Source organism: Protopterus annectens, chromosome 10.part0 (genome assembly GCF_019279795.1).
Source record: "Protopterus annectens isolate FY-2018-M chromosome 10.part0, PAN1.0, whole genome shotgun sequence".
NCBI lineage: Eukaryota > Metazoa > Chordata > Ceratodontiformes > Protopteridae > Protopterus > Protopterus annectens.
The window spans coordinates 554,590,588-554,734,766 of NC_056744.1; positions in this window are offsets into that span (position 1 = coordinate 554,590,588).

A 144,179-nucleotide genomic window follows, 5' to 3' on the forward strand; every position below is an offset into this window, starting at 1 on the left:
TCACCTGGAACCAGCCTACTTTGTTGCACTGTAGTAAAGTAGATGTAAACATAAGTTAACATTAGTAATAACCAGACTAATGTTAGTATTAACATAATGGAATATAATACTGATTAATCCAAATACATATTAATGTATATTATGTGGAACACAACAATAAATAACATAACAGTAAGTATGTTAACAACAAACTACTAAGAAATAACCCATAAGGCCAACATAACAGTTAGTTTAACAGAAAATATTAATATTAAATCATAATAATAATAATAATAATAATAATAATAATAATAATAATAAATAACATTAATATATTAAAGAATATAAGGAGTGGGGAGAAAGAGAAAAGCATACCATTCGTGAACTCACAGATAATATTACTACACAGACTGCTAATACATACTTCTACAGGTGTGCAGTGACAGTTGTGAGTACAGTGGATGATGTTGCATGTACATACCTTTCAAGCTGTTAGCATGGGGCAGTATGGGCCAAGCACTAACAGATTCAGGTACACAACTACATGGAACTGTTTCACATACTGTACTTGCGCATTACTACCAAGGTGTTCTGTAAATGGATTTCCAAATACAAATCATTCCAAGTAATCATTTGTCTGCTAATCAAGGACCAGACAGATTGGGCAGTTGTTATTACATTATGAAAAATCATGGCAGTTGAGAGGCATATTTGTGTAAATTAAGTAGACTAGACAGCAACTGATATTTTAGTTGACTGGCATGGGAGTAGAACCCAAAAGCTGTGACTACAGGGAACATGTGCACTTAATGTAACAATTGACTGCAGTCAGATTAGCACACATATGTAATGAATAAAGCCCTACTGCAGTTATTTGAACACATTACTTAATCCTGCTTTACCCTTTTTTGTTATTGCTCTTTAAAATCTGTGAATCATACAGATATCTGCCCAAAATGGCCTTTACCCATATACGTTGTTCCTGGAGTGGGAGGAACAGTGAGCATTATTTGACTCAAAGTGGCCTGAAGACAGCCCTGAACTGTACTGTGAGTAGTGCAATGCATTTAGCAGGCAATTATTTCTGCATTCTTTATAATTTTATTTTTACAGTTGACTGGAGTCACATTAGAACACACATGTAGTGAATACAGCCCTACTGCAGTTATTTGCACACATTAATTATCAGACCACGATCCTGCTTTAAACCATATTGTTTATTGTTATTGGTATTGTTTATTGTTTATTGCACTAGAGTTATCAGAAATTATCTGTACTTACCAAACTCATGGCACATCCTTACTAGCGCCCTATGTGAGACTGGACATTGTGTGCCCATTTAGCTGCAGCTGTTAGAAGCAAAGCACACTATTATGCATACGAGTTTTGCACAGATTCAGCTTGTATATTAGTAAAGTAGTAGAAAACATGCTTACATATCTGTGGAGCATACGCAGATCTAGCCTCTTAGACCCAGGTGTCCAAGGTTCCCCTCTTCCTTTGCTTCAGGTCATCATAGTGGTGATGACACTACTCACCAGTGTGGGGGAATACCAGTAGTATTGGTAAGATCCCTGGCCAGCCGATCCCAGGCTTCAGTTTTACATTCTAAGCCCTTGTAATCAGCCAGCAACAGTCAGAGTTCATAATTTTGCACCAGGAGTCCAGCAAACACTCTAGACTTCTGCACACCCCTCCTCTGTACCTGAAAGCACTCTGCCTCACCAACACCACCTGGCATATCAAAAGCTTACTACGGACTCCAATGAATGCTGTGAATTTTGGCCTATTGGCCTATTGGCCTTAATATAAGAAAAAAAAAAACATACAGTATAGGCAAATACATTTTCTTGATTTTTCCTTAAAGAAAAATGCAACAGTGGATTTAGAAAGTATATTATATAAGAAAGCAGTTAAAAGGTACACTTATTTAATGAGTGACAGCATGCATCCTTACATTACGTTTAATATTGTTAAAATTCAAATGTTATTTCTATGCAAATTAAATATACAGGATGAAGTTTTGGGCTCTCAATTAGAACAAATGGAAGTGATTTTTGTTATAGAGGTTATAAGAAGGAAGTGGTGAAACAATTTAAAAATGACATTCTAAAGGAAAGAAATATAGTCCATTTGCATATTTTTCTAGTATCACTAAAAATCAGCAGGTAAAGAAGGTACTCAAAAGGATTAATGGCTGTAGATATATTCTAACTTATGACCAAAATACTTGTAAAATTAAGGATATTGTTAAAAAAATATTGGCCAGTTCTTTCACAGCTACTTGAATTAAAAGAAATTTATGAAGCAGGTCCTAATTTTAGTTATTAAAAAAGATGTCACCTTAAAGGATAAGCTTTGTTATAAGGAGCAGACTAAAATGTTAACTCAACATACTAATAAGAAAGGAACTTTTAAATGTAATAGGTGCATATATAGTAAATATATATACAAGTAAATATATAATACATCCTGTGAATGGAAATACATTTCATCTACAAGCTGCAAGCAATTGTGGTACTAAGGATGTGGTGTACCTGGCTATATGTTGTAAATGTTCTGCGTTTTATGTAGGAAAAACTAATCAAAAATTTAAAGATAGAATTAGTAGCCATATATCTGAGATAAAGAGACACAAGGATGTATGCCTTATATAGACACATTTTAAGTCATAGTGACATGCACACTTTTAAGTTTCTGATTTTATATACAGTTTTAGTGACTATTAGAGGGGGAAATAAGAATAATATAACAGAAATAGAAGAATGTAAATTGATCTTGCATTTTAATGCTTTAAGTCCACCAGGACTGAATGATTTTTTTTTGTTTAAAACCAAGTCTTCATTACATGAGAAATAAAATACATTAAAATGTATTTTTATTTATATTACTTTTACTACAGTATTTTCTACATTCAACTAATTTTATTTGATGTTGAATAATTGACTAATTGTTTTATTGATGTGTTAGCAATTTGATATATAAGGAGTTTCATTCATTTTGAATATTGATGCCTGATGAAGCAGTTTGCTTCCTGCGAATGTTTAACTTGTGAAGTGAATAAAGATGTTTGTTCCAGAGCTTTGATTTTGTCTGTATTCAACTTCTCATTACTATCTCTGGATTTGATTCCTAGGTATATTTTCTTTGGGTATTGCCCTTAATATACACTGCTTTCCTGCACTTACACATCATAGTGTAACATTCAAAAAAGCACCACATTGCTTAGCATCATGCAAACCAGCTTAGCAGAGCTGAGCATCACGTAAATTCACACAACTGTGTTTCAGCAGAGTTTAGCAATGTGCAAACAAGCATAGCCATTGACTATGTTTAAGCAATGCTTAGCATGGTGCATCTTTTCCAAATGTTACAATTTTGATTTTTGAATTAAACCACCCGTTAGGTCACCTCACACATTTTCACAGCAATAACTGTAGAAAGGTATGACTGTTCAGGACTCAAACCCAGGACCTACTACACTTTAGGCCATGACTCCACCTATGTAGCTACTTTGATAGAGAGAAAAAAAGTATATCTTCACATATACTACAAAGCTACCTGCTAGTGTTGATAAGTATTGCGCTGTGCCGTGTAAACGTCCATTCTATTTTTTTATGTCTGCCAGATGTCACCTGTGTATGTGTAATTGTAGATCAGCACTGCTGCACCCTGTATCACGCAAATGGGCATTAAAAGCAAAACAAAATTGTTAAAATTCACACATATTTCTACACTATCAGGGTACATTACAAGGATTCTTATCCTGTGCATAACAGCTGTCCAGGATTTTTTAGATTGTTCTTTTGTTTTTAAAAGTGAGTGGACAAGTTTTAATAAAATTTGGAGTGTGGTAGATTAGAACCAAGGTTCACCTGTATTGTGGGCATTAACTTATACAAGGTGACTCAGAGAAGGTTGGGCTACAAGGATGGTTTTTACATTCATTACCTGATCATTGGTTACACATATACATTAAAGAGTTGAGTGCTTAACTATTTATATGTTTGAAATGAAAGTTCAGAAACTAAAGATTTCATTGTAGAAGCCTAATTCTACTGATACCTACAGTTACACATTTAATTTATATGATATCCTGTGTACAGTCAATGCACCTGATATACATAGTTATTTCTATGCATAATTTTTTTCTGTTGTGAATTTTTATATGAAGTTAAGTGTAACAGCAGTAATAAAAAATGTTGACTTTGCTGGATTAGAACACATACTCTCCTGTATTGTAACTGCTGACTTACATCTGCTGCCACAGGAAAAACTAGTCAGTAGCTGTATATTTTCAAATTTATTACTATGTATGTGTGCTGACTGCCGCACAATGCCACTTATTGTGTTTGTGCGATGGAAGATCACACTTGATACAATGTATCCATTTTGAAATTGACATGTGTCTGGTTGTTGTCTTCAGGCCTTCTGGACCTGTAGGTTTTGTGGAAGCTTGCTGACCATAGCACAATGCCAATTAGTGTGTCGGTGTGATGGAAAGCAAAAGATGCAACAGTGCATCCTTTTTGAAATTGAAAAGTGTCTTTCGGTTGTCTATAGGTGGTCAGGACCTGCATGTGTTGTGGAAGCTTGCTGGCTGTCAAGCAACACTGCTTGGCATGTTTGCGAGATGGAAGAGAATAGATGTAACAATGTATCTTTTATGAAAATGACAATGTTTACTTGTCGTCTGGGCCATTACACCATGTTTGCAAGGAGCTGAGCATCCAGTAAACCAGATTAGCAAAGCTCAACATGCGTTATTATTGTAAAAAAGTGTTTATTACTTTTCATCACTAAAAAATAAATGTGGGATTTTAACTTTGATCTTCATATACTATGTGCTGTGTGATTCATCATATTTACCAAATGTGCTACACACACACACACACACACACGCACACACACACACACACACACACACACACACACACACACACACACACACACACACACACACACACACACACACAGACAGACACACACTTGATTCAAAGCTTTAATTTATGCTGTCTTTATTATTTATGCAACTTGTATTCATTTTAATTTATTTTACTGTTTCACTGTATTTGCACTAAGCCATGTGTTTGCAAATATTAATATTTTAAAGAAAGGAAACATAAACAGCATTACAAAATACTTCCTAACACACTTTACAGATCTTTGCACAATTCATGGTTTGAACTGTCAGATTAATGAACCTACAAAACACAGTAAGGGTGTCTTATCTCTCTTTGCCACAGAAACAGTTTTGCTGCAGGAATGCAACTCAACATGCATACAAGCAAGTCCCATTTCCACCACAGTGTTATATAGACATATAGCACTTGTACAATCTCAGTTGTTTGTACATGTATTGCTTACATATTTAGTGCAATGAATGATTACACAACCATTTATGAGTATTGTTTGCATGAGCACAGCTCTGTCTTCTCTTTGTATTGTATTCGTTCTTCTCTTAACTTTGCTCTACTCTCAGACATGCAGTCTATAGGGCATTCTGTATAATTGTCCTTTAAGTGCATGAGAATATTACATAACATTAAAATATAGTTTTTATTAAAGGAAGGATAGTCTGGCTATTAGTGAACAAAAATTAAGAAATGTGTGCTGTTTACTTTCATTTAAAAGCTTGATACACTTACCTCTACACTTTGGAAGTGTATCCTGGGTGAAACACCCAATGCAGGTAAGGGTGTCAGAATTGCTATTATGTCTTCCTTCTTCCTGACAATAATCATTCACAGTTGTAATCCATGAGCAGACTAAGCCGCTGTGGTGCAGCAGTAATGTAACAGCAAGAGGTTCTCCCATTTGATTCTTGGCTGGAGCGCCTTCTGTGTGGGGTCTGCATGTCCTCTCCGCGGTCGAGTGGCATTCGAAAGACATGCGTAGGGTGTGCCTTCATTGAAGGTTGGGCATCGAGCTTGCACCTCTACACCATAAAAATCTACTGCCAATCATTAGTGGACTGGAGTTCTGCTGTGACAAACCCTAACCAGGAAAAGCCAAAAGAAGAAGAAGTTGTAATCCATGAGCAACACTGAGCTAGTGCCTGCACTAAGTTTGCATTTGATACAAAAAGTCAAAAGTTTAGGACTCAGCAATTCAAATGAGTTCATACCTCATTTGCATCTTCAGCATACACAGAGGTCTGAATCTACACCATAAGAAGGTAACCGTGTAGCTAGGGAACTTAAAGGGGAGTGGACTTTTGTCTTTGGAGAACACAGAGGATTGATATTCCTTTTGATTAATCTCTACAGACGGTTTCTAATGTTGCTAAGATATATTGTGTTTTTCAGGTACATGCTATATTTGTTAACATGTTACATAGAAAATTTTTATATATTAGAAAATGAAACTTTTATCTGTATGCACTTCTTACACTGTTGGCATAGGCATTTTTGTCAGGCATTGAGTTACACAGATAGACCACTTTATTAACTGCCAGCACAAGTGTTATTGTTAAAACTAGTTATTTTGCAGTCTATATTGTCAATAACACAGGGGTGTTATGGTTCTAAGATGGCCCATTGACACTACCAGAGGAGTGCTGGCACAGTGAGAGGTGACTAGCAATTTTATACAATTGACTTGTGTTGTAAATGTGTACACATTTTGTGAGAATTGTGTTGAAAGCATTTATAACAAGTGAATTATGTGGTATTCCTTGGATTGTACAAACTGTAATTTTCCTGTTATTTTTTGGTAGGGGGTGCCAAATACTATTTGTGTGTTGCCACAGCAAAAGTTGGGTTTCAAGTGTTTTGCTCTTGCAGTTGTGCAGTCATCCTGGTATTTCCCTGGTAAACAATACAGTACTCAATTAGTATTCCTTGGTTTGGCCAAACATTAGTTTTGTGGTGTGTGTGTGATATGGTACAAACACAACAACCTTAAATTACATGCCTTTTCCTTTGTTACATTGGCAAGTAATGATATTCAAGAATCTGCCATTCGTCTTCTTAGACATTTATTTTCCTATTCCATGTTCAACACTTACATTGATAGTCCAGCAGTTACAAGTGTTTTACTTTGGGGCTGAGTCTGTGTGATACTAGCTAGTAACAGTCATTAAATGGGTAAGTAAAGATAGTGAGCATTGCCTGACATCAATGTTACTGCATGTCTGTGCATAGAATGAAGGTTGTACCCCCCACACCTTTTTAGCTGCTGAGCATGTGTGCTATGCATTGCCTCTTTGTCAGGCTGAGGGCATATTGTGCATGCCTACATCTGCTTATACTCATAGCAGCTAGTCGTTCCCCCTCTGACTCCTCCCTTGTCTGTGGCTATGGTGACCTTGCCAGTGGTAGTGGGATGTGTGTCCCTTCCCCTTGGTGTTATTGTAACTGCTGGACTATCAATGTAAGTGTTGAACATGGAATAGGAAAATAAATGTCTAAGAAGACGAATGGCAGATTCTTGAATATCATTACTTGCCAATGTAACAAAGGAAAAGGCATGTAATTTAAGGTTGTTGTGTTTGTACCATATCACACACACACCCACAAAACTAATGTTTGGCCAAACCAAGGAATTCTAATTGAGTACAGGGAAATACAAGGATGACTGCACAACTGCAAGAGCAAAACTCTTGAAACCCAACTTTTGCTGTGGCAACACACAAATAGTATTTGGCACCCCCTACCAAAAAACAACAAAAAAAAATTACAGTTTGTACAAACCAAGGAATACCACATAATTCACTTGTTACAAATGCTTTCAACACAATTCTCACAAAATGTGTACACATTGACAACACAAAAGTCAATTGTATGAAATTGCTAGTCACCTCTCACTGTGCCCAGCACTCCTCTGGTAGTGTCTATGGGCCATCTTAGAACCATAACACCCCTGTGTTATTGAAAATATAGACTGCAAAATAACTAGTTTTAACAATAACACTTGTGCTGGCAGTTAATAAAGTGGTCTATCTGTGTAACTCAATGCCTGCCAAAAATGCCTATGCCAACAGTGTAAGAAGTGCATAAAGATAAAAGTTTCATTTTCTAATATATAAAAATTTTCTATGTAACATGTTAACAAATCTAGCATGTACCTGAAAAACACAATATATCTTAGCAACATTAGAAACCATCTGTAGAGATTAATCAAAAGGAATATCACTCCTCTGTGTTCTCCAAAGACAAAAGTCCACTCCCCTTTAAGTTCCCTAGCTACACGGTTATCTTCTTATGGTGTAGATTCAGACCTCTGTGTATGCTGAAGATGCAAATGAGGTGTGAACTCATTTGAATTGCTGAGTCCTGAACTTTTGACTTTGTGTAGCAAATGCAAACATAGTGCAGGCACTAGCTCAGTGTTGCTCATGGATTACAACTTCTTCTTCTTTTGGCTTTTCACGGTTAGGGTTTGCCACAGCAGAACTCCGGTCCACTAATGATTGGCAGTAGATTTTTACGGTGCTGAGGTGCAAGCTCGACGCCCAACCTTCAATGAAGGCACACGCTATGCATGTCTTTCGAATGCCACTCAACCGCGGGGAGGACATGCAGACTCCACACTGAAGGCGCTCCAGCCAAGAATCAAATGGGAGAACCTGTTGCTGTTACGTTACTGCTGCACCACCGCGGCTTAGTCTGCTCATGGATTACAACTGTGAATGATTATTGTCAGGAAGAAGGAAGACACAATAGCAATTCTGACACCCTTACCTGCATTGGGTGTTTCACCCAGGATGCACTTCCAAAGTGTAGAGGTAAGTGTACCAAGCTTTTAAATGAAAGTAAACAGCACACATTTCTTAATTTTTGTTCACTAATAGCCAAACTCTCCTTCCTTTAATAAAAACTATATTTTAATGTTATGTAATATTCTCATGCACTTAAAGGACAATGATACAGAATGCCCTATAGACTGCATGTCTGAGAGTAGAGCAACGTTAAGAGAAGAACGAATGCAATACAAAGAGAAGACAGAGCTGTGCTCATGCAAACAATACTCATAAATGGTTGTGTGATCATTCATTGCACTAAATATGTAAGCAATACATGTACAAAAAACTGAGATTGTACAAGTGCTATATGTCTATATAACACTGTGGTGGAAATGGGACTTGCTTGTATGCATGTTGAGTTGCATTCCTGCAGCAAAACTGTTTCTGTGGCAAAGAGAGATAAGACACCCTTACTGTGTTTTGTAGGTTCATTAATCTGACAGTTCAAACCATGAATTGTGCAAAGATCTGTAAAGTATGTTAGGAAGTATGAGGTGCACTGGTACCATCTAGGAGCAGTACCTGTAGATTTGGCCATTTAGTCACCCAGCAGGACCTGACAAGGCTGGTGGAGGATATTATGGACACATGCTTTGGTGCATGTATCAGCAGGGCTGAAAAGAACCTATGTCATATTGTTGAGACAATGTCATGTCCTGCACTGTCCCAGGGGCCTGATGCAGGAGACAGTGATGACAGTTCTGAGGGCAAGCAGTAGGTTTTCACTGTTTTCAAGCTGTATGTCTCCTACCTATCCCCAATCATGGTGTCCCCAATCTTTTGTCTTGTATGTTCTGTATGTCTGCATATGCTTTCTAACCTATTCTACCTACCTGATCCTCTCATTCCTAAGCACTTTTCCCACAGTCTTCTCTTTCCCAAAAAATAATAAAAAATGGGCACCTATCCCACCAAAAAAAAAAAAAAAAAATACACCTTACACATAACTCTCCACTTTTCCTGTGAGTCAAGTTGACACACGTGAATTAGGTCAATTGGCCATACAACATTATTCTGTTGTTGTCACCCATCTTTCGTGTGGTGACTCTCCAAAGTCATGGACTTGTGTGTACAATAGTACATTATGTTGTGAAGATGTGGATAGTTATATTCCTGTATTTTTTTTTTATGTCCTATCTTTTTGCTTGACAACCTCTTTTTCTCCACTGTCCTCTAAGCCCCCCCCCCATACATTTAATCGGGCCAAAAAATAGATTCACACACAGCACACAGGGCTAGACATGGCCTATGGAAAAGACTTCACCTTATGTCTTCTGCATTTACATGGAGGTTGGCATAGGGCAGCAATGCTGAGTGACAGTGAATGCTGTTTAATGTCTTATTGCGAAAGCTGATGATTTCAATTTAATCCACAGTGGTCAGGTTACTTTTGTGCAAATGTGCTTAAATCCATTGCACTCTGAGAATATAGAGTAAAGGCAGACTAAAGTTATTACTGTGAAACTGTTACTGTAGCAGTTCTTAGGCTGCTGGATATAATGAAGTAGGAGTTCCTATTTTGGCTGCTGAAATAATTAACCTGATTGTAGACTAATCATTTTGCATAGTGTCATGGGTTTGATTACAGCTATAGGTAAATGTATTAATCACTGACATTTTATATTAAAGTCCACATATTTAACCTGAATCATCTGTATTGCTCTACATACACATTTCATTAACGTAATATTTGAAGAATGCAAGCCATACTTTCCAAAAAGTTGCAGTAATGAGAAGAAATTTTAGTAAGCCAACCTGATCCTGCTTATGTCTTCATGTTTGTAGCACTGTCCCTTATGTCTTCATGTTTGTAGCACCTGTCCTACCTGTTATTTTTCACAGTAGCAAGCACTTTGTTGTACAGAGTGTGACAGCTTAATGATATTTTAAAAAGAGAAACTCACCATACAAACGTTCCTAAATGTCCCACAAGACATATTGTTGTATTCTCTCTGCATCTGTCTCTAGTGCTCTCTGCTCACCCCTTTTGCTTCAGTAAGTTGTCACTGCGCGTTGGTTGTGTTATTTATACATTGAGAAGTATTAATCCCTTTGTGGCATGATGAGATAATTCTCACATGTACAGATAGATTTTTCCTACTTTTAAAGGTTCTAAACATACATTATCTAAGTGTTACTGACTGAAGTGTTAATGACTGTTTATGTACAATATTTGATGTCTATCAGTTGTCTAAATATTATGATCCATCATTATCTTTTTTCTGTAACATGTGACTTTGTCCCTTCCTCCATATCACTTTTTCTGTGTATCTTCTACTTTCTGTATCATTACTCATCTTCTCTGCACTTGCACAATCACTGGTGATGGACAACACATACTAATAATGCTACATGGAAGTACACAACTTATAGCAATATCACGTGACTTTATTGTCTTCGGCTACATTACTCTGTTTTGCTTCATGCTGATGTGCTTAGCTACAGATATTTAATTAAATGTACTTTTCCATAAGCTGAATGGTTAGATATACCAATGACAGTTCAACAGGATAATGAAGATGAATACATACAGTCACATTTGCTGAAATCTGCTGTCAAGTGTAAACTATCAAAGGTATGACTTCCTACCTGGAGTGCTTAGATAATAATCAGGTATACGTTTTTTTCTTGCAGTACTCTAAAGGTTCAAATCCAGATGGCTGAAAATGTTTCAGAATGTTTTGTCTGACTTTCTACTTGCAAATGTTGGCTATAACTTTCCTTAACATTTCATTAGCCTGTTTCCTATTGTGAATCCTGTCTTGTTTTGATCCTTGCATGAAAGCTGACACAGAGCAACACCGACTACTCCTAATTCCATTCTAAATTCAACACTGCAAGATATGATCACACCTGTGCCAGTACTTTGCCATCAGCAGTGCAATTCAGCTTGGCAGTGCTGTACTCAAAGAGTAAAAAAAAAAACATAATTGTTGTTTGAGGATGCACAACACTTGTATATCTGTATTATTGTTGGCAACAGTTGATCATGCTTTTTAGAATGATGTTGACTCAATTCAGTTGTTTAATGTTGTGTTTGCAACACGGTACTTATACTTGCAACTCTGTTACAAGTTTAACATATTCGCACATAACCCATCACTGTTATTCTGAAGTGCACTGTCTCCCATGTATGACTTGCATGCTTGTCTTGGCAATGCACACAGTGCAAGTTTGAGACAATACAAGCATGCACTCATTCTATCATGAAGTTGCAGGAAAGTTTGATTGATAATCCACTGGTGTACAACATCGAATGTTTATGGCATCCAATAATGTGAAACATGTTGATGTCTGTCACAGTAATGCACTATAGATGCATAGATTCTTAGATTGTTATTAGGCTAATGACCTAGGAGGCCTTTTTCTCTGAAAGAATAATGACATCCTGTATCCAAATAGAACATTGACAGACAGGCATTTATAAGCTACCTGCATCCACAGGGGCATGGGTGCTAGGCCTGGTATAAACCTCTTATTTCCCATCCACTGGTCTAGGTTGAACATAAATTGGGTAATAGATAAACTCAGATTAACATGGTTGGAAACCCTGCTCCATAGAGAGGCAGTGTGTATAACACATATCTGTCTCTCTAATAAATTCTGTTTAAGTCAGAGAAAAAAATCAGGTCCCTAGATCTTGTATTTCTAGTATTGCTTATCTTACAAATATGCAGGAGATTCCTAAGTGTGGGGTTTGTGGATGCCTTGTAAGACAGGCATAGATCTCCCTTCAGAAATCTATAAGAAACTTAATAAATGGAAAGGGCTTTAAGGTGCTATGTGTAAGGCAGGTTTGTTATGCCTTTTATTGTTTTTGTAAAGAACCTCTGAGGTCACCTAGTTGGTACATATGCCTGGTCACGTACATACTGAAGGAAGCAATATACTCTATGATTGGTCTGATAAGGGCAGAGTACAGTGGCATGATGACCACTTTGGACCTAGATGCCATGTCTTTATGTATAAGTTGCACAACATAAAAGGATTTCCTTACCACTACAGCCAAATGACAGTTGAAGATAAGGCTACAGTCTACATGTACATGAAGCACGGTATCTACATTTTAGTGGAGAAGCATGTATTTATATGTGACAATCAAAATTATGTTACATTATCCATGTACATTTACTGTATAGCCTGTGATGTACAATACTATCTGTTACAAACAGTGGATTTTCAAGCAGTTCAAATGTGATATTTCATATTGTTTAAGTCAGTCTTTTCCTGTGATGATTGCCACTAATATATCATGCTCTAGATTGTATAAATAGACAGGATGTTCAATGCTCAGTGCAGAAAACTTTTCTATGTCTGTGAGAGTGTGTATAACAACTGTTACTTTCTCTACTTCCCCTGAAAAGAATGCATTTAACTATTTGCACAACTCCCTTATCCCACCTTTTAATGAAACGGCTACTCTAAAACAGCATCTATATTACCCCATCAAAAGTTTAGGTTAGCAAATACCTAAATGTCGACCTGGTAATATCGAAAACTTAAAACAGTGAACAGCCTATTTAACTTAGGGAATAAATTCCCTCAGCTGCAAAATAAATAAATAAATAAATAAATAAATAAATAATTTAAACCAAAATAAAGTGGGGGGCTTCACCCCCCACACCCCCTGATGTGGACAGCTGTACCCCCTACACACATCCTAACTAAATATACCAACTCCAAGATTGCTCTACAGTGGGGAAAGGGGCAAAATCCACATAACAGCCAAAGGAATTCTTTCCCTGCATTAAATTGGCCATTCGCAGTTTTTTGCTTTTGCCATTACCAGATCGACATTTAGGTATTCGCTAATCTAAATGTTCGATCAAGTAATAGGAACCCTTTGAAACACACTAATGAGGTCATCCTGAAAAAAGTGAACTCTATCTTCTTAAGAGTCAAACTTCTTCTTTGGTGCTTACTTTTAATACAGTGCTCTCTAGATTGTGTAACGTAGATAGGAAGGAGGTTTGATACCCGACATGGGAATCTTATCTGTGTGTGTAACCCTTGGTGCTGTATCCACTTTCCTTGAAGAAAATGCATTTAAATGTGTACAAAGCTCCATTGTCCATCTTTTTACTGAAACAAACTGATGAAGCCATCCTGACAAAATTAAACTCTTTCCTCTTAAGAGTCAGACTTGCCCTGTGTTTTTTGCAAGTAATAGGGTGTTTTCTAAAATGTGTACCTAGATAAGTATCAATGATGCCCAACACAGGAAACATATGTGTGTCTATGTGAATGTAACACTTACTGCTGTATCTTTTTTGTCTGAGCAAAATGCATTTAACTCTTCTCACAGCTCCTTTATCCCACATTTTACTGAAACATCCCCTCTTAAACACACTGATGAGGTCATCCTGGCAAAAATTCACTCTGTCCCCTTAAGAACCAGGCTTTTCCTGTGGCACTTATGACTAATGCAGTGCTCCCTAGATTGTGTAAATAGATAGATAAGAGATTTGATGCCCAACATGTGTGTGTGTGTGTGTGTGTGTGTGTGTGTGTGTGTGTGTGTGTGTGTGTGTGTGTGCGCGCAACACTTGGTGCTGTATCTACTTCCCTTGAAAAGAATGAATTTAACTCTTCACACAACTTCCCTCATCCCACTTTTTACTGAATAATCCTCTCTGAAACACATTGATGAGGTCATCTTGACAAAAGTGGGCCCTCTCTGCTTAAAAGTCAGACTTTCCCTGTGGCACATGAGATTAATTGAGTGCTTTCTACATTGTTTAACTAGATAGGTGGAAGGATTAGATCTTAATATGCGGAAGTTTTGTGTATGTGCATTAGAGGCAGTGTTTACAGTAAGGTTAGTATATGCTCAGTCAACTTCTGCTCTGGATAAGCATTTTAAACTGATAGGTAACACCACCACCCTCTTATATCATCTTTCACAACAACAACTTCTTTGCAGCACAAGGTTGTGGCTAGTCATACTTTTTGTACACTACTGATTATGATTTTCTACACATTACATAGATAACCATACAATTTTAGGCCATAGTATGTCCACAATGGTCTAAATTACTGTTTTCAAAAAGAGTTTCATAGATTGAAAAAGTACCTATTTAATATTTTAAATGGAAAGTGATGCAGAAATTTGTTAATGTCGAGAGTGGGTATTTTCTTAGTTCAAATGTCAGGCATTTTGGGGCAGCAATGAGAGCACATGATTACAAAATTATAGTCTATTCTTACACCCCTGTCAACACACTGATAAAGTAATTCTTTCTAAAGTGAACTGCTGCACTCTCCTGTGGTGCTTGCATTTCTTACACTATTCTCCAGAATCTCAAAAGAGGTAGGAGATTCAAGTACAACACTGCTTAACATCTACAAGTATGTGTGTGACTGTAAATTAATTCAGAATTGGTTTTCACACATTTGCAGTGTCAACTTTAACAACCCCAGGTGGCTGTATAAGTCATTTTACCAAACTCATGTCCTAGGCAATACACTGCTGATGTGATCCCTTTATAGATACTGTATGTCTCACTTGTATTCAGTATTCTACTGTGGTGCTGCCTGCTGATAATGTGCTGTGTAGATGGTGTGATTGGATAGGCAGGTGGTTTGAGTCCATGCCTGTTTAACCTGTGTGAATGTAATTGCTGTCATATACTGCTGATCACCTCATAGCCACATTTATGTGTACTACTTATAATATGGATTTACAGTGGTATGATGTTATAATAGTAAATGCTAGCATTCCCAGTGAAAATAACTTTTTGGCCACGCAATGATTACATAATACGATTATAACTGCAGTATCTTACAGTTGGAGTACAATTATCCTGCGTTGTATGATTTTGATTTTATGGTTTGTATATTGTGTAACAACATATACAGTATGTCTTAGGCCAATGGTGAATATATCTTTCACCCTCATACTGTGTATTTATTATTTATTTATTTATTTATTTATTTGACATTTGTTGACTGGAATAGTCTGACTGAGCTTGCACCCTGTTTCAGTGGAGGCCTGGGGAGAAAAGCTCCACAGAACAAAGTATACAATATGAAAATTTACAGTACAAATAAAACAAGTAATACATTCACTGTACAGGTTATACAAGTAACAAGAAAATAACAAGCAAGTAATTAATTCTCCATTTGGCTATGTAAACAAAATTATAATACACACAATATGAAGTTAATAAAAAATAAGGTCAAATAGGTGATCATTGCTGTACAAGAAAGGGATAATTTGGCAGATGAGGCAGTTGAGTAATAGGAAGGGGCATAGAAATAGAGTGGAAAATGCAGGAGAGTTCCTAATATAGGTCTAGAGAGGTCATTGTAGCAGTTAGTTTGATGAGTTAGAGTGTGAAGAGGAATGAGAGAAGGGGGCAGAGTAATGAAAGGTGGCAGTGCCAGTTATCTGGGGGCAAGAAATTAGGAGGGGGATAGAGAGACATAGGTGATAGTCAAAATAGAGCACAGGAAGTTAGAAAGACAATTAATGTAGGATAGGAACAGGTGGAAAGGAGGGGAGGATATAGTAGGAAAGAGAAAGATTTCAAGTGGGATTATTGCAGAGACATCTTCAGGTGCTATATATTTAATTTCTAAGAGTTGTCTTGAAGTCTTGAGAGTGATTACTACTACCCTTCAAATTCATATCTGATGTGTAGCTGTAAAGAATTATTGTTCACTTTGACCACTTTTTACCATAAACAACCAGCTAATAAACAGTAGTGATGTCATCCACTTAAATGTGCACTGTCCCAGTTGTTCCTCAACATGCTGTGTAGTGCTTGTAATTCAGGCACTAACCTGTAGCTTATGATCTTTGGTAGATAGTTCATATCCAGCCATTACTGCTCAGACTATGTTGTGTCAGTCTTGTAGTGAGTGTACATATCACTAACATTGCTGTCAAAAACATCTGCAGTGTATACATATAGATGTTGATTACTCTGACTTAAAGCTATGATAATCTCTAACTTAGCAATGCTTTTATTCAGAGTAATGATGACATGTCATTACATTTCCTTACATAACATATATAGGAAGCCTTATCCTCTGGCATGAGGGAATGAGATGACATACTGTATGTTATTGACTTAGTACACAAATTGCAGGCACTGCGATCCCTTGCAGCAATAACATGATGTTATGCCTTAACATATGACATATCTCACAAGTGTAGTGACACTTCTACTGTGGTGCATTCATCATGTACAATATCATGTTTTTTGCATTATCAAATGCTCATCTGTTCAACATATATCTTCAGTACCTGTTAGATTGTTGAGCCTTATACTGTAATGCATAAATAATATTCACCACATGTCCATTATCAGTTGTAAATAACTCTACAATCCCTTTTGTGTCAGATAGTTTACAGCACATACATCCGATGTAAGAAGTTAGCACAGGTGGAGTGTCACAGTTATGTTAAGACTTTGGCTGTGGTGCTTGTGGTTCATCCACATCTCATTAGTTGGTAGAGTCACATAGCTTGCAGTTCAATTTCTGAAAGGGCAACATTATATGAATGTACTGATGTTACATAAATATCATCATGTCTAGTTATTCTTATCCATTGTTATGTTGGACAATAATATATCATCACAGGTTGTAACTGCACGGCAATGATATGGTCTTTTGGGGCATGTCATGCTGTGAGTGCTTCTGTGACATGTGCATTGAGCAATGGCTTGTATAGCATACCTGCACAGATAGTATATTGGTCAATTTTGGAAGAGTGGGTGTACTACACGATGGAAACAGATTCTATGTCTAAGAAAATTTAATATTGTACTGTTCACTTTTGTGCAGATAGTAACATGTGTATGACCGTTCCAGTTTTCTGACTAAATCTAGTCATTTTCTTAATGCCCACATTCAATTCAGTTAATTGTGATAGCCTCCATTGCTATCTGATATGGCACATGCAGTCAATACAGACATCTGGAGAGAGCTAGTATAACAGGCAAAGGTTTGAATGAGATAACATCTGTGTGTCAGACAGCAGTGGCTTACACACAGACAATAGTTATGGCAGCATCACAGGGCCACCTTTTTCTGGCCTTGTCCTAGAAGGTAGGGCATCCATGTCCCTTACGACAAGAGAGAGCTGTAAGCCCTTCAAGGGTGTTCTTCATGACATAACCAATATGCATATTTCTGTGGCATCCTTGATTGTTATGGACCTCTTTCTGATATCTGTCCTGGCATGTGGTTGGAAACGACATGTTGGAACTGTTTATTATGTCAATCCTTGCTCACAGGCATGACCTATTCCCAAAAGAATTATGCTCTGTATTACATGTATTCATCTAGACATTTCTTTATTATTACTATTGTCTTTGTCATACTATACAGCTTTATGACAGATGAGAGCATTCATAAGTGTGTCTTACTGTATGGCATGCAGCCATATCATAAGAAACTGTGATTGGTCCTCTGTTTCAACACTTTCTTGAGCAGTGATGTTGTTGAATTGCTGTTGTGTCACTGTTACCTGCAATCCCATGGGAGTTTGCTCGGTATATCAATGTCTGAGATGTTTACAAATTAGTAATGGAAAAGTTTAAATCATATAATGTAATCTGATTTGTGTTGTCATTAGTAATTTATGTATGTTCTTTCTTGTTATATTACCATTTAACATTTACATGACTATAGAAAACCTGCTTATCTATTACATGTAACAAACAGGTGACAGGTGGCAAACCCATTGCCTATGAGTGCCACTGACATCTCTTTGCAAAACATGTCTATTTCTGGTATAAATGACAATGCTGCTGTAAGGTCCACTTGTTCTAGTCTACACATGCTGAGGTGGAGAATACAGCAGTGATGTCAGCTTCCATACATAAATTCCCTGTATATACATATCATATGCAATAACTGCAATAACTGCAATTTGTGCATTCACCCCATAATGTATTTTCTGCCCTTGCTGTTATTTATTATTTATTTAATTATTTAATTGACATTTGTTTACTGGGAAAGTCCAACTGATACCCATTTTCAGTGGAGGCTCACGGATAAAAGCTCCAGATACACATGGATAACAGAATGAAAAATGAGACAGACATAATAAATTCATAAGATTCAAGGACAAATATAAAAACAACATATTCGTTTGTCAGAATAAGAACTTAACAGACATAATAAAGTCATAACATTCAAGCACAAAATTTGAAAAACTACACATTAGTTTGTTAGAAGAAAAACTCAACAGACATAAAGTCATGGTGTTCAAGCATAAATTATATGGAATATAATAATAGGAAAATGCAGAATTATTTAAATAATGGATGATTATCATAACCATTATTAATATTCTAGAGGTCATAAAATATGGTAACAGATTGTATTGGTGAAGATGCAGGATAGTATGAGTAGTTAATGTAATAGAGGGAATAGTTGGAATAGATGTGGAAAAGGTATGAGTATAACCTCAGGGGAGTATGTGTAGAGAAAGGTAGTGTAGGGTAAGTTAGTAGTGGGTATAGAGAGAGTACAGGTAGAAAAAGGTATAAGAGTACCTCAGCCTGGCTCATACAGGAGCAAATCCAAGCTTTGTTGAAGTATTCTTTTATAGAGGATTTGAAGGAGTGCAGGTTAGTTGCAGTGTTGATAGATAAGGAAGGAAGTTCCATAGTTTTGCCACAGAGCAGGAGTAAAGGCTTAGGCCTGGGTTTTTTTTTAGGTTTATAAGTTGTGAGGATATGTTTATCTCCAGATCTGAGATGTTTAGTTAGGATATAAAAGTTGATTAATAGGCTAAGAGCAGGACAAGCTATTAGGTTGTGTATGATTTTGTATACCATAGTAAGCTGTATGTACTGAAGTGGAGGGGGGAGTTCAAGTCATCTTAGGGAATGCAGGGCTTTGCAGTGATGAGTTAGAGGGGTTCCATTTTGGCAATTTTGTTATAGTAGCTTTCTATTTTTTTTTTCTTAGTGAGGTTGACTCAGTTCAGTATCACCTTTTAATTCCCCTTTGTTACATTGCAGCTTTATGACCCTATCACATCATTTGTTAGCATTTCCATTTTTATTTAGGTGCATAACACTAATATTTTCATTCACATTTTAATTATGATTACATCAATATGGCAGGATTTATATCAGAAATGTTTCTTTGACACTTTAGCAAATTTACATGTGGTATATAGGTTCATAGGTTGGTACTAGGCTATCGGCCCTAGGGCCTATATAAGCCTAGCCATAACAATTCCCTGGCTATTTCTTCCTACAGTATTTACTTCCTTGGACCCCTGTCTAGCAGGGTGACTGATATAATCCCCGGGGTGAATTTCCTATCTCCTATCCAATCATCAAGGTTCCTTTTGAAGAGGGCCTAAGAGGCGCTCTGCTTGACATGTATGGGCAGTCTACTCCAGAGTCTGGGGAGTCTCTTGGTCAGGAACCTATCCCTCCAGCATGTTTTGTTCATTGTGATGACAAGGTTTAGATCCCTGGAGCGTGTGTTTCTGAGGGATTGGGATTTCTTTAAGGGTAGCTTGTCCAACAGCTCTGGGTTTGACATGGCCTTGTATGTTAAACAGAGATTGCCTCTGAGTAGATAATATGCGACAGAGTATAGGTGGAGTTTTTTTAGATGGTCAGCATATGGCATCTGCTTTAGGCCTGTGATTCCTTTAGTGAGTTGTTTCTATGGCCTTTCGAGTTGTTGCAGATGTCTTGAGAGATACATACCAAATGGGGCGTTGTATTCTATAATGGGTCTAATGAGGGATGAGTACAGTGGGACAATGACTTCCTTTTTTTTGGATGAAAAACCCTTAATGATGAGGTGTGCCACATAGAAGTATTTCCTGACTCTTGTTGCGATGTGGTTATCAAAGGTGTGACCACCGTCCACCTGTGTCCCTAAGTCTCATATCACACTTTTGGTGTTTAGTGTACTGGCACCTATGTGGTAATTCACGGGTACATGTTTTGTCCCAAAGGAGATAACTATACATTTCTTGGCATTGAACTTGAGCCCAAGTCTCTGGCATCAAGCTTCTGTTTCTGTAAGGCCCTTTTGTAGAATATCCACATCACTTGGGGATACAATAATGACTCCCAGTTTGCAGTCATCTGCGAACGTTGTTAGCCAGAGTCCCTTAGTGTTGGCCTGTACTTCAGAGAAGTAGATGTAACTACACTTTACCCATTTCCACTGCCATATGAATTATTATGCAGTACAAACCATTTTTTGGAATACAATTCCTCCACCTCACATTCTCTCCTTCATAATTATTTCACTGTACTTGCCCTTAATATTTCAGGGTTATGTCATGTGCTCATACCTTAGCTCTGCCTATAAACAATCTGTTTTGTTTACATTCTATGCTTGTGCATGCAAGCATCCTTCCATGGCCATTAACACTATTACTGGCCATGAAAAGGTGCTTTCAAATGTATAGCACAATAGCAGCATTCATATTCAGTTAACACTACTGCTCATTGCTTTAACACACAAAAAAAATCTGTCTAGTTCCAATCTCACCACCACAAGTGTTGAGGAAAAAATAAAAACTAAAGAAACTAGTGGTCTTAAAATTTCATTGATAAGCTCAGTGACAATAATTTCCAAAAATCATGAAACCCAAGCAGTGTTCCAAAGCAATGAGCCTTTATTCGTCACAGACAAGCAATCCTCAGTAAGAAAAATACAGAAATATTTTAACAATGTTAAACATATCAGCTTTTATATACTTGAAAGGAGGTGTGGAAAACGTACATATTGTTTAATTTTAAACCAGCCTATTCAAGGCAAACAGTTTGAACAGGGCAGTAAAAGTGCATTTTAGAACAACAAGTAACACCCACCCCCACATATTACTACTGATTAGATCAAACTAAATCTAAGTTAAGGAAAACACTACCTGTCTATTTGGAACCCACATTCCAAAACCAGTTATCAAGAAAAGCATAAAATACATATAAAAATACTTGTAACTAAAATAATTTTCGACTACCTAATACAATAAAGCCTTCATCAGGTCTGCGACAAGAACTAAAATCAAGAAAAAACACTTAGCTGTCTAATCATAAACATAATCTAACTAGAACACTATAAATATAAAAATGCATCTGTCCAATAATATCATCTAGTAAATATCCATCCATGTATACTGTGCATAAAAAGCTAAGTAATTAGCAGCTCAGAAAAATGTCAGTGCTTTCCAAAAAAAAAACGGTCATGACAGTTTTCATGTTTGAAGCCCCAAAACTTGTTTATACAAGGAAAACTAGTAGAAAAAAAATACAAAAATACAGAAAACAGTGGATGAAGTAAACTAGTAATATATAGTGTGTAGGTGTGTACATGAGTGAGCATGAATGTCCACCAGTATGGTAAATGGGGGAGTTGTACTAATACTACATGGTAATTGTGGCATGACAAAAATCTGTGTTTTGAATTTACTGTTTAAATCTCTGGCATGATGCAATAAATCTAATCAAAGCAGACTTGAGTCTAAAAGACTAAACATTGAGTTTAAAGTGACTAAACATAAAAACATTTATACACATTCCACCCATACTTTTTATTATTTAATATAATTCTAGTACTAAAAATATTTCCTAAAAAGCCTTTACAGATTACAGCCCTGTCTATACTGTTTCCTTGAATAGACTGGTTTAAAATGAAACAATATGTACATTTCCCACACCTATGTTTAAGTATATAAAACTGATATGTTTAACATTGTTAAAATATTTCTGATTTTTTTGTTACTGAAGATCATTTGTTTGTGGTGCATAAAGGCTTGTTGCTTTGGAACACTACCTGGGTTTCATGATTTTTGGAAAATATTGTGACTGAGCTCATCAACGAAGTTTTAAGACCACTAGTTTCTTTGTTTTTTATTTTTTTATTCAATGCTCTAGCACACTTACATCATGTAGGCTTGGCAGGGTGCCTATAAGATTGTTAATGAATAACCCGGGGATTGTCACTGACAATGCTTGTACTTAATTATCTTATTTTTCAAAGTTGATAAATGTAAAATTAGTTTCATCTAATCACCAGACATATTGTTATTAACAGTCATCACTTAAAACTTGTTGGCAGTAAATGTGAATAAACTTATTTTTAGTGGATTGGTCACTAAAGAATGAAGAAGTGTAATCCAGTTCAATCCCAGTTTTCTCAGCTATGTCCTTTGCACCAGATACAAAACAATATCCAAAAAAAAAAAAATCAATCTCACACATAATAGATACATTGCAGTGCAGGAATAAAAATTCATAAGAAAATTCTATGAAGTAAGAATTACTTTTAGGAAACTTTTACTGTAAAATAAACAAAAATTTTACACCCCAAAACAGGATGATTTTTGAAGATTTTTTAAACAATTTAAAAACAAAATAAAGCAAATATATAAGGCACATAGTAATAACATCATAGTTGCATGATACAAACTCAGTGCTTTGAATTTCTGTTTTAACACAGCTCTACAGAATTAAGAAACCAGCCACTGCTCTGCTGTATTCATCTGGGAAATTCAAGGAATCTGTTGCATTCTGCTAACCATTAGTACACTTTTATACTGTATTTTGCACTTTTAAACTGTATTTTTGCTATATTGCTGATTTTTTAAAACTGCCCTTGCTGATTTGTTGTAATTTTTCTCTGCTGTAGCATAGACCAGATTCAGACCTGATGAATCTGGTTCTGTTTGTTAAACTGTACACAGACCAAGCTTTATTTTGCTGGAGATGGCCCTCCATGTACCCATGTGGCAGGAGAGTGCAGTTAGGACTCTTCTGATTGAAGGTTGCTGGCACAAGGCTCAGTTTTTATCTTTTTTATTGGTTTAATTGTTTAATTCAGTTTGCTCACTGTTGCCATATAAGCCCCACATTTGCACCAGATTGCACTTGCTTTAACACAGCTTCAGAGTTAGGCGACCAGCCACTGCTCTGCTGTATTCATCTTTTTATGAGTAGTGCACCTCCATGCACCATTGCACACTATGGTGCAGTGGGGATAACCATTAGCTGTTATAGACACAAAAACTTCAGTAGATAAATTTTCCCTTAGTAGCTGTCCATGTTCTGGCTGAAGAGTCCTTAAACTTTGCTTAGCTACCCAGAGAGCATCTCGGCTGTGCTTTTGCCCATTAAACATCCCAAAACCACCAAATCTACAATAGTCTCATACTATTTAGAAACCACCTACTAATGTACACCCTTTATAGAGCACCCCATTAGTATAGACCCCATTTAGATCACCCAGTTATACCACACCCCTCCATTTTCTCTCCCCAATGTGAAAACAGGATTTAGCCTAGCATTATGGATGATCAGTTTCCCTCCAGTTCTCCAACCAGCCTTATTAACATGGGTATCCTTAGGCAGTGTAGCAACTAGCTTGTATACATTGACAACACTGTACTCCTAAATTACTCAAGTACAATTTGTGAGAGATGCATCTACACTAAAAATTTGGAACCTTGGCTTTCTCACACACAGAACAGTAACACTGAACAAGTTGTTAGCTAACATACTTCACCTCCAGTGCAAACCATGCACTCAACACATAAACCACCATAAGTGGAGGTACTCACCAGAAACCAATCTAAACACCAAATACCTTCCAAATGCAAACATGCTACAGCTAATACAGCACCTACAGCACTCAATGCACATAACAACAAAAGCACCAATGTCTCACCAAATGATCCCGTAAGGCAAAGTACATCTAAACCAAATATTTTAGTCACAGGTGACTCCATTGTGAAATGCACAGATGTCCCACTCACCAGGCTGGACAAGTAGAAGGTTATGGTCAACTGTGTATCAGGTGTCAGGATCCATCAGATCACACATGCACTCAAATCTCTCAACAACAAGTATTGTTATGACTCCATCATAGTCCATGTTGGTGTGAATGACTTGAGACCAACATCACTGGACAATATGAAGAGAGACATGATTGAGCTCTATGAATATGTGTCCCAGGCAGGTATGTCCCTAGCCTTGAGCAGCATTCTACCCTCACCTAGGATGATGCCACAATATAAACAAAATATGATTGACTTCAACAATTGGCTTATTTTCTGGTGTCATTCTAAGGGGATCCAGTTCCTGTCAGCCTGAAATGACAGGGCTGATAGACCACACTGCTTTTCCAGAGACAGTCTTCACCTGTCACATCTAGGCTTTTGGTTACTAGCTAAGTCATTTGCCTCCACCAGTGCCTTTTTCAGGCAATGTCTCAAACAAAACATTTCTGACATAAAAATATTACTCACACATAAATTAAAGGCTATGCTGCTAAATGCTAGGAGTTTAAATCATAAACTCCACTCTCTGGAAGGACTCCTCTCCCTGGAGGATGTTGACATCTGTGCAGTCACAGAAACTTGGTTCAGGGCTGCAGAGAGTACCACAGCCTTGCACGGCTACAATGCCTTCCACACTTTCAGACCACAAAATGAATATGTGAGACCCAAAGGAGGAGGAGCATCTATCTTCATCAAAGATAAATACACCTCTAGACTGGTTAGACAGAAAAATCCCAAGGAGTTACTCCAAGTTCAACTAACTGTGGGTAAAAAACCCCTTCAATTCATAATTAGCTATAGGCATCCTTCAATGAACCAAGATACCAACGCTGTTTATTTGGACCTACTTGAGTCATTCAGATTACAGCTAAACACTCATGGGCAATTCTAACTATCCCACCATTGACTGGGAAACATATACAAGTACCACCATGCTTGCACAAAGGTTCTTGGACTTTGTTAACACTAATGCCCTGGAACAAATAGTACTCAACCCCACAAGGGGCTCAAATATTCTCGATGTAGTCCTCAACAACATAGATGACCATTACATCGCCACAAGTATAGGATCACCACTGGTTATATCTGATTGAAAATCAGTCACATTTAAGGGGGCAATAACAGCCGAACACCTCTTAGGTGAAATCAGGCTAAACATTTTCACCAAAGCTAATTATACCCTCCTAAGGGATGGCATACATAATTTTCAAGCTCCTGTTGCCACAGATGGCATTGGCAACTATACTAAGGTATAGACAAATGCCCTAAACCAACACTTATTCAAATATATTGACATAGCTGCACCTGATAGGGTCAAAACAAGATCCTCAAGAAAAAATAAGCCTCTCTGGTGGACATATAACATTAATAAGTTATACAACAAGTGGAAGAACTTGCTGTCTAAGAATAAAAATGAGCAGTCCCAGCACTGGAAGAATGTCATCCTCTACTTGAACAAACAAATAAGACAAACATCCTCTAAGAGCAACTTCAAAAAAAAATAGCAATCATAGCTAAGAAAAAACATAAGGCATTCTTCAACTATATCTGTAATGTAAAAGGTAAGACCCAGATTTGTGATGAACTAGCTGTGGATGGCATCCCATATACTGATCCTGCAAAAATAGCTAACCTATTAGCTGACAAGTTTGTCAAAAAGTTCACCCGCCATCCCCACAAACATTCCACAAAGCATTCCCTCTACATCTCACCCACCTTGCATCTCCAAAGGGCAAGTCATTAATGCTCTCTCCAAGGCTAAAGACATAGCCTCTATGGGACCCGATGGCATCCCAGGCTGTGTTTTAAATGGTTTAAGACATGAGTTAGCAACTCCATTAGGTACTCTGTTCAACCACAGCCTGAGTACTGGTTTTGTCACTGCTGAATGGAAAGCAGCAACTGTCATCCCCCTTCATAAAGGGGCACAGCAACAGACCCTGGAAAGTACAGACCCATAAGCTTAACCAGCCTTATCTGTACGTCCATGGAAAAAATCATCATGGACCTTAGAAATAAAGATATAAGTGATCTCCAAATCTTTCATCTGACACAGTCTGTTTTTTTCAAAAGCAGGTCATGCCTGTTAAACATGGTGGAATTCTTTGAAAGTGTCAGCAGAGCCATAGATGAAGACAAACATATGCATACAGCTTACTTTGACTTAGCCAAAGCCTTCAACTCAATCCCACCTCTGGGCATCATTGCTAAACTCTCCGAGTTGAGTATTAACCGTTATGTCATCAAGTGGGCTGCTAACTGGCTCACCGACAGATCACACTCAAAGTTGGGGTCTTTACCTTATCCATCAGACCTGTCACCCATGGGGTTCCAAAGAGGTCAGTGCTGGGTACCATATTGTTTGGAATATACTAATCAGAAGTTCAGACAAAATAGAGGGGTTGTGGCTGACTAACTTTGTTGATGACTGAAAATTAGGTGCAATCATTGAATGCCTAAACGATGTCACTATACCTCAAGAGAGACTTACACAAAACAATGACTGGTGCTAAAGCCATGGACTCAAACGCGATAAAAAATGCATTATCATCCCTTTCGGTAAAAACAATATCCTTGCAGACTATCATATAATTAATAATACCCTATGTAACAACTCAGTAGTGAGAGGCTTGGGAATGCATGTTGACTGAATCCTAGACTTTGACCACTATGTGTCTACTGTGATAAGGAAGGCATTCTATGTCACACACCTCATTAGTAAAGGGATTGCCTCAAGAGTGAAAGAAGTTATAACACCCCTGTACTCAATGCTCATCAGGCCAATAATTGAGTAAAATGCTCCCTTTGGTAGGTACCTTACCATGCACCTGCATCTACTTGAGAGACCTCAGAGATTTCTAACCAAGAAAATACAAGGTTTCCAGCACATTTAATACCTTGACAGACTGAAGTCACAGTCACTGTACTCAGTAGCGTACAGACTACTTAGAGAAGACTTGTGCCTGGCCTACAGAGCAATCTCTGATCCAAAGCTAATGGAAATGCTGCACATCTGTAAATCAAAGGGGACAAGAGTCACCCGCTCCAGGGACCTTAACCTGGCCTACAACATAAATAGAATCTGCTAGAGAGACAGATTTGTCTCTCAAAGGTTGCTACTCCTCTGGAACAGGCTACCAGTTCACATGAAACAAAGCCACTCTATGACCCTGTTGAAGTGTAGCCTGGATGACTGTATGAGAAAGCATAAACTCCTTCAAGGGATTTACCTATGACCCCCCCCCCTAGATATGGGCAGTCGTTGATAACCAAGATCTCTTGTTTAGGCAAGATCCTTCATATTGAGTTTCTGTACTATTATATTGGATACAGACGGTTAGACTTATAAAGATCTTTGAGTAAGTAGCCCAGTAACAATCTATGAACATATGAACCTATTTGTAACTGGTGACCATTAATAATACAATTTAGACTATGATCCCTTACATCTAATGGATTCCATTCTCTCATTAAAGTCCTGTATGCACAATTCTGTCATATATGTAAAGAATTCCTAATTGAAATTTTAAAATGAAGCAATTTTAAATTCTTATTTGAGGCAATAATACTGTATACCAATACCTGTCTAAAATATACAACCCCCCCCCCTCTACAAACAAGGCATAATGTGTAACAAAGTAAATATCTTCACTTTTCAATACCATCTACAACTTACTCTAACCAGTTTAAACCTATATCTAGAATTATTTTTCTCTCTTTCCACCTTGCTTAATGAAGAGACCAAATGGATGTATGAATATCCTCTGACATAGAGTCTTTGAATAATGTCCTTTGCTACCTGTCGAAAGTCATAACCACAGGATAGCAATGTTTGGCCCAGAAGAATTTCCCATAGGGGAAGGAATCTATAAATTGTGAAGGATGTGTCGGACCTCATGGTGAGGAAAGAAAGAGCCCATACTGTGTCTCAGATGACTCATATATGATTAGTGATACAGGTGCTGAAGCGTCTGCAAGGGTAAGATGTCAGTAAATAGACAATGTTGGCCTACCAATCCTGTGTGGTGAAAAGTAGTCTCACTGTAGTAGCAGTATGTAAACCTGACAAGCTCTGTGCTGCATAAGCAGTGCACAGCTGGGCTATGAGGTTGCACTCTCATAGATGTGCACATGCACCTCTTGAGGGCATGGATCAGAGAGCTGTCAAGGCTTCCATGAATAAGTGGGAATCAGGGCAAACTTCCTGGCAACAATATGACACATCTCCTCATTGTCCATGGTCATGGGGTTAGGTTGAACCTACGGGAGGTTATGGTTGTTCTGATAGATTCATGAAATGAGGACAGAATCTGGAAACAACTGATGGTCAGCAGTGGTCAGCAGTGGGGATTAACAAGTATGGAAGGAGTTTACTTGTTACTTACAAAATGTGTTATCTGATGTCAGCCTCATTAAAACAGAATAATGGAATTGATCATTTTCCACAGAAAAAGTACATCTAATATTGAGGTATCTTTTGCTAAAAATTAAATGGAAAAGATAAACCAAAATGATTGTGTTGCACATGATCAAATAAACTGCCTAAATCTGTTTGGGTACCTTTCATTAAAAAATAAATTATCAATGAAACCTCTATAAAATATGTATTTGTTCCAGAATACAAATTATTACATATTTTTTGTTCAAAACTTCCTATAAATTTACTTAGCTGTGAGTGAATGTTATGTCTATTGTAAGGCCATCAGATTGTGCATTATGTGACCTATCATAGTAAAAGGAATTATTGTTTAAACAAAACTCTACTGTACCTAAAATATCATTCACCTCCTCAAACATACTTATAATGTGTGCTTAATTGATGTTCAATAAATAGAGGAATACAAACTGTTTGGACCAATTGTAGAAAAAAATAATGAGATGCCCATGTCAAGTTCTTATTTTCTTTCAACAAGTGTGAGCTATATCTAAAATAAGACTTTAATTGCTTAACAAAATGTTGTAAAAGCATGTGTGATATTGTTCCCAGACTTTCTAAAGGATATTCTACTTGTGATACAATGGGTCTCTGTCTGAAGGACTAGAGACATTCTCTAATACTTTAGGAAAAGCATAAAACAAAGTCAAATAAGGATTCAGAAATATTACTTTCTCCTTTTCTGAGACAACCCCTCTCTGTATTAACTTATCAATAAGACTGTTTCTGTTTACTTGAATTCAACTTTGAGATTATTACCTAGCCTTTTATATTCCTGTTTATTATTTAGCAGCCTTAATTACATGTCCAAATATATTTCAATAGGCATTGCTACTTTGTTTCCACCATTATCTGTTAGCTTAAAACGAAATATTGAACTGTTTTGTTGGGAATTTAATGCCTAATACGTGTTCTTTGTCTTTATATCATATGTCACTTTTCTCTTAAAAAGTAAAAAAAAATCTGTTCAGATGCTGTGGCATATCCATTTAACTGTCTTTAAGTATGATGTTAACATTTTGTCTATAATTTAAGATTAAGAAGTCAAAGATGGTATCCTGTCTTTTATATCAGATGAAAAGCATGCCTTTTCATCCTGTATGCTGATTTTGTGTTCTAACTGGCAACACTTGTCAGAGCAACATGGTCCTCAAATGTGACAGTTATTTGGCTTTCAGCAAAAGAGAAATAAAATGCTCCAGGACTTAATCTGACATTTCTCTATATGGTACTATAAAAGAAGGAACTTCCAGGCATTGTCATGCCGGTTTTTCATAGACTCTCTAACGTGCAGTCCTCTCGGATTTGGCAGTCAGTGTTCTTGTCATTCCCATTTACATTCACTATCTGTACCATTTGATATGCATTCTTTCTCTGTTGTTATTTAATGTATTTTTAAAGCTTCTAATGAAGTCTAAAAGTGGTTGAAATTAAGTGGTGTGGGCACAATTGTAGGAGGACTGGAGAATTTCAGCTTTAACTTTCCTATTTTTTTTTTTTTTTTTTGCTCATAATACATTATTTGATCTCCACAACCAATCAGTAATACTCACTCCTCTCAAGTAAATTCAGAGGAATGTTCAGACAGTTTTAAGTCACAGATGTATTATGGGTAAATCAAAGCTCCTTCTTTAAAAAAAAATAGAGTTCCTAATGGGTTTGTATCCTCAGACTGTTTCCAAGGCATTGTTTCTTTTATGCAATTCAGAGAGCCGTGTTCCATTTTACTAAGGTCAAAAACGTTCTTTTAAGATATTACAATTCAAAAAATTTAAATGTTTCCTTATTCTTGGATATTAAAAGAAGTGCATTAACAATGAGGAATTTGGGAATAGTGCCAATGAAAGCAATTTATACATTACAAGAACTACTGTACTAGAAAATGTGAAAGCAAGTTGAATAACCAACCCTGGGATTCATAAAGCTCGGCGCAAGGCCGGCGCGCCGACCGTGTGGCATGAAGATGGCACAGTAGTGCCAAATCCATATTAATGAAGATGCACTGTCGCCACAGCCATGTGCATAGGAAATGCGAGTGCATAGGGCGTGTCGAAGTGCCGCACGGAGGTGTGGAAATGTCAGCTGTCGAAGTGCAACCTAAAATGCTTACATATAAAAATTTGCAAGCAATAGTAATCACATCTGTCAGTGTCCGTGGATAATGAAACGTATGCAAAGCATGCAAGACAGTTCCTGCAAACACAAAATGAAGAAGCAAACACAAATGCATGGTAGGGAATAACGGGTCCCTATCCCTCGAACAAATGACATTGAAAACCGTGTGCCCATAGTCCAACACAGTGTAGATAGTTATAACAAGTGGAAGTGAAACGCATCATGTTAGTGCGCCACCAATAGGTGCGTCCAGCCCAATGGTCAGGGTCACCAGCTGACCCATATTGTGAGGGAGAGTACACATCTGGGCAGATATGTCCATAACAAATCCACGATAAATGTAAATATCTAGCGACCGTATGACAGAATTATATCCCACAACGCATGTAATAGTCACATACAATAGGTATGTCTGTATTTAACATACCATATGTGACAGGAAATAGAATAAGCATGTAAACAAAACAGAAGGAGCATATAAACTGCTACAACAATAAGGCAACATGTAGGCTTAAACGAACAGTATTATCCATAGCATTGACTGTGGGTACGTGTTGAACAGTACAATCAGATATGTGTCAGGAATATATTCCATCCTGGACATAGGAAAAGGTGGCATCCTACCAATGATCAGAACAGTCGGCCAAAATCCGCACATCTGCGGTCCAAGCCGTACTTGTCAGGATGTGTCACAGTTGAACGGGTATTACCCGGGTGTACCAACCATGTCATGAAAGTTAAGTATGGGCGTGTACCTATGTGCGTGATGTATAGCATGTGGAAGGTGAAACATGCCAGGGTAGTCTACACAACCATACAGGTACCTGACATATGTAGTGTATGCAATGTGTTACCTTGACCGTGTCATCTGCCATCAACCAAAGCAGTGATGGATGGAGTGTCAGGAATATGTGTGTTGGGGGATGGGTAGTGGTATAATCCTCAAAGGCGAGACTGTGTCGTATGCAGAATAGGTGAACTGGAGGTGTATGAGGGAGCAGCGGGTGAAGCAGAAAGAAACACAAAGAACATGTATACACATCTGCAATACAACCAGACAGGCCATACTGCAGAATACAATCCCACAAACATATGAATATTAAAATGTGCAATACAAATGTACAGAAATGTCACCGGCACATACCCACAGATTGGTCCTGATGGAACTGGCCAAATCAAATGCAACACACCTGGATGCATAATGGAATACCCAGCATCCCCTCCACAGCACACAATTCGCCCCCATACCTGAATGTCCACCAAATCCAGCCATACTTGGGCTACTAGTTTAGCGCAGCCACATCTACACATAGTGACCACTACTCATATGTAGTAGGCAGTGTCACCCTAGGCAGTTTCAGGATTGCAAACTATGTATCCCTTGCATTTAAAACCCCCAGCACATTTTCGTAACACCAGAAGAATGGTCGGTATCGGTCTTGTTAAATTTTTGGATATCCCTCATGGGATAAGTAACCTGTATAAACATCAGAATGGGTATCATGACATGATGTCCAGTCCTGTAGACATCTGGACACAAGTTGGAATGTGCAGTAGTGATGCACGAGACTGTCCAGCCCTAGATGGTCATGCAGAACCTACTACCCAGGATCAAACACCTGCCCGTGACGCACATGTCCCGACACGAATAATCGAGTGAATATATTGCACACATTCGCATAGTGGCATATGGAAATAGGGTGATGAAGGCACTGATGTAAACAGGATACCCCCGATCCACTGTGTGAGGGACAGTTACTGTGTGGGTAGGTGTGTCCTGACCAACAATGATACAATGCCAAAAGTCCTGTGATTGTAGGAAATAACTATGTACCATACTGCATGTAACAGTTGCCTAAAGCGGTCACGTCAGGATAGAAAATACGTAATTCATACAAGAAACAGACTAACAACTAAAGTGCTAAAGGTATAGGCTCACAGCTAGGAAACTAATGAATGTTCTAAACCTGCACTGACCGTGGGTATGTGTTGGCCTAAACAATCTGGTGTCCCCAGAATATATCCCAACTTGTACATATGACAATGTGTCAACCCTACCAATGGTCAGAGCATCAAACAATAACTGGCCAGCCTCTTAATCACTCACAAAGCCAGTGACCTTTGGAGTAAAGGTGTTGAATGAGAATGACTACTTACAACATTAAAGAGTAATAGACGCATTTAACTGCAGAAAATTAGTAGTAATACGAATCTGTCAACACGTTCCAAGTTAATAGTACTAATATGGTAGAAGTGTCCGTGATTGTCCCTGATTTGTCATAGCCTTGTCCCTGTCACTGTAGAAACTAGTTCCCGAGTACACCAACCAACTGTCACATCTGTTGACAGGACTATTGCATACCTGTAGTGAATTTATAACTGATGAACAGAAAAATATTCATTGTATCTATAAATGAATGAAATAGTCAAATATGAAGGGAAACACGTGGAAACCCACTCCACCCTGTATTATGTAGTGGAACCACTCCCACCCTATATTATGTAGCACCACCCTAATAATATGGTCAGAGGTGCCCAAACACCTGTATCTGTAAACACAGGTAGAATGTTAAAATCTGGACTAACTCTGTCCATGTACTACATCTGATATTTGAACAGCACCAGGGTAGTTCTAGTCACCAGTCAGACAAGCCTAAATCCAAACCAGCACATGAACACCCTGACAAAAAAATGCACGTATGTGCGAGGACTATAAGTGTAGGAGTTCTGAATATCCTTGGAGTGAGTAGACATGCAGCACGGGTCCAGAGCAGTAGGAAACAGGGAATGTCAGAAGAGTAGTACTGCGGTTTTCCCAGCAGGAGAATGGATGCCTGCTGTGTAAGGGAAGCGGTGAGGCATATGTCAGAGTGGCTATGAACCATGGGTATACATATAAATGAGGCAGAACAACAATAGTGTAGTGGTTAGAGCATCTGCCTAATGTAAAGGCATTCCCAGTTCAAGTACGACTATAGCACATATTAATTGTGTAATGAATGCCTCTGTGCTGTAAAGCCAACATTTATACATGTAAAGGTGACCGCTTGTCTCGCATGGGGCCGTTAAACGGATTCCATCAATCAAAGTGGTACTTTCATAAGGAATAAGGTACATGTAATCCCAAAGAAGTGGCAGTAAACATATGTAACTCAGAATAAGTAGATGCAAGTGCGCCTGCACGGGTGTATGCAGCTTGTAGCATAGCAAATGTATGTTGTCTTGTACAGCTGTAACTTTTAGATAGATAGATAGATAGATAGATAGATAGATAGATAGATAGATAGATAGATAGATAGATTGATGTGTGTATAGATAAATATCCACAGACATAACAGAAATATGCAATCATATATCTATATATATATATATATATATATATATATATATATATATATATATATATATGTGTGTGTAATGAACGCCGAAAGATGAAAGCAAACATAAGGGTTGTGAAGGGAATCTAGAGCAAGTAAGGTATTATAAAGTGCTCGCAACGTATGTCAGATAAAGCTGCACAAGTGTGAGCAGAGCACCGCTATTCACACCAGAGGCAGGGTTATACCAGTGGCCATAACATCATGGAAGTACTACGTCAACATTATACACAGACGAAATGTAGTACATGTTGCGACCACCTACACTTGTAACCAGCAAATCGTTCATAATCCATAACACCAGAAAAGGCACGTATGTAAAATATGAATGGATGGTGAGCCTGTGAATACACGAGGTGGTGCAAAATGTGTGTAGGGCCCCAATGCTCTGGAGAGGGTGATGTGTAAAGGTGTGTCATGGCTGCGATGTCAGGTGTATAATGGCTGTTATGCGTGGAAACTCAACACGGGTGTGCTGGAGAAACTATGGATATGCAATTATGGACACTGGAGTGCTAGGGTATGTTGCGCCGGTTGCAATGGAGTGGCCTGTGGAGGTCAGCTAGTACGCAGGTGTGATTCCCAGATAGAGCATCGTCTGCGTGGAGACATGCATGAATGGGCGTATTGTTGTCGGACATTGTGCGTCAGGGCTGGCAGCCCGGCACATAAAACCTAAACGCCACCCATGAGCAGAACGGAGTTCTGCTGTGACAACCCCAAACCGGGAAAAGCAGAAAGACACAACTACATGCAGACATCAATATGTTGACGTACAATCTCAGTAACACAAACACTCTTTCTATACATTAATAATATGAATGTGCACAGAAACAAACACAGTAGCAGGAATAACAGGCTGCGCATACGAGTAATAGGTCGAATGACACTGTATCACATCACACTTATCAGCGGCACCCCAAACATGAAAAACGTGCGACATCTGTCCACTGTATAACGTGCAGTATACTAATCACAAGTTCACCGGAGTGAAGTGTTGGTGTCATAATGACTAAGGCAATAGTATGCTGTTGAAGCAGGGATAAAACCCAATACGCATGTGTAAGTGTCTATGTCCGGGAAATGTATAGGTTAACGGACACACAGATATATATATATAGATAAAAACGTATATATATATATATATATATATATATATATATCTATACACACATATACATCTATATATATATATATATATATATATATATATATATATATATATATATATATATATATACACACACACACACACAAAGATATACTACAGATATATATAGATACATATATATACACAAACAACAGGTATTGATATATACACATACACACAAAACAAATATATATGTCATTGTAGATATACACATGTACATAACTAGGTTACTTTACAGCAATTAGGGGTAACATATATACAGCCCGGGCATATCTGACTGTGAGCTCCAGTAAATAAATGTTGTACCCCCCACACCGCCCAGCTAGGCCGGTCAGACATACAGACAGGCAATAAAGATTACTACACTGCTGCTGTCCAAAACACCAACAGGAAAGTAGCAGTGGGAGAGATCTGCAAGGTCTACACTTTAAACATGGATATCGGTGTCCCTTGCGGGACCCCAAAAATTCAGTGTATGTGTCAACCTGTTGTCATCGATGCGAGCAGGATGTAGGTGTACATGGAACAGTAGGTTGTGCAAGTGTGATAATACATGGGTTGACAAAACGTACGACATGTGTCCCGAGACAGGGAGAGTGGGCAATGTGTAGGGGTATGCTCATACCCCAGCTGCGCTCACAGTAAGTATATGTCAAGAGTGCTGTAGAGGGGTGCCAGGTAGGTGGACCATGGGTATGCAATAATGGGCTTAAGTGTGCAGGTGCTGGTTGGCAGACATGTAGTAGGCCCACCCAGTGAAAGTCATTAATATTCCTATGTGGGCATAGCAGACGCCTATACGTCCCAAACCTGAAGAGCACATCTACCGGATAGTCTGTAAACCATCGGGAGAATACATAGAGACCAAATCAGTGCCGTGTACCCGATTAGCATGGACGTCCATAGTTATGAATCAGAATGTAACAAAGTCCAAATAAACACTTCCAGAACTAGTGATATTAGGTGGACAGGTGGTGGAATACAGGTAATGACAGATGACAACATGTATGAGTCATAAACGGCATGTACCTTGAGAAACATGAATGAATACATATGCTCTGTGACTGCCAATGTGTCTGGTTAATAGAACCAATCATCTAAATGTGTCCCACAGGGTGTTATGCAGTGTTCCTGATACAGTGTTCATTCTCCTCCATTGGTATGTGAGGTCTGCTAGTGATGGAAAGTGCATAATTTGATGACCACCTCAGGTAGATGATAGCATAATAGATGAGGTTCCACACCCATACGCCTTTGAGTGACACACCCGTCTGGGCAGTTGTGTCCTGCAAAATGAATGTTGAATGGCACATGGCCTGTGAGTTCGGGAAAGGAGGCAATATATTGTGTGTAGTGGTGTCAGAAATTAATTTGTTGTATCAGAAACAGCTACATGTAATAGGAAACAGTATTAGCAATTATAATGCTACAAGAATAATCTTAATGTATGCAAACCGTGGAAGTAGTCAGTTTACAACTGGCTGTGGGTTTGTGCTGCCTTGACACATGTGATACCCCTACATATAGGATCTATAGGGCCGCCACCATTCTGAATGGCCAAAGTGGGACCTGCTCTGTAGAAATGTCAGACGTACCAGGGCAGAACATACCTACAGCCATGCATAGTACAGCAATATACATATCAGCACAAATCAAAGCGTAGTCTAGCATCTGTAAAGTTGCTTATGCTAGTACATATAACATATCGATGTGTCAGGTATACAAGACCTGTAACAAGCAACCACTACAGACACGTAGAATATGAGAATGTCCCCTAATATGGACAGTTGCAATGGCTAGAGTATCGTCCCATGACATATGGCTAATGAGGGACTGTCCCATGCAAAGTGGAAAAGGTGTTATTCCTACAGTCTCCCATCGTGCAATCTGAAAGGTGGAAAACTTACAGTAGGTATGCGGTAGCATGACTCGCCGGACATCGGTGTTAACAAAATCATACTCATATGTCAACATTGCAGAGTATCGGTTCCCATGTATCAGGCAGATGGGAGCAGATCGTATGAGGAACACGCATATAATATGATTACGTCACTGGACAGGCCGCCGAGTGCGTACAATCGAATGCCTGCTGTTGCCAAATGGTTAGACATACCCGATACTGTAGTCATGTAGTCTGATGTAATACACATCACAAGGGATCGCACACACCCAGCATGAGTGACAAATGTAAGCAGAAATTTTGGTGAGCGAGCGGCCGTAAGCGTGTTTGTCTACCAGTATGCCAGTAGTGCACTGTCAAAGAAATGTGGAGTCTAAATGGGTAAAAGGTGCTGTAACCAGAGATCAGCAGTGCTTAACACTGTGCAAACCCACGCACAACTGCTCCCACCTGCTGGAATGTGCCATACCCAGTCCGTATCCAAAGGCCTCGGTCTGTCCACAAACAAAGAACCGCCCTATTCACGTGTTGGTAGCAGTACCTTGCGCACATAGCTCATGTGAATTAACAATAGACCATGGCATATGTACAGACAGCAGACCACACACACACCATGCAGTACAGTCATCCAACAGTATAGCAATGTACTGGCAGATATGTCCGGACCACTGGTGTATACATGCCTCGCCGTCCTGTGTGTCAGTGTGTGAGCATGCCCAGTATGACTATTATGCATGTTGTCGACCGACAATATCGTCATACTGTCATGTGTGTGAGCATGCCAAGTATGGACAACTGTATTGCATGTGTCACATGTCCAGATAGTCAGTACTGTGTTGCCGATCCCTCCGTTCTACACAGACAGGTGTCATGCTGTGTCTGCAGGGTAGCTACTGGTCATGTGGCATTGACAGTTGCTGCATGTCTGCATAGTGTGGGGGCACACTCTCACATGTTTCAGTTGGATGGGGGCACAGCTGACAGTTGTACACATCTGCCGCTACTGTACTGGTATGCCAGGTACTCCATGTCAGTGTGTGGACCTACCTAAATTGCCGGTTGGAGGGATACTAGTGTACGTCAGATCCCAGCATTAAATACCAGCACAGTGGTGTTGGACGTCCTAGATTTCACAACCTACATCAAACAGCCTGACCTGCTGTAGTCTGTGTGTGTCTTTGGGGGTTGGGGTCATTCATTGGGCATATCCATAGGCCATTGTATATCATTTGCCTGTATTGGTCCACACCTGTTCAACTGTATGGAACGTGTGTGGGCTGTATGGATACACATGATGTTCAGCCCATAATCTGCAGTGGGTTAGGACACCCTGTGTACTACTGGCTACCACTGTGACCCCCGTATGTGCTACAGATGTCATGGTGCCACTTTGGACGTGTACTGTCTGCTGCACTAACAGTCAGCCACCAAAGTCTCTGGTATGCCCACATACATACCATAGCAATGGGTAAATACACATTCTAATACAACTGCCAATTTTTAGGTTGATAGACGTACCCTGGGGGTGTTCTGGACCTGAGGACGGTGCTGGAGGGCTGCCTATGTCGGATGCACACAGTGCACCTCCTATACATGGCCGAGCACAGGTAGTGTCATGTTTGGCATCCATTGTACTGTGTGTGGGTCAGAGAAGGGACATCTGTGGGTACCTACTGTGTCAGTGCATATGCCTTGTGTTGCCTCTTTGCCAAGGTCAGATCATACTGTGCATGGCCTTTCGCCGACTGGGCCCTGCTCAGGTAGTTCCTTCGCCAAGTCACACTGTGCCTGTACAGGCCTTGGCAGTGGTGTTGGGTGTTGTGGCCCTGCCCCATACTGTTCCTGCAGCAACTGTTACTGCAGGATCAGAATGTGTAGCATAGCAAATACCATAACAAAGTGTGTGCATGTAGCTAGTGAACACTGCAGGGCTCCACCGGATGTGTCTGGATACCAGAACCATGAACTGAGCATCCCAAACACATGCTCAATTACATGTCTTGCCTGTGCATCTGCCTCATTATGGTGTGAGTGTTCAGGTGTGTGTGCATTGCTGCTGGGTGTCATCAGGCACGACACCAGTGGTTACCCAGCATCCCCCACTAGGACACTGTAGGGGATGTCCATATTGGCAAAGGTGTGGTACAGCTGTGTCAGAAGCCATATATCAGAATCATTATAGCTTCCAGGGCAGACAGCACACACATTCAATCTAATGCCCTGGCCATCGCATATGGCCTAGCTGTTGGAGGGTATGTCCCTGCAGTGACTGTCGGCCCTAACCCACTCACCGGGTGGTGCTTTGATGTGTATGTGTGTGCAGGCTATAGCACCCAGTACCCCAGGGTAGTCATCCATGTGGTTGAAGAGATGCATATTGCTGGTCTACTAATCACGTGTGTTGAGGACATGTACATGCTCACTAGCATGTGTTGACATGGCGTCTGTGAATTGGTGCAATACTCTGGATGCAGATGTCTGTGAGATCCCCTTGATATCCCCAGTTGTGCTGTGTGACGTACCTGTGGCTAATATACCCAGGCCAACACATACCGTGGTATCCACTGTGATGGGTTTCCCTCGGCATGTTTGATGTGTCAGGTGTGGCAGGCACAGGTCAACAAGCCGCTGTAGGAGGTCTCTGTCCACCCCATAGTGCTCCACCATCCCTAGCTCATGTAGCCCCTGGTAAGTCACCCTGGGTCTATAAAGTCTTATGTCACCCCAGTAAGGGATGCTCGGCAGCATACACATCCTCACTGCCGTCAGCCTCCGTCACATGTTGGTCTATGTTGCCTGCTGCAGCCCTTCTCATTTGGTTGGACTGTGTCATGAAATGTCCCCGCAGGTATACACCGGTGGTGTAGAATGCGGAAGAAACCTGTGTGTATGATGCTTGCTCACATTACTGTACTGTTCAGGTGCGGGCTGGCCATGTAATCTGCTTATTGTGCTGATCATCACCTGTTTGTGCAGCCTGTACACCCTGACTACCCCACCACTGCTGTTGTCCCTCCCAATGTCACCAGGCAGGTATAGACACACCCCTAGCTTAGGCATGCTAAGGCAGGAGCACTCCCGAGGCACAGTTCTGCAATGTACGTACAGTATGCCTGACCCCCCTCCCATGCTGTCAACTATATTCGAGCTCTGCACCTGGCTAACTACACACGTACACTCCAGGTATCTGCATCACACCCTGGGGATAAATGGGAAACACTATTGTCAACCTCGTCTGCATAGTATAGTCTTCTAATGAATAGTTATATGACCCATACCAAACCTCCAAATTAATAGCCACTGCTTAGTGTCGCTCAGATCTATACACAACTGGTAACAGGTGCCTTACTATCACCATATTCGATGTCCCATGGTCTTCCCAGCAATAAAATAACCAGTGTCTACACGACTACAACCCGGGACCCTGCACACAACAGACGATGTGCATTACCACTACGCCATGGCAGATATACATACATCCCAGGTTATCACGTACAGATCATCTGGCACAAACATTCAATAGTGCTGATGTCCCCAGACATATATGTTTATATCTATGTCTATCTCTCTATATCTACATATATCATATATATTATTTGTATACATATATACATAGATATACATACACACGTATACATGTACACACATATGTAGATATTGCATTTATATCACAACAGAGGATCACATGACAGCAAAGCATTAGAAAGGCATGAAAAAGAAACTACATGCACCACCTGCATCATGTAGTGTTGTTACTATCAAGGCATGTGTGTTCTGTTGCGTCACACGGGTCATACTGTATTAAGGGTAAGAGTAGGGCTGCTGATATTTACTCACCAGACCTATTGGCGAATGTATGTGTTGACAACCCAGTGTCTTGGCAGAATATGTGGGCTGTGGACACTATATAGGTCAGCAACAAAACACACTGAACACATCCCGCAGCTAGCCACCCACAGATACCACCACATAGGGTATAACTGCCAAACACACACGCCTGCCATGCCTTGGAATCAAGCACCTACCTGTCTAGTCTACCACACTACAGCATTACGCAGTAACAGAACATGCTACCGAGTTTCAGCATCACCGCACTCCCAGAGGCATACTTCTAGGTGGATGACATCATCAGCAAAGGCAAAGATGCCGATAGGGAATGTATGGAGAGGGAGCCATCTAAAAGCATTAGTCTGTCCCCAGGCAGCTGAAAACGCACACTCGGCACGGCCGGGAGTCAAACATACACCTAACTACCTTATCACAAGACAGCATTATGCAGTTACAGAACGCATTACCAAGATTACTGGAACACATCACTCCCAGAGGCATACTTCTAGGTGGATGACATCATCAGCAAAGGCAAAGACGCTGATAGGGAATGTATGGAGAGTGAGCTGTCTAAAAGCATTACTCTATCCCCAAGCAGCTGGAAACACACACACACACACTTGGCAGGGCCGGGAGTCGAACATACACCTAACTACCTTATCACACTACAGCATTACGCAGTTACAGGATGCGCTACTGAGATTATGGGAACACAGCACTCCCAGAGGCATACTTCTAGGTGGATGACATCATCAGCAAAGGCAAAGACGCCAATAGGGAATGTATGGAGAGGGAGCCGTCTAAAAGCATTACTCTGTCCCCAGGCAGCTGGAAACACACACACACACACACACTTGGCAGGGCTGGGAGTCAAACATACACCTAATTACCTTATCACACTACAGCATTACACAGTTACAGAATGCGCTACTGAGATTACTGGAACACAGCACTCCCAGAGGCATACTTCTAGGTGGATGACATCATCAGCAAAGGCAAAGAAGCCGATAGGGAATGTATGAAGAGGGAGCCGTCTAAAAGCATTATTCTGTCCCCAGGCAGCTGGCAACACACACACACTTGGCAGTGCCGGGAGTCAAACATACACCTAACTACCTTATCCCACTACAGCATTACGCAGATACAGAACACGCTACCGAGATTACTGGAACACAGCACTCCCAGATGCATACTTCTAGGTGGATGACATCATTAGCAAAGGCAAAGACGCCGATAGGGAATGTATGGAGAGTGAGCAATCTAAAAGCATATTACTGTCCCAAGGTAGACATAGACAAACACACGGCAGTGGTGTGAGTGGGACAACTGCCTGTCTACGGAGCACTATTACAACACTACATGGATACGAGACGTGCCACAGACAGTGCACCCTTCAAGACAGTCCCAGTGTGTTCAATGTAGGAATCCATCCTGACGTGGGGTATGGACATCTGTTGCCTGGATGACCACTATCGCTATACAGGATTTCAATGGTCATGCCCATACACAGAGGCACATAACTGACACAAGGTGTCACTGGGCATGCTCACACACATAGTAGCACATGCCCGTTTGGAATGTACTGCGTGTCCATCTACACAATGGTATACTGAGCATGCTCACACACTTAGTAGTAGTGAAGGGCTGTCTTGTATGCACATGGATTCTAAACACGGAAGGGCACAGTGTATCGATAGTGAACATTGTTAGCACGAACGCTGCACTACACACATCTGACACCGGTCGTCAGTGCTAGCTGTATAGCGTTCGTGATCACAGCTGACAATCCAGATCCAACAATGGGGAATACGGTCATCTCTGCAGTGAGGAACACCTGGCATATGGCACAGTTGTGCACAATAGCACTACCACCGTATACCTCAGATACAGACATGTGGGCCATAAGATCGTGACAGACCGCTCCAGGTGTTACTGTCCCCACGTACATGAAGGCCACTCACATGTACTGACCAGTACACACTCAAGAGCCATCACGGATGTCTCAGGTGCAGATCACAGTGGTAAATGCCGCATTCTACTATGTAGCCCTCAGACATCACCATGACCTTGGACCAGCAACACACATCTATACATTACTACACCACCATGTTACTCATGACTAGTGGACTGTACATAGGTCTACAGCAACTGTGCAGACTACACATGTACAGACAGGGTTCCATCATGTGGTATGCAATGCAATGGTACCACAGTTCATAACCAGATCAGCTCTACACATAACAGGGGCCTTGGGTCTGACACAAGTGTAACAGATGACTGTCGCTGTACACCAGAAAACAAACATGTTTGGATATGACATACATGTAATCGCAGTGGATATGTACATGGCCCATACACACACAACGCATATGTACATAGCATAGCTTTTGCTGTCCTCTGTGCAGACAAGTGGCTACAGCAATCACACGCATGCACATGGAAAGTAGGTCCATGGCTGTTGAATGTAACAGTACATAAAGTAGCAATGTTGACTGAGGTAACATTCCCTCTGTACTAGTTACCCATGACAACCAACATATCATACAACAGTCCATGTGTCATGTATGTCATCACACATGTCCACCAATTGCAATGCATACAAACATGGCTACATGACAGGAATGTAGGACCAACACACATGTAAATGTAGTGGTGTGCATGCAGCTACCATGCATGTGCAGTAGCTGATGTATGTCGTTCATCTGTGTCTAACTACAACATGCAGTTGCAATGCAGCCCAATCATTGACACCTGTATATGGTGAAATACTGACAGTACAGTAGGATGTACATCAGGTATTGATGGATGTGTGTACATAAAGTGGTGGTCCACCTTTGCAGATGGATGTTTGCTGAAGACAGCTCACAGATGTTTTACAAGCCGTCCTACCATTACATGTGCAAACAGTATGCTATGTTACTGTTACTTGAAGGTGAAGACATACAACCTACACAGAGGTCAGGGTGTTACTGACTGTACATCACTTGACACCTGTAACACTTACATCCTCCAGTGTGCATATAGCAGCACAATTGCCGAAGGTAGCATTGGTACACATAATGCAGCCAATACAGCTGCGTGTCTGTCAGACGTATCATCATATAGCAGGCGTATGATTCACAGTACTGCCATGTGTGTTTGCTTGTGTGACCATATATGCCACATATGGTGGGGAATACATCCCAATTGTTACACACCCCTGTACACTGTTGTAGAGATCTGTACATACTGCAGTGTAGAAAGCAAGACATAGGCAGGGGTGGTGTGTCTATCACACATATGTCAGCTATCTGTATGTGAATGACATTTGTGGACTCCACAGTGTGTGTGTGTATGTATATATGGCTGTCTGGTGCATGGAGTGAGGGTGTATGCTACCATACAGAACAGACAGGATCCCTAACCCCTCATGGTGATGCAGTCTACTACCCTGTTTATGCCATCGGTCTCAGCCTTACTGGCTACCTGTACATGTTCATTCTCTGTGTCCTGTCATGTGGGTGCACAGTACTGTGAAGGTGATTACCACATAGGCAGGGGTCCTCACCTCAACACTATCAAGTGTGCATTATAGTGTTGTTGACCCCATGAGTGTGGTCATGTTACTGTGTGTTTCTGTCTATGTCTGTGCGTGTTCTCATCCTGTAATGTGACAGTGTATTACTGCTACACAGTGAAGCCTCATGCTATCAACTGGTCTCTAACGTTGACATCAGCCAGACCGCTGTGTAAACCCCCCGCACCATGTCACCATACCTGTGATGTGACCCAGTATGGATGTCATGTCTCTAGCCACTGTAGCCTATTAAACAGCTCACATGCTTCTGGATCAGTAGATGTGTGGACATCTGTGGAATGGTAGCCTTTCTAACAGTGAAGTTGATGCTACGCATAGCATGCTGGTATTGCCATACATGCCTGTGAGTACTCCACATTTACACATGGGAAACTGAAAACACTGCTACTTATTGACACATGCTAGTAGACCTTAAGGAGGGAAGCAGGGCATCATTACCAACATGCTGTTACTGTTGTTACCAAGACACATACTGTGAACATACAACAATGCACTCTAGCTGCAAACACTGTAACATAATGGCACATGCAATTAGACCTTAAGGAGGGAAACAGGGCATCATTACCAACATGCTGTTACTGCTGTTACCAAGACATATACTGTGAACATATAACAATGCATTCTAAACCTGTACTACATGGTATGTCTGGTGCGTGTCAACAGTACACAACAAATGTAATATACACTTCTCACTTTTCTCTTCACCCTGTGCATCAGACCATATGAGCATGTCCCTGCACTGATGGTGTGGATGACAGGGATGCGGCACAGGCATCATCATATGCACAGGGTGATAATGTTTGCCAGGGGCATAGGCTGCACCAGTGGATGACATCATGTGTGTGGGTTAGGGCCGGTGATCTGATTGGACATGTGTGGTCATTATGCATGTGGGTGTTGCGGTGCCCTACAGATGTTTTTGCTGTGTGCATGTATGTGTGCACACAGTTCTGCCATGTGTCCAGCCTACACAGGGATATTATTGACAGCTCCAGATTGTACAGACCAGTATGTACAGCTCACTGTGTCTGGCCATGGCCACGTGACCTGTGCCTGCCAGGGGTTGCACGGGCACTACCAGGCAGAGGTACAGATTGGCTACTGTCCGATGACACATGTCCACTGGAACCGTGTCCCCACTGGGAACGTCCAGGGCCATGTCCACGTGGCCTGCTGTGTCCTGGTGTGGACAGCGCAGCACCAGCTGCACTTCTACTGCTACCTGCACTGTGGGAGCAGGCATGTGAGCTGGCTCGTTCACGTTGACCTGCACCAGGTGGTGTAGCTGGCCTACATCCACATGGCCTATCCCTCACTCCTACCAGATGTTCCAGCACAGTCAGCTCGCGCTCACGGATTGCCATGCCATGGACAAGGATTCCAACCATGTCACCCAATCGCCTGTCCAGAACATCAGCGATCTGCTGTTGAGCATTTGCCAATGCCTGGATGTTGTTGTTTAAAGAATGGATAATAGCCCTCTGAAGCCTCTGCCCTTCTGTGTTCTGCCGTTCAGCACGTGCCTGTGCCACCATTATAGTCTGGAACTTGCGTCTGGTAACACCAGCTGCTGCGCTCTGTCCTGCAGGTGCATGTCTGCCAGAGGTCCTCCTACGAGCAGCACTGGCCACATGCCTGTGTGGCACATCTGCAGTCATTACACTGACACCATGGTGTGGAGACACACCTTCTGTAGCCACCACACGTTCCTGTTTCAAGCTAACACACGCTGACTGTCCTTCCTCTATGGCCACTGGTGATGGGGTATGTGTTGGCATGAGAACTGTGTGCGGGGAAGAGGGGGACATAACTGGTATGGCAACGATTGGCACAGATTCAGCCCCTGACAACCCTGCCTGTACCTCATGCATATGTTTATCACTGCTAGTATCTGTGGGGACACTAACATCAGATGGACCGCAGGAGGGTAATGCACCTACATCACCTGTGAATGCAAAGAAATAGAAATACTCTACATTACAATAGACACACAGACACACAGACACACCCTGCATGTGATTTGACAGATGGCATGCAGCATGCATGTGATACAGCAGACGGCATGCAGTTCAGACATTAATAGTGGTAGTTAGCATACCTTCCTGGGTTGCACACAACAGCAAGCAGGTGTCATATCAGAAGCCATGCAGTTCACACAACCATGGTAGTAAGCATGCATCCCTGTGATACACCATGTGGACCAGCACAGGTTAAAAGTACACATGGCTGATGTGACCTTGACATTGACATGTAGTATGACATGTAATCTGCTGACGTGTGCATTGACATGCATACATGTCTGACACAATGTTGTCCTGACAGCGGTGTAATGTACATCAAATTGCAGTGTTGTCTGTATGCCCTACAGATAGAAAGCACTTTTAGCAGACATGCATGAGCATTGAAGGGTAGTATGAAGCATCTACATTGCTATAAAATGTGAAGTACAGACACTGTGCCATTGCTTGGCATCATGAGGCACCTATATTGCTATACAGTGTGTAATACACACACAGTGAATAGCCATGAGTGCGTGCAAACACATGACATAATTACTGTGGATTGTGACCCACGTTGCTGAGGTGTATACACACTAAACCATGCTGTGTCATGTGACAGGTGACTGGAAGACCTATGGATGACACCCCTGCACAACTACTAACATGTCTTAGCTGCCTGGCAACCATGACCACACATAGCAGACTTGTCAATACACCATGTCCCACATGACATTTATGTACCGCACACATGAGGTGCACAGCTGACAGTGATGTCCAACAGCAGCAAGGGAAATGTACGGTATCTGTGGCCTGATGTGCTGTCTATGTCTGCGGAAGCTGTACAGGTGACTACTGTCATGCTATGACACAGTCATGATGTTCAACACATCTTATATGGTCGAATTAAGTTACACCTCCACAAGCTGTGCACAGGCTTTTAGGATGTCCAGTGTTCCACATCAACTATATAACCATTCAACAAAGGCTATAGTTGGAGCATGTGTGGGCAATGTGCAACAGGGTGTATACACATCACATGTACTGTGTGGCTACATGTCTCTGGCCATCCTCCATGGCTATGTGTGAACATGTGTTGGCCAAATGTTTGTGATGGCCGTCTGTCTCACATGTCTGTGTTGTCTCATATTACATACACCCATAGATGTTAGATACGTCACTGTCCATAGGGTTATGCAGATAAAGGGTTATATGTTTGGTATGTGGGGTATGTATTATGGGATAGTGAGGCAATATTGCAGCCGGAACACTACATGTCTGGGACTTGTCAGATGGCACATCACAATATGTGCACCCATTGCAGGGGCATATTACACAATGGTGAATCGTGTGGGCTGCCCATATCCCAGCTCACTGTGTGGTACTGTTTGCGTACCACACATGTGCTGTTCCAATGTATAGTACATATGCCTACATTGAACAACACCTCCACTGTTGTATGCACAGCTGTCCACACATCTAGCAATGACAGATACTGTGGTTTCATGTCGGTGTTTCATTTAGTTTGTATATATTGCACATGGGTAGCCAGTGTGCTTGATGACAGATGCAACCTGTATATTGTGACTGGACCATACATTATGTGCACATGTGTTAACTGGCCACATGGCGAATAGATATATGCATTAACATGCCTGATACTGATAACTGTCTCACCTGCAACAGACTGATGTCTGTGCGGCACACCAGAGGTACCTGTATAGGGGAAAAACAGCAGTTTAAACATTATCCATGACTGTATGACAGCTACAGGGTGCACTGTGCATGTTAACACATTCGCCTGTACAATAGCATATAGTATGCACATGTGTGCATACACAGGGTAGCAAACTATAGTATGCGGCATGTGTGTAAATATACCTTGCATATGATGTTACATTACATATTGTACAGTGACACATGCAACTAAATGGGATATAATAGTCATATGTGCAGTAGTGACTTACCAGGCAACTCCAGGCTCAGTGGTTGGGAGACACCCACCTCCACGATGGCAGTTAGTGTTTGTGGATGCTGTTCTGAGGGTGTCCCCAGGCTGGCCAGTAGCTCCTCGTTGTGTGTGAGTGGGGGCTGGGTTGGTGGCCCACCACCTGTTCCACCTTGTTCCCTGGTGATTGCATTGGCACGCTGTTTTGCATGTCGTATCAGGTCCATGCAGTGTCTGCGCACCTGCTGCTAGGTGCAGTTACGGCCACCCACATCATTAAGTCTCTTGCGTAGTTCCAGTCACAGGTCATCACGCTGCTGGGCATGCTGTGGCACATGGCTGAACAACACCTCATAGTTATCATGGAGGTATGGGATGAGGGCATCATCCTCCAGGCAGCTATACGCTGGCAGGTGTGAACAAGGCATTATCTGGAAGACATAATGATAGAGACAGGTCACAGTATCACAGAGATGTACAGAGATACAGCTGCACATACATTTGTATTAAATCTAGTACATATGAACAGTTATCTTTGCAAATCGTCATGACACTGACACGACTGACATGTTTGTGTTACACACATGTAACACCTGTTGTGCATTGGATATCATCACCATATATGTGTGTCACCTCATTATATTTCTCATACTCGATGTGAATGCTGTCTTGATGTGGGCATATCTGCTTGCCTGGACTGGTGTTCTTACCTATCAGCACATGCCTGGATGTGTCCGCAGTAATGCTGTTGACCTTGATGCTGTGTATATGTCACATATCAACACATACACTGCCTTAACGGACATGTGCAGTGACAATGCACACATGCGGACGGAAGCCTTTATATGCATGTATTTTGCCATATACATCTACACAGCACTGTACAGCAGTTCAACATCCTGCCACGTATCGCCTGTGTTGCACATGTGATACACATGGGACAATGGCTAGCTGGACGTTGTTTGTAGGAATGGTTATCAACCATAGCATGTACGGGCAAGGTTTTCTAGCTGTATCCAACAGCCATTTTGCCACTGCCAGGTGCATCAGTGCCACATTACTGATCCAGACATTTAATGATACATCTACCATGCGGTCATCGCACCATGTTTGACAGAGATGACATGTGCAGCTTTGATGGACAGGGTTGCATGGTATGGCAGGAGTATGTAACATGTATGGCACAGGGATCTGTCCAGCATGTGGCAATCATTGTAGTAGGATGGTGGCTGTCCATGATGTATGTCTTTCAGATCAGGATATGTACGTGTACCATTTCCAACATCACAGTGTAGCACATGTCTTTATGCAAGGTAGCCAGCATGCTGCATAGTGGAGGTGAGGATTATGAAGGCTGGTATTGCCCATCCACGCATGGCCAATACCCCTTAAAGGTGATATGTGATCCGATATTGGTCACCCGAGTGCTGAGTATGCCTGTGCAATGATCTCCATGCTCATGGATGGCACCCTGTCATGACATGGGTGCCTTGTATGACTACCTAATAGGCCTGGAGATGTCACCAGCTCAGGGAGGTGAACTGCACAGCACCATCCCTTACACACAGTATCCATAATGTTGACCTCTGCCTCGGTGGTAGTTAATGGGTACAGGGTTATTCACCTAGCGGTGACAATGCTATTATCAGCTGTCAGATTGTACACATATGTCACGCACCTCACCCACAAAGCCCATTCTGTATGTTGTCCACAACACTGAGACAGCTATTGCTCCTAGGTCATGGCCATTCACATCCTTACATACACAGATGCCTCCCATTTGTCTGTATAGTATGGGCTACAATGAGGGGGGAGTACAAAACATTAACCCTGTTTTACTGTAGCTGCCACTGGTGTGATATGCACATGTCACTCAGACACCTTTTGTAGTGTTGCTTCTGTCAACAGGTCACTGGTAGACCACTCCTGTGGCATACAAAGGTGCATCTAGTATACTCAATGTAGCTGGAACACAGTATGGGTGATGTCCTATGACCTGTCACAGGTATGCTATGCAGTGTGAAATCATCCTCATCATCATCTACATCTGTACTGCTAGCATCTACGTTGATAAAGGTTCATAGACTTGCAGACCATACTCAGCAGGGTAATAGTACAGTGTCTCCAATTATGACTGGCGTCTCCACTTGTGGGTTGCAGTGGGTTTATATTATCCAAAACCCTATCTGTATTGCATATTCATGCTCAGCACTTGTTCAGGACATGCAAGCACTTCATGAGCTACTAATTACTATAGCACCCATTCCAACTCATTTCTTTCAAGTACACTGCCTGTCCTTAAATTTCCAGCTTGCTTACAGTACAACAGCTGTTGTACACACGTAACTCACATATCTTGTGAGACATGGGTGAATATACAGGCATGTCCAAGTGTCACTTACCAGTGTTATTGCCTGTCTATATGATGAATATGGCAAACATGAGGCAATAGAGCAATTGTCTCATGTACACAGTCAATGCTCACCTCCCAACATACGACACTACAGCCTGTGGGAGATACACATATGTAGCCATGCTGGGAGTAATGCTCTCACCAACCCAGACTGAACCTGACATTCATGTGGGGATGTTTAACATTTGCAACACACCCCACTCATCACATAGTCTCACTAGATCTCCACCACCACAGGCCACACATAGTATGACTACAACATTTGCAGAACCTCTCCATACTCTCTGTGTAGGCAACAGAGGCAGCCCCCATCACCAAACACAACACCAATTACTTACAGCCCACAGACTCATGTGTGCCCATCAACTACAGCCAATAGGGTGTCATAACATACCCAACACACCGGTCATAGGTGACTCTGTAGGCGGTCACACTGATGTCCCACTCAGCAGGCTACACAAGGCGATAGTTGCTTACATCTGGCTGTCGGGTGACAGGATCCACAACATAACCTATGTGCCCATGCCACACCTCACCAGGTACGATTTGACTGTCATTCTCCATGTTAGTGTGACTGCCCTGAGATGTAACTTCCTGGACTACGTGTACAGGGACATGCAATAGCTCTCCAGTCTTGTAGCCCAGGAAGGTATCGCCCAAGCCCTGCGAAGCATTCTGCATTCATCCAGACTGATACCACTGTACAATGACTGAATGTTTCACTTCAACAGTTGCCTATGCTTCTGCTGTCATTCCACAGGCATCCAGTATCTGTCTGCTTTGAATGACATGGTCAACAAAACATGATGCTTTGGCAAAGATGACCTGCACCTGTCAGCCCTGGGAGTACAGATAACATGTAAGGCTCTTGCTGCTCCTATACTGCCTGTCTTGGACAGTTTCCATTAACATTCACCACCAGAACAGGAACAGGCAAGCAAAACCTGGGGTACTGTTACTCAATGCTTGACATCTTCATCTCTAATGCACTCAGGCGAGGCACTCCTTATAATGGACCACTTCAATATCTCTGCAGTGACTGGGACCTGCCTCTAGGCTCTGGAGAGCACACCTGCACTGACAGGTTACACGCAGACCACACCTTTCAGTCATGTAACCAGGACCGGAACACCCACGGCGGAGGTGTGTCCATATTTCACAATGATGTACACACCTCCAGGCTGGTTCCTTAGCACAATGCATCAGAGGTGATCCACGTGCAACTAACTGTGGCCAGAACTGCTATACACATTGTAACTTGCTATGGATTCAACAGCATACCCCACAGTTACCGGCCCTCATTTCTTGGTGTACTGGACAGTAGGGTTCAGACAGGTACTACTGTTGTGAGACTGACACTACCCCACACTTAACTGGGATACCTATTCATGTACCGACACATTAGGCCAATGCTTTCTGGGATTCATAACCTCCACTTGGCTGGATCAACCCATACACACCACCACCAAGACCAACAATATCCTAGACATGGACATCACCAACATGTGACTGGTGTTCCACACCTGGGGTTATCCCCACGTTGGTAGTTTCTGAACATATGCTAATCACCCTTGTTATCCACATCCCGGTACCACACCCTTCACGGAATACACAGTACAAGATTTCGACAACGCCTACTTCAGACATCTTATGACAGTGGTAGTAAACGTTATGACACCCGTGCAGATGGACAATGCACTTACAAATGCTGAAACATACACCAGTGCACTTCATTAGCACTTGCACGACTGCATGGATCATGCTATCCCAAACAGAGCCATGATGGTACCCATCAGATCAGATAATGGACGCCACTCTGGGGGTCCAGTTCCATGCACATAATGTACAACAGAAGGTGGAGGCTGTTGCAAAGTGGAGTACAATCCCATGGGTGGGGTAGCTCACTGGTCAGCCTCAGTAGGAATCCGGGATCCCTTATCACATCCTCCAAAGCTAGCTACGTAAACATTACTGCAACACATTCCAAGGACTACCACAATGCATTATGGAGGTATGTCAGTACTCAATGGCAATTCCCACATCTGCTCTGACATACGACAGTTAGGCAGGAACATTACAGACTGACTGCTATTGGCAACATCCTGGCAGATAGGTTCAATGCTAACTTTACACCCTCTCACTCCCTACAGGGCCAAAATCCATACAGGAACAATGCAGAGTCCCTGCGGTCACAACTACGCAGTTCCAACCTGCACTCTCTAAAGCCTTGAACCCAGACTCCATGTGACCATCCAACATCCCAGGCTGTGATTTACACAAACCTCAGAACGACATGGCTCCCCACTTGGCCACCAGATTCAGTAATAGCCTTGTATCAGACATTGTAGCCCCTGAATGGCACACAGCAACAGTTAATACACTCCACACAGGTGGCACCACAATGAACCACAGGGACTCTTGCCCTATATGCCTGACTGGACTGTTCTGCAAGGCTATGGGGCACATCATCATGGAAGTCATTCACAGAGACATTGGTGGCCTCCAAACCTTTGATGCCACCCGGGTTGGATTTGTTAGTGCCAGACCATGGCTCCAACACCTGGTAGACTCCTTTGATACAGTTACCAGGGTAGCTGATGATGGTAAGGGGGTCCACACAGCCTACATTGTCCTCTCATTGGCTTTCAGCACCGTTCTCCATTCTGGTATTGACAACATACACATCCACCTGCACATCGACCCTACGTCTCTAGATGTTATGCAAAGTGGCTCATGGACAGGACCCACACAATAAGGGTAGCATACCATGGTACCTACTGTAATTCAGTTACACTTGGCGTACCACAGTCCTCGGTCATAGGGCCCCTCATGTTTGGTATATGCTTCCCTGAGGTACAGGCTAGCACAGAGGGACTTTCCCTGAATAGGTTTCCAGATGACTGCAAACAAGGAGCCATGATTGATCCACCAGCTGATACAGACACCCTCCATACGGGGGTCACTGTGACGGATACCTGATGTCAATAACATGGCCTCAACCTGCATAACACAAGGTGCATAGACATCCCATTTGGATTACACCAATCACCCGCTGACTGTCACATAGGTGGTAGTCCCCTACATACATGTGACATTATACAGGATCTTAGTACACACGTATATAGCACCCACTCCTTTGATAACCATATTGCCAATGTGGCATGGATATCCTTCTACGTGGCCACCCTTATCTGTAATGGGTTTGTAGCTGGAACAAAGGCACCCATTGTACCTCTATACTCCTGATGTATGACACACGTTCAAGGGTACAACACCCCTTTTGTGGTGTACCTTACAGAACAGCAATGGCTTTACATACCACAACATTAACACACCATGGGGATTATTGACCTCCGAAGGATGACGTATGCGGCACAACTACGGACACCATGACTGTACACATTTGCATACTGCATACTCAGGGGTGACCTCTGCTGAACATACAGGGCCCATGTCCACAACAATATTTATGGATATACTCCACATAAGCAACATAAGCAAAGGCCACTGAGAGCAACATGCTCATGGATATGTGCACAAAAGCAACGATGAGTGGGAAGTGCTTGAGGGATACATTCCTGAACCAGACATTCACCATGCTTTGGAACATGATTCCTATGTACATCAAGCAGGGACACTCACTAGCACTGTTCATGAGATACCTCGATGGGTGGATGGGAGACACACATATACGCCAGGGATCACTGCAGTGGCTGTACTGTACACAGGTGCAGGTAACACATGGCTCTGCTGTTCACAGACAGGACACTACCCTAGGGAGGTGCCACCGGTGAAAACACTGTCGTTGGGCTTACACATGGACAGCATAGTACCTCACTATGAACCTGTGAAGCTATTACATGTCCTTTGTGCATGGATAATTGAGTAGCTCTTCCATTTCAGTTAGCTATCATGCTGTTACAGTGTCCCATGACTACAAGCCATATGTATCCTGTTATTGTGTATTGTACATGCCAATAGATGATACCTTTTGTTTGCATGATATAACAGTTATGCTGTGTAAAATATCTGACATATCTACCTACAGTACTGTACATTACACATATTTTAAACATTATCCCATAATGCAAAGCATACTTGCACAGCAGGACCACCTTAGGCATGTTATTTTCATTATATGCCCATACACATGCCTACTGTGACAGTATATCAACATATACTATCCCCTGCTATGGCACGTACTTGTTGGACAAACCCTACCACTGACAGCGGGTGGTGTGGAATTGTTGTGTTTAAAGCCCTCATGTAGCATCCCTTGTGTTGTATGAGTTGTTTACCTTGTGGCCCACAGCAGGGCACACAATTTCTACAAGCGTTACTATGCTCAACAAGACATCACTACATAATACCTTTTACCACTTTATGCATAGCGTACACTTTAATTAATACAAAACAGGCTCTACACACACTGACATACTGAGTGTTCTACATACCTTCTTTCCAGGTTTTCGTAAATATCTCTCTTACACCTTTACTGTTTAAACGGTTTTATGGTATGAGCATATGGTTTGAATGTATGGCAAGGCATCCTTATATACGTCGATACCTGTAACATGTGGTATCCTGACGCCAATTGGTGTTCCTGAGTAAATTATTACATGCACATCAGCTGTGCAGCTACTCCATTCGCCAATTACGCGGCAACAGTGGGGTATAATTGAATTCTCCACTTGGGCATTGCCCTTTTGCCCTACCTTCGAGGAGACGGCCTGCATGTATTTTGTTGTGAGGAATTGCAACTGCTATTTGGAGAGACACGGATATTTTGAATTCATGCCCCCCGTGGATTGTGTGTGATGGCTAGAGTATGTGGTTCTACATGTGAGTGTACCTGTCATCTCAACCATCTGATAAGGGACTACTGCAAACAAAATCTGTAACATCGCCATCTGTTCCATTATACAACAGCTACAATTTCACATGGCGCCATTACAAATGTGTCTCTCACAAGGTATGTTAACAGTTCTGCAGATGTAATTGAGTGAGTGGATGTTTGTGATGTTATTACAGTCTGTATTGCAATTGTTTCGGGTGTGGGGAAGATGTAGGTGGGTGTACATAGCATATACAGGTTTGTGGGGACTTCATTTCTACATATTCCATATATGTGTGTGGGCTCCTTCCCTAATTGAAGACCTATCATTTAGTAGACTGAGAAACTATGGTTGTTACAGGCTTATACATTGAGCCATTGTTAATTGGTTTGTATATAGCATGCAGGTGAGGTTGATACTTCAATACCTCCGGAAATACATCGATATGTAAGGGAATGTTACTAAATGACAGCTGTCTCGTGTATTTCTGTCACAGATATTTGCACTCATTGCAGTTGTGTTGGTGACTGAACCTCTTTGGCATGGGTTGCCACCTTTTCAAATGGCCATAGTGGGACATGTGCAGGACAAACATCGGTGTTTACAGGCCGACACATACCCACGGTCAGTACACAGGATAGAACATACTTTTATCCTGAATACATACTTATTCTTGAAGCATTTTAGCTACTTATCATGTTTCATGTAACATTTACGTATTTTAGATACAGGCATAACTATTTAATGCAACTATTACATAATATATGGGACATAATTATGTCCTACAATCTCGGACATTTGCCCTTTTTAATATTTTTTGTCAGGACACAACTGCCTAGGGAGGGGCTGTCCCTCTTAAAGTGGGACAGGTGGTAACCGTATGCCTACGGTCAGCTATGACCACACCTACCGTAATGATCTACCTCTGAGGTAGCACTAACAGACACACGATGCAAACACACACACACACATTACAGTCCCACAGAAATGCACACGGCACCCTCAAAACACACATACACAGACTACAGCAATCACAAACACAGTTGAACACAGTACCTACCTGGACCGCAGCACCGGCAGCGATAACTAAATGTTCCTTAACATTGTGATAATATTACTCTCGGTTCTAGTGTTCCAGTACTGTGGTCTTTCGGTCTTTCAGCCTCGTGATTACGCATGTCGGTATGTGACACATTCGATAGTTGGCAGTATCCTATTTATTTATACCTCCATGGTTGTGTACATGTCGTTGACCTATCTATATATATTTGCAGATATAGGTGAATACGTATATATCAACTTATATCTATCACCCTTTCTATCTCTATGCTATATATATATAGAGAGAGAGAGAGAGGGAGAACACACCTTTCATTGTGTACATGTCAGAGTATACTGTTTCCTGGACTCTGCACGTTTGTGTTTAAACCTGTCACAATACACACCTGCAGTTGGTACATCTCGGGTAGCATAGTGTTAGGTGATTGTGTACATGATTGCATGTTCTACTCCTGGCAGCGGTCGTTTTACCCTTCAGAGCAGGCACTATTAGTACAGGGGTGAATAATGCTAGTTTCACCTGTTATGGACATCGTTGACCATGATCTGCGCGATATTCAGAAAGCTTAGCCCTGTTTCGCGCATATCCGTATAGTCATGTTTAAACGATTCTTACCAGCACTTGCCAACGCATAATCCCGCTGACATGTGCTAAACCTGATCTGATGACCTGCATCCAACATCCATTATTCGTGCCTTTGGAATTACGTAACGTCCCTTGCAGGATGTGGGACTGGGAACATGCACGACAGTCAGTGGATTTACCACTTGGGCATCTGGGATTTGTACACGTGTTATGGTGTTTTGTATCTGGACTGTACTACGGCTGTTACTCCATACTGCAATCAAATGTGTAACTCAGTTAGTTTACATATGGATGAGACCTATTAATGGTATGTCCAAGTGATGTTTAATGGATGTGCTCCAGCATTGGTAATGTATGTCACAGTGAGCCCCACACTATAATGTGCTACACCTTCACACAACCATAGGTAGAGCATGCTGGGGTGACAGGTACCTGTCATGGGTACTCCCCATGCTTTGCCACTATAACCCTGATTACATTATATGGAGCCCCTCATTAACACACCAGGTAAGCCATGCAGAGTGTGTGGGGAACAGTGATTACACATATGGATCCCACAATTGGCTCTGCTCCACTGAGGGACAGTTGGTTAATCGATGTGGTGGCGACAGCAGACACTGTTTGCCTCAGTTGATGAATGGCCTCTGACAATCAGGCATGTACCTACCGATGTACCTAGGAACCTATACATACAGTATCAACATATGCTGTTAGGTGCGTGTACTGTTCAGGTGTTGACATTCCTTGTTCCAATAGCTGTTGTGTGTGCAATGGTTGAGGGCTGCCTATGTAGGATTCACACTAGGCCACCTATACATTACAATTTACAGGTGGTCGTGTGTGTGCCATCCAGTTTACTGTGTGTGCAGGTGGAGAGGTGTGTCAGTCTGTAGCGGCCTACACTGTCAGTGTATGTGCTATACGTTCCCTCTTTGCCAAGGCGTGGGCATATTGGGCACACCTCCGTCTGCCTACTGGGGCTGGCACAGGGTGGTCGTGGTCTGAATCCCTCTGTGCCTGTGATGGCCTTGGCAATTGCGGTGGGCTGTGAGGGCCTTCACCATTATGTCCCTGCTGCAGCTGTTTCCGCAGGAACATATTATGTAGCATGGCACATACTATGAAGATGTGGGCAATCGTGTCTGGAGAGTACTGCAAGGGTCCACCAGATATGTCCAAGCAATGGAACCCTGATTTCAGCATCCCAAACTTACGCTCTATGATGATTCTGGTTTGTGTGTGTGCCTCATTATGGCATTCTTGCATGGGTGTGTGTGCATTTCTGATGGGAGTCATCATCCATGGCTCCAGTGCATAGCCAGCATCCCCCACAAGGTGGCCATGTGGGATGTCCCCCCTGACAGATACCTGATACAGCTGTGAAGCATGCCAGATGTGGGAGTCATGATAGCTTCCAGGGCTGCCAGCACACACATCCATAATAATGCCCTGGGCATTGCACACGACCTGGCAGTTGATGGAGTGGTATCCCTTGAGGTTTATGTAGCGCCTACCATGCTCACCAGGTGGTGACTTGATATGTATGTGCGTGCAGTCTATCGCACCCAGTACCTCCGGGTAGTGTGCCACCTGGTGGAAGAGACGCATATTGCTGGCCAACTCCTCCTGAGTTCGGGGGAAGTATATATGCTCATTGGCATGTGGTAACATAGCATCCAGGAACTGGTGTAGTACCTTGGATGCTGATGCCTGTGAGATCCCCATTATATCTCCATTTGGCCTTTGAAAGTTACCTGTGGCTAGTATTCACAAGCTTACACATACCTTCGTGTCCACTGGGATGGGTTCCCCTCTGTTTTTTCTGGATCTCAGGCATGGCTGGCACAGCTCAACTATTTGCTGTAAGATATCCCTGTCCACCCTGTAACACTCTACTGTCTCCAGATCATGTAGCCCCTAGTAGGTTACCCTTGGTCTGATCACTCTTCTCCTCCTCCGGGGCCTGCGGTGGTTGTCAGCATCATCCTACACAACACCTTCAGTCTCTAACACATGGTGATGAATCACAGCTATGGCAGCTCCCAACATGTACATTGTAAAAGTTCCCCATCTGTTTACAGCAATGGTGCAGTGTTTGGGAATACAGAGGTGTGTGTGAGGTGCCTTCACACTTTATACTATTGTGCTGTGAACACTGATGATGTCATAGGGTGTGTATGTACCATCGAAGCTACAGGGTATCTTATGTATTTTACCACAGGTACTGCTATTGTGGTGCCTTTGGTGTTGAATTACATTTGGCTGCCGTGGATTACCTCTTGCTCTTCCCTTAACATTTCTTAACATTTCCCCTCCCATTTTCTGGCATGCATCCAGCAGCCTGCTTTCATTTGTACTTTCCAAAACCTGGCTTATCTTACAACATGTGTTCTATGGCCAATCTACTGCAGGTTTGCTTTGCTCTGCTATGACAGCTCTCTTTTCTTTGCAATCCGACACCTCCCCTATCTTGTTCTGTAAGTTGCTGCGAGCAGACTTGTTAGCTGCCATGGACTGCCCACTGTGAGTTATTAGGTGTTAATTGCTCAGTTGTACTCCAATTACCCTACTGCGGCATTTCCTTATTTTCTTCCATTAACCTTCCTGTTTGAGCTATGGTGCACGGCGCATGCGTCCGCTTACCGGGTTTCGGGCACATTTTCATCCGCGTACACATGCGCTTTCGGGCATCATATGTGCTCTCAGCTAAATGATGCTATACCTACATCCCCACCCCTATCCTGCGGCTTTGCTTAGCAACAAGCAGGCTGGATTTACATTGCTCCAATGGGCTTACAGCTATGGTGGCACACCCCACTGCTGATGTCATGTATACCTCCAAACCACTCCCCAGTGTTGTAGCTCTGCGCCGTATGGTACATCCTCAGTATGGTGGGACGTTTGCGATTCACTATTACTTGCCTCATTTGCATTGCATTGACTACTAATTCATAGTTACCACGCCGAACACTGTCACAGACCCTTAGCAACCCTTGCAGCTTGGTTGTGGTGTACCAGGCATACCATTGAGTATTATGGTGAAATCATGATTTGTATTCCACTGCGATTTTATGACATTTGTGTATATTTTTCTTGTGTTCCTGTTTGCGCACACATGCCCTGCGGTTGTACTTTGCGTTACTGTGGACATGAAATTAAATGTTGTTTTTTAGGTGTTGTGAATCGTTTCTTATGCCATTGGCTGTATATTTAGCCATTGGCATATGTTAACTTTGTAATACATAAGTCTGGTCCGCTTTCATAGCTCCGATGTTCTGTTTGGAAAAATGTAAACCTTTTTTTGGTTTACATTTCTGTGGACTTACGCTACACCTGCACCACTTCATGAATCGCTATGTACTTTCATTTGCATGGTGCAGTACTGTGCATGGGGTGATTAGCATACCTGTGCTGAGGGCTGCGCAGATCTGGCATACGCTGGTAGTGCACATGGAATTGGATCATACCTGAATCGCTCGGCAGCCATATTTGGCATTATACCACCTACGCTACACCTGCGCCTGACGCAAGCATCATGAATCCCGGGGCAAATCTCTCTTGTAGTTATTAAAGATTAATAATGCATGCTTTCCAGAGAGTAAAGTGGTATACAAATATGAAATGAACATTCCAGAGTTATTGTGTCCAGTTTAGACATTTTTACTGTTACTGAAATTTGCACCACTTCATGAATCGCTATGTACCTTCATTTGCATGGTGCAGTACTGCGCATGGGGTGATTAGCATACCTGTGCCAAGGGCTGTGCAGATCTGGCGTACGCTGGTAGTGCACGTGGAATTGGATAATAACTGAATCGCTCGGCGGCCATATTTGGCATTATACTGCCTACGCTATGCCTGCGCCTGGCGCAAGCTTCATGAATCCCGGGGCAAATCTCTCTTATAGTCATTAAAGATTAATAATGCATGCTTTCCAGAGAGTAAAGTGGTATACAAATATGAAATGAACATTCCAGAGTTATTGTGTCCAGTTTAGACATTTTTACAGTTACTGAAATTTGCTTTGAATGCTAGGTTTATGTTAGACATCTGTGAAACATGACCATATATATGTTAGGAATATATTTTGTCTTATTGTTTCTATATGGCAGTATGGATTTTTCATTTAAGCAAGTTATATTGGTCTTTGGGTGTATAATGTTTTTTCCATACTCATATTGTGTATTTATAGATAGAGCTCTGGGAACAGCTAAAATGATGGAAATATTCTATTTTAGTAAGCCATTCCAAGGAAATACATTATAGTAGTGGTGTATTTGGGAAACCATATAGGTTTAATCACCTCAACATATTTTTTCCCACACATCCTGTGAAAGGACTTGGTAGAGTCCTGTTAAAATAATTCCATTTTAGCAGAAGCAAAGTGCTGCAGATACTGCAACTTCAGACTAAGAGAGTCTGAGCCAACCTATAAGTGTTAGTGCACTCTAGGTGGACAGAGACAGTGTGCATTCACCTCTGGTCTAGGACAGAGGAAATTGCATTGCACTTTCTGGTCAGTAAGTGGAGATATTAAGGGCATACTGAAATGCCATATTCCTTGTAAGATGAAGTTTCTTCTTCTTCTTGTGATCATGTTACAATGTCCCATCATGCCAAGGAGCATATGGGCAAATAGCAATTAGGGATATGACTGTCACAGAGGGCATGCAGGAAAAAAAGAACGCTAACATGAATCCTATAACATGGTAAAACTTTAAACAAAACTTTAGGAGGTAATTTTCTTTTGTCTCTGAAATGCTGTTCATATAAGGTGCAGTCATTTGCTTTTTGTTTGACAAGCAAGTTTATGTCAGCGCTAAAGTTTAATGCATCATAAAAGCAATTAGTCATGTAAAGCAAATATGATATAAACCTTTTTAAATTACTTGCTGAAATTTCTGAAGAAATCTTAAGTAATTGCTAATAGGACAAAATCAGTTTTGAATAAAGTTCACTAAACTGCCTGCTTCAGAATTCTCTTGTTTCAGTGTATTTGTTTAAAAAAAAAAAAAAAAAAAAAAAATATATATATATATATATATATATATATATATATATATACACACACACACACACACACACACATATATATATATATATATATATATATATATATATATATATATATATATATATATATATATATATACATATATAGATACACACACACACACACACACACACACACACACACACACAATGGGCTGGATTTACGAAGGCTTGCAGGGAGTCTAAAATTAGTATAAGATGGCAGACAGCCAATATGTCTGCTGAGCAATCCAGCAACAGCCGGCAGGGGGCGTGCATGAGAGGTTCTAAAGCTACTCTTGCACGGACAGTGTTATGGTATGCAAATTACCTAATTTGTTGCTGAAAGCTATGCAAACTAGGTAAATTTGCGATCCAGGAAATACTAACCTGGCCGTGTAAGAGTAGTGTTATTTGCAGAAATGTACTCCGTTCGTAATAGAGTTGCTGTGTCTTTCGGCTTGTCCTGGTTAGGGGTCACCACAGCGGAGCTCCGGTCCGCTAATGATTGGCAGTGGATTTTTACGTGCTGATTTGCCAGCTCTGATGCACAACCTTCAACGAAGGTAAGCCCATTCACGCATGTCTCCACACAGAAGACACTCTAGCTGAGAACTGAACCGGACAACGTCTATCTGTGAGGTGACAATGCTACCGCAGCACCACCACCACAGTACCGTTCTGCAAATAGCTAAACGGAGCTATGACAGTTCCAAATAAAGTATGCATCTAGTTGAGGAAGCATGCCAATGGCCAAATATAAGGCCATTGGCATTTGCAAATGTTGAAAATCCTTAAAATCCATTTTTTCCCCTATCTCCGATGTTTAATCGTAGGGCAGTGCTGCGCAAACATGCGGCGCTTTAAATAAAATGAAAAAAATTGAAAAATAGCCAAAAATGGGCATTTTCACTAAAAAGCCTGTTCTGCCATGCAGGTGAACTGCAGGCTGAAAACAACATGGCCACTGAGTAGTGGTTGCTAAGGGGGGGAAGCTCAGTGTGAGAGATGTAACCAAACATTAGTAGGCAATCCTATGCAAATGAGGATATGGATAGTGAATCCCAATTTTCCCTGGCATGTGAGCCATGTCCCTAGAGTGTAAGTGTAGGAGTAGGGGAGTAGTAGAGTAAAAGATAGGTGACATCATGAGGGGGTATGTCTGAAAGACTGTAAGCTTATTGGAGCACAGTGGCTTGTTTTTGCCCTGAGTTGCTCAGGATTGCAAGAGGCGTGTCTACAGTTGTTCTAGCTGAAAACAAGAAACCAAAGGCATATGCCGTGGATATATCGGAAATTTCTTGCAAACGGTCACACAGCGTGTGCGTGCATGTGCACCCATGTGTGCGTGTTTGCGCTTGTTTGCGTGGCGCTGCCCTGGGTGGAACAGAAAAGGAAAAGGAAGGAAAAGAAGTAGTAGGAAGTTAACCAAGGAGAACTTGCAGAGCTGCCAGGTGAAATATATCAGAATCAGCCAATTACACAGGCAGTAGACTAGCCCAGCCCAGCCCAGCACTTCAAACTCTGCAAACAGCAGTCTACCCTGTTTTTTCATAAGAACTCTGCAACACTGCAGTATACAAAGAGTGAAAACTTAAAAAACTTAAGACAGACAAAATGTTAGGGGCTGCTATTGCTATCATAAACCAAGATGTGCAAGATGCTGAGGGTGGTGATGTTATGAATGCTGCTGAGAAACCCACAGTGAGGAGACGAAGAAGAGTGTACAGACCCAGGGTAACCTACCAGGGGCTACATGAGCTGGAGATAGCGGAGCACTATAGAGTGGACAGAGACCTCCTGCAGCAAATTGTTGAGCTGTGCCGGCCACGCCTCACACACAGAACCAACAGAGGGGAACCCATCCCAGTGGATACCAAGGTATGTGTTGGCCTATGAATACTAGCTACAGGTACCTTCCATAGACCAACTGGTGATATGATGGGGGTTTCACAGGCATCAGCATCCAGGGTACTGCACCAGTTCCGGGATGCCATGTCAGCACATGCCGGTGACCACGTATATTTCCCCAATTCCCATGAAGCATTGGCCAGCAATATGCATCTTTTCGACCAAATAACAGAATACCCTGAGGTAGTGGGTGCAATAGACTGCACGCACATACACATCAAAGCACCACCTGGTGAGCAGGTAAGGTTTACATCAACTGCAAGGGCTTCCCATCCATCAACTACCAGGTCGTGTGCAATGCCCAGGGCATAATAATGAATGTGTATGCTGGCTGCCCTGGAAGCTATCACGAATCCCACATCTGGCATCTGACACAGCTGTACCAGAGATTTGCCAATGGGGACATTCCTGACGGTCACCTAGTGGGGATGCTGGAAACACACTGGAGCCGTGGCTGATGACACCCATCAGAAATGCACACACACCCAAACAGGAACTCCATAATGAGGCACATGGACAAACAATAAACATTATTGAGTGTGTGTTTGGGATGCTCAAGTCACGGTTCCGGTGCCTGGAAACATCTGGTGGAGCCTTGCAGTACTCACCAACTACATGTACCCAAATTGTCATGGTATGTGCCATGCTACACAATATGATCCTGTGAAAACAGCTACAGCAGGAATAGCATGGGGCAGGGCCAAACAGCCCCCCAGCATTGCCAAGGCCTGCACAGGCAAAGCGTGACTCTGAGGAGGAACAACCTGAGCCTACTCCAGTAGGCAGAAGGAGACGTGCCCACTATGCCTTGGCCTTGGCAAAGACGCAATGCATAGCACATACACTGACTAAGTATGAACCCTGGAAATGACACCTCTCTCTGACTCGCACATACAATAAAAGGGATGCCTAACTTGACACTACCTGTTTTCAAACATGTATAGGGAGTGTACTATGTGCATCCGACAAAGACAGCCCTGCAGCACCACCTGAAGCATGATTGCCCTAGTTTCAGCAATATAAAGCAGTGCTAAGCACATTTTTACCACTATTTAGCATATTTAAACACAATTGTGCGGAGCTGAGCATCTCGCTAACTAGCACAACTTCGGGCAACGTTGAGCAATGTTGGGCAATGCTGGGCAAAGTCAGGCAAGGTTGGCTAAAGTTGTGCAAAGTCAGGTAAACATGTTCACACCTGCTTTACTGTTCTTTAAGCAGTCTGGTCTGCCCAGCAGCAAAATAAAAAGCAGTGACAGGGCTCGAACTCAGGATACTGTGCACTATAGTCACAGTACTGAACCACTAAGCCATGACAGCATTTTAGTGGCACAGACACAGCAGGACAATTGTAGACTAATGCAAACACAAACAAATGCTGTATCATGCACTCTGAAGAGGCATATGAGTAACTTCCCCACAGGCCTATGCAGACAGATAACAGCAGGCCAGGCAGCGTGATGTGGGTTGGGTAGGCTATGAAGTCACAAACTAATATATGTGAAATTGGAAACTAAGATCTGTAGTACAGTAGTATGCCTTTAAGTGTCCGGTGAACCCCTCATCCTATGAACACCCACAGTAACAATCAGGTGTGCCCCCGGGTAGAAATGTACAAATAATAGCTGCCCCCCTGTATGTAGAAATGTTGATAAGTCTATGCAAAGTGACTCATGGAAGCTCTGCAGGCACAGCATGCTTCCTGTCAATGTACAACACAAAAGTGAGCCCTGAAGTAAAAATACAACTTGATTTTTCACACACATATAGTATATATGTCCATACTGGGCATACCCACACACTTAAACAAATTTAGCAAATTTCAGTCAGCAACATACTGAAAGGTCATATTGGGCATGCTCACACACTTAAATAAATGAAGCAAATTTCAGTCAACAACATACTGAAAGGTCATACTGGGCATGCTCACACACTTAGGCCATATCTGAGTACAGCAGTGGGCAACACATATCTGGCAGTTGCAGTTCTTACCCCAGAAACTTGTCACTATTCACCAATCCTGCCTCGCGCACACAGTTATATGAAAACTGACCCATATAATATATTGGACTCCTGTCATAATCAAGCTATGTACTACAAGTACTTAAGTTGTTCAAAGAAAGTGAAAATTCAAAGAAGATCACTACATCTCCGATCAGTATCATCAATAAACAATAAGCACTCCTAACATTATCCAATCCATGTTCTGGCAAAAATATTGTCAAAGAGTCCATAGAGAACCATGAAGCTTTCTTTCACTATGTCATAAATATCAGTGTAAACTCATATATGTTCTGAGTCAGTGCAAACTGTAAATGAATACATGTACATGACTGACATTGCCAACATCTTGTCAGACAGGTTCATACATATTTACCCCCCTCTCACTGACAAAAGGGCCAATTATCATACCTGGAGATTGTGGAAACCAATAAATCACATGTACAATGGTTAAACAGCTCTTTCCAAACCTAAAAACACAGCATCTATAGGATGACATGGTTTCCCTAGCTGTGTCATATGTGAACTCCAAAACAAACAGACCCTACACCTGAACAGTCTGTTGAGACTCACCCTTGTACAGGATATGAAAGTGTTGAATGGGTTACAGCAACGTTTGGCACATTCCACAAGTGTTGGTGCACAACAGACCATGGGAACTATTGTCTTATAAGCCTATTAAGCCTGATCTGCAAGGCCATGGAGTCCATCAGGATGGATCTCATAAACAGAGCTATTGGGAGCCTACAAACACCCAACTCTATCCATTTTGGTTTGGTCAGGGGCAGATCATGGTTCCCAAACCTGCTAGACTGTTTTCAAGGCAGTCACTCAGGACATACATCAATGAAATGAGCTACACACGTCCCACATAGACCTTGAAAAGCCCTTTTCCAACATCCCAGACACATGTCGTATCCACAAAATCAACAACCTGTGCATAAATATGTATGTTATCTGATGGATCGCCAACTGGGGCACAAATAGATCCCACAAGGTAAGAATTGTGGTCTCCTGTTCAAGTTGGTAACAACTGCTGTCCCCCAAGGCTCAGTCCTGGGACCCCCCCTGTCTGGTGTATACTTTTCAGAAATACAGTCAAACACACAAGGGCTATGTTTAGCAAAGTTTGTGGATGACTGCAAAAAAGTTGTCATAATCGATGTTTGGGACAACAGAGACATCCTTAAAAAGGGTCTCAGTCAGACAGATGTGGTGTCAAAATTATGTCCTCGAGCTACTGTCATACAAATACCACATAGGTGCCAATATCCTAAATATGGAGGTGATAATAAGGGAGCTATGGATACATGTGGATAGTCATCTCTATGTCCAGAAACACATTCACATAGTGGTTAGAAAATCATACTATGTGTTCCCACAAACTGCCAAGGTCTTTGCATGTAGGTCAAAGGAGGTTCCCTCTACTCATCAGTCATCAGACCCTTCAGAGAGTGCCACAACACTCTTGCGATGAATCTGACTAGGCACCTTCAGCAGCTGGAAAGACCACTGAAGTACCTCAACAAGAGGATTAATGGCCTCAAAAAATTGCCCCATGCAACAAGACTGAATTTAATTCAATCTGTACTCTGTTGCATACTGTCTACTCAGAAGATCTCTGCCCAACAGACAGTCCAATGCAGAACTGATGTACATGCGCTATCTGAAGTAAACCCAAGCTCACTGTACCACATGCTCTAGGTATATCATCATCACAACATGAAATAGAACATGTTGGTGGGATACATTACTAACTCACAGACTTCCCTTGCTTTGGAACAGGCTCCCAACTGACATTAAGCCGAGTCCCTCACTGACACTCTTCCAGAGGAGCCTTGTTGAGTGTATGTGAAACTGAACTGTCACACCATGGATCACTTCATCAGCTCTACTACACAGAGGCCTAGGGGACTAACTCCATGGGTGGTGATAACTGCACACTCTGGCCATACTAATATATGCCTTCAGGCACATAGCCTATTACCTATCTATGTACCTATATATATATATGTAGGGGGAACACAGTATAATAAGCCAAAGTTGGATGGGCAGAGATGTGTGTAAGAGGGTGACCATGACAGTGAGCCATCCAGGACTGTTCCACCCAGCACACATCCCAATGGCATGAAAGACATGAGGTGCACATCTCTCCCACTGTACATAACACCCACCAGTATCTGTAAGCATTACAATGTATGTGGTCCATGTGCCTGCTGTAGAACATGACTGTACAATGAAGTGCACATCTACTGTCTGTAGACATGTACCTGTCACATAGGTTTATAGCTATGTAGTAGACTATCTCCATGAAGGCATATGTCAGCCTACGCAAGTTGTGCAGCTTTCACCACACCATTGGGTTGTCTCCCAAGGCCTAGTTATAATAGTTAGTACCCTAAGCCTGTTTCTAGTAGTGCTGCTGATGTGGTGCCTGGCATGAATTGCCTGTTTCCCATCCACTCATCAAGGTTCCAATTGAAGAGGGTCAGCAAGAGCTTCTGTCTGATGTACATTGGGACTCTGTTCCACAGTAAGGCAAGTGTCTGGGATAGTACTCTATCATAGGTTCATAGGTTCATAGGTTTGTACTAGGCTATCTGCCCTAAGGCATTTATAAGCCTAGCCCAAATTTTTGTGGCTTACGCCACCCGTTATATGAAAAAATACTGTGCCCATTAGTTTGTTGTGCCTCTGTCCAGCAGTGACACAGAGATGATTCCCTGGGTAAACCTACGATCTCCCATCCACAGGTCTAGATTTCTCTTGAACAGAGTCAGCGAGGTGCTCTGCCTCACATGGACCGGGATTTTATTCCACAGCATAGGGAGTCTCTGAGTGATAAATCTATCCCTCCAGCACGTCCTATTTATATCCGTGCTAAGGTTTAAGTCGCTTGCTCTAGTGGTTTTGGTGGATTTGGATTTTTGAGGTGGAGCATGTCCATTAATTCGGGTTGGACATGGCCTTGTATGTCAGGCACATGTCACCTCTGAGCAGGCGGTATGCGACTGAATAGAGCTGGAGTTTCTTCAATCTGGCAGCATATGACAGATTTTGGAGTCCCTTTATCCTTTTGGTGAGGAACTTTTGGGGTCTCTCCAATTGCTGCAGATGTCGGGTGAGATACATCCCGAATGGGGCATTGTACTCGATCATTGGTCTGATAAGTGAAGAGTACAGGGGAACAATGACCTCACTAGATCTGGATGTGAATCCCTTCATGATCAGGTGGGCAATGTAGAAGGTCTTTCTAACCACTTTAGCAATGTGAGTGTCAAAAGAAAGGCCACTGTCAACCTGGGTCCCCAGGTCCCTGATAACCTCTTCTGTGCTTAGTGGATTGCCACCTATATGGTAGCTTGGGGTTACCTTGTTTTCCCGAAGGTATGACTATACATTTTTGGCGTTTAACTTCAGGCCATGGCTCTGGCACCAGCTATCTGTTTCCGTGAGTCCCTTCTGAAGGATATCCGTGTCCGATGCACTTTCCACTACGGCGCCCAGTTTGCAGTCATCTGCAAACTTTGTTAGCCAAAGTCCTCCCATGTTGGCCTGTACTTCTGAGAAGTAGATGCCAAACAATAGGGCCAAGGACCGAGCCCTGTGGGACACCACTTGTGACCGCTTTGGAGTCTGACACAGCCAGCAACTCTAACCCTGTGGGTTCTGTCCTTAAGCCAGTTTGCAACCCATCTTGTGACATATGGGTTTACATTTAAGCTGGCAAGTTTTTCTACAATACCCGAGTGGGGTATTGTGTCAAAGCCTTGCAAGGTCAAGGTAGGCTGTATGGACTGCCTTTCCTCATCAATGGCCTTGGTGACTGTTTCGAAGAAGTCGACCAAGTTCAAAAGGCATGATCTTCCCTTGACAAAGCCAAACTGGGTTGGGTCCAATGTCTGCAACTCCCCTATATCTTTGTTTATGAGCTCCATTATGATCCTCTCCATAGCTTTGCAGACTAGACTTGTTAAGCTTATGGGGCGGTAATTACCAGGGTCTGTAGAGGTGCCACCTTTGTGGAGTGGGACCACAGTTGCCGTACGCCACTCCTTGGGCACGTATCCTGTGGTAAGGCTGAGATTAAACAGCTGCCTTATGTGCGGGTTTAATTCCTCATTTAGCTCGTGTAGCACACAGCCAGGGACACCATCCGGTCCCATTGATGCTGTGTTTTTAGCTTTAGAGAGAGCAGCTTTCACCTGCGCATTTGAGATGTCTGGGAGGCTACACTCCGCTGGGATAGTTATCTCTCCTTTAGGGGAGAGGGTGAAGTTTGCACTGAACCTGTCTGCCAGTATGTTGGCAATGTCTGTGGGTTCAGTGATTTTTGTATCATTTTGGACTAATTCTGAGCATATCTGGGAGTTTCCACCCAGGTTCCTAACATAGCTGAAAAAGGCCTTATGATTGTCCTTTGAATCCATGGCAATTTTCTCTCAAAATTGGCCTTAGTTGATTTTATGAGTGCTCGTATTTTTTACTAATAATGATCAGGGTGACTTCCCTTTTATGGATTTTGTTCTATCATGTAATAGCTTTCTCCTCTTATTGTAAAGTTTGTTAATGGCTGGGGTCCACCAGACTGGACGTTTGCCCTTTGTGGAAAGAGTCTTGGTTTTATTTGGGATTGCCTGATCCATGCAGTCCTGGAGGTGTTCATAGAAGGCATTTGTAAGGGCTTCCAGCTAGGGTTGTGGTTTCCACTGGCTCAGGGGCCTTGAAGTATACCACACCAGTCTTGAGTAGTGTGAAGTTTGCTTTAGAGAAGTTCTTCACTATGGTCTTTTTTGTTTGGGGTGGGGGCGGGATGTGGATTTCCAGTGAGATTAGTTTATGATCAGATCTCACCAATGAGGGATATACTTCGGTGTGGAGCATTTTGTCCCCATGTTTGTGACAATGAGATCTAGTATATTTTCTCCTCTCGTGGGAACAGTGACTAGCTGTTCCATGGCATTTGAATTTATGAACTCCAGGAACCGTTGGGCTAGAAAGTTAGGGCTTGAGTAATGTTCCCAGTCTATATTCGGTAGTTGAAGTCACCCAATATGATGGTGTTTGGAGATACATTTATACCCTCCAGTGTCTTCAGGAAGGCTGTGTGGGGTTTCTGAGTTTGAGAGGGTGGCCTGTAGCATGCTACAATTTGTAGAGCAGTTTTGCCTATGGTTAGTTGCACCTGGATGGTTTCCAAAGCTTGCATTGCCACCAACCTGGAGGTGTGGGTATCCTTTATGAATATGGATACACCCCCTCCTTTTGTGGTGTGGTCCGGGCTTTGGGGCTGGAACGCATGATATGAGGTAAAACCTAATAGTGCGGGTGCTCTCAGGAGCCTTGAACCAGGTTTCAGTTACAGCACAGACATCGATGTTCTCCATACTGAGAAGGGCCTCGAGTGCATGCATTTTGAGATTTAGACTTCTGGCATTGAGCAGCATTACCCTCAGTTTCTTCCCATTTTTGTTTTCTAGGGTGGTAGGTTTAGAATTTGAGCCTTGCCTAAAAAAGGCACTATGGGGGTGGCAAGAGCCTTAGCCAATATCCGGAATCCCAGGGGTGACAGGTGCAAGCCGTCCCTTGCGAAGCAGCGTGGCTTGTCAATCCCACCAGCATGTTGTATTCATCATTATGATGAGGTTCATATCCCTGGAATGTGTAGGGCGACTCAATGTTGTTATCTGTAGATGGAGCATGTTCAACAGTTATGTGTTGGACATGGCTCTGTATGTTAGGCAGAGTGTGCCTCTGAGTAGATGGTACGCAACAAAGAACAGATTTAGTTTTACCAGTTGTGTTGCATAACACAACTGTTTGAGGCCAGTAATCCTCTTGGTGAGGTACCTATGTGGTCTCTACAGCTGCTGGATATGCTAAGTCGAATACATCCAAAATGGTGCACTGTACTCAATGATAGGTCTGATGACGTAAGAGTAGAGTGCCAACACTACCTCTTTGGATCCTGATGCAAACCCTTTGTTGATTAGGTGGGCCACATAGGATCTCCCAATCACTTTGGCAACATGGTTGTCAAAGGAAAGATGACTATCTACTTGTGTCCCCCAGATCCTTTAGCACCTTGTCATTTTTAAGGGGGTAACACATATGTGGTAGCTTGTGGGTAATTTGTTTTCAACAAAGAGGATCACTATGCATTCCTCCACGGTGAGCTTGAGGCCATGATTCTGACACAACACATCTGTCTCATATAGTCCCTTCTGGAGAATATGTCTTTCTTCCGGGGAATCTATTATGGCAAACACTTTACAGTTCCCAGCAAACTTAATCAACTACAACCCTCCTGTGTTGGCATGTACATTTGAGAAGTCTATAACAAACAGGAGGGATCCCAGGACTGAACCCTGGGGGACACCAGTCATTACTTGTGTAGAGTCTGACATGTATCCAACAACTCTTAATGTGTGGGATCTATCTGTGAGCCAGTTTGCGATGTATAGATGTATAGATTCATGGCCAGGTTGGTGAGTTCATCTATGATACCTGTCTGGGGAATGGTGTCAAAGACCTTAGCGAGGTATAGGTAGGCTATGTTGAGCTCATTTCAATCATCTGTAGCCTGGGTAACTGTCAAAGAAATCCTCCCAGTTCAGGAGGCGTGGTTTGCATTTGATGAAGCCAAACTGGGTGTGCTCTACTGTGTGAAGGTTCCCAATCTCTGTATTGTTGACTTCCATTATGATTGGCTCCATTGCCTTGCAGAACACACTCATCAGGCTCATAGAGCATGAATGCCAAGGGTGTTTTGTGACCCCACCCCTGTGGAGTGTGAAGAACGTTGTTGTGCAACATTCTATGGGTACATATCCTGTAAATAGCATGTAGAGGGAGGTGTAGGTATCCTTGATGAATATGGATACATCCTCACCCTATGTGCTATGATTCAGATTCTGATGCTGGAAGGTATGGAATGAGTAGTATCCTGGTAGTGCTGGTGTGCTGTCTGGAGCCTTGAACTAGGCTTCTGTTACTGCACAGATATCAATATTCTGCATAATGAGAAGTGCCTTGAGTGTGTGCATCTGGAGGCTGAGACTTCTGGCAATGAGTAGCATTTAGCTCACTTTGTGGTTATTTGTGTTGGTTACGGGGTTTGGTTTGTCCTGCGTGACCGGTGTTCCACATCTGAAGTCAACGCCTCATTGGTCCCATCTGACCATAAGCTAATTACCCTACATATCCACATTCTGGACCCCCACTCCTATTAAGGTAACCATGTTAAAAATATCTCCAAAGCCAACTTCATGCTTCTTAAGACAGAAGATTGCAGGCACCCATGCTGATGGGCAATACAGTTATGACTACTGAATCCTTCACAATTGCACTTTATAAGCACTTACATGACTGAATGCATTGTGCTATCCTAAACAGAAACAAGATGCTATCCTCCAAGGAAAGGAAGCCAATCTGGTGTTCCCTGCCATAAACAAACTGCACAGCAGAAGGAAGAAACTGTTGCAAAAGAGGGTAAAATCCCATGAGTGTTTGAGCTCCATGGTCAACATCAGTAAGAAGCTGTGATCCCTGATAAAATCCTCCAAAGCTAGTTATGAAAACAAAATCGACACTGATTCTAAAGACAACCACAAAGCATTCTATAGCTATGTCATGAATCTCAATGGCGACACTCAGATCTGCTCTGAGTTACAGCACAATGGCACTAAATATACAGACCCAAATGATATTGCCAACATCCTGGCAGATAGGATCAGTGCTAACATTACCCCCCTCCCACCAATGAAAGAGCACATCTCTATAATGGAAGACTGCAAAGTTGCTGTAATCACGGCTGCACAGGTAAAAAAACACTCTCCAAATCAAGGAACACAGCATCTATGGGATGGGACTAGATAACATCTCAGGCTGTGTTCTACACAAACTACAGAATGAACAGGCACCGCACCTATGTACCATGTTCAGTCATAGCCTCACCTCAGTCTTTGTGCCTGCTGAATGGCACACAATGACAGTTATCCCACTACACAAGGAGGGAGCCACCACGGACTCCAGGAACTAGCGCCCCATTAACCTGATGAGTCTGCTCTGTAAGGCCATGGAATGTATCATCATATAACTTATAAAAAAAATGCACTGGTAATCTCCAAACTCTGGACCACAACCATGTTGGGTTTGTAAAAGGCAGATCATGTCTCCTAAACCTGATAGACGTCATTGAAGCAGTCACCAGAACCATAGACAAGGGTAAGGTGGTTCACACAGCCTATGTAGATCTTGTCACGGCTTTCAACACCATCCCCCACTCTGGAATTATAGATAAACCCACTAAACTAGGTATAAATCGCTATGTCCCAAGATGGGTTGCAAACTGGCTCACTAACAGAACATACACTGTGAAAGTAGCGGACTCCAAGTATGACTTTGGACCAGTGACGAGTGCAGTACCACAGGGTTCAGTCCTGGGTCTTGTCCTGTTTGGTATCTACTTCCCTGAAGTAAACGTTAACATGGAAGGTCTCTGGCTAATGAAGTTTCCAGATGACTGCAAACTAGGAGCCATAATTCAAACTACTAAAGATGTGGACATTCTACAAAAGGGCCTCACTGAGACAGATGCCTGGTGTCAAAGCCATGGCCTCAAGCTCAATGCCAAAATGTGCATTGTCATCCCCTTTGGTAAAAACTCTGTAGCCATGAACTACAACATAGGCGGTAGTATACTTAACACTGAATGTGTGATAAGAGACCTTAGGTCACAGGTGGACAGTGGACACATCTGTGATAATCACATCCCCACAGTAGTCAGGAAATCCTTCTATGTAGCACACCTCATCACAAAAGGTGTCTCATGCAGAATAGAAGAGGACATTGTTCCCCTCTACTCATCACTCACTAGATCTATAATAGAGTACAACGCCCCTTTTGCTATGTACCTCACAAGACATATAAAACAACTGGAAAGCCCACAGAAATACCTCACAAAGAGGATTAGCAGCCTCAAATACATGCCCTACACAGACCGTCTCAAAACACCCCAGCTTTACTCTCTCGCATATCGCCTACTCAGAGGTGATCTCTGCCTAACATACAAAGCTATGTCAGACAAGAGCTGCTGAACATGCTCCACGTAAAACACTCACAATCCCTCTGATCTTCAGCCCCAAAACCCAGAGTGAAATACAAAAGGAAGGGGTGTATCCATTTACCTTATGGATATCCACACCTTCAGGTTAGTGGCACAGCATGAGGCCTTGGAGCCCATGCTGCAACTGACATTGGGCAAAGCTGCTTATCAGATTGTAGCCTGCTACAGATCACCTACCTTGTCTCAGGAACCTCACTCAGTATTCCTGAGAACACTGGAAAATATAAAGGTCCTACCAACCACCATTATATGAGGAGATTACAACTACCCAAACACAGACTAGGAGAATTACTCATGTACAATCTCCTTTGCCCAATGCTTCCTAGAATTTAAAAACTCAAATGCCCTGGAACTGCTGGTCACCACATCCACTAGAGGTGACAACATACTGGACCTGATCCTCCCCAACATGGGGTACCAGCATTCCACACCAGAGAAAAAACCCTCGCTGGTAATATCAGACCATAAAGTAATCACACTGGACATCCACATCCCCTCCCCCTCCCAGACAAGGAAACCACTGTGAAATAATTTTCTAAAGCAAACTACACACCTCTCAAGATCAAAGTGGAAAGTTCCAAAGCCCCCTTGCTATAGGATAATGCTATACAATCTGCAGAATCATTTACAAGTGCATTCTATGAGCATCTACAGGGATGCATGGATCGTGACATCCCAAATAAAACCAAGACTCACTCCTCCAAAAGAAGAAACCAATCTGGTGGTCATTGCCCATAAATAAGCTATACAACAGAAGGAGGAAACTAACACATGATAGAGCAAACTTCGCAAAAGGAAAGGCATCACTGATCATTATTAGGAAGAAACAATGATCACTCATATAATAATCCAAGGCCAGTTTCTAAAGACAAATTGCCAAGGAATCTAAGAATAACAACCACAAAGCCTTTGTTAGCTATACCAAACATTTAGGTGGCAACTCTCAAATATGCTGTAAGCTACTGCAAAATGGCAAAAAATACACTGAACCAACTGACATTGCCCACATCCTGGCGGACAAGTTCAGTGCAAACTTCACCTCCCTCACCCACAAAAGGGCCTTTGTCCATCCCAAAAGAATGCAGAGCCCCAGACTTCATAGACATGCAGGTAAAAACAGCCCTCTCCAAAGCTAAGAACACAGCATCAATGGGACTGGATGGTGTCCCAGGCTGCATCTTTCACCAACCCCAAAAGGAACTACACCCTCACCTACATTCACTGTCCAGATTCAACCTTACCACAGGCTATGTACCTAAAGAATGGCATACAGCAACAGACATCCAGCTCCACAAAGGTGGTACCACAACAGAACCTGGAAACTATTGGCCTATTGGCCTACTCAGCCTGGTCTGCAAAGCTATGGAGCAAACTATCATGGAACCCATAAACAGAGACATTGGGAACCTCCAGACACTGGACTGCACCCAATTTGGCTTTGTTAAAGGCAGATCCTGCCTCCTAAACCTAGTCGACTTCTTTGAAACAGTTACCAAGGACATAGATGGAGGTGAAAGTAGTCCACACAGCCCACCTGGACCTCACTAAGGCCTTTGACATGATTCCCCACACTGGTATCATGGACAAGCTTACCAGCTTGAACATTAACCCCTATGTCACAGGATGGGTGGTCAACTGGCTCACAGATCAAACACACATGGTCAGAGTTGCGGGTGCCATGTCTGACTCTAAACCAATCACAAGTGGCATCCCACAGGTCTTGGCCCTGGGACCCCACCTGTTCAATAGATACTGCTCAGAGGTACAGGCAAGTACGGGAGGAGTATGGCTGACCAAGTTTGCAGATGACTGCTAACTGTGGTCCATAATCGACTCTACGGCTGACACAGACATCCTCCAGAAGTGTCTTACAGAGACAGATACCTGGTGTCAAAACAATGCCCTCAAGCAGAATGCCAATAAATGCATAGTCATCACCTTTGGATAAAACAAAGTGCCCACAAATTACCACATAGGTGATAATCCAGTATGTACGGAGAATGTAATTATGGACCTGGGGACCCAGGTAGATAGTAAACTCTCCTTTGATGATCACATTGCCAAAGTGTTTAGAAATTCCTTCTATGTAGCCCACCTAATGTCACCTAATGTAACCCACTTTGTCAAGTCTGATGATGTCACCATCCTACAAATATATCTGTAGAAAGGAGAACTCCCAGTAATGTGTATAGCATGTTGTGTAAATGCGTACTGCTATAGTATCATAAAGTAGTTAGGTAGGGATTTTAATTCTGCACTTGCCAACTGTATGAGAGTGTGTGTGTGTGTGTGTGTGTGTGTGTGTGTGTGTGTGTGTGTGTGTGTCTCCTTGGAGAGGAGCAACCTTTTTGAAGACTACTGAAACACCTTAAAAGTGGTATACTCATCTTTGTCAAGTCTGATGATGTCACCATTCTACATATATACCTGTGGAAAAAAAACTCCCAGTAATGAGTATAGTGTGTTGTGTAATTGTGTCCTAACCTAGTATCATAAAGTAGTTAGGTAGGGGTTTGAATCCTGCACTTGCCAACTGTATGAGAGTGTGTGGCTGTCTCCTTGGAGAGGAGCAAACTTTTTGAAGACTACTGAAACACCTTAAAAGTGGTATACTCATCTGTGTCAAGTCTGATGATGTCACCATCCTACAAATATACTGGTGGAAAGGAGAACTCCCAGTCTTGTGTATAGTGCATCATGTAAATGCATACTGCTGTAATATCACAAAGTAAATAAATATGGGGTTTGAATACTGCACTTGCTAACTATGTGTGTGTCTCCTTGAGAAGTGCAATCTTTTTGGAGACTACTGAAACACCTTAAAAGTGGTATACTCATCTTTGTCAAGTCTGATGATGTCACCATCCTACAAATATGCCTGTGGAAAGAAGAGCTTCCAATAATGTATATAGCGAATCGTGTAAATGTGTAGTGGTGTAGTATCGTAAAGTAGGTAGAAAGAAGTTTGAATCCTGTACTTGCCAACTGTGTGTGTCTCCTTGGAAAAGAGCAATCTTTTTGGAGACTACTGAAACATCTTAAAAGTGGTATACTCATCTTTGTCATGTCTGATGATGTCACCATCCTACAAATATACCTGTGGAAAAAAGATCACCCAGTAATGTGTATAGCGCGTTGTGTAAATGCATATTGTTGTAATATCATAAAGTAGTTAGATAGGGGTTTGAATCCTGTACTTAGTGACTGTGTGGATGTATGTGCTCCATGTCTGTGACACTGTTGGTCAATACGGTGTGGGTTTTGCTTTTACTACTGTATGACATATCACAATGACAACAGTATGTGCATTACACATCAGGTAGCTGTGTGGCAAATACATATACATACATGTGACCTCAATTATTTCATAGGTGGGAACCCTGCTTTCTCCATGAACACATCTGTTATCTTTGACAGAGTGTGGTGCCGCTTTCCAGACCTTAGGTCACATCTGTATGCTTGTGACAAGCCTAGCCACTGCAGTGATCCCTGGCCTACGTCATCCGTTTCACATACACTCATTACAGTTTCTATTGAATAGTGTGAGTGAGGGTTTATGCCTGAGGTATATTTGAAACCTGTTCAAAAGCAGCAAAGTCTGTCAAAAATGGCTATTTATTATAGGTGTGCAACAACCTTTGTGGATATGCATGCAGACACCTTATTGCTTATGTGATCCACGGGGGGATTTCCAAAACCCTTTGGAAATGTGATTATCAAAGGAGAGATGACTTAACACATGGCTGTATGTATACATCGGTACCTGTTCCACATTTCGGGGGCTACTACCTATGTAGTACTCTGGGGATATTATGTTTTGTAAAAATCGGTGACTATGCTTTATTTGGCTTATAGCTTTACAGCATGGGTTTGACACCAGGTATCTGTCTGTATGATACTTTTTTGGAGGATGTGTGTGTCATCTGGAGAATGCATTATAGCCCACAGTATGAATTGCCAAACATGGCCAGACATATCTCTACTGTGTTTGCTTGTACCTAAGAAAGCTATATGCCAAACAGGAGTTGTCCCAGGACTGAGTGCAGGTGAAAACCCCTTGTTACTGGCATAGAATAGTACTTGAAGGCTGCAAATGTTACTGTGTGTCCTACATCTGTGTGTCAGTTGTCAAGCTATCATCTAACAATTGTTTATGGGCAGGCTGTTGAGGTTATGTATACTACCAGAATGCAAACCAATGACAGATAGTAACAACAGTATCACCCACAGCACAGTGTCAAATGGTGTCATACACACACTTGTACTCATGTTCCAAAATGTGTGTAGTATAATGCATACTGGCCACCAATAGAAACTATGGAGTGTTAACACTGTCTAATACAGGGTATGTCACCCTGCCCATGTGTCCAATATGCACGTACATGCAGACAGTGCACCTCAACCATGTTCACAAATGTACACCTGCATATCTGTGCTGCACACATCTCACACTTACTGTCCACTCTATAACACATGCTGACAAAACTACACACATCAGCCAAGTAGCACATGGGCAGACAATACCCAATTGGAATAAACACTGGTGTAAACAATACTACGTTGATAATTATAGCTTTAATGCATCATGCCTGCTCAGCTACACCTTCAAGGATATCATTACACTTTACTGCTGACAACATGCTACACATTAAAACATTGCTATACTGTAATAAAATCACCCTGTGCATCAGCACCATGTTAGCCTGTTCCTGCATCAATGTTACAGATGACAGGAGGTGGCACAGGTTTCATCATATGCAAAGGGTGTGTTGTTGGTTTGCCAGAGGCCTACATTGAGCCATACAATCGACACGTGTGTGTGAGTGTGTGAGGGCCAAGACTACTGTTATGGGCCAATGTGGATGTAATGTGTGCGGGTATGTGTTTGCCCTAGGTGTCTGGTTTATGTGTGTGTGTCTGAATGCACACAGTTCCACCATGTTGCTGCCATATATGGGGATTTGTGGGACAGCTACAGACTGTACCTGACAGGCTTTACAGATCACCATCTCTGGCCATGGATACGGGACCTGTGCCTGGCAGGGGTGCTACAGACAGTATCAGGTACTAATCCAAACTGGGTACTATCCTCAGAGGTTGATATATGTCCACTGGATCCAGGTCCCTGCTGGGACTGGCCAGAGCCACGTGCATGTGGTCTTCTAGGACGGTCTATGGACAGCCCCTCCCAACATTGCTGTGGCTAGCACTGGTACTACGGGAGCAGCTATGACTTGATGGATGCCCACGGAAACTGCCAGCTGATGATGTTGCTGGCATGTGTCCACGTTGATGTCTCAACAGTCCTGCACTGCCCTGACACATGGACATGACATTGTGGAGGAATCTAATGCCTCACCCCAACATCTTTCAATGACCTCAGTGTAATTATGTATGGCACCTGCTAAGTCATGCATACTGTCATTTCCAGAGGTGTTATGAGCCCTCTGTGCCCTTAGTCCATGTCTGGTGTACCGCTCCATACGTGCCTGTGCCTCCATGACAGCCTGGAACATGCATGTGGTTGTAAGAGTTGTGGCACGTCTGCCAGGGGCATGATGACCAGCAGTGCTCTGACGAGAACCCCTGGGAATCTGCCTATGTGGTACTGTTCCAGACATCTGGCTATGGCTGCTGTGTCCTGATGCATGTGCCATAGATACCACACTGTCCTGGCCAGTGGCGACTGTACACTGTCCCTCTGCCAAAGGCATTGGTGATGATGGATGTACAGGCAGTATGACTGTGTGCATGGATGGGGTGGAGACTTGTGTACTGTCAATTGGTGGCCCAACAACAGACCCTGACAAACCTGCCTGTGCCTCAACACACCTATCCTCATTATCACTATCTGTGTCAGTGACGTCAGGTTCCCTGCTGCACTGAACCAGCCCCACATCAGCACCTGTGAGAGGAAAACAGGAAACACACTTTAAGACCTGTACGTGATGTCAGACCACATGCACACATGCACATGTACACATGCACACATACACACATGCACATGCACACATGCACACACGCACATGCGCATATGCAAACATGCACATGCACACATGCATGCATGCACACACACAAATACACTCCTCACTAAAGCAGAAACACACACACACACACACACACACACACACACACACACACACACACACACACACACACACACACACACACACACAAACACACACACACACACCACCAGCAGCAATCTCAAAACATACTCAATAGCAGTTGATGGAGGGGTACAGTATCACAAGGAAAACAGTCATATCACACATGTCAGTATTCAGGACATGTGTTGCTCAACAGCATGCAGTGCAAGTGTAGACAGTCCTTGTTACCAACAGTATACATGGCTTTGATGCATGTGTTTTCTTGTTCGGTGATTGGCCTCCCCCTGAAACACAATGCATACATGGACCCAACATAGTTGTGCAAGTATTCAAAACTCTGTAATGTACTGTGCACCATCACTCACAGGTCTACATACCATAGCTGGATGTGTATCTTTGTGTCACTTAGATATCCAGTTCTGATTAGAGCCTCTGTGTCTTTAGCAAATAATTTTGGACACAGTGTTAGCTCATGCATGATGTGTATACACACAAGATCAGTGGTGCATGTATAACTGATGGAATACCATTGGTCCACATACCCAATGTACAGTAGTTATGGTGAGTGTAGATCATATTGTGGACATGCCAGTGTCATCCATGACATGGCATGCTAAAACACAACTGCAAATTTAAACATCACACATACCCAATGTGTGTCATATGACCTAGCCACTCAATAGCATCACAAGACATATACGTGTCAGTTGTGCACATCGTGATTGGTATGCATATTGTTTAGAGGTGCATATGTTTGCACACACACAACACTGAGGTGTATGGCAATGAAAGCTATGTGTAGTACTGTGGTTACAATAACTGGATGGGGTGTAGTACCATAAGCCATCATCATGAAGCATCATGTGGTCACTCAAGGCTACAAATGTGTCCCAAACCAGAACCTATCATGCTGTACCGGAACTGCACTACCATGGCTACATTCACCATTTCACAACCAGTTGTTACATGGGTTTGTAAGGAGGCTAATAAGAAGCATTCCCTAACATGAATGTGTTGTGTGTTGCAGAGTGTTTCACTGCCCCATGATAGGCCTCTATCCCTCAGGTATACTATGTGTGCTGTGTGGATGACATTTGGGATACTGGAATGCGACGTTACAGAGGGTTTGTGAATCCTTCATGTGTAGCATGTTAACATGTTCGGTGTATGACATAGTTGTGTATGTTATGTGCATGTTGTGTATCGACTCTGCCTATCCAATGGTCACTACAGTGCAGCAACATTTGTTTAAGATGGTCTGTGTATTGCATGTGTTTGAGGCAGCTAATCACATTAGTGAGATGTGCGTGGTCTCACAGCAAACATGCACAACATGCATTATGGGTAGGTGTGTTGCATGTGTACATGGCCTACACCTTAACTATGACATGCACTTTTTATTTGCAATAATAAATGTAGAACACACTCACCAGCATCTGGCCGCTGCCTTACTGTCACACCAGAGGGACCTACATAGATATGAGACAGTTTGTCAGTGGCAACAACTGTGTTATTGCTACTGTGGGTTTGCAATCTTACAGTAAAACAACAGTTTACATTCACAGGCCTACAGATTATGTTCCAAATGATCAGTATTGCACAACAACAGGCTCCACATCTTCAAACTACACAGTACACATCTCACATATACATGATCTACCAATATAGGTAACAGTAGTCTACAGATATGCCATGCTACCTGCATGCTCCATGTGTTCTTGTTGGGTGGCTCCAACCTCCATCATGGTAAATGTCTGCTGCTGTTGTTGTTGAGCAAGTGCCACCAGGCTCAAGAGCAGCTCCTCTACTCTGGTGAGGGGGGTGGATGTTAACCCCACCACCTGTTGCAAGCTGTTGTCTCTGTACATCAGAAGCACGCTGATAGACATCTCTAAGTAGATCACTGCAGTGGTGGCGTACCTGCTCATATGTCCAGTTATGCAGGCCTACCTTGTTTAGCCTCCAGACAACATCTTGCCACGTTGCAGTACGTTCCTGTTGGTCTTGGCTGGTTTTGGAGAATAGTAGGCTGTAGTGCTGAATCATACAGCTGGTAAGAATCTCATCTTCAGCACTACTGTAGCTAGGATTTCTATGGTGTGCCATGATCCCTGGAAGACATAAAGAAAAGATATGTATGAGCAAGTCATATGGCACATTTAACATTATATAGTACAGATATCACTGAACTGCCATATATAGCAACCTATTAGCTGACTGAGATTAAGCACTTTCACTACCACTTATCAGTGCTCACCCCACAACTGCTTGAAAGTGCCTGTCACGCTCTATATAATAAACCATGTTCTGCACAGCAACAAAATAAAATCACTATATAAGACTATACAAGAGTACCTGGCATACAGTATGCAACACAATGCACCACCTAGCCATAGCAGATATAGATCAAGCCAATACATAAAGAAATATGTCATCCATCGCAATGTTTGTAAGGTCCAGTTACAGTATTACCATTATACCACATAACTTGGTGATGGCAAACCCGTGGCTAAAATATGTGCACAATTGTGAATATAGGTGGCATACTGCTGTAGTAAACTATAAATGTTGCTAGATATGCAGTTATATGTTGTAACACACATATGACAGAGGACATGTTACAGGCATACCCACACACACATCAGACATAATTACAAGACACAAAGATATGTCAACCCAGATAAGCTTTATGTGTGTACCATACAGTACTGTGTGTCAGTACTTACAAAACCTTAAGCTTGAGGAATGTAATATGTGATGACTACAGGGACCACACAAAACAGTGGTTCCAAGCAATGTGGACATACACCATACTTTGCTGTTTAGGCCCAGAGCTTCAAGTAGTACTACAGTACATACAGGATTTGGATTCAACATCAGTACCAATCAATAAGAATACATGAAGTGCTTTAGCCTCCAATGACACACCCCAGTTAACACCAAGGGACTAAATCAGACAGTATGCCATAGTGCTTTATCTGCCTAGCAACAGCATACACAGCTTTTGCTGGGATCAAAGCAAGGACCCATAATACTATGACAGAAACAGTTTCCCACTAACCTATCGCACAAATACACATCTTTGACATATTCACCAACACATTGACCATCACACTCAGTCAACTTTACATAGAATCTATTGCAACAAGTAGATGTGGGTGTGTATGAGTATATATGACTCTGTGTGTGTGTGTGTGTGTGTGTGTGTGTGTGTGTGTGTGTGTGTGTGTGTGTGTGTGTGTGTGTGTGTGTGTGTGTGTGTGTGTGTGTGTATATATATATATATATATATATATATATATATATATATATATATATATACACACACACACACATATACATACATATACACATCCATTGGTGTACAAATACATATACATATACATATAGGCACATATACCGTCCACCTTTCATGGTGGGAATATCAATTATACAAAGGATGTGAGGTATACAGTAATGCAATAATATCGCACAGTCTTGTGAGAAATGCACTGAAAGTGATCACAGCCCAGGTAGCTTTAGCAGGCCTCACTGGCTGCAACATTGCAAACTGAACAAAACACCCACAGTGTTTAACCACCACATGTCATATACCAGCACTGTATGCTGTCTTGTTTGTCACATACTAAAACCTACATACAAATATGCACATAACAACCTTAACCTTCACCAACATATAAATGTCCACCCTTCACAAACAGTTGCAATATGTCCCTTGCTCTATGCACATATACAGATGTTAATATATATGACACATATATATCTCTCCATATGTGTGTGCCATACACACACAAGGTCCACGCTGTTGTAAGTCCCTGGACCTCACAGCTGAACTGTTGAGCCTTGCTGCAACATGAACAGGTGTCACATATGAACACACAGTAACATTAGAGGGGGTATATATAGCTCCAAATGCTAGATTAGAATACTAGCATGGTACAGCAGTTGCCAGCACTAAGCTACACTTTAATATGACTATCATGCATGTGTTACTCTGTCACACCCATGTTTATATAACTGTTTGCGCTAATCCCTGAAGCAGCCATTGGCCACACTACTGTACAGAACACAGATAACATGGATCAGATGTTTGACATTTAACTCTGAGCTACACATTTCAGTTATGTCCCACTGCCTACAGGTACACACTGAATTGTCCATGACAGTAGTTAAGCAGGACATCTGTGCATAGATACGTACTGCTGCCACATATGAATGCTTCGCATTATGTAGAGTACTCTTCAAAAACATTTACTACATGCTAGTAAATACATATCTGTTACATACCTTTCCTTTGTATGAGTTGGTATTATTTATTTTTCTTTTTCCTTTTGCTTTTCACTGTCTCTCTGTCTCTCTCTCTCTGTCAGTCTCTGCAATAGAGTGATTGAGTTTGTCAGCAGCAATTATAGTCTGCTTTTATAGATATTTGCACATGTTCATGTGATGGCCTCTGCACCAATTGGTGGCCACCATTTGCTAATTGCATGCAGCCTGCTGTGTGGTAATTGCAGTAATCACTGTCATAGCAATCCAATGCTATAAATTGCTAACTCAGGTAGGCATGGCCCTTTCAGCTTTCCAAGATGGGGATCATGCTTGTTTGCTGTGGACATCGTTGTTTTAAGAAGAAGGTTGGTATAGTTCTTATATCTGAAGCCAGGGGTGTAGCTAGTGATTTAAATGTTGTACTCAGACCTGAATGTTGCTGCTTCCTGTACACACTTGGCAGTGTAGAATTGTACTCATCTCTCAAAATGCTAACCCAAGATACATGGGAGTATGTACTTTCTTTTCTAATTGTACAATTACCTGCCATACAAAACTAGTTATTGAGATGTTTTCCTTTGGCACATGAACTGTTTGTGAACTGCTATACTGTGAATATTAATTTACTCACCTCTGAACAGTTTGTGCTTTTTTAGTTTTGACATTAGCACAGGCTGCTCAAGAAAACTGGACAAATTTCAATACTGAATATGCCTACCTACATCCATGGTAGACCCTGAACACACAAGTATATTCTACATTTGGGTAGGGGTGCAGAAGTACAGAGAGCATTATGTATTATTGCATGAATTTTATCTTGCTGGACTTAAAGGGTTGCTGTGTACCTGTTAGTTTATCAAGGCAAGTGGTCTGTCTGTGTAGCTCCCAACTGTGGACCTATCCACATGGTAGCCAGAGGTTAGCCTGTTATTCTTTATCTGTGAACCACACCGGTCTTTTCAGCACTGGAACAATGGCATTGTTACAGTTGGTTGCTACCAGTACATAGCTACATCCTTTTGTATTTCAGTGTTGTACTCCTACATAAGGGTATGCTTCTGGAACTCCTTCCAAAGCTATTTGCACAGTGTGTAACAGCAAAAAAGCTGATATGCCTGTGTGTTTCTGCCTCTGCCAGGCCTCTCAAACACTCAGGTACATATTTGAACAGACTCAGGGAAAAGTAGGTAAAAGTGAGGTACACCTTTAAAATATTAGTGCCATTAAGTTGAGACTTTGAGAGAACCAGAGCATATGAATTAATACACCTTTTCTGAAGTACAAACAATGTCTATCTCTTACTTATTGTCATTATTCATTAAGTGTAATTCACCACCTTTCTGGCCAATGCCAGTACTTTTAAGAGGGATTCAGAGGGACACAGCTAAAATTTGTTTCAAAATCAGGAACATCCCTGAAAATTAGGCACAGTTGGGAGGTATGGCCTCTGCCCTAATCAGATATGCCAGTGTTTGTCCTGCTATGATACTGCATGGGGGTTGTAAAGTGCTGCTGTAACATTATTTCCTAGAATGGCTGCTTCTCTTATCACAGTCATGGAATGCAATTCCACAACAACTGCTGGTAAAGATTCACAGAACAAGTTGTGTGTTATGGCATTCCTATTTTTACTTTACATTCACTCACTCTGATGCATGATATATATATTTCAGCACTGACGTGTATATCTACTGTGGCTTAGTGGTACTTCATGCAGTGTAGTGTGTACAAGGTCCCGGGTTCGAGACTGACAGAGGTGTTTTATTTTGCTGCTGAACAGAACAAGGGCCCTCACATACAGAGTGACTAAGGCACTTTTAAGCAGTTGTGAGCAGGTTTGTGTGGGTTTGCACAATGCTTAGCAATGCTTAGCAATGCTTAGCTAAGCACAAACAAGTGCAAACTCGTGCCAACCCGCTAACTACTGCTTAAAAGTGCTTACTCCCGCTAACCCCCGTGCTCATTTCTTTGAAAGAAAAGAAAATGGGGAGATAGGAAAGTGGTGAAAAGGGGTACAAAGAGGGAAAGACAGTAGGGAAAACAGCTCAGGATGTGCAGGACGGGTGTAGGGAAGGTCCATAGCTGCCCATTTATTTAACAGCAACAGCTGTGCATATGCAATAAATTTGGAGGGAAATATGAAACCTTCCACTCTTGAGAGAGGGGTGAGGACAACAAAGTATGTCGTACTGCCAAATAAATTACATTTTATGTGTCCAGTGGACATGTGTGCAAAATGGGCAGCTATGTAGGGGGCGTATTTTTTTTTTTGGGAGCAGCTTGCCTTTTTTTTTCAGGTGAGAGTGGAATGTGGGGTAGGGGAAGTAGGTATATTTGGGGAGGTAGATTGGGGAGGTAAACAGACAAGACAAACAAGATGCATACATGGCAGAATATGACACATGTGGTGGTTGAACACCATTGACGAGGAAGGATGTTTGGAAATCACAAGCCCATGAGCCCACAGATGGCAACAGTGGAACTGAGATCCCCACCCATGGGCAGTCACCACTGCACCTTCACAGCCCAGAGGGTGGCAGTGCTGGGGGCTGCATAGGAGGGGCAGGCTCACCCGTGAGTCACGCCACCCGTGCCTCAAGCTGGTGTAGAGGATCAGCGACAGAACGCTCAATCTCTCTATGCACCACAGCCCAGAATGTTCGGAGGGTGATAGGTGGCCCTTCTCCACCCACACTTGCACAGAGGGATGAGCCCCATCCCCTGTAGCACTTCCACCTGAAGCTGGCACAGGGTCAATGGAGGAGGAGGTCTCAGGCTGGGCACTGGGCCTACTGGTGCCAGGTGCCATCGCCAGCTGAGGAGGGACAGGTGGGTCCGCTGGGACTGGCCTTCCCATACGTTCTATGTTTTGGAGGATTTAATGAAAATATGGGTTAGTAACAGTCAACAGCATTCCCAATTAGTTATAACAGCATGCAGAGGTATTCCCATTAACCCAACACACCAGACTTCCAACAGTTGAACAGCAAGCATAACACATGCATATATAGAACAACAGTGGACATTACAAAAGCATGCAGGTTGAATTGATGGCAACAGACCACCAATATTGTGGTATTTGAACAGGGCACATGCATTGAAATAAATGCAGATATTTATAAACCAATAGGACATATGTCCCAACAAATGTTTTGAGATTAGACATACCCATTGAGGTGTGGAATTGCGTTTTTTATGCACATACAGTAGAGTGGAAAAAGATAGCTCCATTGACAACTTATATATCCTTCTAGTTTGCACTACATTCCTATTAGCTGCAGTTATATGTCCCCTACATGTATTATTACACTACCCAATTGTCCTTAAATTGTGAAATGGATTTTGCTAGATCTTTATATACATGAGCTGTATCAGACATACAAACTGTCCGGGATGCAGATGTTACTGCTACATATTTTGTGAGTTGCTCAGACACACTACTGCTGAGATGGTACACTGACAGCTCTACTTTCCTATAATTATCTAGATATGTTCAGGTGAAATTATCAGTTATATGTTAGCAGCTCACTACATTTCTGGTGGCACACTGACATTTCTGGGGAACACAATACCAAGCTACTCATGTGCCAGATTAACCTGTACATGCTGGGCATGAACCAACAGTTGAGGACTGTAAATATGCTTAAAATCTACTGGCACTCCCTTCATCCACTTTATATGGGCCTACCTAAGAGTGGGTTAACAGCGCTTAATACAACAGTACTACTTCTATAATGCAAGAGTACAACAGCATATCAAAGAAAATAACACAGACACACTCCAGGAATTATACCTTTATTAAAGACTTAAAACACTTTTCTAGAGGCTCTCTCATTTATTTTATATAACAGTACATGCAGAATAATTATTAAAAAATTATTATACCTTTATTTATTGGGTTAAAACACTTTTTTCAGGCTCTCTCATTTATTTTATATAACAGTGCATGCAGAATGATTACTAACCTGTCTGGTGGTGCAGCTTTAGCAGCCTATCTGCATAGGCTTGCTGGTTCGCAGCTTGGACACCTGCAGCTGTGAAGTAAATTAAGTGATATTGAGACATACCTATCCATAGTATAGACTAGAATAGCAATTCTTACATACTTAATTCCATGGCTACTTAGTAGTGGGGCATTTTCCATCACACTGGCCTCCTGGATCCACTGGTCCAGTTTATCCTCCTTGCATCTCATCAGGTCTGCATGGTGGTGTCTGACCTGCTCACCAGTCCGAGGGATGCTTGTGGCACTGGTGAGTTCGTGAGCTAGACAGTTCCAGGCTTAAGCTTTGTATTGGGTGCCCTGGTACTGGTCCCACAGGAGTCTATCCACATGATTATGGACAAGGAGCCAAACCATTACTTTTGACTCCTCAATGCCCCAATGTTTCCCTCGAAATCGAGATCCCTCTCCAGCACCAGCCATGCTGCCTGCAGTTGGGAGCTACAACCAGTTATGGCAAGTATTCCCACCTATGGAGCTTAAATATGCCTCATTTACCACACTTATTTGTGATTGGCCAGTTTTGAAAAAACACTGCTAAAGGCACACCTGCTTAGCAATGGGTAAACTTCCATTGATATGTATGTATGTGTTGAAAGTACATGATTGTGAAATGCTGTCATGGCTTAGTGGTTCAGTAGTGTGATTATGGCGCACAGTATCCGGGGATCAAGCTTTATCATTGCTTTTTATTTTACTACTGGACAGACCGGCTAGGAGGTGTGGCTGTGTTTAGTCGACTTTGCTCAACTTTGCCCAACGTTGCTCTACGTTGATCCACGTTGCTCTACAGTGCTCTACATTGCCCGATGTTGCACTAGTTAATGCGGTGTGCAGCTATGCACAAACATGTTCTGCTTGTGCTAGTTTGCGCAATGCACAGCTCCGCGCAAAGCCATTGCGCTAGTTAATGCAGTGCTCAGCTACGAGCAATTACATTTAAATATGCTTAATACTGGTAAACTTTGCTTAGTAGTGCTTCACATTGCTTAAGATACATTACTCATGCATCCATCAGTATGCATAACCATTTCACCTTCATATATATATATATATATATATATATATATATATATATATATAGAAAGATAGATAGATAGATAGATAAAATTCATTTGCTACTACATAGGCTATTTCAATGCTTTTTACAAAAATTTAAATGATAAATGTCAGAAATTATTTTTATATACAGATTTCCAACAGAAAATAGAGGGAGGAGTGGTGGGACTCGAACTGGGAATGCCTCCTCTTTGTGCGAAGGCTCTACCACTACGCTATTGTTATTTCACTTAATTTGCATATAAGTTTCTTATTATCCTCTTCGGTGTCTGAACTGCTAACTGTAGCTAAGCAATGGGCAAACACACGCAAACACGGGCAGCTATATCGGAAATAATAAAAAAAAAATGTTTACATTTTATAATTGTACAAGGGTTTGGAATGTGAGGGAGTGTAGTGTTGGGTATGTACACATTTGAGCGGACTCACTCATGTAAGTAGACATTTCCCGGGTGTCAGACTTGCAGGGGCGTGGATTTTTGGACTGCTCTGCAGTCCGACACACCCCCTTCACTCGTGAATGCTCCGTGTTAGCCTTAGAATTGAGGCAGCGTGCCCTCATTAATATGCATGGCGTAGTGCCATCTTACTCTTAGACTGGCTCTTCTGTGTAAGACTAATCTAGTCTTACACAGAGGATTAGTGAATCCTGGGGATTATTTTATATATATATATATATATATATATATATATATATATATATATATATATATATATATACATTTATATGTATACATATATGAATCTTCTTCAGATGAATGACAACCCACTTACCCGAATCCAAAATGAATGAGACGACAATACCGAACTTTCACTTAAACGACTCCTCGTATCACTGACCAGGAAAAGGAGGCAGTCAGCCTACATTTGGAAGTGTGCCCTTTTCCCAACTTTAGTTAGGGGCTGTGTGAGGTTGAAGCTTCCCACTTGTATGGCTTTTAAAATGCTTCAGTATTTTTTTTTTTTTTTTTTTGTGAGTGTTGGACAACTGTTTCCTTTCCCTGAGAAAATTATTGGTGATGTGAGGAGTCATTTAATTGAACATTTGGTGATGTCTCTTTAATTTTGGATTCAGGTAAGTGGGTTTTTGTTCATTTGAATTACACCTATATATATAATGTGTATACAGTGTATACAGTGTTGGACAACTGTTTCCTTTCCCTGAGAAAATTATTGGTGATGTGAGGAGTCATTTAATTGAACATTTGGTGATGTCTCTTTAATTTTGGATTCAGGTAAGTGGGTTTTGTTCATTTGAATTACACCTATATATATATATCTATATATATATATATATCTATATATATATATATATATATATATATGTATGTATATATATGTGTATATATATATATATATATATATATATATATGTGTATATATATATATATATATATATATATATATATATATATATATATATATATATATATATATATATATATATATATGCAGATAGGTATACATGTATGTGTGTGTGTGTGTGTGTGTGTGTGTGTGTGTGTGTGTGTGTGTGTGTGTGTGTGTGTATATATACATACATATACAGAAGAAATGTTAGAGGATAAAGCCACAAACAATAATATGATGACACATGCAAGGGATCAACCTTTACTACAAAAATTATTTAAAAATGTAACAGTGTTTCCCGAAGGTGCTAAGTTCAGTAATATCCCTGACAGTAACATCAAACTATGAAGTACTGCACGTTCATAACTACAAGAAAGACAACTGGAATGTTTTAAAATATGTTTCATGAGGTTGAACTTGATGTAAGTAAAACTATCATGGTGAAAATCTGTGTTATAATGGAACATTGAAACATTACATTGTCTCAGAACACTGTGCATTTCTGGGACCTGGGTATATAGCTCATAATTGCAATATGTAAGAAATAACAACCTCATTGCTAATGAGCAAAGACACATGAATGTATTTTCATCACTCAGAAACTCTAAAAGAGAGTTCAGTTCCTAAAAATATGTTTTAAACCCCTTTATTGAATTATTATTTGTGACACAGCAAAATTTAAAATGTTGCCAGTTTACAAAAAAATAACCTGCCTTTGTGGGGAGAATTCAGGTAAAAAAGATAAATAAATAAATTATTCTACATAAGCATTTATGGGGAAATTTTTTCTACAGCACTCCAAATGTGGTGCTGTGGCAGTATCTGTCTACATCATCCTTCACTACATTCAAGAAAGCCTTAACACATTCAAAGGGGGGACTAGGAAGGATAATGTGATACAGCTACTTGATTCCTCTCCACCTGCTTAGAGAACAGCATGATATTACATCTAGACTGTTTAACATCTACTAACGACCAGGACCTAGCAAATGTAAATTAAGGGGTCTATGTTCGTGCATTGAAAAAACATTACAGCGACCTGCTGCTAATCGAATGTTAAACAGCATAAGTTTAATGTTCCAAAAAAGCTTAACAACATCCTGAACATAACCCCCACACCCCTATCAACTATACATATATATATATATATATATATATATATATATATATATATATATATATATATATATATATACACCATCTCCAAGATCGCACTACAGTGAGAAATTGGTCAAATTTTAAAAAGTTCCCTTCGCTTACCTTATGCATTATGGTATTATGGTACTTCCTGGTTGTTGGCCAGCTATGGCCATTTGATTAATTATTTTTTGCTGTTAAGCATGTTCAGAACATTATACTTTTGCTGTTTAACATTCAGTTAGTAGCCGTTTGCTGTAATGCTTTTTTGATGCACAAACATAGACCCCAGATTAAGTACCATGAAGACAGTTAACAGATTTTGCTTGCAGTTCATGTCGTTATAAGCTCCTGAATATTTGACATTGATCATGGCTGGCTTTAGACATAAGCCAATGCATTCTTTACTATAAATAAATACCAGAAAATCACCCCTGCTAGAGCAATGAGAGTAGTGCCCTTGGATGGAAGGCAAATAGCTTTTATAATTGTATTTTTGGCCTCCTGCTTAACCCACCCATAACATATCTATACAAATGAATCAGGTAGGTCATGGGCAGGAAAGGGGAGGAAGACAACAAATTCAAAAGTGAGAGTCTGACATGAAGCGGAATGTGGTGATGACATGGGATAATTATTTATAACTGGCTAGTCCTCAGCTCTCCCTGACTTTGCAGAATGCATCTATTTTATCACATACCATTGACAAACATTTCAGACACCTATTGCCATCAGTTGGTATGAGTAAATATTCTGCCAGTATACTCAAGGATTTCTTTCATGAAGATGGCTGGTAAATCAGAATAAAGTGTGTTTGCGTATGTCTAGACTAGCTGATTGTTTTAGGAGTAATAGATACGCTGCAGTACTGAATGCTTTTGGTAAAGGGCGCAGATCTAACAAACCCTTAGTTCCTTTACTGATTTATCATGTTTAAAAAAAATGAGTAGGGCTGTTCATTTGTATGCCACAGCCATAATTCATGCTGTTTTGTAGAAAGGAAGTTATTTGATATTAAATATCAAAGAACGTTGTATGCACACATCTTTCCAGAATTTAAGAGAAGAGTAAAAGGACAGTTATATCTCTTTAGCAGCACATATCTTGTGATGTGGCACCTTTATTGGTGGGTAATACACGATTATTTCCACAGTGGAGGTACATAATTTTCAGCTATTAATCTCTTTATGCGTATTGGTAGAGGGTGCACAATTGCTTCACCTGCTATTTTCAAACATTTTCCTGTAAGGTTGTCTGTAGCTAGTGGGGTCTTATTTTGTTCTTAATTTTTTGTATTTAACAGGCACAGACTGTTTGAAGTTGAAAGGGCCAATTTACATTGGTAACTAGATCACTAGGTGACTTGGATGATTTTGGTGGCTGCAAATCACCTACTGAAGTAGTTGTCTTATGAACTGAGAGATAGAACTACATACTGTAAGATAGTGTGTTGCTTCAGAAAGTGGTTTTAGATGAGGATGTCCACCTGGGCCATAACTTAAAACTGTCCATAGTTTTGCAGAATGTCCAGATCTTTCCTTCATATTTTTGTCTGTTCTCCATGAAATTTGTGGTTTTCTAGATTAATTGTGGCAAATCAGTGAGGATTTAATTCATCAAATAATGGCAAACATTTGACTTTTACACTTCATGCCCTTTAGGAAATGTATGGAAACACAAAACATTTTATTCAAACAACTTTCTAAAGTTTAAAATAACAACATTTCAAATTTGCTTCTATTTTTCTGGCTTTGTCATCTTATTATTTTTTAACTTTGTCTGGATTTTTTGAGCTTAGAGGTCATGAGGCATGACTTGCCCTTTAAATTGCTATTGAAATTCAATAATTGTTTAGATTTTTATTCATAAGATGACTGTATTTTTTTTAAATGACATGATGTATCTCTATGTGTCTTTTGTATCACTTTGTCAGTGTTTTATAATGCTGGAGTTTTACTGAAGTTTGATCTTTTTCCATTCTTTCCAGGCTTTATCTCTATGAGTCATTTATTGTTTTGTCTCTTTGATTAGCCATGATGCCAGTACATGATTTACTCCTTTCATTCGCTCATATGCTAAGGAGTTAAAAATATGTACACGTGTTTGTTTTAAATAGGTAACAACTTCATTAAGAGGTAGCATTTATTTATTTATGTTATTTTTATTTTCTGTACAGACCATTCATGTTGTCTCTAAGGTTGTTAATTTACGTATTTGTGTACATTTCCAAATTGCATATGCTCATTCAGAATCTGTTAGCACTACTGCTTTGATAATATTAAGAATACTAGTTAGTGTTCAATTTAGGATATGCTTTTCCTTCTATAGTCTTATCTTTTCTAGTCATTTGTTATATGAGTTGATATAGACCAAATAGGTTGATGACTGATATCTGACTTTGTGAATTGTTGATTTAGCCAATCAATACTGATATCACCAGTAATTATCTATTGCTTTGTGGTTACAGTGAAACACAATGATATGTTTTCTAGCATGCTGATAATACTCGATTTAGAGTTTGGAGTAGGAATTATATATGCTGTACCTAAATATATAAGTCTGTGTTTACTTATTTGAGTAGTTATGAAGATTATTTCAGACTTACCTATCTTTGTGATTATCAGATGATGGTTAGTTACTTTGATATTTATTTTATTTTATTTTCGTTTTGGTTATGTTTACTGGATTTGTCCTAATTGGTTTGGTCAAAAAAACTTTTCAGTGGAGGATAAAGAAGTAAAGCTGTAACATATTACAAGCATTTTTGAACAGTCATATAACAGTATACATGAACATACTTTAAGTAATATACATTAACAGTTACACATAGTTTTTCTAATTAGATTGCATTCATATGACAAAAGAAACTATTACAGTATAAAAGATATTTATGCATTTAGGAGATGATAAACAGTGAGCATTTAAAGATGTACATTAGTGGGTTTGTCACATATGTAATATATTGTGTGATTAATTATTAGAAACTGAAATAAATGGAAGTGAGGGAAGAGATTTTGTAGAGCAGAAAATGTTAATATTGTAGTTAAGAGGTGCGTGTGTGGAGTGTTTCAAACTAAATGTCCTTTAGAAAATGCTTGCTAGCATAAAACCGGTTATCTCAGCAATTTTCTAAGTTTATATTAACTATATTTAAAACTGGACCCTGATTGTGCTGATACCCACATTTTAAAGAGAATTACAGTTGGTTAAAAATGCCAGGCATTGAAGTTTTGTGTTTCTACTCAGAAAATGTTTTTTGATGCAAAACTTCTTGTTTTACATAAAATGATCACCTGTCATTAGGGAAACATGATGAAGGGCAGGTTTTTGATCATTATTCTGAGTTTGCATGATTTCTGTTATATACATAAAGGCAACTTGGAATATTTCAGTACATTACTGTTTCAATGGAAAAAAGTTGAAATGCAATCCATGGCTGTCATGTTTAGTGGGAACTGTCTGTAGAATGTAACTGACCCTCTTGTTTTCTCTGTCTAAAGAATTACTGTGATTTATATGAAACCACATGTAATACTTTAATTTGTGGCTACTGTTTACATGAAGCAAAGCCAAAACACAATATATGATGCCATTTTAATGATAATTGATGTGGAAATCCATGTTCAAAAAGTAAATGACTTTCTTATTGTTTTCTGATTTTAAACCATCACTATCTGGTATTGCAGGATTAGGATGCATTTGCAAGATCACTGTGATTTATGTGAAGCAACGTGTAGTACTTTAATGTATGGCTGCTGTTTGAATGGAAGTTTTCAGGGCTGAAATACAATACATGTCCATATTTTTTTTATCACAAAGTGCACATAGAAGCAGCTGGAACTACTGATTAGGGTTTAGAGCTATTTGTTGAAAGAAACAGACTTCTTTGTACAGTTTATACAGTCTCTATCTAACTTTCAGGACTAATATACATTTGTTTGATGTAAGATGGACTACTGTATTGGACATCTGAGATTTGTAATGAAAAAGTAGATATATGTGTTAGGGTGATCTGTAGAAGAAAATGAGTTACTGTCTACTATTGACTGATAATTCTGTCTTTAGATGGATAATGTGAAATGTGTGAAGGAACATTTAATGTATGGCAAACGTTTGTGTGAGTCATATTACATGGCCATCCTCTTTGATCACCATCAGATATCTGAATTCACAGAAGTGGATACAACAGCCTATTGCAGGTGAAGGCTGCCTGGATGAAAATAACTAAACCTTTTGACATTTGTTTAGTTTAAGTCCTCTTTCAAAACAATAAGGCATAAAATACATTGTAAAATATCTATGCCCTCTCAGCTTCTAGGGGCTTGTAGAAACTATATGCCAAGGCAGTGTAAGTTGATTATGAAACAGGCTTAGCAGTGGCCTCTTTCCTGAAAGTTCAGAGTTCAGTACAGTAATTATTTCTTTAACTTTCCTAAACAAACTTCAGAGGGGGTACACAGAGAGTCACTGAGCTTGTACAGAAGCAGCGTACTGTCTAAAAGTAACAAGCTGGAAATATTACTGTAATTCTAATTTATTTATTTTTATTTTCCTCACAATTGATCTAACTTTTGGGAGATGGTAAAGAAGTCTTTTATTTTTGTTTATCTGTCCCAGAACACATATTTTTTTCAGTTTTGTCCACGTCTGACATGGGAGGGGTATAATCAATGGTGGTGGCTTTCTTTTGTAGGCAGGGCTGAGGAAGCATTATGAATGTATGACAGCAGGAGTTTGAAATTTATGATTTTGGCCATTTGTTTCTTAATTTTCATCCCAGTTTAACACCAGATGAGGATACACAATAAGTGATTACCTTTTTAAGGTAGTGCAGGGAGGCAAGTATTATTTCTAGATATGATGTGTCACCACATCCATTTGTCTTCTGTGTTTATTACACACTGCTTTTTAATTATTTTTGAGCATTAAGCCATGGATATAATTAATTTCTTTTTTGAAATAAAAATAATACAATTGGATTTCTTTTCATATGGATGATATTTGCTTAGGCCATCACTGAGTTAAAAAGTTTAGAAAAAAGCTTTACAATTCACCTCAGAGCAACTGTACCTCTATGAATTCTGGGTGTTTACCAGCCCTACACTACAAGTTATTACAGCATGTAGTCTTGGACAGTTAGGGTATGTTAAAATAATTCAGGGGAAAACCATAGTTGAACATCAAGACTGAATTTTTCCCTTAATCATAATTTATGTTCAGATAATCACTGGATGAAAAAAAAGGTTATTTAAAAAATGTGAATGTGCTCCTCAGAACATCTAAAACCCTTGTGGCTTCTGGGGACATTGCATCTCTCAGATTTTTGGTTTAATGTAGATGTTTCTTACACTGTTATCATAGAGCAGTTTTGCCTACTTAAAATATGTTGAATCAATAATTGTAGGGGGATAAATGAAGAATAACTCAAACTCTGAGACAAGAGAAAGAAGAATATAAACTGGATGGTGTGGGTAAGCCAGGATAGCTATCACTAGGTTATATGTGTGATGTTGGAGACCATGGTCAGCAATGGTGGGTGCCATAGAACCTTTTCACCTAAGCCGATAGTTGACCAAAGACCAACCCTGATATCAATACATGTGACTTTATCATACCCAGTAACTTATTGGCTGCAACAGAATAATAGTTCTTGATTCAAATACACAAATACAGATAAGCACTTCATTTCCCATCCTTAATAAAGAAGTCATCTCTATGGACTGACTTCCAAGGAGCTTGAAGAACGTCCCATTGAATGATTATATCCAAAGGAACCAGAATGGAGATCAAGAGATCTCTCATCTGAGAAGATGGAACTAGAAAGCAACTCAGAGGATTCCAGTTATCACACGGGGAAGGGGAAGAATCATATTCAAAACATATTCAAAAGCTTTCTACAGTGTTTATATCTGAAGACACACTTCCTTAGATGAGTTATTTCTTGTATTCAAAGGCAGGATTGGCTTCAAGCAGTACATGCTCTTGAAAAGGTATTTTGTTAGCAAGAAACACTTGAGCAATATGAAAGTCATTTTTCAGGTTTTTAGATATTTATTAATTTTTGCCAGAGTAAGAGGGTAAGAGAAGTAATGAATAAGAACATCCTTAGGTACGGCCAAATTCATATCTATAATATATTACACTTTCACAAGTTCTGAATGTCAAAATGTTTCTTTCAAATTTTTACAGAAACATAGGCACAACACATATTTGACATGCACAATTGCATATCATTTCACCTCAAATAATAAAAAAAATATTTTTCGTAAGATATACATTCAAGGTGAAATCCTTTCCTTGTCTTTAAAGTAGAACACATTTCTCTAGTGTTTGAATATTCAACTGCATTAATCTGACAATGTTGGAAGTAAATATTAAACATTATACAGGTCTTACTGTTTCTAGGTAGAACCATATTCAGGCAAAAAATTCTGTGATAGATGTTAAGAAATGCAACATTAAAAAAATGTGGGTTTATAACAAAAGTCTGTCAATTAGTTCTGTGTACTGAATCAAACTTGAAGAGTTATCAAAAAGAAGTATACTTGCACCCTTAAAATCCTCAAACTGAATATGTTAATGTCTACTTTTGCCAACATCTGTTTAGTCGACAAAAATTGATTGACTAAACAGATCAGCACCTGTTGACAAAGTAGTAGATCAGATGATGCTTGGGATTGGGAAATTTGCCCTTTCTTGAAAATTAAATGATCTTGGAGTTAGAATTTATAAATAGCAGGGGATATAGAGTGAAAGGGGTTTGCCCCTCTGTGAAAAACAATAATTTTTTTTTAGTTTCATTTAAATATTTTTGCATGCACCAAGACTGATGCATCGTGCTTGCATGGAAGCCTGTCAGTTTAAATAATGTTGATCACTTGGTGTCGACATTACTCATGTTGATAAATACACCATTCAGTAAAGGTAAGTAAATCCATATATATGTATTTATATACAAACACACACACACACACACACACACACACACACACACACACACACACACGCACACACATATATATATATATATATATATATATATATATATATATATATGTGCATTAAAACATAAACATTTCAATTTTTTCAAATGTTGTTGTAGAAGGATATGCCATAAAAAGCATGCGATTGCAGACGAAAACTAAAAAAAAAATTAACTTTCATTACCATTAAATCTAGACCTTACTTTATAGCTAGGTTAACATACTATTATTCTCTGAAAATGTAGTTTGACATTTTGAATATATTCTGGAGCTGAAAAACATTAAAGATAGGAAATAAAATAACTTAAATGACCAGGACTTGAAACTAGAAAATACTCATTACTAAATGTTTGAATACAAACACAAAAAAGCTTCTCTTTTAACATTTCTGATTAAAGCTAATAAAATATAAAGTGATGTAGTTTACTGCTATACATACCAGTGTTTTATTCTATCTTAGTTTTATTATCATTATGTATTGTAAAATAGCCATAGTTTCCAGGGACAATATTATAAGGTTAAATTTGCTATTAGCCTTTACTTTGTAATAGCAATACTATTTTTTAATGAGGAATGGAATTACTCCATTACTGGATTTCTTATTTTTCACACTAATTAAAATGCCAGCATATACTTTTTATGTTTTTTACTCCATATCATTACTTCAAGTTTGCTGTAAGGATTTTCTGTAACAATATCAGAAAAACTGGTTTCCAGTCTGATAGCAATTGATGCTCACTTGGTGAGAACTTACAAGACAGTACTGCTGTTACTATGACTGACTTATTACCTACTATATGTTTTGAAGGATATGCAGTATTACCTGCTAATTTTCTGGTGCTCAGTGAAAAAAGCAAGGATGTTTTTAGCTAACGAAGAACATAGTAATTATAAGCATGATGTTTCTAAACAATTTATTCTTTCTTTAAAGTTCCATTATTCATACTTAGGCTGGCATTCATAGTCACTTGTGCAAATGAGATAGGGTTATTCCTGGTGTTTATGAATGAGCATAGCAAAGGTACGATTCATAGAGGCCTTTTATGTTAATGCAAAAGGCCTTAAAACTAATGAGATGCAAATGAGAAATGTTGTAAGGTGTAGTATGCTAATGAGGCAGTTTTGCAATAAATCCAACATGGTACGCAGATCCCTTGTGAAATGCAGTGCTTTCCCTTTGATGTTGGAGCTGCAATCTGCAAACCTGGCCTCAGCCATCCCTTCAGTAGTTTGTCTAAATATGCACAAGCACTTCGCAGACACAAAAATGAATTATTTTCTGCAGCAACTCCTTCATTAGTTTGTCGTAAGTATGCACAAGTACTCAAATGCACAATAAATTATTTTACCCAGCAATCACTTCAGCAGTCTGACCATCTATGCACAAGCACTTCCCTGACACACAGATTAATTATAATTATCTCCCCAAGTGACCCCTTCAGTAATATTTCATAGTACACACAAACATCAAAATGAAACATTCATCCAAGCAACCACTTCAGCAACATTTCCTAGGATGCACAAACTGTAAAATGAAGCATTCACCTAATTGACCTCTTCAGTAATATGTTCAGGTATGCAGAAGCACTAAAATGAAACATTCCCTCAAGTGACTGCTTCTGTAGTATGTCCAGGTATGCACAAGCACCAAAATGAAACACTCATCCAAGCAACCCCTTAAGTAATATGTCCAGGTGTGCACAAGCACTGTGTGTCTTTCGGCTTTTCCCGGCACTAAAATGAAAAATTTCCCCAGCAACCCTTTCAGTAATATGTCCTGTTATGTACAAGCACTAAAATGAAACATTCACCCAAGAGACCCCTTCAGTAACATTTTCTAGTATGTACAAGAATAAATGAAGCAATCCCCCAAGTGCCCCCTTCAGTAATATGTAGGTATGCCGAAGCACTAAAATGAAACATTTCCCCGAGCAACTGCTTTAGTAGTATCTACGGGTATGCACAAGGACCAAATGAAAGATTTCCCCAATTATCCTTTCAGTAATATGTCCTGGTATGGACAACCATGTGACCCTCCCATCAGTATGTCCAGGTATGCACAAGCACTGAAATGAAACATTTACCAAAGAGACCCCTTCAGTAAAAATGTCCAGGTATGAACAAGCATCAGGCAATCTTCCTTCACATCTCTGTATTCTGCAAAAAAAAACTGCTGCTTACCAGTGTAAGTTCAGGGTTATTTGCAGGCTTAGTATGCAGATAAACTCCTTATAGATTCAAGTCTATAAATCAAACTCATATGCATATGTGTAAGCCCCTTAACAGTGTATTAGTTGTCCACATAGCATTAAATATGTTACACTTTTGTGATAGGAGGCATGTTTAAAAAAGTCTACTACATTACCAAAGTAATCCTGAAAGTCTGGGATTTGCATATCATCATGGATCACTGCTATGAAAATACGAAGCCCTGGATTATGAATACTGCCCTTGGAGTATGTGCAGATTCTGTCACCACGAAAACCTCTGTTTGTCACAGACTCTGGGTGGAATTTCAGAATTACAGGTTAGCTTACAGCAGTTTAGCTTTGGCTGATGTTTTTGATGTAGTATTTACCCGAGAAGTGCTGATATTCCATTCCTTTCATTTAAAATGAGTGAATGTCTATATTTTGCAGGGGAAGGCTTTTCATTTGCTTCGACACTGTTACAATCTATACACTTTGTAATTCATTGCCTTATTTGGTGGTTTCTTTGTTCTGAGTCCTTTAGGCAGCATATTATCAATGACCATTCAGTTTATTTGGTAGCAGACCACACAGTTAAAAATTCCTAGACAAATAAGATTATGCGTGACATCAGCAATATCTTTATAGCATCATAAATGTTACAGAATTAGCTATAAAAGTTGACACTAGAGTGGAATATGCTTTTTTAATTAAGGAGAAATTTTGTTAAGTAGATACACATATAAAGCAGAAACAAATAATTGCATGAATGAAAGCAATTGTGAAACAAGCAGAATTCATAACTGACTTATTAAAAGGCATAGTGCGTGACATACCAACTATGATCTTGTCTACCTGATGCATGAAGCGGGAGTGTGATTGAGCGAAGTAACACCATACGCACAAGAAGTTAGAGATGGGAAAAGATGAAAAACATTGCATTATAGTTAGGGAAATGCTACAGCAGGTCAGTACAAATATTAATCTTTTTTTTACTACTAGGATGAGAACAGCATCAGTGGTAACATGAGAGCAGTCTACCTGGTGTGGGAATAGAACCCACAGACAATAAATAAAATGAAAACACTTTATTAGGAGATGGAGGAATAGTACAATACCAATGTATATAACAGTCACTGTGCATCATGCTTACTAGCTGCAAGCACCTAGGCCATTTTCACATAGGCACTGCATTCCACAGCCAGCTTTGCATCATGTGTTATGGCATGTAATGTAATGTTAATAATACCCTATACAAACACGCAACAATTTGTCAGGGTTTCAATGGATTTCACTTTGCTATTTTAGATAAAGTTATTCCTAATGCTAGAGGAGGAACATGTGAAAATCAGTTGGACTACAAATAACTCCTGTGGAAGGTTAAACTCAATGCAGCTTTTGCCCTGGGACTTAATGAAAATGCACCCATAGTCCTTGTGAATATGTTAAAGGCAGCAAAACTGTAAGCATTAATATGTAACGGACGTATTTTATATTGATTTATTTTATTTGATGACTTTTAGTTTAATTGACATAACAAGAATGAAAAAAATAACTTTTTTAAAATTTGTGTATGTTTTCCAGGTACTCTTTGCAAACAAAATAAACAAGCAATTTTACTTTTAATTAACAACTACCTAATTTATACGAAGTTAAACGATGAGGTGGCCCATATTTATATTTCTGTTTATATTAACATATTTCTGTTTTACATGAACTATAATAGAGTTTTATTAACCCTTAATTTTTCATTAGTTATATATTTATTGTGAAGTTCCTGGGAATCAGAAGTGGTGCACTGTTTCTTTAAATGGCAAACATCAATTCACACACCTTTATTTTAAAAAGTGCAGAAGAATCACTTTCTGTGTTTTTTTTTTTTTATGAAGTCCTTGACAGAGGGATCGAGCTAGTAAAGATTTGAGGCAGGTACGTGTGATAAAGGATAATAAAGGAAACGTACTCACAAGCAAGGAGAGTGTGTTGAGCAGATGGAAAGAGTACTTTGAGGGGTTGATGAATGAAGAGAATGAGAGGGAGAGAAGGTTGGATGATGTGCGGATAGTGAATCATGAAGTGCAGTGGATTAGGAAGGAGGAAGTAAGGACAGATATGAAGAGAATGAAGAATGAAAAGGCTGTTGGCCCAGATGACATACATGTGGAAGCATGGAGGTGTTTAGGTGAAATGGCAGTGGAGTTTTTAACTAGATTGTTTAATGAAATCTTGGAAAGTGAGAGGATGCCTGAGGAATGGAGAAAAACTGTTTTGGTACCAATTTTTAAGAATAAGGGTGATGTGCAGAGCTGTAGTATCTACAGAGGGATTAAATTGATCAGTCACAGCATGAAGTTATGGGAAAGAGTAGTGGAAGCTAGGTTAAGAAGGGACATGATGATTAGTGATCAGCAGTATGGTTTCATGCCAGGAAAGAGCACTACAGATGTGATGTTTGCTCTGAGAGTGTTGATGGAGAAGTACAGAGAAGGTCAGAAGGAGTTGCAGTGTGTCTTTGTGGACTTAGAGAAAGCATATGACAGGGTGCGTAGATAGGAGTTGTGGCATTATATGAGGAAATCGGGAGTGTCAGAGAAGTATGTAAGAGTGGTGCAGGATATGTACAAGGGTAGTGTGATGGCGGTGAGGTCTGCAGTGGGAGTGATGGATGCGTTTAAGGTGGAGGTGGGATTACATCAAGGATCAGCTCTGAGCCCTTTCTTATTTGCAATGGTGATGGACAGGCTGACAGATGAGATCAAACAGGAGTCCCCATGGACTTTGATGTTTGCAGATGACATTATGATCTGTAGTGAGAGTATGGAACAGGTGTAGGAGACCCTGGAGAGGTGGAGATATGTTCTAGAGAGAAGAGGAATGAAGGTCAGCAGGAGTAAGACAGAATATATGTGTGTGAAAGAGAGGGAGGATAGAGGAATGGTGAGGATGCAGGGAGTAGAGGTGGTGAAGGTGGATGAGTTTAAATACTTGGGATCAGCAGTTCAGAGTAATGGTGAGTGTGGAAGAGAGGTGAAGAAGAGAGTACAGGCAGGTTGGAGTGGGTGGAGAAGAGTGTCAGGAGTGATTTGTGACAGACGAGTACCAGTAAGTGTGAAAGGGAAGGTCTACAAGAGGGTAGTGAGACCACCTATGTTATATGGGTTGGAGACAGTGGCACTGACAAAAAGGCAGGAGTCAGAGCTGGACATGGCAGAGTTAAAGATGTTAAGATTTTCACTGGGTGTGACAAGGGTGGACAGGATTAGGAATAAGTATATTAGTGGGTCAGCCCAGGTTGGAAGGTTTGGAGATAAAGCCAGAGAGGCAAGATTACGTTGGTTTGGACATGTGCTGAGGAGGGATGCAGAGTATATTGGGAAAAAGATGCTAAGGATGAAGCTGCCAGGTAACAGGAAAAGAGGAAGGCCTAAGATAAGGTTTATGGATGTGGTGAGAGAGGAAATGCAGGTGGTTGGTGTGACAGAGCAAGATGCAGAGGACAGGAAGAAAAGGAAACAGGTGATCCGCTGTGGTGAACCCTAACGGGAACAGCCGAAAGAAGAAGAAGAAGAAGATGAAGTCCTTGAGTGATTTAATTTTTACGAGGACAAAATTATTAAAGCTCACAGTAGTGTGCTAAAATATTATTTTAACTACATCAATAACTTGTTTACAAACTGGACTTGAGCATTGCGATTTCCTTTCTTTAAGGAGTTAAGTGTGCACATTTGTATTGGTTACTACTTTCGTGTGTGAGTGAGCACTTGCCTATTTTCTTAGATTAATGGGTTAGGCCATATTAACAGTGACTTCAAATTAAATATGAAGAAATGCAGTATTGCTAATTTCGGTAAGCAAAACATTCCCAAATTCCATAGAGGTGACCTACCCCCTTCAGTAAGATGCTGTTGTAAGTCATCTTTTCATTTTTGTTGATGACTTCTTATCACTTCGCCATCGTGTCTCCATAGCAGTTTACAAAGCCTTCGATCTAGTGCACCTGATTTCCAAAAGCATCAACTTTCAAAGAAGTCTTAATTCCCACTTTACTTGTATTGTGCCACTCCCATTATCAAATAAAATACATATTTTGGTATGTATTTGTCCAAATATATACTCAGCTGGAGAGACCTCAGAGATTCATAACTAAAAAGATCAGTGATCTCAAAAATCTTAGCTATCAGGATAGACTGTTAGCCCTCTTTATGTACTCAGTCTCTTACTGATCCCTCCATGGAGATCAGTGTCTAGCCTTTCGATCCATGAAAGATCCAACCCTCATTGACCTCATGTTCATCTGTAGAACAAATGGTACCAAAATAAATGGTTTAAGGAACTACATTTCATTTACAGATAACTAAGACACAATTACATAATAAATTCACATCCTGATATATCTCTGACCTCTGAAACAAACTTTCACAGCATATCAAGGAGAGTTGCATCCTTGGCACCTTCAAAGTATATAAATGGATGGAACACTGCAAATTCTTCACCAGTCTATCTTGTCTTGCACTCCTTGAGGCTGGTGGGAACTTAGGAACAGGGATTTTGGCTAGGCTTTTAAGGGTCTGCTGACTGATTGCTTAGTACTTACCTATATATTTTTGGGTCTATATTACCATGTTGAAGATGTGTTCACCGAACACGTCTTAATCAACATGGAAATACTGACCTGTTAAAATCCTGAATGGCTGTTTCAGAGAATTTTTCCCAGGGGAAAAAAATCACTCTGCCGTACACAAAAAAACAAACTTTCAGTCTCTACATAGTGGGGTCTTAGCCCCCCACACCCTCCGATGTGGGGAGCTGTGCCTACCATACCCCCCTAACTAAATATACTAACTCCGAGATCACACTACAGTGGGGAAAAGGACAAATCGCTGATGACAGCTGAGACATTTTTTTCCCCTGTGAAAATATTTGCTGAAGTGGCTGTTCGGGATTATAAAGTGTCGATATTTCCATGTCGATGAAGATGTGTTCGGTGAACATGTCTTTCGACATGGCAATATAGACCCATACTTTTATATCTATATCTATATATCTATCACTCTCTCTCTTTCTGTATGTATGTATATATATATATATATATATATATATATATATATATATATATATATATAGTTCCATTTGAAAACATCTAAAACCCATAAAATCTAAATTCATAACATCAAGACCATAACATCTAAAATTCAGAACATCTAAAACTCATAATATCGAATTTCATAACATCTAAAATGTATAATATGTAATAGTGTATTATCAAACGTGTTAATGTTATAGTTTATTCTATCTTGTGGTATCACTATGAGATGTTGTGTTTTTTATTTCTATAGTTATTATTTATATAGTGTAGGAATTTATACAATTTATATAGTCTTTATTTTACCACTCTGTATCTGTTTTTTAGGCCAAACAGGTAAGTGATATAAACATTATGTGTACATTCTTTATAGTGATCGTGACACAGTGGGGTTAGGAAATTAACTTTTTCCCACTGTAGTGCGATTTGTGAGTTGGAATATTTAATTACGGGGGGGTGTGGGAGGCAGAGCCTCCCACAAAGGGGGGGGTGCAGGGAGGCTTGCCCCCCCCCCCTGCAGAAATGTAGTAAAAAGTGTGTTTGTTATGTTAGTGCCTTTATACATGGAGGGGATGTTATTTTGATGTGATTTGTAGTGTTCAGTCTTATGATGCACATTTTAGATGTTATGAAATTCGATATCATGAGTTTTAGATGTTTTGGGTTTAAGATGTTATGGTTTAGATGTTATGAATTTAGATGTTTTAAAGAGGAACTAGATATATATATATATATATATATATATATATATATATATATATATATATATATATATATATATATTTATATACAATAGGTATAATTAAAATGATCATAACACCCAAACACCGACTTTAATAATGTTAATCACAAAAAGTAAACAATGCAAATGTTGACAGTCCACTGTGTATGCACAAGGAAAATTCTTGCTGCATGCAAATAAAAAGTTTATAAAAGAAAGACAAAAGCATCATTTTTTGCAGGGGGGCAAGACCCTGTGCACCTCTTTATGGCAGTGATGCTGCTCACATACCCTCCTGGCAATTTTATATACTACCTTCCAGATTTCACAGTCCCTGGGGAAGGGGCATATCCCCCCAACCCTGGAAACTGATGATTTCACACACCTGTTGATCATCTGCTTTTTCATTCAAAGTGTGTCAACAAAACTGATATTGACATTCAGGTGTGTTAACTGCTCTCATATATCTAGAAAGATAGATAGATAGATAGATAGATAGATAGATAGATAGATAGATAGATAGATAGATAGATAGATAGACAGATGGTATACCTTTATATAAGCGGAAATCAAAATTACGATCACGCTGTTGTGTGACTCTAAAGCACGAAATTTGAACTGCAAAAGGCACCGGAGTTCAAAAATTAGCATATCGAAAAGCAGAGTTGATGCTTTTCGAACTAAAACTTCAAATACGCATCATAATGCTGTGCCCCCCACACCCCCCTACTTTCATATACTAACTCCGAGATCGCATTACAGTGGGGAAAGGGTCTATGTCCCGATACTCGCTATAGTGCAATCTACACCCAAAATGCCGAAGCTGCAATGAGCGAATGCACTTTGCATTCGCTCATTGCACATTCGGACAAGTTTCTTCTGATATTGGGCAACTTTGGAAACCTCCTTTCAACCTTACCAGGATCGCCCAAATGCATCACGCACATATGAAGTTATACCATATATATATATATATGTATATATATATATATACACACACACACACACACACACACACACACACACACACACACACACACACACACACACACACACACACACACACACACACACCAGCGGTAGGCAGAACAGTTATGTCTCATTCTGCTTGTGCAGAACGAGAAAATGTTAAATCTGAGAACTATGACAGGTAAAAAAATAAGATCCTACAAATACACTGATAACCTGCAGTCTCTTACATATAGCTCAGTACCATCCTTTTTGACAGAAGGCAAATATATGTCCTCTGTGTATATGATATCTATCTATCTATCTATCTATCTATCTATCTATCTATCTATCTATCTATCCATCCATCTATTTATGTATTATTCAGTTATTGATATTTGATTACCAAGAAAGTCTGAGTGGGTAGGTGCACATTTTCAGTGGGGGCCAAACAATAAAATCTCCAAAATATTGGAAAAACACTTTGAGAACAAAAAATTTACAAGCTTCAAAAATAATACAAAATCATCTGCAGTTTAAATAATTATATCAAATTAGACATAATTTGAAACATTGGTTAAAATAGATGCAAATTATTTGACAATAATTTAACATTTACAGAAAATGTTGCCAGTTTAGAGAAATTCAAAGTAACTTAGTATACTGTAAGGAGGAATTGCAATGTGAAGTGAGAGGAAAATGAAAATAAAACCAGGGTTATGCCATAATAAGATAGTCAGTGAAGAAAATGTGATTTAAGATAGGTAGTGAATAAAGAAGGGGCAGTAAGGAGGTACAAGGTATAAATAGGCAGTTGTTCATATTTAGAGATATAATTTATACTAGGGTAGAGCAGGAACAGAGAAGGATTTGGGCTAAGAAGTCTTTCAGAATGGTTTTAAAGGATTACAGGGAGGGACTGACTTGATGGATATAGATATGGGGTTGTAGGGCCTTAGTGACATAGAGTAAGTACAGATCATGCACAGCAGGTTTGGAAGGTTTTTAGACAGACAGAAGGTTTTGGTCACTGGGTCATAATGACAGTAGGGACACAGATGTGTATAATGGCATTCATTGCCAGACAAGCAGATGGATGCTAGATAATTTTATAGATGGAAAAATATGTGTACAGTTGATGTGGTAGTTCTGACAAATTTAGGCTTTTTAATTCATTACAGTGGTGGGTTCTGAAAGAAGTACTTGCAAATTTGGCAACTTTATTACAGCCTTTTTCAAGTTTTCCTTCTCAAAATATGGTCCTGGCACACGAAGGAACACATCAAATGCTTTGCAAGCTATGTAGAGCAGGTCCATGCAGAATCCACAACAAATGTATTTAGCAATTTCAAAAACATGCCATCAACAAATCAGCAAGGTAAGCCACACTCAGAGACATGTGGTATACTGAGTGACATAAAAGCCAACCAGTAAGAAGAGTAGTTCTACCCAGATTTGTAAAAAAAATGCAGATCACTGGGAATACCATTTGAGGCACTGATGCTTAATATCCCACTCCCATATATTGAGATCATTAGGTTGGTGCTATCAAAGTCATCAGATGAATGTTAACCATGTTCTTCTATCTTGAAAATGATCAAGACTGAAGTGCAGATTATAAAAGAGATACACCTTTCAAAATGTATCAACCTATGGTCTCATTATTTCTAAAATAGCAATTAAGCAGATTAATAATTATTTTTTTTACTTTCATGTAGCATGTACATGCTCTCCAGTGGGCAGTTACAGAAGTAGACATTATTTTATGAATATAACCAGAAATTAGTGAATCACTTCCAAGTAGTACATATCTGAGTAGTGCATACAAGGAGTTTGCTGAACAATGTGGGGTGTAGCCTGCACCTGTAAAGAAGAGCTACATATAAGTGTGTGCAGGTCACCTCTATGAGTATTTTGGCACAGGTTGTTAAAGTTGAGCCTAAATGCCCGACTTCATGCCTCAGATCCTCATCAATGAAGTAAATCAATTCAAAGGAATTAATTGCATTTCACTTCGTTTACATGAAACACAAACAGGTATAACGTTGGCTGCATAGTTATCTTACTTAATCCTAAACAGAAGGAGGCTGATTAACACCTTTGCTTTTTTTTCATTTACTTTTTATTGCTTTGTTTTCCAAAAATACAAAGTAAAATAGAAATAACAGCATGTAAACATACATGAGTAAAGGTAAACAGTTTTTACAGAGAAACATTTAGACACTTGCTAGAAATTAAAGACTAATAACTGATGTGATTACATCATATCTAAGGGTTACAAAAGAATGAGGCTATGATACAAAGTTGAGTGCAAGGTTTGTATAAGTAGGGTACTTTTACTAACCAGAATGTATGAAAAAAACTTAAAAACTAGATACATATTTACAATGTTGGAAGCCATCTGTTTGTTGTTATCTTAGAAGTATGTTTTATATTGTAGTGATACACAATTTGTATTTAGTAACGAAGTTTTTTTTTTTAACTGCCACCTGATTTTTGTTTAGTTCAATGTATTCTGTATGCTTGTCAAAATTGTGTCTAGAAGAGAGTTTCAGTATGTTTGAAAGTATGATCTTTTTTATACTTTTAGTAGCTAGTTTGTGGGAGATGATATATTTAACTGCCATGTCTTTAAAATTGTTCCATGAGATAGTTTTATTATTAACCCAATTCTTAGATATATAGAATTTAAGTAGGGTGCATACTGTAACTAAGATATGCTTGCACATTCCATTAATTGAACTAGACATTATGTGCAGAATTATTGTTTCCCAGGAGAGGGTGTTTTCTGAGTATCCAACTTTTTCAAGTTGCACTCTTAATGAACACTAGAGCTTGGAAATTTTCTTACAGCTCCAGAAGCTATGGAGAATATCCACATCTTCACTAGAGTAGAAAGGGCACATGAGCTTTTTTTGTAAGCAAATGTTTTGGGGACAGCTGGGGTATAGTATACATTGTTGTTAATTATCATTTGTGTGTATATAAGGTTTTTGAAAGGTGCAAGTTTTAAGGTATTGTTGATGGCTTCTTGTTTTTGTGCTATTGTGATGGTATTATTTATCTTTCCAAGAATCTTGAGTAAAGTAGCTCAGATTTGTGTTTTAACTCATTTATTAATTTATAGGATTTTGAAATCACTTTTTCTTTAGCTGTTAGTGCTTTGATTACATTTTGGGTATTTTCTACATTTTATATCTCTGTTTTGTGGTTTGAGTATTTTAGCTTTACTAGTGATATAATTTGTCGAAGAATATAGTTATAGCTGCCTGGCATCTTAAATTTTGTTCTTAATTTATCAAGTGTTTCTTCCTTGTGCTGTAAGATATGCCATACTGTTCATTTTTTCATTAATGGGAATGAATTGAGATCAGTCATTTTGTCGTTTAACTTGATATTTGGCTTCATATGTATAGGTTGTAGCAATATTAATGAATTCTGCAGATTGATGGATGAAAACAGAGATTGGAATGCAATAATTTCATTTTTAATTATTGGGTATAGTTTGCAAAAAATGTATTGTTACAGATGAAGAAAAGGAGCAGCTTTGGGATTTATATTTAGGGAGTATAATAGATCCGCCCATATTTTGACCCATATTGGGTACAAGACCCCTTTACAGCTATCATATTCTGAAATTTGGATCAACCGGTTTGCTTTTATGATAAGATAGTAGAGATTAAAATCTGGTAGCTCCAACCCACCTTTTATTTTTGATATTGTAAGATTTTGGTAGCTTATACTTGTTGTTTTAGGGCGCCATAGAAATTTGGAGAGGGCCTTTTCCATTGTTGTAAATATTTTTTTTTGGTATTTTGAGACTAATAGAACTTATCCAAAATAATATTTTGGGACGAATATTAATTTTAATAATGGCAGATTTAGACAGAAGAGATAGATTTATGTTTTCCCATCTTAAGATGTCCTGCTTAATTGTATCCCACGTTTTTAAGAGATTTGAATTATGCATTTCTTTGTAGATGTGGGAAAAGTTTATGCCTAGGTATTTTAGCATGTATGTTGAAGGTATATCAACTAAAGAGAAGAATGATGCATTATGATTTTTGGGGTTAAAGGGGAATATGGAGGATTTTTGGGGGTTCATTTTGTAATTTGTTATTCTGGAAAATTGCTTAATTGAGGAAAGTATTTTTGGTAAGTCTGTGTTTGGGATTTCGAAGTATAAGTTTAGGTCATCAGCGAAAGCTAAGTATTTTACTATTGTGTTATAAACCTTTGGGAAATGGTGATAGGTGTTTTGGGTAATGTGGAGTAATAGCAGTTCTAAATATATATTAAAAAGAAACAGAGACAATGGGCAACCTTGACAAGTCCTGTTTGTGATTTTGATGGGTTGGGAGTACATCTTGTTAATGCTTAGCGTGGTGGTAGCATTGCTGTAAATCATCTTAATGGCAGTTATAAAAGATTGGGGAAAGTTAAAGTGTGATATTGTTGAGAAAAGGAAATCTAGCTCAACATTGTCAAATGCTTTTGAGGTGTCTATTGTAAGTGCATATCTTGGATATTTGTCCTTAGCTAAGAGAGAGAGAGTGTCTAATGTGCAGGTATTGTCACTTAATTGTCTTTTTTTCATAAAGACCAGTTGCTCGGGGGAAAAAATGTGTCCAAGGTTTTTTGTAATCTGTTCACTATCAATGAAGTCAAAATGTTTATGTCAAGATTTATATGGGCAATGGGCCTGTAATTCATAGGGATTCATTTGTCTAAGTTTGGTTTTGGTATTAAAATTGTCTTTGAATTATTTAAGTATTTATCTGTAAAGCCATATTCTATAATAAAGTTGCAGAGTCTTAAGACTGGAGCTAGTATGAGGCTACATTTTTTGTAGAACATAGCTGTAAATCTGTCAGAACCTGGGGATTTATTAACCTTTAGTTTTTTAATCACTATTTTTATTTCACTGATTGATAAGGGTCTGTTCAATAGGTTATTTTGTTCTTCAAGTTTTGGGAATTTTAAGTTAAGAACCTCTCTTGTAAATTAGACAAATACTTTTGCTGTTTGGGGTTATAAATATTGTTATATATGTCCCATAATTAGTTAATTGTATCTTCGTTGCTGTACAAATTCCTATCTTTATAATGTATTTCTGGGATATTGTGGAGAGTTTTCTTTATGTTTATCACATTTGCTAGCACCTTAGACAGGGTTTGTGCCCATTCAGAGTATTTATAGATGCGTTTTAGCTCATTTAGTGTGTGTTTATGTAGTTGAATAGAGTAAATTTCTTTTTGGATTTGTTGTAGTTTCCTTTCTAGCTCTTGTGGTTAATGGGTTTGTAGTTGTAATTCAGTGCTTGTGTACTGCATTTCAAGCAAACTAATCTGTTCTTGCTCTTGTTTTTTATACAGTGAAGCTTTCTGTCTTAAAATTCCCCTTAATACTGTTTTGGTGGCTGCCCATTGAATGTCAAGTGGAATTTGGGTTTGTGAAGCATCTTGGAACACCTTTGCTTTTTGATGCCTTCTAAGCCAGAAAAGCACTTACCTCCTGACAGCATTTTCTTAAAAATATTTTACTAAAAACACACTTCATTAGGTTTGCAATACTAGATAAATGATGTGAGTTTCAAAAAATGGAAAATATTTTAGCTGTTTGGTAGAGAATTTGTTACAAAATGGTGTTGGTATCAAAGGTGTGGCTAATTTTATATTGCAGACCTATGAAAGAATAACTGTATTTTGATTGCCAATAATGTTAGTGTTTTTATCGAACAAAGGGTTTTATCTGTGTAAGTGTATAAGATAAATCCAAGATGACACTGATAAAATTGTTTGTCTGTTCATATGCTTTCCAGTAATGTATGACAAGATGGGATAGCATACTGCTGTTTTCTGATATTGCTGAATCAATGCAAATCATCCTTTTAATATTTTCACAATATTTCAAAATAATATTACAGTACAAAAACAGTTGGGTTTGATGGCATGTATCAGTGGCAAACTGTTTCTCTTTATGTTTTATACATTATTCCACCAGTTGTTGAACTATAGGTCACATGGCTTTTACAAAATGAATACAGTTATGAAAATATAGGTAATAATCATAACTGCTTTATCACAAGAGCATTTATATCTCAGAATGCCTTCATATTACCCATCATGTTTTAAAATAATTTATACTGACACACATATATTGAATACACCATCCCCAAAAAGAGAATGTCATACTCTATTTTTGCATTATTTATTTATTTAACATTTGTTTACCAGGAAATTCCAACTGGGACAGAGCCCATTTTCAGCAGAGGTCCAGGGAGAAATGCTTCAGACATGTCCTTAGAATGTGGGAGGAAACTGGAGCACCCCGAGGAAACCCACGTGAACACAGGGAGGACATGCAGAGTCCAATTATTAAAATTAATATGGAAATATGTCATATTTTTCATAAGTTTTTGCAAACACTTTTGCAAACACTCATTAATAACTTCTACTCAGCACATCCAACATCCCATGCTAGCATACTTTGCAAATCATGTCAGCATGTGGCTTACGTCTTGCTGCCTTATATTTATGTACATACCTTCACTAGGATTTCAGAAACTGGAATTTGAAAACAGTGACAAATATACTCATTTCAGGAGTACAGTGAAGTCACTTCTAAAGATAATTATACTCATACAGGATACAAAACAACTCTGCACTCCTGATGACTATACTCTTGCAGCAAGCAATGCGTTAAGAAACTTGTCGCTATTTAGTATGGCAAATAACACAGATTTTGAAAGTTATTTTGGAGAAAGCCCAGTTGTGTAAGTCAATTTACCATAACAGTAGATGTTCAAATGATCACTGCTGCAATATGTTTAGCTATTTGGGTTACATACTGTATAAGACACAACAGCTGGACAACATCCAAAGCTTCAGGGTACCCTTCATGCACTCAAAACATTAGTCAGCTAGAGCTGAGCTGACTAAAAGACTAGTTTAGGTGCCAAACCCTTCAGTGCTTTCATGACATTATTAGGAACAAAAATAAATGTCCACCCCTGGTATACAAATCATACAAAAAACAAGGAAGCATACCTCTTAGCCTCTTACAGTAAGAAGTTTGGACAAAGCTATAAATAATGGTGCGTCAAAGGACCAAAAATAGGGAGAGTTTTTAAATATTGCTCTTACAAATTTAAAAAGTTGATAGAATAACAGATTTTGCATTAGCATGAATATTATGAAGGGTTTGAAGCCTGAATTTCAAATGTCTGACATTATTTTCTGACTTCAGTCCTAAATTATTTGTCAGTATACCATGATTTTATGAGAAACAGGCCAAAAATATAAGGCAGAAATCTGGACATTCTGTGAAAATCTGTACAGTTGAGAGGTATGCAAGGGAGTAGGATTGAGCGAAGGAGAAGCTACTGCAGCAGTAATCATTCAATCATCTACTGCTATTGCAAGTTTACATGCACAACTGTACTATGTTTTTCATATTGATGACTGCTGTAGTAGCCTGAGCTATATGGGTACCATTATCATAGCTTAAAATAACTGGAAAGGGGGGAAGGTTTCAGGTGTCCCCAGAGAATGGACCTAGCAAACCCTGTCCTTGACCTAGAGAAGGAATCTAGTTTTTGTGTTTGTAAAAATATGATTGGAGGACCAAGTTACTGCATTTTGAAAACTTCTGTTTTCAGCCCTTTCCAAAAAGCCATAAAAGAAGCTAAGAACCTGGTAGAGTGTGCCTTGACCCTGTCGGGAATAGTTTGGTTGTGGTGAAAATACTAAAGTTAATAGTCTAAAACAACCTTTTAGAAATAGTCCATTTTGACATAGGTTGTCCATTTTTCTTACCTTCATAAGAAATGAATAACTGATTGGTTGTTTTGAAACATTTTGTTCTGTCAAAATAGTACCTGAGTTGTCTGTGGGCATCCAAGGTGTAAAGTATCCTTCCTGTCTCATTTTAGCATTCAGTGAAGAACACAGAGAGATAGTTTGGCTTAAAGTAAACTCAGAAGCCACATTAGGTATAAAAGAAGGATTTGATCTCAAGGTAACCTTGTCTATGTGGAAAATGAGATACGTTTGACACACCATGACAGCTCAGATACTCTTATTGCAGAGATCAAACAAAACCAGTAAAACTGTCTTCCATGTTAAGAACCTCAAATCAGCCAGATGAGCTGGTTCAAATGCAAAATGTTACCTTCTATAACACAAAATTGAGATGCTAAGGAGAAGCATCCAGTTTTTTGGAGGTCTCTAATGTAACACCCCTTTCAAAAACATTTTGCCATGAGAATTTCTTGAAAGAGTGAAATTATTTGGCAGACATGCTGAAATGACCAACAAATTAACCTTGATAGGTGACTAAAACAGGCCATTGAAAAGTAACTCACAAATATTGTAAAACCAGCAGAACACTAGCCCTGAATGGGTGGTGGTTATATTGTTAGCATCAACTAGAAAACCTTTTTAATTTGCTAATATATGATTTATTTAGCAACAGGCTAGCTCACCTCCATTAGTACCTGCCATAGATCTTTAGCAAATGTGTGGAAAAGATGTTAAGACTCTATCATCCACACAGTCATTTGAAGTTGTTTGGGGTAGGAATGGAAGTTCCAAAACAAGGGAGAACCACTACTGTCTGGGCCATAAGGGAGACACCACAATGATCTTGGGGGATTCCTTCTGAATCTTCAAAAGTATTTTGGATATCAGTGGAAACAGTGGAAATGTGTACAGGAACTTTTCTGTCCAAGGAACACAAAAGACATCTGTCTTGCAGACCTTTTTGCAAGGGGTCCAATATTGTTCAGAGAAGAGGCAAAAAGGTCAACTTAAGGAACTCCCCACAGATGGATCAAATCTTGGAAGAACCTGATCTGATTTCCATTCATGAGGGTCTGTCCTGGTCCTACTTATCTTGTCTACCACACATTTTTGCTCTGATGGAATGTAGGGTGCCTGTAGAGTGAGACGGAGGTGCAAAGCTATACCCCCATTTAATACTGATTGTTTGCAAAGAAGGTACAACCAGGTTTTCTCTACTTGTCGATGTACCAGATGACTGTGTTATTAACTATAACAACCTGAACACATCTTAGGGACCAAAGATGATTCAGAGAGTTGAGTACCTTGATCAGGGCAAGCGACTTTTATGTTTATGTACTTATGTCTGCCTTTGTTGTCCCAGAGACATTTTACTTTTAACCTGCTTGATATTGCTCCCAAAAGAAATTCCAAGGAGTCTGCGACTGCTTTGGGCAGGAGGGGAGAACATGAAACATGGATTCAAAAACATTTGATATCCCCACTGAGTGATTTCTCTTCTTACAAATCCCAGAAACAGAATCTGAAGTGATAATGGGTTTTGTAGCTGGGACCAAAGAGTCTACTGATACCACCCACTGAATCATTCTCATAAGGAGTCTTGTCAGAAGTATCATGAAAATCACAGATGCCATGAGACCCAGAACCCTGTGGTATTCCCTTACCATGACCAAAGTTTGGGTAGAACAGCCCTGGAAAAGATCTAAATATAGATATTTTTTATTCTTTGGAAGAAGAGCTCATTGTAGTGAGGTTTCTAGCAGACACTCCATGAACAAAAGCCTGTGCGATGAAGTCAGAAAGGTCTTTTGAATGTTCTCTTGGAATCTCGGCCTGCATAGGAGATTTCTCATCCAAGTGAGAGATTCCTGATACTTTGAAAAAAAAACACTCTGCATCTGGATACCCTGCAGCCTACAATAGGCTATAGCTGGAGATAGACACTTTGTGGACACTATTGGGGTGGTGGATAGCCTAAACCCTAAGGAAGAGCACTGATAACGTGATTCAGACACACAAAGAAAGCTGTGAAGTCTGGATGGATAGGAATGTAATGAAGAACATCTTTTAAATCTAAGGTTAGCAAAAAACTCAAATAAGGAGGAAGGGGTGAGAGGTTATGAAGTGAAATGCATGAGCCTGACAATTTGAAATTCTAAAAATTAAAGTTGCAGAGGCATATATTTTCCCTAAACTTTTCAGTTTATTTACTATGTGTGTAAAAAGGGGAAGGTTAGAATAAAAAAAATGCTTGGCAGAAGTTTGATTAAGTAAAGCTTCACCCTCTGGCTCAGGTCTGGAATGAGTAGACAGTAACTTGAAAGACTGAGGAAGTCTATACATTCTGTCTTCTTCAGGAAAACCACAGGATGTGACAAACATATTTCCCCAATGCTGGCAGCACCAGGATTTGGGGAAAGAATTTTTTGTATAACAATTCATAGTATTTTCTGAGGGAGAGACTCTTCCCAGTAAAAACATTGACATGTTCTGGAAATAGTCTAAGAGAAAGAATCCTTGATAGGGAAATTCAGATAGCATGCTCTTCTGAGTTTGAATTAGAAATATAAGGATAAAAATACATTTGTCTCATCACATTCCTCTGCAGATTCTTTTTCTTGAACCTGTTCAGGAAAAGAGGAATCCTTTTTTCTTTTACCAGTAACAATCTGATAAGAAGTCAGTACAAGACCCCAAGCCAGACTTAATAAACTACTCTTGTCCAGTGAAAATGGAGCAGGAAAAGGTATGTGTATATTTTTTTCAGTTTCTTTTTGACAGGAAAGTTTGGACAAACAAGGTTATTAATGGTAAAAACAGCTACCTCAGGAAAGGTAAAACATTCTGGTTAAGCTGGGGTACCTTCTCTAACCTTGCTCCCAGAAATGGCAAAAGTGGATCTCCCTTGTCCACTGAGGGGATATTAACAGCTACAGAGGATGTGAGCAACCCCCAGTCCATATTGACTTTATGAGTAAAACCAGAGAGATCCAGAGAAAAAGATGAGTGGTCTGAGGAGCCAGTTTGGCTACAGCAGAATCACCCACCTTTGGCTGAGGCAACTTTCTAGCCTACTGTGGTGGTAAAGGATGTTTAGATAAGAAGAACCACACCTCAAAACTGAAAAAAAAACATACGTTTTCAGCATATCTTGAACTTTTCTTAAATGTCTTTGTATCAAGGGAAGTGGCTATGATTACTATTTTCTAATTTGTTATACTCTGAATGAAATGTGGCTGCCATGGGTCATATGATTTTATTTTAGAGTCAGTGCCTTTGCCTCCCTGATATCACATTAGAGGGACAGAGAGAAACCCTTAGGATGACAGGATCATTTACTGTGGCTTTCTCTGTCATCAGCTTACAACAGTACCATGACTGACTACTTTTGACAGGTTGCATCACTCCATATTTTTACTTTGCATCCTTTAATTTTCATTACAGGCCATCTCTGATATAGCAGTTGTTTGTGCTGTGAGCTAAAATTAGAGTCTTTGACGTTAATCTTCCTTTCCCTACTTATCTCAACGTGGTGATATCGCAAACTAAAGCACAATAGAAAACTTCCAGGGACCCTGGATAGTACGGATCTTAGGAGGTAATAGAGACTTTGAAGGGGCAATTTCAATAAAAAATAACAACATAATGTTGGCACAGCTGATAGCACATAGCATTCATAACATACCTCTGACATGTACCAAACTCCTCGGCATTTCATGGTGTTGAGCTGAAAATAATAGGGTGCCACAAATTCCTGACTAGCCCTATTAAATCCAAGTTTCAGCAAGCAGACAATGGCACTGGAACCATCCCACTTTTAAGATGCTTCAATTAAAATAAAAAACACCCCATGATGGCTGTATTTTCTCCTTTAAGGAGGATGATTTGCTACTCCTTACTGACTATAGGAACAATTGCCAATGTCATTGATTTCATGACCCACAAGTAGATAATGCCTGAGGAGGGGTAAAACGATTCAGGCATCTATTATTCTAACTCACTTACAGATTTTGTGTCAGTATGCATTTTGAACAATAAGATAAACTGAGCTGTTGAAATCATCAGCAATTTAACAGAAAATCACACATTTGCCAGAGGCAGTGCAAAAATGAAGGCTCTTGAAAAGAGACCGCAGCTCTGTCTTTTGTGAGTCAGACAGAATTTTTTCACACCCTCCCACTCAGTTGCTGTTGTGTTATTAAACACCACTGTCTTTCTAGTTGCCTGTCCCTTATATTAATCTGACCATTTATCTTATTTCCTCTCTGCTTTTACTGGCTGGTGTAAGTACAAAATTATCATTTTGTGAAATTATTCTCCTTCAACTATTTAAATTTATTGGCCATCCTACTCTATTCCATAGTACCAGAATACAAAAGTGACCACCCCCTTTCAATCTATCTTGCTGTTTTAAAAATAGTGATGGTCCACTAAAACTTAGCTTTTTAGACAGGCAACACTTAAGTTACTCACTTTCATATCTAACTGCTTAGTACACACTGCAGTGTTTACAATAAACCATTTTTTCATCTTATCTTTAAGCATCTATTGCAAGATCACCAGTTATTTGGAGAGCCCAGATTCTGCCTCCCAGTAGTCATCTTGGGATTAGTGCTTTTGTTTTCTCCTGGTGACAGAAGGAGTACAGTTACATTATTTCCTGGAGAGTGCTGATCACCAGAAAGCTTAATAGCTGCTTTATACGTGACAGAGTGGAGTCTATGCTTATATTCTGAACCTGGTGAGAGTAGGAGGAGCAGAGTGGATTGATTGCTGACTTTCTGGTTGATAAATGAGTATCTGTGCTTAACGTACCTGACTGGTCTGGTTGCTATTTGAGGCATCTACCAGAAAATGGCTACAAGCCTGCAGACCCTTGCATCGTCTGGGACAAGGCTGTGGAGCACCAAATAGGCCATGGCCTGCTTCTCTTCTTTGGACTGGTACTAACATTTTGCTTCTGGTGAGAGAAGAAGCAAAGGAGTATTGTATCCCAACAGAGTAAAGCTGTGCCGAGACCAGCATTAGTAGTACCAGGCAGTAGCCATTCAGCGACATCCCTCATTTCATCATTCTTGATAAGCTAATTCTTTGTTTTTCAGTAAGTACTGCCTGATTTATTTCTAGCTTCAGAATACCTGCCTAAATAATTCATCCTTAAATTTTCAAGGTCTACATATTAGTTTCCTTCAAGTGTTTGGCTGTGCTCTGTACAGACTCAGACACCCTGAGTGACATTTTTCCTGTAAAAGCGCAATTGTAATTTCTCCAATATCTAGTTGCACACAGGACAACTTGTTTGCAGTAACAAGCACTGTCCACATAGTTCATAGCTTCATAGGTTCATAGGTAGATACTAGGCTATCTGCCCTAGGGCATTTATAAGCCTAGCCAGAGTGTATTTGGCTTCCACCTCCCTATTAGATTAGCCTACTGTGCCTCTGTAAAGTAGGTCACAGAAGGTACCCTTTTAAGATTAGTTTACTGTGCCTCTGTCTAGCAGGGACACAGGAGAGATCCCAGGGGTGAATTTGCGATTTCCCACGCGTCCAAATTTCCATTGAAGAGGGTCAACGAGAGGCTATGTCTAACATGAATTGGGATTTTATTCCATAGTGAGGGGAGCCTCTGGGAAATTAATTTGTCCCTCCAGCATGTCCTATTTATTTTTGTGCTGAGGTTTAGGTCCCTGGAGCATGTAGCTCTAAGGGACTTGGATTTTTTGAGGTGGAGCATGTCCATTAATTCTGGGTTTGACATGGCTTTGTACGTCAGGCATAGATCGCCTCTGAGTAGGCGGTAAGCAACTGAGTAGAGCTGGAGTTTCTTTAGTCGAGCTGCATAGGACATCTGTTTGTAGCCCATGATCCTCTTGGTGAGGTAATTTTGGGGTCTCTCCAGTTGCTGCAGGTGTCGGGTAAGGTACATCCAAAAAGGGGCATTGTATTCAATTATGGGCCTGATGAGAGATGAGTAGAGGGGCACAATGACCTCTCTTGATCTAGATGTGAACCCTTTCGTGATAAGGTGGGCTATATAGAAGGTCTTTCTAACCACTTTGGCAATGTGATTATCAGAGGAGAGATTACTATCTACGTTGGTCCCCAAATCTCTAATTACTTCTTCCGTACTTAATGGATTACCACCTATGTGGTAATTTGTGGGCACCTTGTTTTTCCCCAAAGGGGATGACTATGCACTTTTTAGCATTTAGCTTGAGGCCGTGGCTCTGGCACCAAGCATCCGTCTCTGTGAGACCCTTTTGGAGGATGCTTGTATCAGCTGGAGATTTGATTATGGCTCCCAGTTTGCAGTCATCTGCGAACTTTGTCAGCCATAATCCCCCTGTGTTAGCCTGAACCTCAGAGAAGTATATACCGAACAAGAGAGGTCCCAGAACTGAGCCCTGTGGGATGCCACTTGTAACTGGTTTGGATTCGGACATGGCACCTGCGATTCTGACCATGTGGGTTCTATCTCTGAGCCAGTTTGCAACCCATCTTGTGATACAGGGGTTGATATTTAAGCTGGTAAGCGTATTTATGATGCCCGAGTGGGGTATTGTGTTGATGGCTTTTGCGAGGTCCAGGTAGGCTGTGTGGACTACCATGCCCTCATCTATGGCTTTGGTAACTGTTTCAAAGAAATGAACTAGGTTTAAGAGGCAAGATCTGCCCTTAACAAAGCTGAATTGGGTAGGGTCCAGTGTCTGGAGGCTACCAATGTCTTTGTTTATGAGTTCAATGATAATACACTCCATAGCTTTACAGACCAGACTAGTCAGGCTGATGGGGCGATAGTTTCTGGGGTCCGTTGTGGCACCACCTTTGTGGAGTGGGACCACTGTAGCTGTACGCCATTCTTTGGGTACATATCCTGTAGTAAGGCTAAGTTTGAACAGTGACTTAATGTGAGGGTTCAGTTCTTCTTGGAGCTCATGTAAGACACAGCCTGGGATACCGTCCAGTCCCATAGATGCTGTGTTTTTTGCTTTGGAGAGGGCAGCTTTCACCTGTGCATCTGTGATGTCAGGGAGGTTACATTCAGTTGGGATAGGCGTTTGCTCCTTTTGGGGGTAAGGGGGAAGAAGTTTGTGCTGAATCTGTCTGCTAGGATGTTGGCTATGTCTGTAGGTTTGGTATATTTTGTACCATTATGCAACAATTCAGAGCATATCTGGTTGTTTCCGCCCATGTTTCTGACATAATTAAAGAAGGCCTTGTGATTATCTTTAGTGTCTAGGGCAATTTTTCTTTCGAAACTGACCTTTGATGATTTTATGAGGGATTGAAGTTTCTTGCTAATACTGATCAGAGATGCCTTCCCTTTTTGGGATTTTGCTCTGTCATGTAGTAGCTTCCTCCTTCTGTTGTATAGCTTATTTATGGCCAGGGTCCACCAGACTGGTCTCCTGTTTTTGGAGGAGTGAGTCTTGGTTTTATTTGGGATAGCACAATCCATGCATTCCTGCAGGTGCTCATAGAATGCATTTGTAAAGGATTCTGCGGATTGGGCTGTATTATCCTCTGGCCCAGGGGCTTTGAAGGATTCCACCTCAGTCTTGAGAAGTGCAAAGTTGGCTTTTGAGAAATTCTTTACAGTGATTTCCTTGGCTGGGGGGGGGGGGGGCAGGATATGGATGTCCAGAGAAATTTTTTATGGTCTGATCTTACCAATGAGGGGTTTACATCTGGTGTGGAACATAGAGTCCCCATGTTGGTGATGACCAGGTCCAATATGTTGTTTCCTCTTGTGGGAGTGGTGACCAGTTGTTCCATTGCGTTAGAGCTTATAAATTCAAGGAACCATTGGGCGAGGGTGTTTGGGCTTAAGTAGTTTTCCCAGTCAATGTTTGGGTAGTTGAAGTCACCCAATAACATAATGTTAGGAGAGACCTTCATATTCTCCAGTGTTCTCAGGAATGCCAAGTGGGGTTCCTGTAATAGGGAGGGTGTTCTGTAGCAGGCTAAAAACTGAAAGGCAGTTTTGCCTGCTGTTAGTTGCACATGGATGGTTTCCGATGCTTTGTGCAGTGCCACTAACCTGGAGGTGTAGGTATCTTTGATGAATATAGATATTCCCCCTCCTTTTGTGCTTCGTTCTGAGTTTTGGGGCCGAAACGCATGGTATGAGTTATAACCTGGTAGTGCTGAGGTGCTCTCAGGAGCCTTGAACCAGGTTTCTGTTACTGCACAGACATCGATTTTCTCCATACTGAGGAGAGTCTCGAGTGCGTGCATCTTGAGGTTTAGACTTCTGGCATTGAGTAGCATTACCTTTAGTTTTTTTATCTTTGGGTTGTCTATGGAGGTGGGTTTGTCCTTTGAGCCTTGCCTAAAAATGGCACTATGGGAGTGGCAAGAGCCTTGGCCAGTATACGAAAGCCTAAGGGTGACAGGTGCAAGCCATCCCTAGTGAAGCAACGTGGCTTGTCGAGCATGTCATCCCAGGCTGAAAGACACTGGATCCCCTTTGAATGACACCAATACTTTAGCCAGTTGTTGAAACTGATCATTTTGTCTTTATACTGTGGCATCATTCTTGGTGAGGGCAAGATGCTACTCAAGGTCAGGGACATACCAGCCTGGGCTACATGGTCAGAGAGCTCCTCTATGTCTCTTTTCATGTAGTCCAGGGAGGTACGTCTCAGGTCATTCACACCAGCATGGACAATGACGGAGTCATACTTGTACTTGCTTTGGAGTGACCTGAGTGCTTGCATTATGTGGCAGATCCTGGCACCCGACAGGCAGCTTACAGTGACCTTCTCCTTGTTCAGTCTTGTGAATGGGACGTCAGTGTGCCGGACAATAGAGTCCCCTATAACAAGTGTATTTGGTGTGTTGTTTGGCCTTATGGGCTTTGACTGTGAGGCACACTAATTGTGTGAGATATGTGACTTGTGGGTATTGTTGAGGTGTGGCTGTTGCTTGCATATCTGCTTAGGAGGTCTTTGCTGTTTAGGCAGATTTTTATTTAGAGCCTCCGAGTATGTTTTTGTGTGTTTATGTGTTGGGTATGCAGATGCAATAGGTCTGTGTGAGACTGGATTTGAGGTGTGGGTGGTTACCTTTTCCTCCTGACTAACTGTGCCAGTCTTGGGTTGAGAGAGCTCAGCCTCCAGTTTGGCTGTGTAACTACATCTCTCACATGTATTAGAGTTTGTTGGAAGGAGGAGAGGGTTGTCTGTGTACATAAGGCAATTGTAACATTGCAGTTGCAAACCCGATACTCCTAACAGTGATTGATATTCTCACTCCAACAGTCTAATCAATAAAAAATGGTCTGTTGCCATGGATATGAACTTTCCTATTGTCTCCGTTAACAGCTTGGTGGATATGGGCATCTTGAGGCAATGTAGAAATTGCCTCATGTTTACTGACAAACAGTTAATTTCTCAAACAAACTGATACTGTATGTGAGAGATGTATTTACACATTACTGGAGGCAAAGTTCTCACATAAAGGTACTCCTAATCTCAATAAGGTTGTCAGTAGTACACATTCTGCACCCATCATGCACAATTCAAAGCAGACATATAAATCCACATATACTGAGGCACTTACATGTAACCTTCCTAAACCACAAAGACCTCCTAGATAAAGTACACATAAGAAATACCCTCACCAGCCCCAAACGCACTCTTTCAAAACAACAACCACATTAACACATAGAGCTACATCTCATGGAACCTATACCTCAAAGTCCATAAGGCAAGTCACCAAACAATCAACATTGTAGTCACTGGGAGACTCCATTGTGAAACACACTGATGTCCCTCTCACCAGGCTGAGTAAGGAGAAAGTTACGGTCAGTTGCTTATCAGGGGCTAGGATTTGCCACATTACGCATGCACTCAGGTCATTGGATTACAATTACCAATATGACTCAGTCAAAATCCATGTCTGAGTAAATGACCTGAGACATACATCCCTAGACTATATGAAATGAGACATCATACAGCTCTCGGAATATGTATCTCATGCTGGTATGAGTCTAGCATTGAGCACCATTTTACATTCTCCAAGTATGATGCCACAATATGAACAAAAGATGGATGACTTTAATAATTGGCTTAGTTTCTGGTGTCATTCTAAGGTGGTGCAATATTTGTCAGCAATGAAGGGGATGGTCAACAGACCATGCTGCTTTGCCAGGGATGGTCTGCACCTCTCCCCTCTAGGCTTTTGAATATTAGCTAAAATATTGTCTTCCCCCATAGTGCCTTTTTTAGGCAATATCAAACTGAAAGTACTTCCGACATAGCAAATCAAAACCAAGAAAATCTAAAGTTATTACTGCTCAATGCTAGGAGCCTAAACAAAAAAATCCATTTCCTGGAAGCTCTTTTTACCCTACAGAATGCTAATATCTGTGCAGTCTCTGAGACGTGGTTTAAAGTGCAAGGTTATAATGCCTTCCACACATTTAGACCATCTACTTCACAGGCAGGGAATAAAGGTAGAGGTGTCTCTATTTACATCAAAATAAATATACTTATAGGCTGGTCAAACAGGACAAAGTAGTTGAGCTTCTCCATGTTCAAATCACCATAGGCAAAATCCAATGCCACATCCTTGCAAGCTATAGGTCCCCCTCTAGGACCCAGGAAACCAATACCATGTATTTAAATTTATTAGAAACATTAGCTATCCAACCCAATACCATATTCACAGGTGACTTTAATTACCCTACTATTAAGTGGAAATTCTATACGACATCAAACATACATGCACAGAGATTTCTGGATGTTGTAAACACAAACTCCCTAGACCAGATAAACAATACACCAGTCAGGGGTGCAACCATACTGGATATGTTCCTCACTAATATGGGATAGTGCTGCACACCCCCCTACTGTAATTCCTTCCCTGGTAAGGTCAGACCACAAAATGGTCTCCTTTGAAGTAAAAATAAAACCTTGTCCCCCAGCTAAACCAAGAATATTCAGGAACTATTCTAAGGCTACCCTCCTGCTATTAAGTGAGAACCTGGCAACATTTTTAGCCCCTATAAACCCTGAGAACACTTCTGCCTATGCAGAACTGTTCACATAAACCCTGTACAAGCATGTTAATAGCTGCATAGAGGCAGCTGTACCCACAAAGAAGAAGTACAGAAGTAACTCAAAAAACACGCCATCATGGTGGAGTAACAAAATCAATTGACTGCATAACAGCAGAAAGAAAATCATGGCAAAAAATAGGAGGTGAAGCACCTAGCAGGATAAAAATACCCTCATTAAACTAAACAAACAACTCAGAGGACAAATAAAGTCTACCAAAGCCAAATTTGAGATAAGTTTGGCCTCCCAGGCCAAGGACAACCACAAAGCATTGTGTAGCTATGTCCGCAAACTTAAAGGCAATACACACTTGTGTGCAGAACTCATTGTAAATGCAGCCACCTATACTGAGCCAGAAGATATAGCAAACCTCTGGCTGATAAATTCAGCTCCAACTTTACTACTCTCTCCCCGCAAACCTTCCCTCAGGAAATATCATCAAATATTCACTAGGGAATAGGTCCTTAATGCTCTCTCTCTCTCTCTAAGACCAAGAGCACTGCAGCAATGCGCCCAGACAATATTCCAGGATGCCTTCTAAATAGCATGAAACATGACCTACCAGGGCCTCTGGAATTACTATTTAACTGTAGCCTCCAAACAGATTTCATGCCTCGTGAATGGAGAAAGGCAGCAGTCATCCCTCTGCACAAAGGAAGGTCATCTACAGACACATAGGTTTCACTAGTCTTATATGTAATGCCATGGAAGGAATTATCATGGAGGTGATCAACAGAGATATAGTAAACCTCCAGACACTGGAGCCAACCCAGTTTGTTTTGTCAAGGGCCGATCATGCCTACTTATTCTGGTGGACTTCTTTGAGAAGGTCGCCAAAGCAATGGATGAGGGCAAAATCTTTTGCACTGCCTACCTTGACCTGGCCAAGGCATTTGACACAATATACTACTCAGGCATTGTTGAAAAACTCAAGAGGTGAGGTACAAACCTGTATATCACCCGGTGCATAGTCAACTGGTGCACAGACAGGACCCAGGAAGTTAGACTTGGAGAGTCTACCTCTACAGAGGCCAGTCACAAGTGGAGTCCTTTAGGGATCAGTCCTTGGACTGCTCCATTTTTGCATTTACTTCTCAGAAGTCAAAGTCAATGTCAGTGGTCTCTGGCTGACTAAATTTTCATATGATTGCAAATTAGGAGCTGTCATCGAATCTCACACAAATGTTCTCCGGGAGAGGCTGACACAGACAAAAAACTGGTGTCAGACTCGTGGACTAAAACTAAATGCCAAGGACTGCATAATAGTATCCTCTGGGAAGTAATCCATTCCTGGTACCTATCACATTGACAACACACCCCTTAGAGTGTACCCAGTAGTCAGGGACTTAGGGACACACATAGATGGCAATGTAGCCTTTAATCATCATGTGTCTACAGTGGTAAGGAAATAATTCTATGTTGCGCAACTTATAAACAAAGGTATGGTATCTAAGTCCAAGGAAGTCCTTTTTCCACTGTATTCGGCATTCATCAGGCCTATCATTGAGTACAATGCCCCCTTTGGTATGTACCTAATCAGGCATATCTAACAACTGGAGTGTCCACAGAGGTTCCTCACCAAAAGAATACAGGGCGTAAGTAATATGTCCTATGCACACTGCCTCAAGGCCCTATCCCTGTATTCTGTCTCCTACAGGTTTTGGAAGGGAGATCTATACCTGGCATACAGGGCATTGTCAGACCCCACTCTGATGGACCTCCTGTTTATACATAAAACAAACAGTACCAGAATTACCCATTCTAAAGACTTAAACCTTGCCTGTGATATAAATACGACCTGCAGGAGAGATAGGTATGTATCCCAGAGACTATCCTATCTATGGAACAGGTTCCCCATTCATGTGAAGAAGAGTTCCTCCCTAATTCAATTCAAGTGAAACTTGGACAGTTGGATGGGAAACCAGAAATTCATCCCTGGTTTGCCACGTGTCTCTGATGCAAACAGGTAACCTGTAAATGGTTAATCTCCCAGGCCCATACTTACACTTATCAAGGTTATAAAAACTTGTCTGAAATTTGGGATGCATGGCTAGGCTTAAAAAGATGCTTGTGGTGTTTAGCCTAGGAAACACCTATGAACCTATTAATCTATAACTGGTAGGCATGATCGCATATTATCCTGCCGTTTGTAATATGGATGTCATGTTAGTGAGTTTGTGTTTCAAATGTTTCCTCAATGTGAAGAAATGCAGTAAGAGCCAGTAGCCTGCAGAACATGTAGACCACTCACCTCAACACAAACCTTTTTAAACATAGCCATTAGCCAAACAAAATGTGTGGAGGGGGAAAATGGTCTGAAATCAGGAACAAATTTTCATTAGGGTGCTTAGAAACTTAGAACGGTTTTAGAATGACACATTTTGCATTAGTGTGCATTTTCTGAAGGATATCAAGAATTAAAACATTTTTGAGAAACAGTAATATGCTGCAGTCAAACAATAATGATAATAATTAGAGCTGTACTTGACTGATGTAACCATAGAGTTCTGCACAAGCATGGTGCTGCATTAAAATAATATAAGTGCAGCTTGTATAATTTTTACAAACTAACAGAGTCACGCATTCTCTCCCAGTTGTAATAGAGCAGCTGCAAGTTAGTAAGTCCATGAGTAGAATGGGATAATATTTTAACTGTCCTCTACAAGAGTATGTGCCAGAATTAAAGTTTGGAAATACTAGGTGTCTTAAGTCACAACATTAATAAAAAGTGAAAGCGGTCGCCACAAAAATCCAGCATTTAACTTCTGCTTTAAGACTGAAAGGCAGCAACTTCAACTCCAGTGTGATTACTAATGTGTGCTATAGATGTAAACCCAGTCCACACTTACTGCAGAATTTAAACTAGCCATGGCGAGGTAAGTGTGAGTGGGTGTATGAGTTCACCAGTGTACGAGTATGTGTGCTAGTTAAACTGACAGTTCATTTTTCTGTATGAGAGAGAGAGAGAGAGAGTCCCCCAGATTTTCAAAAGCCTGCATGGAGTGCAGGATGAGTGCATTAGTTCACGTAGGCAATATGTCTGCCGTGCGATCCAGGAACAGCCGGCAGGAGAGTGCACGAGAGCTCCAGCATTAATCTTGCATGGACTAAGCCCTGGTATGCAAATCACCTCATTTACTGGAGAAATCCATGCAAATGAAGTGATATTGCAATCCAGGAAGCTTGCAATAGTCCATGCAAGACAAGTGCAATCTGCAGAAATGTACTCAGTTACTGACAGAGTACATTTCTGCAAATTCCAAAACGGAGCTATGACAGCTCCCAATAAAGGAAGCATATCATAGAGGGAGCATGCTAATGGCCAAGTAGAAGGCCATTGGCATTGCAAACCATAAAAAAAAAAAAATAAACAACTTTTATTTTTTTTTTCGCCGATCTCAGCTGTGTAAGCATAGGGAAGCGGCGTGCAAATGGGATCGGGGGGAAAATAATAAAATAAACTGAAAATGAGCATTCTAACAAAATCAGTATTCTGCCATACAACGCACAACCCAAAAGGGTATAAACTTGTAAAAAAGACCAAAATAAGTAAATATGGAATGCACTGAGTGCTGTTTATTACAAAGCTCACAACAAGCTCCACTTTCACCATATATAAATCACATATAAATCAATGGCTTCTTCAGAGTAAAAGCAGCATTACATCACAAACACTTATAATAATTTAACATTCAAATATACCTATCAGAGACCTTAATCAATTGAATATGATAATTAAACCAATACTTAGCAAATATAAAAAATAATACATAAAACTAATAATTAGATAAAATATATCAATCAAATTAATTCAACTTATAAAGTCAACCCATTACATTCATCGTATGACAAAACATAATTTTTATGTAATATTGAAAAGTTATTAAGTTGTCAAAGTATATACAGTACCTACAAAGAATAAATCACTCAAACAGTTCATATAAATATTGTTTGGGCCGGATTCACGAAGGTTTGCACGGAGTCTAAGAGTAGAGTAAGACTCCATGCAACCAACATGTCCGCCGAGCGATCCAGGAACAGCCGGTAGGGGCATGCAACAGAACTCCCAAAACGAGTCCTACATGGACAGAGCTTGGATATGCAAATTACAATTGCAGGTGAAAGCTATGCAAATTAGGTAAATTTGCGATCCAGGAAACCCGAACCTGTCCGAGTAAGAGTAGTGTTATTTGCAGAAATGTACTAAGTTGACAACTGAGTACGGTTCTACAAATAGCAAAACGGAGCCATTACAGCTCCAGAAAAAGGATACATCCAGTTGAGGAAGCATGCCAATGGCCAAAAATATGGCCAATGGCCAAAAATATGGCCATTGGCAATGTTTACTGATGCAAAATAAAAATAAAATACATTTTTTTCATCCCGATCCCCGGGGTTTAAGCGTAGCGTAGCGCCGCACAAACATGCTGCACTCTAAAAACCAGAAAATCAATAATTAAGATCCACAAATGTGGATTTTATTGCTATTCTGAATTTACAGTGCAAGGGAATGGCAGGCTGAAAACAGCATGGCCACCGAGTAGAGGTTGCTAAGGGGGAGAGCTTAGTCTAAGAGATGTAACCAAGCATTAGTAGGCAATCCTATGCAAATGAGGGTTAGGATAGTGAATTGCAAGTTTACATAGCAAATGAGCACAGTCAGTGGAGTGTAGGAGTAGAATAAGGGGAGTAACAGAGTAGAAGATAGGTGACATCACGAGGGGGTATGTATGAAATAAGTGAAGCTCATTGGAGCAGAGTGGCATGTGTCAGCTGTCATTTACACATCATTGGAAGAGGTGTGTCAACAGGTAGGCTAGGTAAAGGCAAGAAATTGAAGGTGTATGCCGTGGATAACACTAAAGTTTCTTGCTGAGCGTGTATTCACGTGGGAGTGTGCCTGTAAACCTGAGTAAGACTGTGTGCATGCATGTAAGTGTGTGCGCGCGCGTTTAAGTCGGAGTAAGCATGTATAAGGCTGTTTAAAGTTGTGTAAGTGCGTTTGCGCCAGTGTGCATGTGTTTTACCAAGAATAAGCAAGTTTTAGTCAGTGTAAGCATGTGTGCACCCGTGTGAGCTGGTGTGCACGTGTTTGCACTTGTGTGCACGGCGCTGCCCCCCCTGAGGAAACAGAAAGGAAAAAGGAAGCACAACAAATAGTAGGAAGTTAACCAGGGAGTGCTAGCAGAGCTAGCAGGTGAAAACAATCAGAATCAGGCAATTACACAGGCAGTACACTAGCCCAGCCCAGCACTTAAAACTCTGCAAACAACATTCCACTATGTTTCTCTCAAGAGACAATGCAACACTGCAGTAAGCTAATAGAAGTGAAAACTGAAAAAGCTTTACTGAGACAAAGAAATGTTAGGGGCTGCCATTGCTGTTATAAGGCGACATATGCAATATGCTGAGGGTGGTGACAATGCGAATGCTGCTGCACAACCCACAGTGAGGAGACGGAGAAGAGTGTACAGGCCCAGGGTAACCTACTAGAGGCTACATGAGCTGGAGATAGTGGAGCGCTATACAGTGGACAGAGACCTCTTGCAGCAAATTGTTGAGCTGTGCAGGCCACGCCTCACATACAGAACCAACAGAGGGGAACCCATCCCAGTGGAAACCAAAGTATGTGTTGGCCTAAGAATATTAGCAACAGGTACTTTCCAGAGACCAACTGGTGATATGATGGGGATATCACAGGCATCAGCATCCAGGGTACTGCACCAGTTCCTGGATGCCATGTCAGCACATGTCGGTGATCATGTATATTTCCCCAATTCCCGTGAGGTATTGGCCAGCAATATGCATCTCTTCTAGCAAATAGCGGAATACCCTGAGGTAGTGAGTGCAATAGACTGCACGCACATACGTATCAAAGCACCAGCCGGCGAGTGGGGTAGGGTCTACTTCAACTGCAAGGGCTTCCCCTCCATCAACTGCCAGGTCATGTGTGATGCCCAGGGCATAATACTGAATGTGTGTGCTGGCTTCCCTGGAAGCTACCATGATTCCTATATCTGGCATCTGACGCAGCTGTACCAGACATTTGCCAATGGGGACATCCCTCATGGTCACCTATTGGGGGATGCTGGCTATGCACTGGAGCCATGGCTGATGATACCCAACAGAAATGCACACACACCTGAACAGGAAAGCCATAATGAGGCACACGCACAAACACGAAATGTAATCGAGCATGTGTTTGGCCTGCTCAAGACACGGTTCCGGTGCCTGGACACATCTGGTGGAGCCTTGCAGTACTCACCAACTACATGTACCCAAATTGTCATGGTATGTGCCATGCTACATAATATGATCCTGCGAAAACAGCTGCAGCAGGAGCAGCATAAGCCTGGGCCAAACAGCCCCCTGCCATTACCAAGGCCATCACAGGCAGAGCATGACTCGGAGGAGGAACAACCTGAGCCTGCCTCAGTAGGCAGAATGAGGCGTGCCCAGTATGCTTTGGCCTTGGCATAGAGGCAACGCATAGCACATACACTGACTCAGTAGGAACCCTGGAAATGATACCTCTCTCTGACTCGCACAAATAGTAAAATGGATGCCTAACTTGACACTACCTGTTTCCAAACATGCATAGGGAGTGCAGTATGTGCATCCAACATAGGCAGCCTTGCAGCACCACCTGAGGCATGATTGCCATGTGTTAAGCAATATACAGCAGTGCTAAACAGCTTTCACCACCATTTAGTATATGTAAAGCAATTGCACTAACACTAGCACAATTGTGGTCAATGTTGAGCAATATTGGGCGATGTTCTGTAATGTTGGTTAACATTGAGCAATGTTGGACAAGCCTGGTCTATGTTGGGCATAGCTGAACAAAAGCCAACATGCTCATATTTGCTCTACTGGCCCTTAAGCAGTCTGGTCTGCTCAGTATGAAACTATAAAGCAGTGACAGGCCTCAACCCCATGATACTATGCACTAAAGTCATAGCACTGAACCACTAAACCATGACAGCATTGCACTGGTCAGCCTGTATGAAGAAATGTTGATAAGTCTATGCAATGTATCTCATGGAAACCCTGCAGACACAGCATAATCCCTGTTGAGTTATGACACAAAGGTGAGCCCTGCAGTAAGAATAGAACCTGATTTTCAACACACATATAGTATAATTGTTAATATTGGTCATGTTCACACACATCAACAAATGTACTGGACTTCAGACAGCAACATACTGAAAGGTCACACTGGGCATGCTCACACACTTGAATAAATGAGACAAATGTCAGGCAACAAAACACTGAAAGGACAGACTGGGCATGCTCACACACTTAGGCCATGTCTGAGTAGAGCAGTGGGTCACACATATCCGGCAGTTGCATGTGTTAACACAGGAACCTCTCAGTATTCACCAATCTGGCATGTGCACACAGTTATATGACAACAGACACATATATAATATATTGGAACCCCGTCATAATAAAATATGTTCTGTAGATGCTTAGGTTGTTTGTAGAAAGTGTGAAAGCAAAGCAGAGAAAAAACCTGCAATCTGTATCATCAATAAACAATGTGCATCCCAAACATTACCATAGGTGCATAGGTTGATACTAGCCTATCTGCCCTAGGGCATGTATAAGCCTATCCAGAGTGTGTTTGGCTTTCGCAGCCCTGTTAGATTAGTAGACTGTGCCTGTGAATAGTAGGACACACAAGATAGGCCTTTTACGTTTGCTTTATTGTGCCTCTGTCCAGCAGGGACCCAGAAGAGATTCCAGGGGTAAACATACGATCACCCATCCACTCATCAATATGTCTCCTGTAGGGGATCAGTGGGGGTCTCAGCCTATGCGGGACTGGGATCCCATTCCAGACTGAGGGGAGTGTCTGGGATAGAAATGTGTCCCTCCAGCATGTCCTATAAATATCTGTGCTGAGGTGTAAGTTCCTGGAGCATGTAGCTCTAAGGGATCCAGATGTCCTGAGGTGGAGCATGTCCATTAATTTTGTGTTGGACATGGCTGTAAACAACAGGCACAGATTGCATCTGAGTAGGTGGTAAGCGACTGAGTAGAGCTGGAGTTACTCTAGCCGAACTGCACAGGGCATTTGTGTGAGTCCCTAGATCCACTTGGTGAGGTACTTTTGTGGCCAATACAGTTGCTGCAGGTGTCGGGTAAGGTACATCCCAAATGGGGCATTGTATCCAATCACGGGCCTCATGAGTATAGGGGCACAATGACTTTACTTGATCTAGATGTGAAACCTGTTGGGATAGGGAGGGCTATGTAGAATGTCTGTCTAACCACTATGGCAATGTGATTGTCAAAGGCAAGATTACAAACTACTCATGTCCCCGTATCCCTAACAATTTCTACCATACTTAATGTATTAACACCTATGTGGTAATGTGTGGGCACTATGTGATTCCCAAAGGGGAAGACTATGCATTTAATGGCATTCAGCTGTAGGCCATGGCTCTGGCACCAGTTATCCATCTCTGTGAGACCCTTTTGAAGGATGCTTGTGCCAGCTGGAGAGTCAAATATGGCACCCAGTTTGCAGTCATCTGCGAACATGGTCAGCCATATTTCTCCTGTGTTAGCCTGTACATCAGAGGAATATATACTGAACAAGACAGGTCCCAGGACTGAGCATTGTGGGATGCCATGTGTAACTGGTGTAGAGTCAGACATGGCACCTGCAATACATACCATGTGGGTGCTATCCCTGATCCACTTAGCAATCCATCTTGTGACATATGTGTCAATATCTAAGCTGGTGAGCTTATGTATGATGCCCGAGTGGGGTATTGTTGTGAAGGTTTTTGTGAGGTCCAGGTAGGCTGTGTGGAATACCTTCCCTACATCTATGGACCTGGTAACTGTTTAAAGAAGTCAACCATGTTCAAGAGGCAAGACTTGCCCACAACAAAGCTGAATTGTGTAGGATCCAGTGCCTGTAGGTTCCTGATGTCTGTGTGTATGAGTACCATGATGATATGCTCCATAGCTTTGCAGACCAGGCTAGATAGGCTTATAGGGCAATAGTGTCCGGTGTCTGTTGTGGCACCACCTTTGTGGAGCGGGACCACTGTTGCTGTATGCCATTCCTTGGGTACATATCCTGTAGTAAGTCTGATATTGAACAGTGACTTAATGTGAAGGTTACGTTCATCATGAAGCTTGTGTAAGATGCAGACCGGGACACCGTCCAGTCCCATTGATGCTGTGTTGTCTGCTTTGGAGAGGGCAGCACTCACCTGATCATTTGTTATGTCAGGGAGGCTACACTCTGTTGGGATGGACATTTGCTCATTAGGGGGATGGGGGTGACATTTGCACTGAACCTGTTTGCCAGGATGATGGCAATGTCTGTGGGTTCAGTGTATATATTGTCATTTTGCAGTAACACACAGCATATCTGGGAGTTGGCACCCAGGTTCATGACATAACTAAAGAAGGCCTTGTGATTGTTCCAAGTGTGTGGTGCAATTTACCTTTCGAAGTGGGTCTTAGATTAATTCATGATTGAACGTAGCTTCTTGCTAGTACTGATCAGACATGCCTTCCCTTATTGGGATTGTGCTCTATCATGTAGTAGCTCCCTCCTTTTGTTGTATAGCTTATTTATTGCCATGGTCCACCAGATAGGTCCCCTGCCTTTGGAGGAGTGAGTCTTGTTCTTATTTGGGATAGCATGATCCATGCATTCCAGTAGGTGTCAATAGAATGTATTTGTAAAGGATTCAGCGGTCTGAGCTGTACTTACCGCTGTCCCAGGGTTTTTGAAGGATACCACCTTGGTTTAGAAAAGAGTGACATTGCTGTTGGTAAGTACTTCACCAAGAGAACCTAGGATGGGGATGGGGATGGGATATGGATGCCCAGTGAGATAAATGTATGGTCTGACCTTACCAATGAGGGGCATATCTCTGGTGTGGAACATGGAGTCCCCATGTTGGTGATGATCAGGTCCAATATGTTTTCCCCTCATGTGGGTGTGGTGACCAGTTGTGACACAGCATTTGTGTTTAGAAATTCTAGCAACCATTGGGTGAGGGTGTTGTGGCTTGAGTACTATTCCCAGTCAATGTTTCTGTAGTTGAAGTCACCCCATATAATGGTGTTTGTAGAGACTGTCATATCCTCCAGTGTTCCCAGGAAAGCTGAGTGGGGTTATTGAATTCAGGAGGGTGGTCTGTAGCAGGCTACAAACTGAAAGGCAGTTTTGCCCACTGTTATTGCACATGTATGGTCTCTGATGCTTCCTGCAGTGCTACTAACCTGGAGGTGTGTGTATCTGTGATGTATATGGATACTCCCCCTAAAATTGTTGGTCGGTCCAAGTCTTGTGGCCAAAAAGCATGGTATGAAGTATATCCTGGTAGTACTGGTGTGCATTTGGGAGCCTGAACCAGGTGTCTGTTACTGCACAGATATCGACATTCACCATACTGAGGAGAGTCTTGAGTGCATGCATTCTGGGGTCTAGACATCTGGTGTTGAGCAGCATTACCCATACTTTCTTTTACCTTGTATTGTCCATGGAGGTGGGTTTGTCATTTGAGCCTTGCCCAAAAAAGGCACTGTGGGGGTGGCAACAGCCTTAGCCAGTATTTGAAAGTCCAGGGGTGACAGGTGCAAGCTGTCCATAGCAAAGCTATGTGGCATGTCAAGCATGTCATCCCAGGCTGACAGACACTGGATCCCCTTTGAACGACACCAATATGTTAGCCAACTGTTACAATTGATCAGCTTGTCTGTATACTGTGCCATCATTCTTGGTGAGGGTAAGATGCTACACAAGGTCATACTGGCCTGGGTTACATGATCAGAGAGCTCCTCTGTTCCTTGTCATGTAGTCCAGGGAGGAACATCTGAGGTAATTCACACCAGCATGGACAATGATAGAGCCATATTTGTACTTGCTTTGGAGTGACCTGAGTGCATGTTTAATGTGGCAGAACCTGCCACCCGACAGAAAGCTCAAAGTGTCCTTCTCCATGTCCAGCCTGTTGAGTGTGACGTCAGTGTGTCTGACAATAGAGTCATCTATTACAAGTGTATTAGGTGTGTTTTTAGCTCTAAGGGCAGTGACTGTGTGGCACACTGACTTTGTGAACCATGTGATATATGGGTAATGTCGTGGGGTAGCAGTTGTCTAGGTGTCTGCTTAGGAGGTCTCTGCTGCTTGGGCAGATATTATGTAGAGCTTCCGAGTATGTATTTGTGTGGTAATGTAGTTTGTTTGCTGTCACTATAGGTCTATGTGTGACGGAGTTGTGGTGTGTGTGGTTACCTTCACCACCTGATAGACTGTGCCAGTCATGGTTCGAGGGAGCTCAGCCTCCCGTTTGTCTATATAGTTGCATCTCCCACATATATCTGAGTTTGTTGGGAGGAGGTGAGGGTTGTCTGTGTACATAAGGCAGTTGTAACATTGCCTCAAAAGTCCCATATTCACCAAATGGACTGGAGAGTACACGCAAAACCAACCGTTAGACATGCCAGGATATTATGATGACATACTCTCTGTTGACTGATCAAAAAGGATCAGTAGGGTGTTAAGTGTGTAAAAGAGTATAACAGGGGTTTAGTTCTCAGGTATGTTGGTGTTTTTGAAAGATTATCTGCAAAGGAGTCCAGACAGAACCATGACACTTCCTTCAGCTATGTCATACACAGCACTGTACACACATATGTGTCCTGAGTCAGGGCCAACTGTACCTGACTGACAATGCCGACATCCTGTCAGACAGGCCCATACATGCATACATACCCACCTCCCACTGACAAATGTCCCTATCATCATACCAGGAGATATCACATGGCGAATGTGTAAACAGCTCCTTCCAAAGCCGAAAACATGGCATCAATTGGATGACATTGTTTCCCCGATATGTGTCATAAGTGAACTACAGAACAAACAGACCCTGCACCTGAACAGTCTGTTGAGCCACACCCTCTCTACAGGATCTGAAACTGTTGAATGTGTTACAGCAACATATGGCACATCCCACAAGTGTTGGTGCACAACAGACCATGGGAACTATAGTCCTATAAGCCTATGACGTCTGATCTGCAAGGCCATTGAGTCCATCATGATTGAAGTCATGAACAGAGCTATTGGAAGCTGACAGACACACAGCCCTACCAACTGTGGTATGATCATGGGCAGATCATGGTTCCCAAACCTGCTAGACTGTTTGCAAGACAGCCACCCAGGACATACATCACTGAAGGGAGCTACACATAGCCACATAGACTCTGAGTAGCCCTTTATCAACATCACAAACACATGTTGTATCCACAAATTCAACAACCTGTGCATAAATATGTATTATCATATGAAGGAATGGAAATTTGTCCATAGAGAGATCACACAAGCTAAGAATTGTGGAGTCCTGTTCAAGCTGTTAACACCTGCTGACCCACATGGTTCATTCTTGGGATTGCATAAAACAAAGTGCACACACATTACCATGTCCAGTCTGATGATGTCAGCATCCTACAAATATAGCAGGAGAAAATAAAGCACCCAGTAAAACATATAGCTCGTCGTTTTAATGCGTACCTCTGTAGTATTATAACATAGTTAGGTAGGGGGTTTGAATCCGCAATTGCTCTGTGTGTGTTGGGGGGTGTATGTGTGTGTGATTTCCTGTGAGAGGACTGCCCTGTTTGGAGACTAGGTACACACATGAAAAGAGGTAGATTCTTCCTTGGCAAGTCTGATGATGTCAGCATCCTAGAAATATAGCAGGAGAAATGAAAACACCCAATAAAGCATATAGCGCGTCATGTTAATGCGTATCTCTGTAGTATCATAACATAATTAGGTAGGGTTTTGAATCCTGCAATTGCTCTGTGTGTGTGAGATGTGTGTGTGTGTGATTTCTTGTGATAGGTGTGCCCTTTTTGGAGCCTGTGAAAACACATTCAAAGAGGTAATCTCCTCTTTGGCATGTCTGATGATGTCAGTATCCCAGAAATACAGCAGTGGAAATGACAACTTCCAGTAACGCATATAGTGCGTCATGTTAATGCAAATCTCTGTAGTATCATAACATAGTTAGGTAGGGGGTTGAATCCTGCAATTGCTGAGTGTGTGTTTGTGACACTGTTGGTTAATGTGTTGTGGGTTTTGCTTTTACAGCTGTATGACATATCAGTAAAACAACAGTATGTGCATTGCACACTTCTGGTATCTGTGTGGCACATATATATATGTGCACGTGACCTCAATTGTTATCTGTGTGGCAAATACATATATGTACATGTGACCTCAATGAGTTCATAGCTGTGAAGCCTGCTTTCTACATGAATACATCTGTTACCATTGACAGTCTGTGCTGCTGCTTCTCAGTATGTGTCAAGGCCAGCCACTGTAGTGATCTGTGGCCTAGGTCATCTGTGTCACACACACCCATGACAGTTTCTATAGAATAGTGTGAGTGAGGGTTCATGCCTGGGGTATATGTCAGACATGTTCAAACACAACACAGTCTGTCAATAATGGCCATTCATGACAGGTGTACAACACCTCCGTGGATATGCATACAGACCCCTTCATGCTTATGTGATGCACTGAGGGACATCATCATACCTTTGGAAATGTGAATACCAAAGGACAGATGACATAACATGTGGCTGTATGTACACATTGGTACCCCTGCTACATGTTGTGGGCTACTAACAATGTGGTACTGTCAGAATACTATGTATGGTAAATGTGGATGACTATGCTATAGTTGGCTTATAGCTTTACAGCATGTGTTGGTCAACCGGTATCTGTCTGTATGATACCCTTGTGGAGGATAAGTGTCTCATCTGGAGAATGCATTGTAGGCCACTGTATGCATTACCAGATCTGGAAGGAGATATCCCTGGTGTGTTTGCTTGTACCTGGGACATCTACATGCCAAACAGGAGTGGTCCCAGGAATAGGTGGCGGCCAATACCACTGGTTACTGGTATAGTATAGTACCGGAAGGACTCAAATGCTACTGTGCATCCTACATCTGTGTGTCAGTTGTCAAGACATCAGCTAATGGTTGGGTAAAGATAGGCTGTTGAGGTTATGTATACTACCAGTATGCAAAACAATGACCGATATAAACAGTATCACCCACAGCATAGTGTCAAACCATGTCAAACACACATGTGTACCCAAGTCATAACAAACGTGTAGTAAAATGCATACTGGCCACCAATAGGAAATATGAAGTGTTAACACTGTGTAATACAGGGCATGTCACCATTCCCATGTGTCCACTATGCATATACATGCAGATGGTGCACCTCCACCATGTTCACAAATGTACACCTGCAAATCTGTACTGCACACATCACACGTACCATCCACTCACCAACACATGCTGCCAAAACCGCACACATCAGCCAAGTGGCACATGGGCGGACAATATAGTATTGGAATTAACACTGGTGTAAACAATACTACATTGATAATCATAGCTTTAATGCATCATGCCTGCTCAGATATACCTACAAGGATATCAGTACACCTTGCTGTTGACAACCTGCTAACATTGCTACACTGCTATTAGGTCACCCTGTGCATCAGCACCATGTAAACTGTTCCTGCATCATTGTCACAGATGACAGAAGGTGGCACAGTTTCATCATATGCACATGGTGTGTTATTGGTTTGCCAGAGCCAGACAATGACCCATCCAATCGACATGTGTGTGTGTGTGTGTGTGTGTGTGTGTGTGTGTGTGTGTGTGTGTGTGTGTGTGTGTGTGGGACAGCAGTACAGTATGGGTCAATGGTGGTGTAATGTGTGTGTGTATGTGTTACCCCAAGTGTTTGGTTTATGTGTGTGTGTCTGCATGCACACAATTCCACCTTGTGGCTGCCACATACGGGTGATTGTGGGACATCCACAGACTGTACCTGCCAGGCTGTACAGATCACTGTCTCTGGCCATGGACACAGTACCTTTGCCTGCCAGGGGTGCCACGGACAGTATCGGGTACCAAGCCAGACTGGATACTATCATCAGAGGCAGAGGGATGTCAACTGGACCCATGTCCCTGCTGGGAGTGGCCAGAGCCATGTGCACGTGGTCATCTAGGCTGGTCTATTGACAGCCCAGCCCCAACATTGCTGGAGCTGGTACTGCCACTACGGGAGCAGCTGGGACTTGTGTGTCATCCGCGATAAGTGCCAGCTGATGATGTTGCTGGCATACATCCACGTCGACGTCTCAGCCATCCTGCACTGTCCTGGCACATGGACATTACATTGCAGGGACATCTAGTGTCTCCCCCCAACGTCTATCAATGACCTCAGTGTAATTATGGATGGCACCGGCAAGGTCACGAATACTGTCATTGATAGCAGTGTTGTGAGCCCTCTGCCTGGTGTACCGTTTCATACGTGCCTGTGCCTGCATTACAGACTGGAACATAGCTGAGGTTGTGAGATCTGTGGGGGCACATCTGCCAGGGGCATTTCATTACAACCAGCAGTGCTCCCACGAGCACCCCTGGACATATGCCTATGTGGTACCATCCCAGGTGTCTGCGTATGGCTGCTGTGTGGGGTTGCATGTGCCATAGATACCACACTATCCTGGTTGATGCCTACTCTATGCTGTTCCTCCACTAAGGCCATTGGTGCTGAGGGATGTATCGGCAGTATGAATGTGCACATAGATGGGGTGGACAGCTGTGTA